General features: G+C 36.7%; 9 protein-coding genes and 1 pseudogene across 11 annotated transcripts; 4 read left to right on the top strand and 6 right to left on the bottom strand.

The window, feature by feature from the left end:
• The first annotated feature begins 3,433 nt into the window (after positions 1-3,433).
• Positions 3,434-4,387, top strand: LOC125078909 (olfactory receptor 52E8-like). Its single transcript, XM_047692156.1, has one exon. The coding sequence runs from the start codon at positions 3,434-3,436 to the stop codon at positions 4,385-4,387; it is 954 nt and encodes a 317-aa protein (XP_047548112.1).
• A 9,224-nt stretch (positions 4,388-13,611) lies between these two features.
• Positions 13,612-14,553, top strand: LOC125078981 (olfactory receptor 52E8-like). The gene has a single exon (XM_047692282.1). The coding sequence runs from the start codon at positions 13,612-13,614 to the stop codon at positions 14,551-14,553; it is 942 nt and encodes a 313-aa protein (XP_047548238.1).
• A 5,605-nt stretch (positions 14,554-20,158) lies between these two features.
• On the bottom strand, positions 20,159-21,097 carry LOC125079043 (olfactory receptor 52E8-like). Its single transcript, XM_047692386.1, is given in 1 exon segment — positions 20,159-21,097. A coding segment is annotated over 1 exon segment (939 nt).
• A 7,517-nt stretch (positions 21,098-28,614) lies between these two features.
• LOC125079766 (olfactory receptor 52N1-like) lies at positions 28,615-29,583 on the bottom strand (annotated as a pseudogene).
• An 11,782-nt stretch (positions 29,584-41,365) lies between these two features.
• Positions 41,366-62,053, bottom strand: LOC125080132 (olfactory receptor 52N2). The gene is made up of 2 exons (XM_047693994.1): positions 62,014-62,053; positions 41,366-42,349 (listed from the first exon to the last, which is right to left on the bottom strand). Exon 2 carries the CDS (start codon positions 42,335-42,337, stop codon positions 41,366-41,368), a length of 972 nt encoding a protein of 323 aa, XP_047549950.1. The 5' UTR covers positions 42,338-42,349; positions 62,014-62,053.
• On the bottom strand, positions 60,511-77,562 carry LOC125080133 (olfactory receptor 52N2-like). Of its 3 annotated transcripts, XM_047693997.1 has the most exons (4): positions 77,502-77,555; positions 76,863-76,992; positions 63,903-64,091; positions 60,511-62,051 (listed from the first exon to the last, which is right to left on the bottom strand). In XM_047693997.1, the coding sequence occupies exon 4, from the start codon at positions 61,999-62,001 to the stop codon at positions 61,039-61,041; it is 963 nt and encodes a 320-aa protein (XP_047549953.1). In that variant the 5' UTR covers positions 62,002-62,051; positions 63,903-64,091; positions 76,863-76,992; positions 77,502-77,555; the 3' UTR covers positions 60,511-61,038. The 3 variants fall into 3 exon arrangements, with proteins under 3 accessions (XP_047549953.1, XP_047549951.1, XP_047549952.1); XM_047693995.1 differs by lacking the exon at positions 76,863-76,992 and having other exon boundaries at positions 77,502-77,562; XM_047693996.1 differs by lacking the exon at positions 77,502-77,555 and having other exon boundaries at positions 76,863-77,024.
• Positions 77,563-88,157: 10,595 nt separating this feature from the next.
• Positions 88,158-89,120, top strand: LOC125079267 (olfactory receptor 52N1). The gene has a single exon (XM_047692761.1). It carries the CDS (start codon positions 88,158-88,160, stop codon positions 89,118-89,120), a length of 963 nt encoding a protein of 320 aa, XP_047548717.1.
• A 20,568-nt stretch (positions 89,121-109,688) lies between these two features.
• On the top strand, positions 109,689-110,654 carry LOC125079765 (olfactory receptor 52N5-like). The gene has a single exon (XM_047693528.1). The coding sequence runs from the start codon at positions 109,689-109,691 to the stop codon at positions 110,652-110,654; it is 966 nt and encodes a 321-aa protein (XP_047549484.1).
• A 7,905-nt stretch (positions 110,655-118,559) lies between these two features.
• Positions 118,560-119,522, bottom strand: LOC125079550 (putative olfactory receptor 56B2). Its single transcript, XM_047693232.1, has one exon. The coding sequence runs from the start codon at positions 119,517-119,519 to the stop codon at positions 118,560-118,562; it is 960 nt and encodes a 319-aa protein (XP_047549188.1). The 5' UTR covers positions 119,520-119,522.
• An 18,302-nt stretch (positions 119,523-137,824) lies between these two features.
• On the bottom strand, positions 137,825-138,791 carry LOC125079319 (olfactory receptor 52N4-like). The gene is given in 2 exon segments (XM_047692841.1): positions 137,825-137,992; positions 137,994-138,791. Coding segments are annotated over 2 exon segments (966 nt in total).
• Between the last annotated feature and the right edge of the window lie 5,388 nt (positions 138,792-144,179).

The following is a 144,179-nucleotide window of genomic DNA, read 5'->3' as shown; positions in this document are numbered from 1 at the left end:
AGGAAAAAGGATAAAGAGAATACACAGACAAGCTTTGGACATTACAAATTTTATACTCATAAACTGTAATGGCCACGGACATTCCTATGTGTACATTTATCTCTTTTGCATTTATAGTCTCACGCATGCCACCCCAGGTGACATGCAGAAGAAAACTCTGTATCAGCTCAGCTACTTTTTCTCACCTTATATCCTAGGGACCAAATATGAACATCTAGAGATCAAGGACCATGGTCTCTTGGTAACTGGCACATTGCCAGGCCTAATAAATTAGATAAACAGGTATGTTTTTAACAATGGAATTCACACATGAAACATCATGAAGCATAATTATGCATGCTGGTAGGGTTAGTTTCATTTTGTTTTGTTTTATTTTGAATAGGACCTAAGACCAAGGTGAAAAGGTAGCTGAGAAATGGGACTGCATGTGGGTAGTTCTCGTGATTTCAGAGTAGTGTATGCCATGGGACTGGGGTTAGACATAGATAAGATAAAAAGGTGAACAGCAGATTTTCTCAACCTTGGCACTACTGACATTTTGGGTGAGGTCACTCTTTGTTCTGGGAGGGGGGCTGTTCTGAGCACTATGGGATGTTAGCAGCATCTCTGTCATGTACCCATTAGACACTGGTAACAATTCCCTCAAGTTCTGACCGTCAGAAAAGTTTCTAGGCATTCCCCTTCTCCTGGGGAGAAGATGGCTGCTGGTTGCAAAACACTGGACTGAAGAATCATTCCTCCTTTCCTTATCATTTATAGGACATGAAATGGTGTTTATGTGTGTAGGGAAATGTGAGTGGGTAGGTGAAGGCTGTGAAATATGGTTAAGTAATGAGTAACATGATACAGAAGTGAGACAATGTCTGGTATAATTCATTTCAAAACATTAGAAATCACAGTCCCCAAGGGGAGAGGCTGGGGCCCAGTCTCATCACTGTACCTGGCAAAGATTTGGGAATATGTGAATATATAGCAATAGACTAGATCAACATATACTTATGAAATAAAGAAGCGACTGGTTGGCTAACTGATTTGGAAATGTGACTCTTAAAGCACTTAGGAGGGTACCAACTTGAAGGAGATTAATGCTCCTGGAAAATCAGGGGTCAGAATGAGATTAGCTTCCTTCTTTGGATCTAAAAATAAAATAATCCACAATCTCATGCTCTAGTGCATTTGAGTGGCCCTGATGCTTTTCATTTAAAGATAGAACCATTAATCTCCAAAGTCTGGAAAAGGTTGCTAAAAGGGCCACAGAGCCCACGTCTTAAATGGTAAACCAGTGAACTCACCCTATGAGGTAGGGCCAGTAATAATTTTGATTATTATGTTTATTAGTATGTTTTTATTAGTATGGTCTCAAAACATACATATGTCTCTCTACCTAGAGTAAACTTCTTATGCATGTCCTTCCTGTGTACAAAGTCACCCTTGATCCATTTTACTGCCTCCATAGAGTTTCTTTTGTCTTAGTCATACCCATAGCATTTGCTGTATTTTTCTACCATAATGCTACATTTTATTCAGATTTCATCTTTTCATTTGTATTTACCTCACTCCACTGTTAAAGCATCAGTCAGGTCTTATACAAATTTTCTTTTCTTTCCTTTCTTTCTTTTTTTAAGATTTTGTTTATTTATTTGACAGAGATCACAAGTAGGCAGAGAGAGAGAGAGGAGGAAGCAGGCTTCCTGCCCAGCAGAGAGTCAGATGTGGGACTCAATCCCAGGACCCTGAGATCATGACCCAAGCCAAAGGCCGAGGCTTAACCCACTGAGCCACCCAGGCTCCCCTTATTCATATTTTCTATCTAAATTTCTATTCTAGTTTATCCCTTCTTTCCGCCACTTCTAACAGGCCAGGGGGGCGGACCACTTTCTTCGCTAGAGGCTGTGATAATGCTTTTTCTTTGCATCTATTTCTGATGAGTACTACTCAAGTATGAACTCCTCCAATTTCCAGCCATTGATACTCAGAGTCTAACATTTTCACATTGTTTTCATTTTATCTACCACATCATTTTATCTCAGGAAGTTACCCAATAACTGTTTTCTTAAAATATTAATTCAGGATAAATAACTGCAATATTTTGCTGCTCAAGGTAGTTACTATATACCAAATACCTTAATAAATTCCTTTTTATTTAGTCCTTAAAAGGAAATATCCAGGAAGATCAAGATCTGGAACAGAGGACAGTTTGTTGGACTTTAATTTCAAAGGTGTTCAAAGTAATACTCTCTTTTCCTTGTATAAACAGGAATAGATAGGATTTGAATAGGATGTATCTCAAAAAATTAGAAGCTCTTAAGTATCCCTGATTAGATATCCCAAAACAGCTTCTTAAATTAACTTGGAATTTTATGGATTCAGTGTATAATGAGATCATTTCTATTTAAAATATTTTATAAATCCAAGTTTCACTCTCACATTAAAAGTTCCTGTGCTATTATATTGAATTTAAATTAAAAAAATTTAAAAATTTCCTGTGCAAAGTCTCTTTTTTATTATCTTTGCTCATGATCCAAAGTATTTTGGGTGAAAATAATTTTTGGAAGACTTAGTTAAGATGGAATTGTGTTACTAATCATCTGGGGCATGCTGGCTGTTATTATGGCTGCACTCTGACTTACTCATTTAACACTTTTTTCCCCCTGAGAATTTGTATGTGTGAAGTGGTTTCAGGTGCATGAATAAACAAAAGTAAGTTCATTGTCTCTTTTCAGAATTAAACAGAGGTATATGCATAGTCAAATATACATGAAAATATGTATATTTACATATATATATATGTATGTACACACTCATGCATAATATACATATACATAAACACACACACATAAATGGTCCTCAAATTCCCCAGTAAGAGAGTTGGTTGAATTACATATGGTAAAGCATTTTTTATATAAATTAAATGCAATGTATGTAACATCATGAGATACAAAGAATGAAAGCCTGTATTATTCCTACTCTTTACCTTGCATAACTGATAGATGTATACTTCTCCCCTCTCTTGTTCAATCTTTGATATATGGGGATGATCTGGTGAATAGAGAGATTGTCTCTATTCCTGGAGCCTTCTGATGTTCTGATGCTGATTTTATACCTTGCTACCTTACTGAATTCATTTAGCAGATCTTGTAGGTGGGTTTTTTTTTTTTTTTTTTTTTTTTTTTTTGATGGAATCTTTAGGGTTTTCTATGACTGGTATTACATCATGTGCAAATAGTGAAAATATTACTTCTTTCTTACCAGTTTGGATGCCTTTTATTTCTTTTTGTTGTCTGAGAAGTTTTGATACCGTTGGAAGAAATGGGAGAAAATGAATATTACAAACTTATTTTCCCTTTAACCAGGAGTCAGAAAAAGAGGGAAGTGGAGCAAGAATCACTACCAGGAAGCTGACATCTAACACTGTTATATGCAGTCACCAACAATGGCAGAGACAATGTCCATTCTTAATGACACCCAGTTCCATCCTTCTTTGTTCCTTCTCTTGGGTATCCCAGGGCTAGAAGATGTGCACATTTGGATTGGATTTCCCTTTTTCTTTGTGTATGTTGTTGCACTCCTGGGGAATGCCGCTGTCCTGTTTGTGATCCAGACTGAACAGAGTCTCCATGAGCCCATGTACTACTTTCTGGCCATGTTGGACTCCATTGACCTGGGCTTGTCCACAGCCACCATCCCCAAAATGCTGGGCATCTTCTGGTTCAGGCTCAGGGATATATCTTTTGAAGGCTGTCTTTCCCAGATGTTCTTCATCCATTTCTTCACTGCCATGGAGAGCATTGTGTTGGTGGCCATGGCCTTTGACCGCTACATAGCCATTTGTAAACCCCTTCAGTATACCATGATCCTCACCAGCAAAATTATCTGTATTATTGGAGGCATTGCTATTCTGCGGAGCCTATGCATGGTGATCCCACTGGTGTTTCTTCTCCTGGGGCTGCCCTTCTGTGGCCACCGTATTATCCCTCATACCTACTGTGAACACATGGGCATTGCCCGTCTGGCCTGTGCCAGCATCAAAGTCAATATAATATTTGGTCTTGGGGATATGGTTATTTTACTATTGGATGTGCTTCTTATTGTACTTTCCTATGTCAGGATTCTCCATGCTGTGTTCTGTCTGCCTTCTAGGGAGGCTCGACTCAAAGCTCTCAACACCTGTGGCTCCCACATTGGTGTTATCTTAGCTTTTTTCACACCAGCATTTTTCTCTTTCTTGACACACCGTTTTGGCCATAATATCCCCCAGTGTATCCATATCCTTTTGGCCAACCTATATGTGGTTGTTCCACCAGCCCTGAATCCTGTAATCTATGGGGTCAGGACCAAGCAGATTAGGGAGCGGGTTTTGAGAATTTTTTTTTTTAAAGTCAGTTAACCATTGGTATTCCTAGAATTATAGTTCATATTTACTCCATTTGCTCATTAGAAGAGGGTTATTTTCTAAAACTATAGAAGAGAAGTAGCAAAGATAAATACAAACAGAAAATCTGTAATCTTTTATTATTACAGATAATAATAAATTTGTTGGTGATAATATTATAATTTTTAAGGATTGCATCTTTTACAAAGTGCTTGTATTTATCTTCTTTGATAATCAAGGTAGTCCTATAAAATCATTATTATATTCACAAGTTTTCAGATGAGAGTATGATGCTTAGTATTGCATCCACATTCACAGGAGAACAGGCAGAAGACAGCATGGATTTTCTTTCTTGTAAAAGAAAAACAAAGCTGGAGACATCACAGTTCCAGACTTCATGTTATACTTCAAAGCTATAGTAATGAAAACAATATTGTACTGACACAAAAAATAGATACATAGGTCAATAAAACAGAATAGAAAACACAGAAGTAAACCCACAATTATATGGTCAACTAAACTTCAACAAATGCGGAATGAAAATATAATGGGAAAAAGAATCTCTTCAATGAAGGGTGTTGGGAAAACTGGACAGCTACATGCAAAAGGATGAAACTGGACCACTATCTTTCAGTGGTAGAAGAGAAAAAATGGTTTCAGGTCTGCTGCTAATCTTTTGCTTCCTTTTGCAGGCAAGTGTTAGAAATCAGGATTGTGGTTATTTTTGCTTTCATTTCCCTTACCTCAGAAGACCGATCTAGGAAAACATTGCTCTGTCCTATATCAGAGAAATTACTGCCTCTGCTCTTTTCTAGGATTTTTATGGTTTCAGGTCTCACCTCACATTTAGGTCTTTAATCCGTTTTTAATTTATTTTTGTGTATGGTGAAAGACAGTGGTACAGTTTCGTCCTTTGTTTTTCTTTTTCAAGATTGCTGTGGCTATTCACTGTCTTTTGTGGTTCCATATAAATTTTAGGACTGTTTGTTTCAGTTCTGTGAAAAATGTTGTTGGTATTTTGATAGGGATTGCGTTAAATCTGTAGATTTCTGAATAACAATATTTCTTCTTCCAATCCATGAGCATGGAATGTTTTTTCATTTCTTTGTGTCATCTCCGTTTCCTTCATCAGTGTTTCATAGTTTTCTGAGTACAGGAATTTAACCTCTTTTGTTATGTTTATTCCTATGTACTTTATTATTTTTGGTGCGATTGTTAAGTGGGGATTTTTTCTTAATTTTGTTTTCTGCTGTTTCTTTATTAGTATATAGAAATGCAACAGATATTTGTATGCTGATTTTATATCTTGCTACCTTACATTTATCTGTTCTCGTAGTTTTTTTTGGTGGAATCTTTAGGGTTTTCTATGTATATATATATGTATATATTATATCATGTGCAAATAGTGAAAATATTACTTCTTTCTTACCAATTTGGATGCCTTTTATTTCTTTTTATTGTCTGATTGCTGTCACTAGGACTTCTAGTACTATGTTGAATAAAAGTGGTGAGAATGGAGAGCCTAGTTTTGTTCCTGATCTTAGGGGAAAAGCTCTCAGTTTTTTCCCACTGAGTATGAAGTTCACTCTGGGTTTTTCATCTAAGACCTTTATTATGCTGAGGTGTGTTCCTCTAAACCTACTTGGAAGCCACTGTGGAAAAAGGATGGAGGTTCCTCAAAAAGTTAAAAATAAAACTATTATATGATCTAGTAATCTCACTACCGAGTATTTATGCAAAAAGTACAAAAATATTAATTCAAAGGAATACATGCACCTTGATGTTTATAGCAGCATTATTTACAATAGCCATATTATGGAAGCAGCCAAAGTGTCCACTGATAGAGGAATGGATAAAGAAGATGTGGTAAATATCTATATCTATATCTATATCTATATCTATATCTATCTATCTATATATATACACATATATATACATATATATATGATTATTATTCAGCCATAAAAATAATGAAATCTTGCATTTGCAACAACACAGATGAAGCTAGAGAGTATTATGCTAAGTGAAATAAGTCATTCAGAGAAAAACAAATACCATATGATTTCACTCATATGTGGAATTTAAGAAATAAAACACATGAGCAAAAGAGAGAGAGAGAGAGAGAATGACAAACCAAGAAACAGACTCTTAATGGTAGAAAACAAACTAATGGTTACCAGAGGGGAGGTGAGTGGGTGAAATAGGTGGTGGGGATTATGGAGGGCATTTGTGATGAGCACTGGGTGTCATATGAAGTGTTGAATCACTATATTATACACCTGCAACTGATACAACACTGTATGTTAACTATACTGGAATTAAAACCTTAATGTGCAAAACCTATACATTGTGAAAGACTTATATTCAAAATATACAAGAACTCTCAAAACTCAGTAATAAGGAAACAACCCAATTTAAAACATGGAGTAATGATTTGAACAGACACTTCACCAAAGAAAATTATATGGATGGCAACTAAATATGTAAAAAGATGCTCAGCATCACTGGGCTTCAGGGAAATGTATACTAAAACACAAGAAGGCAACATTAGAACCTATTCAGATGAGAAACCCTGAGTACACCAGTTACTGATGAACATGCGGACCAACTGATAGTCTTCTACATAGGGAATATTACGGCTTTCTAGCCAACAGTCACCAGGAATACAATTACAGTTTTTAAAATAGGAGGATTCATCACCTGCTCTAATGAGAGACACCACACACAGTGGTGAGATGTTAGGGGTCTCAGTAAGAGTGTTCAAGGAAGAGCTTGATATTGGATTTGGAGTTGTTAGAGGATATTTTCCAGAAGTAGATGCTTTCAGGATGCTTATGCTTGGGTGCCTGGGTGGCTCAGTTGGTTAAGTGACTGTCTGTGGCTCAGGTCATGATCCTGGAGTCCCGGAATCAAGTCCTACACCAGGCTCCCTGCTCTGCAGGGAGTCTTCTTCTCCTGCTGATTTCTCTCCTCTCATGCTCGCTCTCTCTCTCTCTCTCTCTCTCTCATTATCTCTTTCTCAAATAAATAAATAAAATCTTAAAAAAAAAGATGCTCATACTTAGTGAAATTGTTTATACTAAGTGGACGTCCTCAATCAAGATGTTTGTTCCAGAAAAGATATCAGCTGACAGATAGCAGAGCTGCTTTTTCCTTTCTCAGAAGAAAGTCAGTATCTCATGATTTTATACTTCTCTAGGCTAACCACAGTACATAATCTTTCTGTGATGTCCTCAAATGATGTATGTTTCCATTTTACCTTGTAGTTTTTGTTGTGCGAACTTCTAAGCCTCTTCTAAAGGAAATTGAGTTAGGAAGCCTAGAAAACTCACCAATTCCCTAAATTTCTGTAGCTCTAAAGTTGGCCTCATATATGTTAAAACTTAGTTATTTGCATGTTCATACATGGTTAGTATTAATTATGCAACCAGAATATAAGCTTCTTGGGTAAGAGATTTACAGATGCAAAACATTACTGACCACAAACTTAATTTTTTTTTTAAGATTTTATTTATTTATCCGACAGACAGAGACCACAAGTAGGCAGGGAGGCAGGCAGAGAGAGAGAGAGTAGGAAGCAGGCTCCCTGCTGAGCAGAGAGCCCTATGCGGGGCTCGATCCGAGGACACTGGGATCATGACCTGAGCTGAAGGCAGAGGCTTTAACCCACTGAGCCACCCAGGCGCCCCCACAAACTTAATTTTAAATAAGTGTTCAGTGGCTGACCTAACTTCTAAATCAAATAAATGATATTTGCTGGAAAAGAGTGGCACAATCATCAGAGTATAGACCAACCATGGGTAATGAGTTGGAGAAATTATAGGTTGGCTCAGATATTATTCTTGTAGGACTGATGGCAAGAGAATAATTAGAAAAAGTGGGTTGTTAGAGAATGAGCAATTATTTCAAATTGGAAAGCTAAGGGGAGACACTTGAAAGTCCCAAGGGACTCCCTTGCCCCTGTGCTTTTTTCTGCCTATAAACCTATGGTGATAACTTTTGAATTCATTGTCATTCATGTTCTCATCCTGCGTGGCTGCCGAAGAGCAGCTACTCCCCTTCAGGGAGAGGATTTTCAATCTCATTATAAACTTTTGTCTTTGAACCCCAGTTATAGCGCTAAGACATGCTTGGGGCAGTTCTTGGTCAGGATTGTAGATTCTTTCAATATTGGCTATTCCTGAAGACGGTGAGTTGGATATAGGCTTGGCTGCTATATGTATTTAAACATATAGGTTGGGAAGGTTTGAGCTTGGCTCTATTGATTAAAACCCTTCATTAAATTAATGACACACATTTATATATGATACAAATATAATTTGGAGGACATAAGCCAAAATATTTTATATTAAATTTCTAATTGGTAGAATTTCAGGTAATTTTGCATATTTTAGTGTTTTTTAATTTTTTTTTCACAACAAGCATACCTACTTTAATGATAAGGAAAATTTTTTAAGAAACTAAACAAACAACTTATTTTATTGAGATATTACTGCATTTGTTTCCCTCCCTTCTGTTTTTTTTCCCACTCTGTTCTGTCTTGCCTCATTTCCCCCTCCCTCTTCCCTCTCTGTTCTGTCTTTCCTCTTGTCACTCTCTTTCTGTCCTTCCCATTTCTAATTCTTTTAGCCATTCTACTGAACTTTGTCATGTGAATGCTTATTTCAGAATTTCTTTTTTATTTAATATCCAAAAAATTGACATTCTCAAATTTTTTCCAAATCAAAGTAATACATTTTCTATTTTTATTTCATTGTCACTAATGGGGAAGAGCAGCAATTGTTTAATACCTTCAGCTTCCAAACCGTATGCAGCTTCTTAAAAGTATAGTGGACTTTTTCATTCTGATTTATGCATACTGTATGGCTACATGCTTACATATATATTCACTCTTGCTTTAGCCTTCCTTATTATCAAGCACTTTTAACATTACATACATAAGCTATAGATAAGAATGCAAAACAATTGAAAAAAATGATAAATTTATATACGGACATCACTTTCCTGTCAGCAGAACTCACTCACTTTGTACTTACTGACCCTTCCAGTCTATCTACATTTACTATTTTCCTAATACTAGGGCCTAGTTTGATAAAACTAAGATGATATTCTTTCTGTCTCCACATCAAGAACATAGAATGTATTTATTTAACTCTCCACCTGACTGTTTGATCTCGATTGGGAGAGTGGATCTCATTTGGGTTGATATGAATCTGGCATATGGCGATTGCTCCTGAACTAGTCCTGCTCAGTGGTTTGCAAAGATACAACTCTGCTCTAAGAAAAGGCTCTTCCTTTACTCAGCACTGCAGAGTACCTGATGGAATGTGTTTTGTTTTTAACACAGTTCTTGAGCTTTTGTTGTTCCATCTCTGCAAAGATAAAGATCTGGTCTGCATAGACAGCATAAGCATCTTCTGGCTAGCTGGCATGTAGAATGAGGCTGCCTTTCAGCCATTTCTTTTCTTCCTCCTGTCCTAATCTATTTTTCTTACATGAGGCCTCCTAAATTCCTTTGCAAGTCTAGGGCTTTGATTACAGATTTCACAAGTCTCTGCTCTCATCCTTTTGGCCCTTGAAAGATTCTATTTATTTAGGCACTCTATTATAGAGTAAATAGTGATTTTATGTGAAAATAAGTTGGCATTATAAACGATTGAATAACTCAGATTTTGGAAAATGCATTATTATGAAAGCTTTCTATTGATATTTTATTAATACCATAGAGCAATAAAAGAGTCAAGGGTTTCCATGAGAAAAATAAGATATACATAAATAAATCAATCATATGTTGCTGCCTATTTCTGATTGTCATACCACCTGCTTTTGCTAAGTCTTACCTACAATGTCTGCCTTGTATTCTCCTTTTGCTACGCCAGAAGCCCATTAATAGACCCCTTGTCAGGAAAGCCTCTGATCAAGGATTTACCATGTATATTCACAGTTTTTTATTTTATTTTATTTTTTATAAACATATATTTTTATCCCCAGGGGTACAGGTCTGCGAATCGCCAGGTTTACACACTTCACAGCATTCACCATAGCACATACCCTCCCCAATATCCATAACCCCACCCCCCCAACCCCCCCTCCCACCATCAACCCTCAGTTTGTTTTGTGAGATTAAGAGTCACTTATGGTTTGTCTCCCTCCCAATTCCATCTTGTTTCATTTATTCCTCTCCTACCCCCTTAACCCCCCATGTTGCATCTCCTCTCCCTCATATCAGGGAGATCATATGATAGTTGTCTTTCTCCGATTGACTTATTTCGCTAAGCATGATACCCTCTAGTTCCATCCACGTCGTCGCAAATGGCAAGATTTCATTTCTTTTGATGGCTGCATAGTATTCCATTGTGTATATATACCACATCTTCTTTATCCATTCGTCTGTAGATGGACATCTAGGTTCTTTCCATAGTTTAGCAATTGTAGACATTGCTGCTATAAACATTCGGGTGCACGTGCCCCTTTGGATCACTACGTTTGTATCTTTAGGGTAAATACCCAGCAGTGCAATTGCTGGGTCATAGGGTGGGAATGCAAGCTGGTGCAACCACTCTGGAAAACAGCCTGGAGGTTCCTCAAAATGTTGAAAATATATTCACAGTTTTAATTCATGGTTTTGATTCTCATTTCTCTGTCCTTAACTGCCACATACACTGTGTGATTTTTGTTCCTGTGCTCCTAACATGAGGATTTTCACCAGGAGTTAGAATTAACAATTACCTACTTATCCCTCCAGTCTTTCATTCACAAATGTTTTGAGTGGCAGCTATCTGCCAGATGTTGTGCTAGAGAAACAATGATGAACAAAAGTGCTCACTGGCCTCTTCTGCAACTCTATGTGAAGCTTACAATTCAATGGGAACTCAGACATTGGTTAAGTAGACATACAGAGAGCTATGTAGTAGAATAAGAAGGTCTTAGGAGAGGATATCACCAGCCAATACACTGAATATAAGTTTAGAGAAGGCCTTTTTGAGAGTGGGTAACTTGAGTAAGATGTGGAGGGTTAATTGGAGAATGATGCTGGTTCCTCCTCTCTTTTCCTCACACCTGTCTTGAGGATCTCTCCTACAGGTATGTTTCCACTTTTAGAGATTTCATCTTCCTCTTTTTCTCTCACAGGGCATTTCTCTTTTATTCTTAAAATCTACTTTGTCTACAGTCTCAAGTGCATAGTATATTGTGCAACATCCTAACTTCCTTGTCTTTTAGGAAGAGGTCATGTCTCATATTAATGCTATTTCATCCTCTTCAAAGGGCTATTCTTTTTTTTTTTTTAAGATTTTATTTATTTATTTGACACAGAGAAAGAGATCACAAATAGGCAGAGTGGCAGGCAGAGAGAAAGGGGAAAGCAGGCTTCCCACTGAGCAGAGAGCCTGATAGAGGGCTCAATCCCAGGACTGTGAGACCATGACCTGAGCTGGAGGCAGAGGCTTAACCCTCTGAGCCACCCAGGTGCCCCGGGGCTATTCTTTATTATAATTAAGAGCATGCTCATTTTGGTTCCCAGTTCTTTAGAAATGTAAATTTAGAACAATTATATTAGAAAATACGCAAGAGGTAGTAGAGAATGAAGAACTGGAAAGTGGGAGGAAATTTTGGGTGCTGTTTATGAGGGCATGTAGCTCAAGAAACCCAATAAAAGGCTAAATTTTTATTAACTATACAAGAATTCCATAAATACGTGCATTTGGGAAGACTCCTAGGAACACCAGGAGGTCATAGGGCTGATGACTGCAAGCAAGCAGTGATTTTGAGGATGGAGACATGCTTCTGTGATCCAAACATAAAAGAAATCCACTGATTTAGGAGCCAGAATCTGTCCTGTTTTTCCCGTGTGGCTGATGTGAGTAGCAAGTGGTATAATTCATCTGAGATTTCTTTGTAAAATTGAAATAAACAATATTAAATGCTTATATAACACTATTATTTCTGTAGTTGTTTTTTTGCCTTCTAATAGCAATGACAACAATAATGATGACATTAAACATGAATTCTCATGTAGGGAATGAAGTTGGAAATGTATGCATTGTTTAGAAGGAAAGTGAAGCCAACTTGTCTTCTATGAGGATTAGGGGACATAAATGGGGAGCCTGAATGGTTCAGTCAGTGCTTTAAGCCTCAGTCAATCTTTCTAAAAATGGTGGTTTTATATCTAAGATTAATTATGTTACATTGAATTTTGTGAACTCTGTGGCCTCATAAAGCAAGGTCTTTGTTTTGAAGAATGAAGCAAATGTCTTCATCCCTTCATACAAAAGTAACACAAATTTAGAAAAAGCAAAAAATGTGCTTAGATTTTGCTGAAAGTTATTTACAAAGAAGTTGAAGAAGAAAGACCATATTAAGTAGCAGAAATAAAAGTCCTTTGGTTGTAAGTGGGAATGCACAGATGAATATATTGGACTCATATTTCTAGTTAAACAAATGATCTTTAACTTTTATTATTATTATTATTATATTATTATTTTATGGAAGTATAGTTGATACACAATGCTACATTAATTTCAGTTATACAACATAGTGATTTGACAAACTGATTCATTATCTCATACTTACCATCTGTCACCATACAACACAATTATAGTACCATTGACTTTATTCCCTATGCTGTAACTTTTATCACTGTGAGTTATTCACTCCATAACTGGAAAGCTGTATTCCCTATTACCCTTCATCCATTTTGTCCATTCTCCCATACCTCTGCCCTCTAGCAACCATCAGTTTGTTTTCTGTATTTACGGTTATGTTTTTGCTTTTTGTTTTTAAACAAGTGATCTTAAAAGATGCTTCTGAAATCTACAATATTGCCTGTACTCACAGATTATAGTCTTTTATCAGTGGGATATCAATATGTATATCTTCTCCCATCTATAATTAAATATTTTTAAAAGAGTCTAAAATAGGATCTTATATCAACTGGCTTAATTAGTGTTCTTACTAAAATTAATTTAGATGATCTCTTTTAATATGTAAATATCCACTAACATTTCTTAAGGAATATTCTCCTTCACTCATCATATGTATGTATCAATGAAAGTAAAAGAGAAGAAAAGATGTATGAGGAAAAACATGATCTTTCTTCTATATTCCTAGAAGGAATATAGTAATTACATCTTTTTTGTTCTTATTCAGTATAAGCAGTATTGGTGACACTGGGAAGCCTTATATAGTATTAAAGATTCCTTCAAAGGAGGAGAGTTTGACCATTAGAAGACTTTGCTAGCATGTCTCCAGCCAATACCTCATGTATTCACCCCTCATCCTTCCTGCTTTTGGGAATCCCAGGACTGGAAAATATGCAGTTCTGGCTTGGTGTGCCTTTTGCTACAGTGTATCTGATTGCCCTCCTGGGGAATGTCATCATCCTCTTTGTGATCCAGACTGAGCACAGCCTTCATCAACCCATGTTCTACTTATTGGCCATGTTGGCTCTCACTGACCTGGGCCTTTCCACTGCCACCATTCCCAAAATGCTGAGCATTTTCTGGTTTGGGCTTAGTGAGATTGACTTTGGGGGATGCTTAACTCAGATGTTCTTCATACACTTGTTCACAGGCTTTGAAACATTCATGCTTGTAGCTATGGCTTTTGATCGCTATATTGCCATTTGCTACCCTCTTCGATACAACACAATCCTCACCAACAGAACTATTTGTATTATTGCTGGAGTAGGAATGTTGAAAAATTTTGCTTTAGTATTTCCACTTGTGTTTCTCCTTCTAAGGCTTTCATTCTGTGGACATAATATTATACCCCATACCTACTGTGAGCACATGGGAATTGCCCGCCTGGCCTGTGTCAGCATAAAGGTCAATATATTATTTGGATTAATCCTCATCTCTATGATACTTTTGGATATTGTTTTGATTGCTATCTCCTATGTGAAGATTCTACATGCTGTCTTCAGACTCCCATCCTGGGAGGCCAGGCTCAAAGCACTTAATACCTGTGGTTCCCATGGATGTGTCATCTTAGCTTTTTTCACTCCAGCATTGTTCTCCTTTATGACTCACCGATTTGGACACAATATTCCACGTTATATCCACATATTCCTGGCTAATTTATATGTGATCATCCCCCCTGCTCTTAACCCCATTATTTATGGAGTGAGAACTAAGCAGATTCGAGAGCGGGCAGTGACAATCTTCCTTTTTAAGGAAGTTTGACTCCAAACACTTGATTTGGAAAGAGTCTTCAAATCTTTTTTCTTTTTCATCCATAAAAGGGGTAAGTGTTGTTAAGCTTTTATAGAGTAAATGCTTTCCAGTATATGATTTTAAACACTTTTATGTGCAGTATCAAATTAGAGATAAATTGACATAGTAGATATTGTTCCTAGACTATGAACATTACTGTTAAATAAATATGGATCACTTATTTCTGGAACTCATATTAAAATCTGGATCCAAGAATAAAGTCTTAGTGCAACTCTAGTACTATTTTTTTTCAAGTACTATTAATTAGTCTCTTTACAGAATTTACTGATTATGGTAAAGGAGTGCTAAGCTGCGAAGAACTGTCGTAGCTGTAATGGTACTGACCAGATAAGTCATAGTATATGAGTTCCAGGAGCAACAATTAAAAAAATCAAACACCAATTTTATTTCTCCTGTGGCCCAGTTGACTTCCTTAATCGTGTAACCACAGGGAAAAAAAATCAATAAAACACGATAGATGTGCAAACCTGGCAGTTCAACAGACCTGTACTCCTGGAGCTAATAATACATTATACGTTAATTAAAAAAAAACCAACCATAGACATCATTGTATACTCCATTTTTATAAGTTTTGAAATAGCAACTACAGCAACTACATAGAGTTAAAAGTATTTGAAAGGATTCATGGGGTTCCTCAAGATATACTCATTTTAGGCTTTAAGTAAATTCAAGGTAAAATAAAACAGGAACAAGAAATAGAACAAGTAAACACAGAAAGATCTAAAAAAATTCAGGCACAACTCTTAGGACCTTTTCTCAATTGTGCAGAATGAAATTTATCTTCGTTGTGAGCCACTAAAAATGTGAAAAGATACCTTTGTTTCACCTAAGCCAACACAGAAGGTTAATGAGAGGAATTTTTTTTTGTTTTTTGCTTTTTGTTTTTTGTTTTTAAATCTTAGTGGTTACATAGCAAAAACTGGGGCCTCCATAATATGTGTGGGCCTTACACAATCAGTTGAAGGCTTGCATAGAACAAAGACAGACTTCATGGAGCAAGAGGGATTCTGCCGGTTGCTGAGTATATCTATTCCAATTATTCATTCTGTAACTGGGGAAATAACTACAGGATGATTTTGGAGACCCATTGATCACCTGACCTACAAAGTCCCTACTATGACTGTAAGGACTTCATCAAAATAAGAAATATATATACTTATTTTTAAAAGGAGTGAACTTGGTGATGAGCATTGGATATTGTATGGAAATGTTGTATTACTATATTTTACACCTGAAACTAATATTATGCTGCATGTTAACTCTCTAGAATTTAAATAAAAAATATTGACTAAAAAGAATATTGAAGAATATTGGAGGTAACATGAAAGAATATCTTCATGTGACTAAGGCCAACAAAGATTTCTTCAACAGGACACAAAGAGCAACAGCTTTAATGTAAAATATTAATAAATTTGATTTCATTGTGCATGAAAACTTGTATTCCTCAAAAAACACCATGTAAAGGGTGGAAAGTCAATTCACATAGTGGAAGCAGATATTTGAAAGATATATATCTGTGAAAGGATTTATACACAGACTATAAAAAGAACATTTACAACTTCCTTAGGTGAAGACAACACAATTCTAAAGAAATGGGCACAGATTTTAAATTAAATAATGGTGTTCCACTAAAAAGAACATCCAAATGGCCAATAGCTATAGTTTTTACATCATTAGTGGTAAGGTAACACATATTAAACCCATATCACAATAGCATTACATGATGCTGACAAATAATGGCAACAAATAAACATAAACATACATACCCACCCCTACACCAACACACACAAATCCAATAGTGCTGATGAAGATATGAAGCAATTGGCTTCTACGAAACTGGTCAAAATGTAAAATTATACATACAATTTTGGAAAACTGTTGGGGCTTTCTAATAAAGATTTTAAAAAATCCTCCCAATCACTCAGCAATCATACAGAGGAATTATTATGATGGCAAATGTCTCTTGAACAACATATAGAGAAATAATAATAACTTTATTCAAAATAGTAAAAAAAATGAGATGAAACTCCAATGTCCATCCACAATAAATAATTAAATTTGGTACATTTATAAAGGAGAATACTGTGCAACAAAAAAAGTAACAAGCTACAGTTAAATTCAATCACATGGATTAATCTCACAGACATAATTTTGAGTGAAGTAAGCCATTACACAGGATACATATCACACGTTTAATTAATATTAATGCTAATTAATGTTACAGCCATAAACTATCCAATCTGTAGTACTAGATATAAAAAATGATGAACTCTGGAAGTCATTCATTTGTAGGGTCATGAAGTCTTCTTTTGAGTTGTTGGTGTGCCGTGTGTTTTTATCTGAGGAGTAGTTACCTAAGTTCTGGGCTGTCCACAAGGTGTGTAGGTACTCCACAAATACTTTCTATGGGGCCTCTGACGACTTATACAATTTGAACCACTCTAAGTCATCATGCCAACCCTTTCTGGTATACTAGCCTTTAGCAATCCCATGAAATAAATACTGCACCACCCAGTAGAGCAATCTACTTTTCTGGCCATCATGTTAAAATAGAGACCATTCAAAAGGCCTTGAGAAATTATAGGCATTATCCCTGAAGCTCTTTGGGCATCTGTACAAGACCATTAATGCAGAATATTGGGTTAGGGAGTGTCCCAAAAGGGAATTTCCTAAACCCAAGAAACAGAAAAGCTCTTAAGAGGGGTACTTTGAGCTTGGGGAAGGGTAACTAGTCCCAGCCAAAAGGGACTTAGAAACTTTCAAGAATGGTATTCTTAATATAGTCTGTGCATTCATAAAAAGCCATCAAGTGGTATGTATGTTATATTTGATAATTTTTTAATACCTTTTAAATTTTTAATTTAATTTCTTTTAAATTTTAATTTAATTCTTTTAAAATTTTTATTTAATTTATTTAATTTTTATTTTATTTTTTATAGGAAATTTATTAATTTTATTTTTTATAAACATATAATATATTTTTATCCCCAGGGGTACAGGTCTGTGAATCACCAGGTTTACACACTTCACAGCACTCACCATAGCACATACCCTCCCCAGTGTCCATAATCCCACCCCCCTCCCAACCCCCCTCCCCCCATCAACCCTCAGTTTGTTTTATGAGATTAAGAGTCACTTATGGTTTGTCTCCCTCCCAATTCCATCTTGTTTCATTTACTCTTCTCCTACCCCCTTAACCCCCCATGTTGCATCTCCTATCCCTCATATCAGGGAGATCATATGATAGTTGTCTTTCTCCGATTGACTTATTTCGCTAAGCATGATATTTGATTTTTAAATTTTAGTTTTAAATTTTTTATTTAATTGACATATACATTTTATTAATTTTAGGTGAACAACATAATGGTTTGAAGTTTGAGTATATTGTGAAATGATCCCACAATAAGTTTAGTTCATCACGTGGTTATACTTTTTTACTTGAGATGGGAACTTTTCAGATCTATTCTTTTAACACCTTTTAAATATATAATACAGTGTTAATTTACTATAGTCCCTGTGCTGTACATTACATCCCCATGACATTTATTTTATAACTGGAGTTAGTACTTTTTGGCTCCCTTCTCCCATTTTACTCACTCGCCCACCTCTAGCACCCAACAATCTGTTCTCTGTATCTATGAGTTCTTTTTGTTTTGTTGTTTGTTTTTCAGATTCTACATGTAAGTGAGATCATACAGTATTTGTCTTTCTATCTTTAACTTATTTCACTCAGCATGATGCTGTCAAGGTCCATCTGTATTGCCACAAATGACAAGATTTTCTTTTTTTTTATGGCTAAATAGTATTCCCGTGCATATGCAGGCATGTGTGTGTGTGTATTACATTTTCTTTATCAACTCATTGATGGATGAACATATAGTTGCTACATATCTTGGCTATTGTCAGTAATGTTGCAATGAACATGGGGATGTTGCTATCTTTTCCAGTTATCATTTTCCTTTCCTTCAGGATCCCAGGGTAGTTCCGTTTTTACTTTCTTGAGGAAACTCCATACTGTTCTCATAGAGGCTGCAGTAAGTTACATGATCACCAACAGAGCAAAAGTATTCCCTTTTCTCCATATCTTCACCAACACTTATTTCTTGTCTTTTTGATAATAGTCATTCTAACAAGTGTAAAGTGACATCTCACTTTAGGGTTTTTTTTTTAATATTTTATTTATTTATTTAAGAGAGAGAAAGAGAGAGCATTAGCAGGAGAGGGGTAGAGGAAGAGAATCCTCAGACTCCCTGTTGAGAATGGAGCCTGACGTGGGGCCTGATCCCATGAGCCATCAGATCAAGACCTGAGCTGAAATCAAGAGTCAGAGACTCAAGCAAATGAGCCACCCAGACACCCCTACTTCACTGTAGTTTTTGATGTTCATTTCCCTGATGATTAGTTATGCTAAGCAAATTTTCATGTACCTGGTGGCCATCTGTATGTCTTCTCTGGAAGGTAAATTTTTTTAAGTAAAAAATTATTAAGCTCCTAATATATGAGTGGCAAGGCACCACAAAGTAAACATTGGCCAAATACATATCATTGATCAAAAGCTATAAAATGTGGATAGGATACTCGGGTTCATCTGAAAAGCCACAAGGAGGAAGTGCAAATTTAAAAAGTACTGGACAAGCTACTTAGTAAATAATTAATGAATAACTAAAGTTTGTGAATCCAAGAGTAATTACTATCTATGGCATTAGATTTGACTTTCGAGAATGTAACTGACATGTTTAGAAATGCACTCGTTTAGAGGTGCTCATTCATGAGTATCCTAAGTTCCTTATCATACTGATGTGTCTGTGAAATTCCCCTTTACCAATAGATAGAGACAGAAATATATTTTTATTTCTATAGGTTTTACAGTTTTACAGATAGTACATTAAGGACAGACTGGTTCACTTTGAACAGTAAGATGTTTTTGGGAGATCTGCATAGATGTAATGAGCCTGGGAATATTCACCACAGAGTCAGTCATAGGAAAATTTCTCTAAATTCTTCTTCCTATAAGACCTTAAAATGTTGTGTATATTTTTATTTTTATATTTCTATGACTAATCAGTTTCTAACATATAATAAAATGTTAATAAAATTATGGATAACAATTAAGCAATTAAAAAAGGAATTAAAGAATCTGTCACAAGTATTAAATACCTGTATTCCTTGATGTAGATATATATATATATATACATATATGTACATATATATATATATATATATAAAAATTTGGTAATGTGGCCGACACAAAACTATTTGCAAATAAAAAGCATTTCATTCCATAGTTCTGTCTATAATACATGCTCTGTAGAAGTTATACTGGAGAGTAATAAAGTCTTATAACTAAGTTGTCCAAAACTTTTAGGTGTTTCATAAAATTCACACTGATTGTTTTGACATTAATCTTGTTATATGTTCAAGATGGGAGAGCTAGGGAAATTATGAATGACATAATACTAAGATCCAAGTCTTTTTTCTGTTACAGGATTCTGTAGTTGAGAAAAATAATCTCTTTCCCCTAGATTAAAGTGAGTTATCTCTGAGACAGTTTATGTCAGTCTTTTTTCAGAAAGATACTTGAAACCTTTTCTCGAATCTGCTTAGTCCTCACTCCATAGATGATAGGATTGAGGGCAGGTGGAACAACAACAAATAGATTGGCCAGGAGGATGTGAATGTATACGGGAACATTCCTGCCAAACCAGTGGGTCAAGAAGGAGAAAAAAGCTAGAGTGAAGAAGGCTAGGATAATTCAGATATGGGAGCCACATGTATGAAGCGCTTTGAGTCTGGCATCCTGAGAAGGAAGGCAGAAGACAGCTCGGAGTATTCTCACATAGGAGATAACAATCAGTACAACATCAAAAAACACCATTGATATAAGAATTAATCCAAGTATCATGTTTACCTTTATATTGGCACAGGCCAGCCGAGCAATTCCCATGTGCTCACAGTATGTGTGGGGGATTATATGGCATCCACAGAAGGGAAGTCGCAAGATGAGAAACACTAGAGGGATTACCAAAATGAAATTAATGCCAAACACTACAACAAGGATGAGATCAATCATCCTATTTGTGAGAATCAGGCTGTATCTCAGAGGATTGCAGATGGCAACATGGCGATCAAAGGCCATCGCCACCAACACAACCGTTTCCATGGCAGTGAATATATGAATAAAGAACATCTGGGTGACACAGCCTCCAAAGCTAATCTCCTTTAAGTTAAACCAGAATATGCCCAACATTTTGGGGATAGTGGATGAGGACAGGCCTAGATCAATGGAGGCTAACATAGCCAAGAAGTAAAACATAGGCTGATGAAGACTCTGTTCATTCTTGATCACAAACAGGATAGTGATGTTCCCTATAAGGGCGATCAAATACACAGAACCCAAAGGAAACCCAATCCAGACGTGCATCTCTTCAAGGCCAGGAACTCCCAGCAGGAGGAAATAGGAGGGGTGGAACTTGGTATCATTTGAAGGGGACATCCTCTCTCCATTCTTTTGAAATTGCAGATAAAACAAATTATCAAATATTTAAAAGGTCAAACCATATCCAATAAAGAATACAGTAAATTTTGGGGGACGATCAGCAGGCAATCAAGAAGGAGGTTTTATGCCAGCCCTTAATATATGGATTGATTCAGATATTAAAAAATATTAACAATTCTGCTAAGTGTAGTGAACAAATGTGAGAAAATCTGATTTTATAATATTTATTATTTGGGGGATGAGACAGATAATATTCAAATAAACAAAAAAAGTGTGGGGGGTACAGGTATCATATATGTGCATATTCAAATATGTATACTGGGAAGATATAAGGGATATAAGATATAAGGGATATAAGATATATAAGTGATATAAGAAAAACAAAGCATGGCATTGGATACTAATGAAGTTGGTGTCTATTTAAATTTATTGTGAGGGAAGTTCCCTCTAACAAGGTGATACTAAGCAGATAAATGAATACAACATTGGGATGATTTAGTGTAAAATTAATGAACATTAAATATGTTTTTTATTTGAGTATAGTTGACACAATGTTACATTAGTTTTAAGTGTTCATCTTCTATACTCATCGCAAGTGTAGCTACCACCTGTCCTGTTTCATCACTATTACAATAGCATTAATTATATTCTCTGTTCTGTGCTTTTTATTCCTGTGACTTATTCCTACCATAACTGGAAACCTGTACCTCCTAGTCCCCTTCACCCATTTTGCACATCCCCCCATTTCTCTCCCCTCTGGCAACCATCAACATCAAATACATTTGAGACATGGGATGACCCTTGGATTTGAATCTGGAAAGGAGGATCCTTCAGCCTGTGGGTCATGAACTGAAAGTGATAAATGCTCTTCTCTGATAAGTCTGTGAAATAGGGTTTTAGGAAAGCTGGTGACTCTCTTTCTAGGATATCAGGTAGTAGGTTTGTAAGGAATAAAGAAATCGAACTCTTCTTATTTAGTTTATTTTCCTCTTTTTCTACAGTCCATGGTTGGTGTGGTAAGTTGGAGTGAGGTGGTTCTGCTTGGGAGGTTCTCCAAGCCCTCAGCTCAGTGAGAACCCAGGTAAGATGGACAGATGAAGGAAGTCTTATTTCTGAGGGCTTTCTCAAGTTTTCTATAGAAATTTTTTTATCAAAGTTTACTCTAAAAATTCTGGATAGCAAAAATAAAAACAAAAGAATATACATTATTTTAAAATACACTGTTCAATCTATACTTAAAAAAATACTGAAATTAAGGAGAAACAAAGTAAGAGACTTTACCTCTACCAAAAATATTTAAACAATACCTACCTAATGTTCTTCTGTTCCTCACAGTTTCAACCCTATTTCAGGCATTTCTTATTTCAACTATTTCTCAGACCTCCTATCCCTTATCTCCAGTGCCTGACTCCCAGAACCCACCCTTGAGCAGCACCACTTGGCTTAGCTATGACCATGATTCTTTTATGATCAGACTACAACAACATCTCCCCTTCAGACTTCATTGTATTTGTCATGTCTACAAAGGAAAGTTTATACTTGTGCTGCAGCAGATGTCCAAACCCCAGTGTATCTCCCACAGAACCCTTAATCCCTAGGGTCTGGAGGGTTCCTCTTTCCAAAAAAAGACAGTTGATTCTCCTATGACTCTATTTCTGAACTCTGGGATCTATGGTTGTTGCCTTGCATTATTAGTCTCTACTCTGACCCACAGATTCTATCCCCCAGCTTTACCTTTGGCCTAACAACATTAAACTTTTCAGAGGTGTTGATTTTGATTTACAATAATAGAAGCAAGGTAAAATAATTAGGAAAGTATAACATAGGCTGGAGAAATAACAAATATAAAAATAATACTAACACCATGATGTGTAAAAGTGGTACTGAATAACAGTGAGGAAGAGGGCTCTAAGGCCTTCTGAGCCATCCTACTCTAGTTCAAATTAGAGGGGGTGGCTAAACAGTGCACGTGCCAAATCTTTTAGAATTGTGTAGTTAGTGGAATTTCATAGACATTGGAGCCGTAGCTGGATTTTAGGTCCTCCATTACATATTGCATTTTGGATTCATACATAGAGATTCAGTATCTCCTCCCCTAGGATCCAACATCACTATGACCTGGAAGCTGCAGCCCTATTCTACCAAGTCAGAATTGAGAGCTCAGATGTTCCTTCTCATGCTGTCCAAGCTATATGTTCTTTCTGTTCAGATCAGCATATATTGGGTTTGCAGGGTCTAGGCTACACCACAAGTGAGTAGTTTTACCCAAGCAGGACAGTAGAATAATGTTGTAAAAAGGCTACAAATCCCCCATATATGAGTGGATATAGGTTAGTGAATGCAATATGGAAATCTGAGAAATCCATGAGAATTGTAAGAATTAAATGAGGGGAAGGGATGGGGGAGAACTAAATAATTTACTGCTATATGTGATGTGGTGAACTGCTAACATGATCCACCTCTCAACACTCTTCCAGAATTGAACTTATGACTTATCTTTAGCCAGTTTTCATGGTATTCTGTAGGAGACCAACTGCCTGTCCAAGGGGCCAACCTGTAAGGAATCTGAAAGATTAACCCCTTATTATCAGTCTAATCACTTACTCCAAGGAATGGCTTCCATTTGTCCTACCCAATGCCATCAGAAACTCAGGCCATTTAAATCCATAATGCTGAGTGTGTCCTCACTGAAATCATTGAAGATAATACTGGTGGATGGTGATGAATGTACTCTAAATACCACCAATGGGTAGTTTATAAGAAATGACTTTATTCAGGGTGTTTATGTCATAATGCAAATGGTTCATTTAATTCTTCAGGGAAAGTAGGCACTAGGCACACACAATTTGTCTTTGTATTAGCCTTTCCAGTGGTCTCTTGTTTCAAGACCTGTCGAAGATTTAGATAAGGTTTGGATATCTTAATGGTCGTGAGTTATCTTTGCAGTGCTTAAACTGGTACTTGTTGGAGTCTGTGTTTGAAAATCAGTATCGGGGCGCCTGGGTGGCTCAGTGGGTTGAAGCCTCTGCCTTTGGCTCAGGTCATGATCCCAGGTTCCTGGGATCAAGCCCCGCATTGGGCTCTCTGCTCCGCGGGGAGCCTGCTTCCTCCTCTCTCTCTGCCTGCCTCTCTGCCTGCTTGTGATATCTGTCTGTCAAATAAATAAATAAATAACATCTTAAAAAAATATTTAGAAAATCAGTATCTCTGATTTGTCATTCAAGTCATCAGATAACTCTAGGGTTCTAGGAGGATCTTTGGCATGATTCCCCCAGGGTCACATCTATGGAATAACTTCTTGACAATTCTAATTTCTTAGGGATGGAGTATAATTTTATAATTTTCATTGCCCTCATCATTCAGATGGCTCACATTCTTCATTAATATTCTCTGTGTGCCATGAGCTAAGTGATCAATGAATGCATGAGCTCCAAACCCTTTGACAATCATAGAAAGAGTCCTTACAACCCAGTGTTTTTGTCATAAACCAGAGGTGGTAACATGGTAAATCTCATCACATGTGTCCCATGAATCAGGGAACCTCACCTGTTAGTTCAATGAACTTACTTGGTTCCCCTTGCAATTATCAACTACATGGGGAGGAAGAAGGTGGGAAATCACATTACCATACGTTTACCATACACAGTAAACTTCTCTCCTTGTTCCCATTTAATGAAGACAAATAGCAGCCCAGCAGTGGTGTGCTCTCTGAGTGACCCTCTCAGTCTCAGGATGAGATTCAGGGAATTCATTTGTTTGTTTCAACTTGCTATGACATGGAGATACAAGGAAATTTCATCAGGAGTCTCTTCAATGCATTTGGATTTTTCAATTGTATTTTCATCTACATAATAAAGTACATCTCCTTCTCCCACATCAAGATGCTAGGTTAGCCTGTCCGTCAACAAATCTATGACATCGTGGTTAGGTCCCTTCAGAGCCATTACAAAAAATAATGAAACAATTTTAGAATACTGTCTTTGTTTATGAGGCATTCACCACCACAAAATTGCAGATCTTAGAAAACAAGTCACCATAAATATTTGATGACCAACCTCCCCATTCCATTCCTTAACTTTGACTATTACTGCCACTTCAAGCAGACTGTTTCTACCTCTAAAATGGGTCTCTGATCTACATTCACTTGGTTCATTTCCAGAAGGCACAGAGTTGACTGACCAGATGCACAGCTCACTGAACTAATTGTGCCACACAGCACACTGACCAGGCCTTTAGGGAAAAAAAAAAAATATCGTAAGGTTCTTATGGAGAAAGGAGTAGTAGCACAAGTGTGGCTTTTTCCTTGTCAATGTATGCTAGAGTAGTATGAAATACTTTGTAGGGTCAGATGTCAGACTCCAGGAAAATAACCCTGACCCTTGGGCTATAGGACATTAAATCACCAGTCCCTTGCTTATGATAGAAGAGACTGGGATCCAAGATAATAAGATGGGCTAGATGATTGGCTTATAACTTTATTCCACCAGCTCAGATTCATTATTTGGGGGAATAATAACTAGAGTGATTAAGGGGATGGGGTCCAAATTATGACGATTCAGTAGCAGGTCATGTGAGAGACTCGACAGTTCACTCCTTTCTGCCACTCAGTATCAGGGGATGAGATTCAACACTTCTCTGGCCTCACCCAAGGACTTGCAGCCAAGCCTTGTTGTTGCTGACAATAACCTGGCTGACAAGTACCCTGATCTGCGTCTTGGGATACTACCAATATCAACAAGCTTGAGCACTTAACAGTGACTGTTGTTCATGGCAATGTGTTAGAGGCCAACTGTATTTCTGGAATGCATGCATGAAGAGAATCATTCAGTTAAACCTTACTTTAAACTGATCTTTAAACTGATGATAGATCTCTAACTTCCTTAATATCCCAATTTTTCTGTGCTATCTATCATGCAGGCAAAATCTTCTAAAACTTCTTTTGATTTCAGTCTTTTTGACTTTCACAGCTGATGAATGAACTCCCGTTTTAGAGATAGGCAGTTGTCCATCCATACATCCATGCATCCATGCATGCATACATCAGTCCTTCCAACAAATATTTATTTAGCACCTGATATGTTCTAAGAATTGTTCTAATAAACAAAGAAATCATGCTGCTAGCATGATTTTCCTTCTCTTTAATGAGTTCTGTACTTGATGCTAAAGTATTTGTGTTCAAAAACTTATTTTTCTGTTTAACAAGAAGTTAACGTCTTGAACATTCATGACTTCGTATTTTATCATTTTTACTATAAAGATAATCGATAATGTACATGATTATCAACTGAGAACTACTTACATTTTAATTATTGTATGTCAATCTAATGTGATGCTATGTAGCTTTCAAACATGAATAAATTGGCTCTTGAAGGAATCACAAGAAACTGGTATTGGACATTTTTTCTGGCAAGAGATCTGGAGAATAGAAGTCAATGATAGGAAGTATACTTTATAATCTCCCCTGTGAGAATTTCTTTTTAATTAGTTTTTGTTTTTTTTTAACCTTTTAATTGAAGTATGACTGACATAAAAAAGCCATACAGATTTAATGTATATGACAATGAGTTTGACAATAAATATACACCTGTGAAACCATCACCACAATCAATGACATAAACATATCCATCACTTCTGGGCCGCCTGGGTAGCTCAGTCATTTGAGCATCCGACTCTTAATTTTGGCTCAGGTCAGGATCTCAGGGGTTGTGAGGTTGTCAGACTGTCAGGCTCCATGCTGAGTCTGGAGCCTGCTTAAGATTCTCTCTCTCCTTCTTCCTCCAACCCTCCTCCTCACTCTGCTCTCTCTCAAAAACAAAAAACAAAAAACAAAACCATCACTTCCAAGTTTTCTCTTGCCATCTTTACTTGGTTTTCCAAGTAAATGTTTTCCTCGTAAATGTTTTCCTCAATTACAACACTTAATGTGAGATCTACACTACCCTTTTAGGAAATGTTTAAGTATACAATGCAATATTGTTAACAATAGGCTCTTCAGTGTTTTCCAAAATAGTAAAAATATAGTTCAGTTACTCCAGAATATAGCATCTTAAAACAATAAATATTTATCTCATATATTTTCTGCATATACAGATGACAAATAAGCAAGGTAAACATGCTCTGAATCATCAGTCATTAGGCAAGCATAACTTAAAAACACAATAAGATGCCAGTAGACTCTTGCTAAAATGACCAAAATTTAAAGGACTGACCATACTAAATGTGTGTGAGGGTGTGGAGCAAGTAGAACTTTTAATTTATTGCTGGTGAGAATGTAAAATACAACTATTCTAGAAATAATTTTGTCAGTTTCTTAGCAAAACTTTATGTATATCTGCTATTCCACTCCTAGGCTTTTTTACTCAAGATAAATCAAAGTATATGCTTGATCAAAGACTTGCACATGAATGCCCATAGCAGTTTTATTTGTATTATACAAAACCTGGGAACAAAGGAAATGTCCAACAACAGATAAATGGATAAACAAATTTTGGTATATCCATGAAATGGAATACTACTCAGCAGAAAAATGTATGTGTGATTAACACAATAATAATTTGATGAAACACAAAGTGGCCAGGGGAGCAGCCAGGCTAAAAAGATTATATCAGTAATATTTCATTTATATAAAATTCCAGAATTGTATAGAGCAAATCTATAGTGACAGAAAGTATGTCAGTGGTGTCAGGTTTAAGCGATGTTTGGATCACAAAGTTGTAAAAGGAAATTTTAAAGGTGATGATGAATATGTTAATTAACTTCATTGTAATCAAGGTAATGATGATTTCCCGTGTTTATACATATGTAGCAATGCTCATTTTTATCAGTGTCTGTACTACAATTTCCTAAGAAGGTAGGTGCTCAATATATGTTTGTGGTATGTATAAATAAATAAATGAATGGGGAGCATTGCATGTTTATTCCTTGATGGAAAATACATTTTTCTACTTTAACAAAAATCTATGGAGTTCTAGGGACAGTGCTTTTGCTAGAAATAGTCAGAATTTTTGAGTAACTGGTATGGTCTCTTTTTTCAGTTTTATCTACTAGCTGGGAAATTCTTCAGGGACAAAACTCTGTCTTACATATTACTCTCAAATGGCACTGAATTCAGTACCATACAAATAACACAAAGGCATTAGAAATAGTTTTATTAGATTTAACTAAATTGGTTTGTGGGTCCTTTTTAAAGAAAAGTTTTCAAGTTGATATACAAGATCTTAGAAAAGTATGGGAATGATCCACTAAGAAGAAGATCAGTCAGGTACCTGGGTGGCTCAGTTGGTTAATGTCTGCCTTAGGCTCAGGTCATGATCCCAGGGTCCTGGGATCCAGCCCCACATTGGGCTCCCTGCTAAGTGGGGAGCTGGCTTCTCCCTTTCCTCCTGCCCGTCCCTCTACTTGTGCCCTCTCTCTCAAATAAATAAAACCTACAAATCAATTTTTTAAAAAAGAAGAAGATTGGTTAATCACTGTCAAATCACATATCCACTGTCTGTCTGGTATGAAAGCCATCTTCATCTACAAAAACATTTTCCTCTCATTATGTTGGGATTTACTTTTATCTCTTCCTTTGGTGGCCTTTTTCTAAGGAAAAGTTTGAGCTTCCCTTCTTGTATTTGTTTAGTCTTTATCCCATAGACAATAGGATTCAGTGTAGGTGGCAGAAGCAGGTGTAGGTTAGCCACAAAAATGTGAAAGCTGGGAGGGACTGTACCCAAAATGGTGGGTGAAAGAAGTGAAGACTAGGATATTAGTGATGACTATAGCAGAGGCAGTTTAAGTGCTAAAGGCCTTTTGCCGAGCCTCTGCTGAGAAGAGCCTGACCACTGCCCAGAGAATCATGGTGTAAGAGAGTGTGAGGCACACGGTTCAAAGCCCCCAGTCAGAAGGGCAACCATCAGACCTTGATGGCCTTGACCTTGATATTGCCATAGGACAACCCACAGTAGGTGTGGGAAATTATATTCCTTGTAATAGTGCAGATGTTTGGTGAATAATGTAAAAGGAATGATGAATATCACACCTGGAAGGAAGGTGAGAAACCAAGCCTTGGCAATGATAGAATTGGTGAGGATAGTGGCATAGTGTAGAAGATAATAGATGGCCACATAGTGATCCAGGGCCATGAATATGAGCACCCCAGATTCCATCCCTGTGACAGTGTGGAGAAAGCACATCTGGACCAGGTGAACATTGAAGCTGGTCTCTTTGAGATCAAACCAGAACATACACAGCATTTGAGGTACAATACTTACACCCTGAACAATGTCAGTGAAGAAGAGTAAGTCCAAGAAATAATACATGGGCTGGTATAGGGCCTCCTCCAGATGAATGAGATAGAGAACCCATAGTTCCCCAGTATAGGTAACAACCTACATGAAACAAAATGGGAGAAAGATCCAGACATGTGCACTTGCTAGTCCAGGTGCTTCATTCAGTACAAATGATGCCAGAATGAGTCTAGTACAGTTGTAATCATTCATGATGACCTGTTAGAAGGTATGTTACTCTTCAACTTTGATGTCAACTCTGTTGTCTCTCTGAAATGAAGTTTAGGCAAATGTGTATTGATTGCTTACAATGCATTAGTTAATATTAGAATATTTTTGCACAAATTATCTCAATTATCTTAATTACCACATGAAAGGTTATTTATTGTATTAAAAAATAAGGGTAAGTATTATTGTATTATAGATAAAGAACTGATATTAGTGTGGTATCATTGATTATAAATCTTGAAGCCAGGATTCTTGGCTCTTTACCATGAAGATATATATACATATTTATATTTTACATATAGTATATATTTACATTATATATATTTATGTTTACATAAATTTTCCATACTAAGTCCCTTAAGCCCTTTCTAACTAAGCATTAATACATTCTTAGACCAAAGAGAATGTATGAAATAGTGAACATTAAGATGGTTGAAATTCTTTTTGTTAGCAAACTTCCAAGTGAGTTATAAGAATCTTTCTTTTTCTGAATATGGATATGGGTAAGGAGATCTTCTTATCATCATAAATATCAACTATTCTTCAGGTATAAGATAGGAGATTTCAAAACTCTGTCAGTTATATTCTTGGTTATTCTCCCTATAATGTACATAGTTTGATCAGCAATGAATAATGAAAATGGACTCATTTATTAAGAAGACTTATTAATGTCTTTATATGGCTAATAAATGGAACTAATGCATCAGCACAAATCTACTGGCACCATGTCAGGTGCTTTCAGACCACTGCAGCCACATTGCTCCCTAAGGATGTTGTTCATTTCCTTTCCTTCCTCTCCAGCTTCATGTTGGGCTCCCCGTATTATTAAAAAACCCAAATGGGAGTGAGCCCTTTAGACTTATTATTGAGCAATATGTCACTCACTAAATACCCTTTGAATGAACTGAAAATTTTAACAATCCTCCTATTTTCAGTTCCCAATCCTTCTCTGTTTACATCCATCTATCATCTATCTATCATCTATCTATCTATCTATCTATCTATCTATCTATCATCTATTTTATGGACAGTGTAACAATGTATGACATTGAAGAAAGCAAAATCACATTTTGTAACCCTGAATAATAGGAATGAATGTGAGCTAAAGTTCAGGAAATACATGTGCTTTAATAATGGTATGGAAGAATTAGCATCCTCATCCATACTTAACAATGGACAGTGACTGATTAGCACTGGGTTAGAAAAGAATGATGAGGTATAGCCCTTTTTAAATATGGTCATAATTATTCTATGGTGAACAATATGCATCCTTAATATTTGAATTGAGAGATACACAATGTTGCCTGTAATCAATAATTTCCCCTCCCACATATATTTCCTTCCCTTACAGATCCCCAGACTTCTCACTATCCTCCACCTACAAGGAGAAATGAAATGAGGAACAGATGGGACTTTAAAAACAACAGTATTTTAAAAAATTACAATATACACTGGGGGCAGGAATTTGCTGATTTCTGGGAATAGAATAGAGCTTTTCCAAAAATGGGGCAAAGAGTTAAGTGTAAAGAAATATTACATCTGACCTTCATTTGGAAGTGATTGATCTCTGGAGGGGAGAGAATTTTCCCTTTCCCCTCTAGGTTCCTTGGCTGGTCTAATAATTAAATTAACATGGAACAGATTAAGAGGAGGAAAACAAATTTAATTTCCTATGTATGGGGGTCCCAAAGACATGAGACACACTGAGAAGGCAATTGAGGCTTTTAAACAGTCTTGGGATAAGGAGAAGGGGATAAGAGTTTGGAACTTCAGAGGGGGTGAAGACAATTCACAGGAGATGGGGAAAGTCTGTGTTTGGTAAACAAGAGTTTGCCATACATACCATGCCAATTCTTTCCTATTTAGAAAAAAGTTATCTTGGGAAATAGTTCTCTTAGTACTGGTCCTCTATCTAATTTCTCTTAGGCAGTTAAGGGGTTAAAAGCCCTTCTTAAGTCTGTTGGGCCTTGATTGTCTTCAGGAAATTATCAGCATGCCAAAGAGGCATTTCTGGGGTGGCCTGCCCTGAACTCCATTATCTCAAAAATAATAAAAGCAAAAAGCAGGGGCGCCTGGGTGTCTGTCTGTTAAGCATCTGCCTTCAGCTCAGGTTATGATCCCAGTGTCCTCAGATTGAGCCCCAAATTGGGTCTCTGCTCAGTGGGGAGTCTGCTTCTCTTTCTCCTGGCCAGTCCCCTTGCTTGTACTCTCTTTCTCTTTCTGTCAAATAAGTAAATAAATAAAATTTAAAATTTAAAAATGCAAAAGGCAAATATTAAGATGGAAGTCTTATAGGATTCTACAAGTGCCTTCCAAGAGATAAATATGCTCAATTAAAACTGTATGCTGAAGAATTATTGGACAACTATGTGTAGAAGAATAAAACAGGACCATTGTCTTACACCATACCCAAAGATAAACTTGAAATGGATAAAGGACCTCAGCGTGAGGCAGGAATCCATCAGAATCCTAGAGGAGAACATAGACAATAACCTTTTCGACATCTGCCTCAGCAAGTTCTTTCAAGATATGTCTCCACAGGCAAAGGAAACAAAGAACTTTTGGGACTTCATCAAGATCAAAAGCTTCTGCGCAGCAAAAGAAACAGTCAACAAAACAAATAGGCAACCCATGGAATGGGAGAAGATATTCACAAATGACAGTACATCAAGGGCTGGTATCCAAGATCTATAAAGAATTGATATCAGTATTTGAGAGTTTCTATGTGAAAAAGATTTTTTTTAAGTTTTATTCAAATTCCAGGTAACGTGAAGTATAATACTAGTTTCAGCTGTACAATTTATTGATGCAGCACTTACATACTCCTTAATCTCCATCACCTGTTTAACCCATCCTTCTACCCACCTCTCCTCTGATGACCATCAGTTTGTTCTCTATAGTTAAGAGTCTATTTCTTGGTTTGCCTCTTTTTTTCCTCAGTATTGTTTTATAGATCAGCATTAACAAATGAACATTTGCAATCAGTTTTGATGATAAAGAACAGTAACTCTTGGGACTCCAGGGTGGCTCAGTGGGTTAAGCCTCTGCCTTCAGCTCAGGTCGTGATCTCAGGGTCCTGGGATTGAACCTAGCAACAGGCTTTCTGCTCAGTGGGGAGCCTGCTTCCCCTTCTCTCTCTACCTGCCTCTCTGCCTAACTTGTGATTTCTCTCTGAAAAATAAATAAATAAAATCTTAAAAAAAAAGAATAGTAACTCTTAACCCCACTTATACTTAAGTGAAATGTTACCACATACACACAGAGAAGGATTCCCTTCTCTCACTGATAGACCTGTGTTACCAATGAAATCTCCTAAATAATTATTACCATATTTTTAATTTTGTTGGTAAAAATATTTAGAAATTTGTGGGTGTTTTTAAAATAATTGTATAATATCCTTAGTTTTGTGTCTTGACTTGCAAAATTTAAATTTTGGCATTGAGCTAAAATGTTGCCAACCCCTGGTTTGGAATACTATGTAGAAAAAAAAAATCCTAATTTTGGAAAACTTACACTTCATTTTCTTTCTCCAGATGTCAATCTAGTTTCAGCTTTAATTGTGTCCTTTCAAAAATAATCTATACTTCTTTCTTTTTTTTTTTTTTTACTGATATATAATTTTGGATTTTATATGTGAATTTTTTTCAAATCATCTTCAGTTAATTGTTACCTAAGTTATATCCAATCTTTACTAATACAAAAATTAGGCAATTAATAGCTTTGAATGAAAATTCATCTAAGTTTAAGGAAGTAAGGTTTCAGCTGTTAAAGGGAAAATGAAAACTCACTGAGCTCACAACCTTATCATGAAGGAGAATAGTAAGGCTTTAGTAAGCAGTGCACATGGGTAAGACTGTTTTCTTCACTGATTTATCTTGCTGCCTATAATAAGGCATCTAGTAGGTATACTCAACATATATTTGTAGGGTATGTGAACAAATGAATGAATGGATAAATGAATGAATGTGTGAATAAATCCAAGTTCACAAAATGTATATGAACTTAATCATAAAGTGAAAGGAGCTTGAAAATAAGAGGAAAAAGAGAAGGGCTGTATCATTGCATAATTGGTAAGGGAGAAAAAAATGGACTACTTAGGGAAACTTGAGGAATATATTCACACATTATTTGGTACTCTATTAGAAAACCTAGGAGCTCTCTTAATCTGTTTCCTCAGTTATATAATTTTAGTATGAGTTTATTATGAGTTTGACTTTTTAATCTAGTTCGTCCTCCATTTTCAGTATAGCAAGTCTGCTATGTACACATTTCTAGGAAATTCTCTTTGTCATCAGAATTCAAAGCCAATATCTTTTCAAAGCTTAATTCTAGTGAGGTATAATTGAAGCTGGCAGAAAGTATCTGTGCAGAGAAAAGAAAGGAAGTTAGCAATGAAGGATGGTAGTTCCCTGACCCAGAGAGGCAATGGTGGGCATGGGTTGATCGATAACCTATGCTTTCAGCATTGGGGACGTCCTTGATTCTAGGAAATCCAGGATCCACATGATCATTGTCCTCTGTCAACCTGATGATAAAGAGCCAAAGTGAGAGGCAAATGAGCATTTATTTGGGATCAAAGAATTGCAATTCAGAGAGCATAGAATCAGATGGGAACCCAAATACTGTCTCACTTGTAGGGTGAAAGCAAGAGATTTTTATGAGGAAATGAGGGGGGGCAATTACATGAGTTGAAGAAAAGGGAAAAAAAATTCCATGAGTGTTTTAAGAGGCTAAACCCTTCTGGGTTATACATTGACAGACTGCTGGTTTTATCTTCCGAAAGTCCACAACTATTTTTCTTGTGATCAGGATGTCCTGTTGCTGACTTCTCAAGCAACTGCTTAAAGCAATGCCATTTTACCCAGTCCAGAGGTTTTGGCCCAGTTCAAACCAAGGCAGGTAAAGTAGTTTCTGTGCAGTGCCCACTCTGGCTTGCCTTCTTTCTCTTTCTTTCTTTCTGTTTCTTTCTCTCTTCCTCTCTTCCTTCCTTCCTTTTTCTTTCTTTCTTTCTTCTTTTCTTCTTTCTTTCTCTTTCTTTCTTTCTTTCTTTCTTTCTTTCTTTCTTTCTATCTTTCTTATCTTTCTTCCTCTTTCATTTAGTTAGCCAACATAAAATGGCTCCAGTCATGCCAATTTTTCATACCTCTTAGAGGGAAATTTAAAATGAAACTGCAGCATGGGTATTAATGATCTTCTGAAGGGATTTCAAATAGACAAATGGAGAGAAGCTGAAAGCAGTGTGATCCTGAGAGATGCCATGAAGCACAGCCAGGACAGGTGCTCCTGTAAATGGAAGGGCCTGAACTCAGGTAGCCTAGAGCTAAACCTCCAACCTTTAAACTCTCACTGGAATAAGCTGGAGCTTTTGAGGCAGAAAAGGAGGGATTCAGCCTCTGTACCAGAAGTTCAATAAGAGGTATTATTTGAATCTCCTCCATGGAGTAGGGGTCCTTCTCTGATACATCTTTTTACTTTACACGAAGGGCAGAATTTTTAGGGGATGCTCTAGTTAACATGTGTAGCCTTCCCCTGCCACTAACCAAGAAGTAAACCCATGATGAACTTTCTACTTTGTTAAATGAGGCAGATAATATCCAGACTTTAAGTACTCCATTTTTAAAAAACCATTTCCCTAGTGTTTATAACTGAAACACTGCTAAGCAAGGTATTCCATAATTCCTTCTCACTGCCACCCTACCTGTAGGGTCTCATTTCACTTGCGTGGCCCAAGACAACTTCAAATACACTAGCCTCACTTTATTATACCATAAACTTAGATGGCAGGACACATTAACAGGAAGTTAAGATAGTGGTTACTATTTGAGGGTGTGTGGAAGAAAAGGTAGTAAGTAGAATTTCCATGACAGTGGCTTCTGGGGGGTGACAGTGTTTTACTTCTTGACCTATGTTGTCATTGCATGAATGTTGATAATTTATTGAGCCTTGTGCACTGTTTTGTACACGTGTTCCATTGCACTTATTTTAAATAGTGGGGATTAAAGTAAAAGAACAATATAGAAGAAAATATGAGTAAATACTTTTAATAATTTCAGATGAACAAAATAAAAATACTTTTATTTTAATAATTCCAGATAAGCAAAAGACAATTCTAAACTCACAATAAAACTCAGTAGTCATTAAAGGAAAGATCAGTACATTTGACTCAAAAATATTCTTGGGGCGCCTGGTTGGCTCAGTCAGTTAAGTGTCTGACTTTTGATTTTGGTTCAGGTCATGGTCTCATATCCAGTCCTGTGTGGGGCTCCACTTTGGGGGTGGAGACTGCTCAATATTCTCTCTGTCCCTCTGCCTCTCTTTCTCTTTCTTCCTTTCTGCTAAATAAATAAATACATACATAAATACATTAATAAATTTCCTTATGACAGATAACTATAAACAAGGTCCAGAGAGAGACTCAAGGTCACAGAGGGCTGGGATTCATTTCAAATCAAAAGAATGAATACCTAAATAAGTAAATAGCTATAACAAATCACTTTCAAATGCTTAATAAAATAACAGGTGAGGGTATAAATAGGTAATGCACATAAAAATCAATTATAGGCATTTTTTAGTATGCTTAATTTCATTCAAAATAAGAAAATGTATAAATTACAAAGGTACACTGTTTTACCTCTCCAAATGGCAAATATTTGAAAGCTTACTAAAACAAATTTTAATGGACATAGGAAAAAAAGTAGATTTTGTACTTTATGGGGATACACATTGATATTAGCTCTCTGAAGAAAGAGAAGGTGCCCTAACTAAGATCCAACAGTTCCTCCCAGAAATAATTTTTAAGTTTCCATTTAAAATTAAGTGGAAAAAATGAGTTTATAAAGCTTATGCTCCCCAACATTGTTTATATACACTCCAAAGGTAAAAGAAGGAAATTATCATACAAAGAGGAAAGAAGTTGTATATAAAGAGATATGAAATATAGGAATAACAACTCAAGTATTGAGTATGCTACCATTTAGATTTTAAAAAGTCCAGGTACATGGAGTAATCTGAAGGAACACATTAAGATCTGATGATGGTGATTGCCTCCAGAGAGGAGTTTTATGTTGTATGAGTTTTTGTTTTGTTTTGTTTTTGTTTTTTCAGATTTTATTTATTTATTTGACAGAGAGAGAGACAGCAAGAGAAGGAACACAAGCAGGGGTAGTGGGAGTGGGAGAAGGAGGCTTCCCACAGAGCAGGGAGCCCAAAGTGGAGCTTGATCCCAGGACCCTGGGATCATGACCTGAACCGAAGGCAGATGCTTAAAGACTGAGCCGCCCAGGCACCCCAAGTTGTGAGAGATTTTATGTCACTATATAGTGTTTGGTAAACTTGAGTCTTGAATTTCATGCATATATGATCAATATGTATGAAACTAAAGGAAACCAGAATATGTAAGCTCAAAATATGCCTCTTTGGCATATAAAAATTATTTTGAGCTGAAGGCAATTAAGAAGTAAATGCAGAAAAAGTTTCTGCTTTTTTGCCTGGAGGCAAGAAATAAATTCAGTGGAGACAGACTCTCACCAGCCCAGCAATGGAACCAAAGTAACCTACAAACAAACACTGTTACACTGTTATCTTCTTAGTTATTTCTTTACTCTTTACTTCCCCTAAACCAAACTTCTGTGTCAATTCTTCCCAAGTCTATTCTTTGTCTGAAAAGTAAAAAAGCTTCCTACTCTGGTCATTTCCTCACTTCATTTTCTTAGGAAGGTTCCCACATACATGTAAAAATTTGATACAATGTGCAGGCTTATCTTCTGTTAGTCTCTCTTTGTCAGTTAAAATTTCAGACCAACCAGGGACCCTGGTTTCCATCCCCTGCAAAACAAAATATATGATCACTATCTAGAACAAAAATTATAAGTTGAGAGTATACTTATTGGCATGAAAAATGTTCATAATATGTTATGAAATAAAATGAGTTACAAAAAATTTACAGTGACCACATAAGACATGTCAGTTACAGATCTTTTTTTCTCCCCTTTATTTAGTTGGCTTTTTCCTCTACTTTCACATAACAATTTAAATGCCTCCCTACTCACCTTTTCTAGACTAAGTACCTGGTGAAATGCTTTCATTGCACCTATTATGTGAACAGATAATCAATGTGGAGTTTGAGGTACATCAGTAAACAAATAAGGTAAAGATCTATATTCAGGATATTAAAATCCTAAAGAGTAGAGTTGGGGAGGGCATCCAATAAATATTAACATAATGACTAGGTAAGATGTATTATAAAATAGAAAGGGCTATGCACTATGAAAAAAAATGAGAGCAGGACAAAGAAAATCAAGGGTACTAGACAGGACTTGTTATGGTGGATATCTTTGATGTGACTGCACTTGAGCAAGAAATTGATATTTCCATTAGTGCTAGGAGAAAGTCCAGAAGTTACAGTGAAAAGTATGTAATTGCTAAAATTTGTCAGCAGGCCCTTTGTAGTAGTCATCTGTCAGTGTAAACTAGAAAAGAGGCAATAATAGTGTTTGCTCATGAGACCATACAGTGAGGGACCTTGAAGAATCTGATGTCCAACTTCTGTATTTTAGTAAACCATTAAAAAAGGTCCTCTGAAGTGATACAGGATCATCAGGGAGGGGACTTTTCACCATTCTAGTCATGAAGAGTGGGCCACCAGCAATTCTTAATCTCTTAGGGAAACCATGCAGTATATTATAGACATTACAGTCAAAAGCCCTGGAACCAAACTGGCTGGGTTAAAATCCATGCTTTATCACTTACTGGATATGTGACTTTCATTTAGTCATTAACCTCTCTGTGCCTCAGTTTGCTTGTCTGAAAATGGGACATAAGATAGCATCATCCTCATAGTTATTTTTAGGATCCAATAAGTATACAATTCTTGAAAAAGTACTTGGAAAATAAATGCTGTATCTTTCTTGTTGTTACTATTATTTCCTGCAAAACCATTTTCTGTGGAAGCAAGCTGTCCACCCTTTGATAGAAGGTTACTCGGGGGAATACACAAGAAATCTCCACTCTGCCATGAGTCAAAGTTTCAGAAGCTGGGATGGGGCGCTGGAAAAGTGAGTAGCCACTAAGAAAATTGAGTTCCTAGGGATGAGAGAAAAAAATTGGAGGAGGAAGAAGGAGAGGGAGATAGGCTTCAGGGGCAGAAGGTATGATAGAGATCTGAAGAGTCCAGGCAGGTGACAAAGGGGGCTGCAGCTACTTTCAGGTCAAGGGCATTCTAAGAACTTGGTATCTCTCAAAGTCCAAGAGCAGAGGTTGGCATGCCTGAGGTCATGCAGAAACTCACAGACAGGGAACTTCCAGGTACCACTTCTATCTATTTTTCTGAGTCTTTTATTTCTTCTCTTTTCCCTTTCATCTCCAGTCACCCCAAAACATTTCTAGGCTCGAACTGGCTGTGCTCGCTTTGGCCTCAAAATTTTGCATATATTGTTTCATTTTTAAGAATAACAATCCCGGGACGCCTGGGTGGCTCAGTTGGTTAAGCAGCTGCCTTCGGCTCAGGTCATGATCCCAGCGTCCTGGGATCGAGTCCCACATTGGGCTCCTTGCTTGGCGGGGAGCCTGCTTCTCCCTCTGCCTCTGCCTGCCATTCTGTCCGCCTGTGCTCGCTCGCTCTCCCTCTCTCTCTAACAAAAAAAAAAAAAAAAAAAAAAAATCTTAAAAAAAAAAAAAAAGAATAACAATCCCTGGGGCGCCTGGGTGGCTCAGTGGGTTAAGCCTCTGCCTTCAGCTCAGGTCATGGTCTCAGGGTCCTGGGATCGAGCCCCGCATCGGGCTCTCTGCTCAGCAGGGAGCCTGCTTCCCTTCCTCTCTCTCTCTGCCTGCCTCTCTGCCTACTTGTGATCTCTGTCTATCAAATAACTAAATAAAATCTTAAAAAAAAAATTATTCTTAAGAAAAAAAAAAAGAATAACAATCCCCACCCACCCTTTCTTTTAAAATACTTATACATATATCAAGATTAATCTCATCTCCTACCTTCTCTGTAAAATCTTTACTTACCACCCACAATGGCCATTGAGAATCATTTAGTTTTCATGAATTTTGTAATAATTTTTTTGTGCAATGACCCTGTTACCATTTTATAATAATGATTCCATTGCATTTTATATCTTGTACTAAACTAGAAATTCATTAGTGTGTTTGTACTCACTTCTATCTTTCAGTGCATGACATGGAATCAGTCACATAGAAGGTATGCAGAAAACTTTGTGGGCTGATTTTGATGACATGTTTGGGAGATGAAATAAAACTGATTTTCTTTTTTTTTTTTTTAAAGATTTTATTTATTTATTTGACAGAGAGAAATCACAAGTAAGCAGAGAGGCAGGCAGAGAGAGAGGAGGAAGCAGGCTCCCCGCTGAGCAGAAAGCCCGACGTGGGGCTCGAACCCAGGACCTGGAATCATGACCTGAACCGAAGGCAGCGGCTTAACCCACTGAGCCACCCAGGCGCCCCTAAAACTGATTTTCTACTACCTATATAATTGGAAAGATTTCTCCTCAAACTACGATGTTCAGAATGAATCAGAGGTGAAAAATATAGGTTGTAATAATAATGATCTCAGCTCTAATTTATTAAATGGTTAGTACATATTAGAAATTATGCTAAGTGCTTTTTTGTTTTTCATAAGAGCATTTAATCAGCCAGATAATCTTTGTGGTATGTTTTCCCCACATTTGATAAAAAGTATAGAAGCTGAAATTTATTGAGATTAAATGGCCTGTTAAAGTCTTGTGGTTAAAAATGAAGATATAAGATTTAAATCTTGGGACTATCTGGATCCAAAACTCATGTTTCACCCAAATCTTTCCTAAGTAACATTTTACTCTCTCCATACTGGACATTTGTATCATCTCTTTTCTTTCTTTCCTTTATGTTTCCTCTCCTGTGTCCCTGACCAGAGTCCATGTTCTAAGCACCCTAGGTCAGGGATTGCTTCCATTCAACTCTGCCTTTCTCTCTCTCATTAAACCTGAGGTATGACCAATAATATGACCTAAAAAAGTATCTCAAAATGAATGAACAAGTGAATGAATTATAACACATACTAGTCATTTAATTGTTGCTTTTGTCTGTTTCACTGATAACATCACAATTATATTTTATAGGTGCATTTTAAAGATTTATTTATTTATTTATTTGAGAGAGAGAGAGAGAGAGAGAGCATGTGGGGAGTGGGCAGAGGGAGAGACAGAGAGAGAGAGACTCTCAAACAGATTCCACACTGAGCACCGGGCCTGATGTTAAGCTCGATCTCATGGTCATGAGATCATGACCTGAGCCAAAACCAAGAGCTGGATGCTCAATTGACTGTCCCACCCAGGCACCCCTGTAGGTACATTTTAAATGGAGGTCCTAAACTGATGAAATGGGGAAAACAAGCAATTCCTAGACATGCTCTACTTGCTCCCCGTCATAGGGTCTCCCCTTCCCACACACAGAACATGCACCAACACCAGGCCTGCATTCCTCGTTTTATTACCTGACTGTTCTTACTAGACACAGAAATCTATAACCCTTTTGTAAAACATAAAACCAGTAGGGAATGGGTGCATTACTTTTTTTATTCTGCATTCGTTTCTTTGGCAGATCTTTACACTATCTTTACACTACTTACAACTATCATAATAGATAGTTACAAAGGCTTCAGAAAATCTAAGTATTAGAGGGACTTGTGTATTTAATACCATATTACTCAACATTTACAAATGTCTTCTCCACTTCCTTTTAACCCCCTCTTCCCCTAAGCAATATGTCTATTTTATGATTTATTTGTCTTGACTAGTGACAACCTATCTCCAAGTAAAAACCTGATCATGCTTTCCCGGATCTGCTTGGTCTTGATTCCATAAACAATTGGGTTCATTGTAGGAGGCAGTAGCAAGTAAATGTTGGCTACAATAATGTGTACATGGTGGGGGATACTGTGTCCTCCAAAACGGTGGGCAAAAAATGTGAAAAAAGCTGGAACATAGGTGATCACAATGGCACAGATGTGAGATGTACAGGTGCCAAAGGCTTTCTGGCGAGCATCTGCAGAGGACAAACTCACCACTGCTCGCAAGATCATAGTGTAAGACACAGAAATACAGAACATATCAAAGCCCCCAATCAAGAGGGCTGCCAAGAGACCATAGATAGCATTGACCTTGAAGTTGCCACAGGACACCTTGGCCACAGACATGTGGTCACAGTAGGTGTGGGGAATGAAGTTTCCCTGGCAGTAGGGCAGACGCTTGGTGAGGAAAGTGAATGGGAGGATGAGCAGCACACCCCTCAGGAAGGTGGCAAGACCAGCCCTGGTGATGACAGGGTTGGTGAGGATGGTGGAATAACGTAAGGGGTAGCAGATGGCAATGTAGCGGTCCAGGGCCATGAGCATGAGCACCCCAGACTCCATCCCAGTCAGCGTGTGGACAAAAAACATCTGAGCCAGGCAGGCGTTGAAGTCAATCTCCTTGAGGTTGAACCAGAATATGCACAGCATTTTGGGTACAGTGGTGGTGCACAGGGTGACGTCCGTGAAGGAGAGTAGGGCCAGGAAGTAGTACATGGGCCGGTGCAGGGCCTCCTCATGGCTGATGAGGTAGATGAGCCCACAGTTCCCCAGGACAGCGATGATGTACATGAAGCAGAAGGGCAGGGCGATCCAGGTGTGTGCAGCTTCTAGGCCAGGGATACCATTCAAGATAAAGAATCCTGGGGTCAGGCTGGAGCTGTTTCCCCAACACATAGTGGCTCATAGGAGGTGGGCATGCTATGTTCCTTAAAAGTGGTGATTTCCTAGACAAGAAAATAACTTGAAGGTGAGTAGGGGGCTCAGAAACGAAATATAGAAGGAAATTTTTTTTTTTTAAATGAAAAGTGGTTTCCCTAGAGTCATATTATCTATCATCAGATTCCATCTCTGGTTCTTAACCTTGCACATGACACAGACAACTAGTCATTTTATGCCTCTGTTTTCTAAATCTCAAATGAGGATAGTAATTGTGCCAGCCTCAGAAATTTGTTGGAATTATCCAATAATACATTTATATAATGTGCTAAAACTGTGCAGAGAGTATAGTGAATGCTCAATAAATATTAGCAGTAATACTACTGTTGTTATTACTGTTCCTACCTCAGTATAAGGAACCCCATGTGATCGAACTTACCATGTTTAATATACATAAATTCAAATGGAGCTGTTGAGAGCTGCTGTTATTCAAATGTCACTGTGCACTTAGGGTGCAAAAGGTAGTATTAGATTTTGAGAACCTTAATTTTATTGGGTGATTGAGAATTGAACTTTACAGACAAACCATGAGAGACTCTTGACTCTAGGAAACAAACTGAGGGTTGTGGAATGGAAGGTGGGTGGGGGTTGGGGTAACTGGGTGATGGACATTAAGGAGGGCATGTGATCTGATGAGCACTGGGTGTTTATACAACTAATGAATCATTGAACATTATATCAAAAACTAATGATGTACTATATGTTGGCTAATTTAATTAATTAATTAATTAAATTTATTTTATTTGACAGAGAGAGAGCACAAGGATGGGGGAGCAGGCAGAGGGAGAGTACAAACAGGCTCTCTGATGAACAGGGAGCCTGATGTGGGGCTCAATCCCAGGACCCTGAAATCATAACCTGAGCTGAAGGCAGATACTTAATGGAGTGAGCCACCCAGGCTCCCTGGCTAATTGAGTTTAAATTTAAAAAAATAAAGTCATCGAGGAGGAGTCAAGATGGCAGAGAAGTAGCAGGCTGAGACTACCTCAGGTAGCGGGAGATCTGCTAGATAGCTAATCTAAAGATTGCAAACACCTACAAATCCAACAGGAGATCGAAGAGAAGAAGAACAGCAACTCTAGAAACAGAAAATCAACCACTTTCTGAAAGATAGGACTGGCGGAGAAGTGAATCCAATGCGACGGGAAGATAGACCGTGGGGGGAGGGGCCAGCTCCCGGCAAGTGGCGGAGCAACAGAGCACAAAATCAGGACTTTAAAAGTCTGTTCTGCTGAGGGACATCGCTCCAGAGGCTTAATCGGGGTGAAGCCCATGCAGGGTCAGCGTGGCCTCAGGTCCCGCAGGGTCACAGAAGGATCGGTGGTGTCTGAGTGTCACAGAGCTTACAGGTACTAGAATGGGGAAGCCGGTTACAGAGACAGAGCCAAGGAATGAGCTCTAAACTCGGGGTTACCTTGAACTTGTCGCAGGCTCAGTCAGCTCGGAGCGCGGGCAGAGGCAAGGGTGACGGGAGTAATTGGGCGCTGTTCTCTGAGGGCTCACTGAGGAGTGGGGCCCCAGGCTCTCGGCTTCTCCAGGCCAGAGACTGGTAGGCTGCCATCTTCATTCCCATCCTCCGGAACTCTATGGAAAGCGCTCAGGGAACAAAAGCTCCCGAAAGCAAACTCAAGCGGATTACACAGACCGGCCCCCGGTAAGGGCAGTGCAACTCCTACTGGGGCAAAGACACTTGAGAATCACGACAACAGGCCCCTCCCCCAGAATATCAACAAGAAACCCAGCCAGGACCAAGTTCACCTACCAAGGAGTGCAGTTTCAATACCAAGGAGAGCAGCGGAATTCCAGAGGAGGAGAAAGCAAAGCACAGAACTCATGGCTTTCTCCCCATGATAAATTAACCTTGCAGTTAATTTAATTTTTTTTTCTTTTTCAATTTTTTTTCTCTTCTTCTGCTAAATTTTTTTTAACTTTTACCCTTTTCTTTTTTATCGTTTTTAACTAGTTTATCTAATATATACATATATATATATATATATATATATATATATATATATATAATTTTTAGATTTTTTCTTTATTGGTTTTCTTTTTTTAATTGTTTCTATTTTTTTTCTTTCTTTCTGAACCTCTTTTTATCCCCTTTCTCTCCCCTCACGATTTGGGATCTCTTCTGATTTGGCTAGAGCATATTTTCCGGGGGTTGTTGCCACACTTTTAGTATTTTACTTGCTCCTTCATATACTCTTATCTGGACAAAATGACAAGGTGAAAAATTCACCACAAAAAAAAGAACAAGAGGCAGTACCAAAGGCTAGGGACCTAATTAATACAGACATTGGTAATATGTCAGATCAGACTTCAGAATGACGATTCTCAAGGTTCTAGCCGGGCTTGAAAAAGGCATGGAAGATTAGAGAAAACCTCTCGGGAGATATAAAAGCCCTTTCTGGGGAAATAAAAGAACTAAAATCTTACCAAGTTGAAATAAAAAAAGTTATTAATGAGGTGCAATTAAAAATGTAGGCTCTCACTGCTAGGGTAAATGAGGCAGAAGAAAGAATTAGCGATATAGAAGACCAAATGACAGACAATAAAGAAGCTGAGCAAAAGAGGGACTAACAACTACAGGACCACAAGGGCAGAATTCGAGAGATAAGTGACACCATAAGACGAAACAACATTAGAATAATTGGGAATCCAGAAGAAGAAGAAAGAGAGAAGGCAGCAGAAGGTATATTGGAGAGAATTTCCCTAATATGGCAAAGGGAACAAGCATCAAAATCCAGGAGGTGCAGAGAACCCCCCTCAAAATCAATAAGAATAGGTCCACAGCCCGACACCTAATAGTAAAATTTACAAGTCTTAGTGACAAAGAGAAAATCCTGAGAGCAGCCCGGGAATAGAAGTCGGTAACATAAAATGGTAAAAATATGAGATTGGCAGGAGACTTATCCACAGAGACCTGGCAGGCCAAAAAGAGCTGGCATGATATATTTAGAGCACTAAACGAGAAAAACATGCAGCCAAGAATACTATATCCGGCTAGGCTATCATTGAAAATAGAAGGAGAGATAAAAAGCTTCCAGGACAAACAAAAACTGAAAGAATTTGCAAACACCAAACCAGCTCTACAGGAAATTTTGAAAGGAGTCCTCGAAGTAAAGAGAGAACCTAAAAGTAGTAGATGAGAAAGGAACAGAGACAATATACAGTAACAGTCACCTTACAGGCAATACAATGGCACTAAATTCATATCTGTCAATAGTTACCCTGAATGTTAATGGGCTAAATGCCCCAATCAAAAGACACAGGGTATGAGAATGGATAAAAAAATAAAACCCATTTATATGTTGCCTACAAGAAACACATTTTAGACCCGAAGACACCTCCAGATTTAAAGTGAGGGGGTGGAAAACAATTTACCATGCTAATGGACATCAGAAGAAAGCTGGGGTGGCAATCCTTCTATCAGATCAATTAGATTTTAAGCCAAAGACTATAATAAGAGATGAGGAAGGACACTATATCATACTCAAAGGAACTGTCCAACAAGAAGATCTAACAATTTTAAATATCTATGCCCCTAACATGGGAGCAGCCAACTATATAAACCAATTAATAACAAAATCAAAGAAACACATAGACAATAATACAATAATTGTAGGGGACTTTAACACTCCCCTCACTGAAATGGACAGATCATCCAAGTAAAAAAGCAACAAGGAAATAAAGGGCTTAAATGACACACTGGACCAGATGGACATCACAGATATATTCAGAACATTTCATCCCAAAGTAACAGAATGTACATTCTTTTCTAGTGCACATGGAACATTCTCCAGAATAGATCACATTCTCGGTCCTAAATCAGGTCTCAACCGGTATCAAAAGATTGGGATCATGCCCTGCATATTTTCAGACCACAATGCTCTGAAGCTAGAACTCAATCACAAGAGGAAATTTGGAAAGAACCCAAATACATGGAGACTAAACAGCATCCTTCTAAAGAATGAATGGGTCAACCAGGAAATTAAAGAAGAATTGAAAAAAATTCATGGAAACAAATGATAATGAAACCACAACGGTTCAGAATCTGTGGAACACAACAAAGGCAGTCCTGAGAGGAAAATATATAGCGGTACAAGCCTTTCTCAAGAAACAAGAAAGGGCTCAGGTACACAACCTAACCCTACACCTAAAGGAGGGGGAGAAAGAACAAGAAAGAAACCCTAAACCCACCAGGAGAAGAGAAATCATGAAGATCAGAGCAGAAATCAATGAAATAGAAACCAAAAAACAATAGAACAAATCAACGAAACTAGGAGCTGGTTCTTTGAAAGAATTAATAAGATTGATAAACCCCTGGTCAGACTTATCAAAAGAAAAGAGAAAGGACCCAAATAAATAAAATCATGAATGAAAGAGGAGAGATCCCAACTAACACCAAAGAAATACAGACAATTATAAGAACATACTATGAGCAACTCTACGCCAACAAATTTGACAATCTGGAAGAAATGGATGCATTCCTAGAGACATACAAACTACCAGAACTGAACCAGGACAAATAGAAAACCTGAACAGACCCATAACCAGTAAGGAGATTAAAACAGTCATCAAAACTCTCCAAACAAACAAAAGCCCAGGGCCAGATGGCTTCCCGGGGGAATTATACCAAACATTTAAAGAAGAACTAATTCCTATTCTCCTGAAACTGTTCCAAAAAATAGAAATGGAAGGAAAACTTCCAAACTCATTTGACGAGGCCAGCATCACCTTGATCCCGAAACCAGACAAGGATCCCATCAAAAAAGAGAACTACAGACCAATATCCCTGATGAACACAGACGCAAAAATTCTCTCCAAAATACTAGCCAATAGGATTCAACAGTACATTAAAAGGATTATTCACCACGACCAAGTGGGATTTATTCCAGGGCTGCAAGGCTGGTTCAACATCCACAAATCAATCAATGTGATACAACACATTAATAAAAGAAAGAACAAGAACCATATGATACTCTCCATAGATGCTGAAAAAGCATTTGACAAAGTACAGCATCCCTTCCTGATCAAAACTCTTCAAAGTGTAGGGATAGAGGGCACATACCTCAATATAATCAAAGCCATCTATGAAAAACCCACCGCAAATATCATTCTCAATGGAGAAAAACTGAAAGCTTTTCTGCTAAGGTCGGGAACACAATAGGGGTGTCCATTATCACCACTGCTATTCAACACAGTACTAGAAGTCCTAGCCTCAGCAATCAGACAACAAAAGGAAATTAAAGGCATCCAAATCGGCAAAGAAGAAGTCAAACTATCACTCTTCACAGATGATATGATACTATATGTGGAAAACCCAAAAGACTCCACTCCAAAACTGCTAGAACTTGTATAGGAATTCAGTCAAGTGTCAGGATATAAAATCAATGCACAGAAATCAGTTGCATTTCTCTACACCAACAACAAGACAGAAGAAAGAGAAATTAAGGAGTCAATCCCATTTACAATTGCACCCAAAACTATAAGATACCTAGGAATAAACCTAACCAAAGAGACTAAGAATCTATACACAGAAAACTGTAAAGTACTCATGAAGAAATTGAGGAAGGCACAAAGAAATTCAAAAATTTTCCATGCTCCTTGTTTGGTAGAATAAATATTGTGAAAATGTCTATGCTACCCAAAGCAATCTACTCATTTAATACAATTCCTACCAAAGTACCATCCATTTTTTTTTCAAAGAAATGGAAAAAATAATCCTAAAATTTATATGGAACCAGAAAAGGCCTTGAATAGTCAAAGCAATATTGAAAAAGAAAGCCAAAGTTGGCATCACAATCCCAGACTTCAAGTTCTATTACAAAGCTGTCGTCATCAAGACAGCCTGGTACTGGCACTAAAACAGACACATAGATCAATGGAACAGAATAGAGAGCCCAGAAATAGACCCTCAACTCTATGGCCAACTAATCTTCAACAAAGCAGGAAAGAATGTCCAATGGAAAAAAGACAGCCTCTTCAATTAATGGTGTTGGGAAAATTGGACAGCCACATGCAGAAAAATGAAATTGGACCATTTCCTTACACCACACTCGAAAATAGACTCAAAATGGATGAAGGACCTCAATGTGAGAAAGGAATCCATCAAAATCCTTGAGGAGAACACAGGCAACAACTTCTTCGACCTCAGTCACAGCAATATCTTCCAAGGAACATGGCCGAAGGCAAGGGAAGCAAGGGCAAAAGTGAACTATTGGGATTTTATCAAGATCAAAAGCTTTTGCACAGCAAAGGAAACAGTTAACAAAACCAAAAGACAACTGACAGAATGGGAGAAGATATTTGCAAACGACATATCAGATAAAGGGCTAGTGTCCAAAATCTATAAAGAACTTAGCAAACTCAACACCCAAAGAACAAAGAATCCAATCAAGAAATGGGCAGAGGACATGAACAGACATTTCTGCAAAGAAGACATCCAGATGGCCAACAGACACATAAAAAAGTGCTCCATATCACTCGGCATCAGGGAAATACAAATCAAAACCACAATGAGATATCACCTCACACCAGTCAGAATGGCTAAAATTAACAAGTCAGGAAATGACAGATGCTGGCGAGGATGCGGAGAAAGGGGAACCCTCCTACACTGTTGGTGGGAATGCAAGCTGGTGCAACCACTCTGGAAAACAGCATGGAGGTTCCTCAAAATGTTGAAAATAGAACTACCCTATGACCCAGCAATTGCACTGCTGGGTATTTACCCTAAAGATACAAACGTAGTGATCCGAAGGGGCACGTGCACCCGAATGTTTATAGCAGCAATGTCTACAATAGCCAAACTATGGAAAGAACCTAGATGTCCATCAACAGATGAATGGATAAAGAAGAGGTGGTATATATACACAATGGAATACTATGCAGCCATCAAAAGAAATGAAATCTTGCCATTTGCGACGACGTGGATGGAACTAGAGGGTATCATGCTTAGCGAAATAAGTCAATCAGAGAAAGACAACTATCATATGATCTCCCTGATATGAGGAAGAGGAGATGCAACATGGGGGGTTAAGGGGGTAGGAGAAGAGTAAATGAAACAAGATGGGATTGGGAGGGAGACAAACCATAAGTGACTCTTAATCTCACAAAACAAACTGAGGGTTGATGGGGGGAGGGGCGTTGGGGGAGGGGGGTTGGGTTTATGGACATTGAGGAGGGTATGTGCTATGGTGAGTGCTGTGAAGTGTGTAAACCTGGCGATTCACAGACCTGTGCCCTGGGGATAAAAATATATTATAATCTTATAAAAAATAAAATTAATAAAATCACAGATTGTAACTGGAAAAAAAAAAAAGGCCATCTGCTTAGCAAAGACCAAACAGGAACAGTTACAGCAAGACAATTTACTCTGTAAATGGCATCATGAGAGGAGTTGGGGCTAGGGGAAGGTCTGTATTTATTTTCCTTCAAACTACTCCAGAGAAATCACCATAACTTCCAAGTTAGAAGATGCTTTTTCCAATTTCCAGAACTCGTGGCAACCACCTAGTGCTGAAAATCCAGCTGTGATCTTTCTGCTTCTTAGACCATTGCCAGAAATAAAGATCTTGTAATCAAGACTTGGCTGAAAATTTGATTGATGTTGCTTGAGGCACACATGAGTCTACCCTACCCCATTTTTCTATCACCACTGCAGGGTTTTCACAAAAGTAATATTTATTGTTCACTGGAGAAAATAAAAATATGATTGTTGAGGCAAAAAAAAAAAAAAGTCTCATTCTACATGGAAAAAAAAGAGAGAGAGAGAATTGAACTTGAGAAAACAAATGCTTGCTACCAGGGCCTTTAAGAGAGGAAAATATATTTTCTTATCTTGAATTTATATTTTAGGCAGAAAAAAATGATAAATATCTCTTGACATTCAAATGATATCCAGGGACATCTTATTCAGCTAAGTCCTCACAAGTCTTCTGCTAATTCTAGGTCACTCAGCAGTTGGCCATTGGAACCTCTGCAGAGAGAATGGTGTGAATAGGAGGCCACTACTGATGTCTGCTTCCTTCTAAGAGAACACTATAGCCACAAGACTGAAAGATCAGGATATTGAGATAACAAAGGAGAATATTTCATTCTGAATAACTGGCTTATAAATTAAAACAGATTGCTTATCATGGAAAATTCTCAGGCTCTTCCAAACAGCAATAACATACAACTCAGCAATTAATCTACACTCATTAATCATAAACAAGCAGAGTGCCAGCTCTTTTTCTCCCTCAGTATAAGATTTCTGTCTACACTATCCCTCTCAGATGATTCCCCATCATCTCAGATGATTCACATTCCTCAGAAGAGGCATGTGAATTCTGCTATTGAGTGGGCTACTTTTAAACTTAGATATAAAAAGGAAGAAAACTAGATAGGTATGTCTGCCCTCTGAAAATACGAAAGTGGAGTCCTATTGTATGCTTACTCATGGAAATATAGACACTGAGGGTCCGTGAATTTCCAACACTAAGTAGCTGGATAGACTTGAACAATTACAATGCTTTTAAAGGGAAGGTAATAATAGTATAGACTATAGAGGTTAAATGAGAGTTGATCCTTTAAGTGTTGTCTGACATTTAGTAAGTCATCAGTATATGTGATCTATCGTAATAATAGACAGTAATTGCCAGATTATGTGTTAAAACACATATTATTCACTTAACAGGTATTTATTGATTGATTACATGCCAGGTATTACTCTACTTTTAGGGACTACCTTAGTGAACCAAAAACACCAGAGTCTGTTCCACTACTGGGTACTATTTCAATTGTGTTGACTCCTGTATTCAAATTTATATTAATGTCGTGAATACATGTCATTAACCTCATTTTATATATGAGGGAATGTAAGTGCAAGGCAACTCAATTAAAAGTCTAAGTTGGCAACACTTAAAAACCTGGGAGAATCAAGATGTACGTTGGTTTGACATTGAAGTCATGTGTTTAATCACTCTCTGTCCATGGTCCTAAATAAGTGAAGGAATAGCTGTTGGGCATAACTAGCTGAAATAATTCATTATGACATTGGAAGAGGAGAAATCTTGTTCTTAACTGTGTCCTAGGGAAGAAAAAGAATAAATGTGTAAAGTAACAGAAAATCAGTCCTTAGCCAAGGGAGGTATCCTTGCAGAGAAACTCATTCTGTGAGAGAGAACCTGTCTGTGAGATAGCTGGAATCCTACAACTGGACTTGTTCACATCAACACAGTATGGCACCTGGAAGTGGGGTTGTATGGGAAGATTTCTATAGGGAAACCCCTCTCAGGAATTTCTCTCAATGCCTTTTCAGATTCAGTTACTTTCCACCTGCTCACAAAGACCATTTCCACCAGAAGCAGTTCTGAGTACAGATATCTATTAAGGCGGGGTGCCTGGGTGGCTCAGTGGGTTAAGGCCTCTGCCTTCGGCTCAGGTCATGATCCTGGGGTCCCCGCATCAGGCTCTCTGCTCAGTGGCAAGCCTGCTTCCTCATCTCGCTGCCTGCCTCTCTGCCTACTTGTGATCTCGGTCTGTCAAATAAATAAATAAAATCTTAAAAAAAAAAGATATCTATTAAGGCAAAAGCTTTTGTGTTCTTCCCATTGGAGCCCCTTATTGTCCATACTTCTTATTCAATGAATTCTGAGGTAGTTTTAAATTTATTTCACAATTAGGGGTATGCTGTTTTCCCTCTTAGTCCTTAAATAAGTGGTCATCCATTCTGATTGGAGTCAAGAAGAAATACTAGGCTTCCAATCAACCACATCTCAAACACTTGTATTTCTTGTACTATAAGCATTATATTTTGGGAAATACAAGTCTTTGGGAATCACCCAAACTCACCTCAGTATCAGCAAAGACTGGGTTTATAGACATGACTGAGACTTCTGAGCATCTAACAGTTCTGTAACAACCAGTTTCCACCTCTACATAGTATTGCTGTACCCTTTGAGGATTCCCCAGACTTGAGTGTCTATGCCTAATTGGATCTCTACAGTTGATGTCTCAGAGGGCTCTGGTTGAAGTTAAGATCCTTTGGGACTTTTGAGATTATTTTATATTGATCAGCTTTTTAAGCAGGAGTGAAACTATAAAACAATAACTGTGTCAGAGGTAAATGTCTTCCTACCCTATGTGGATTCAAGGAGATCTGATAGTCATAAGAATTATGCATTTTCCATTTTTATTAATTTATAAAATGATGGTCTAAGTACATAATTATAAAATTCCAAAAAATGCATTAAAGCACCTACAATATCAATCTTTCCTCTTAGCTACTAAATAAATGGTTCATTTTACCACCCTGAATATGTATGTATGTGTGTGTATGTATATACATGTATAAATGTATAACATTTATAACATTTATTACATATATATTTATCTTTCTCTGACTGACTTATTTCACCTAGCATAACATTCTCTAGTTCTATCCATGTCATTGTGAATGGAAGAATTTCAGTCTTTTTTTATAGCTAAGTAAATCAATCTCTCTCTCTCTCTCTCTCTCTATATATATATATATATATATATATATATCACCTCTTCTTTATCCATCCATCAGCCAATGGGAATTTGGGGTCTTTCCATAATCTGGCTATTTAGATAATGCTGCTATATAAACATTAGGGTACAAGTATCCCTTTGAATTATTATTTTTTGTATTCCTTGGGCAAATACTTAGCAGTGCAATTGCTGGATCTTAGGGTAGTTTTTGTTTTTATTTTCATTTTTGTTTTTAACATTTTTAGGAACCTCTATATGGTCTTCAGTATAGTGCATCAGTTTGCATTTCCATCTACAGTGCAGGAGGATTCCTTTTTCTCCACATCCTTATCAATACCTGTTGTTTCCTGTGTTGTTGATTTTAGCCATTCTGACACATGTGTGGTGATATTTCATTGTAGATTTGATTTGCATTTGCTTGACGATGAGTGATGTTGAGCATCTTTTCATGTGTCTGTTGGTCATCTGTAGATCTTCTTTGGAAAAGTGTTCATATCATCTGCCCATTTTTTAATTGGAATATTCATTTTTTTAGGTGTTGAGTTTTATAAGTTATTTATGTATTTTGGGTTCTAACCCTTTATAAGATATGTCATTGGTAAATACCTTCTTCCATTCTGTAGGTTACCTTTTAGTTTTGTCAATTATTTCCTTCACTGGGTAGAAGGGTTTTATTTTGGTATAGTCCCAACAGTTCATTTTTGCTTTTGTTTCCCTTGCCTCAGAAAACATCTAAAAAGAAGTTGCTACGACTGATGTCAAAGAGGTTACTGCTATGTTCTCCTCTAGGATTTTTTATGGTATCAGTTTTTTCTTTTAGAGTGACATCCTCTGGACCTTGCTATCTCTGAGGTGGGACTCAGGAGAAGAGCACTGGTTTGGGAGTCAGAAGAGCTCTAGGGTTTCAGTTTGGTTCAGCCTCCCAGCAACTAGGTGACCTTGTCAAGTCAATAGGCATCTTCAAAGTGTGGTTCCTTCATCTGGCGAAATGAATGCAGAAGAGAGGAGGAGACAGGAAGTGGGAAAGGGCTTTCAAGGACTCTGTGAGTGGAATGGTTGTTATTAAAATAATATTAGCCACCCATACAAAAATCAGCTCTTAGTTTCATTGGTCTTTCCAAATGTTTTCATACACTTTAGTTCATTTATTTCTTCTCTGATTTCCATTATTTCCTTCTTTCTGCTAACTTTTATCTTAATATATTCTCCTTTTTCTAGTTCCCTCAAATGTAAAGTTAGATTGTTTATTTAAGATCTTTCTTTTTCTTTTTTTTTTTTTTTTAGATTTTATTTTTTTATTTGACAGAGATCACAAGTAGGCAGAGAGGCAGGTGGTGTGGGTGGAAAGCAGGCTCCCTGCCGAGCAGAGAGCCTGATGATGCGGGGCTCCATCCCAGGACTCTGGGATCATAACCTGAGCCAAAGGCAGAGGCTTAACCCATTGAGCCACCCAGGCGCCCCTAAGATCTTTCTTTATTCTTAACGTAGGCATTTATCATTATAAATATCCCTCTCAGAATTGTTTTTTTTTTCAGTTTCACACAAGTTTTGATTCTTTGTGTTTATACTTTTTCTTGTTTCCAAACATGTTTTGGCTTCATCTTTGGCTCACTGCTATTCAGGAGTATATTGTTTAACTTCTACATATTTGTGAATTGTCTAGCTTCCTCCTGTTACTGATAACTAGTTTCATGCCATTGTGCTTAGAAAAGATACTTAATGTGATTTCAATTTTCTTGTAATTTTTAAAAAAGATTTTATTTATTTATTTGACAGAGAGAGACAGGGAACACAAACAGGGGAGTGGGAGAGGGAGAAGCAGGCTTCCCGCTGAGCAGGCAGCTGGTAGCTGGGCTCAATCCCAGGACCTTGGGATCATGACCTGACCTGAAGGCAGATGCTTAACGACTGAGCCACCCAGGTGCCCCTCAATTTTCTTATATTTTTTTAAATTTTTATTTATTTGAGAGAGAGAGATAGCATGAGCAGGGGGAGGAGCAGAGGGAGAAGCAGGCTCCCCATGGAGCATGGAGCCAGACATGGGACTGGATCCCAGAACCCTGGGATCATGACCTGAGCTGAAGGCAGATGCTTAACCAACTGAGCCACCCAGGCGCCCCTCTTAAGTTTGCTAAGACTTGCATAAACAATGAATCTTGGAACACTAAAAAATAAAATTAAATTAAAAAACAAAGACCTGTTTTGTGGCCTAACATATAATCCATCCCAGAGAATATTTCATGTATGCTTGAGGAGAATGTGTAGTCTTCTGCTGTTGAATAGAACATTCTGTAATTTTCTAAGTCCATTTGGTCTAAAGTATAGTTGAAGTCCAATGTTTCCTGGTTGGTTTTATGTCTGGATAATATATTCATAGTTAAAAGTGTGGTATATCACTTATATGCAATTATCCAGACTCATATGCATTATCCAGACTCATAGGCGCAATTTAAGAAACAAAATGAACATAGGGGTAAAAAAGAGAGAGGCAAACCAGAAAACAGACTTTAACTATAGAGAACAGGGGCAGCTGGATGGCTCAGTGGGTTAAGCCTCTGCCTTTGGCTCAGCTTGGATCATGGTCTCAGGGTCCTGGGATTGAGCCACACATCAGGCTCTCTGCTCAGTGGGGAGTCTGCTTCCCCCGCTCTCTCTGCCTTTCTATCTCCCTATTTGTGATCTCTCTCTCTGTCAAATAAATAAATAAAATATTTTAAAAAAATAACTATTGAGAACAAGCTGATGGTTACTAGAGGGAGGTGGGTGGGAGGATGGGTTAAGTAGGTGATAGGGATTAAGGAGTGCATTTGTGATGAATACTGTTGTGTTGAATGGAAGTGCTGAATCACTAAATTGCCCACCTGAGCACTGTGTGTTATATGCAACTAATGAATCATTGAACATCAGAAACTAACAATGCATTTACTATATTTGGTTAAGTGAACACAATAAAAAAAATCATAATAATAGGGGCGCCTGGGTGGCTCAGTGGGTTAAAGCCTCTGCCTTCGGCTCAGGTCATGATCCCAGAGTCCTGGTATCGAGCCCCACATAGGGCTCTCTGCTCAGCAGGGAGCCTGCTTCCTCCTCTCTCTCTCTGCCTGCCTCCCTGCCTACTTGTGGTCTCTGTCTGTCAAATAAATAAATAAAATCTTTTAAAAAATCATAATAATAAAAAAGAAACTAATATTACACTGTATGTTAACTAACTAGATTTTAAATAAAAACTTAAAAAAATAAAAATAAATAAAAATTGGACCACAAGGGGCGCCTGGGTGGCTCAGTGGGTTAAGCCGCTGCCTTTGGCTCAGGTCATGATCCCAGGTCCTGGGTTCGAGCCCCGCATTGGGCTTTCTGCTCAGTGGGGAGCCTGCTTCCTCCTCTCTCTCTGCCTGCCTCTCTGCTTACTTGTGATTTCTCTCTGTCAAATAAATAAATAAAATCTTTAAAAAAATTGGACTACAATAAGATAAATTTTTTCTCATCAAAAAAATTTAAGGTAATAGAAATGGAGCAGGTTGGAAGAAAATATATGGCAATATATGTAACTGACAAGCCTTATTCCAAATATATAAAGAAATTTTATACTTCAATAATGAAACAAAAATTTTAAGAGAAAAGAGCAAAAGTCTTAACTGCCACCCCCCTAGAGTCATCTAAATAGTGGAGAGCTTATAAAAATATATTCCATCTTCTTTGTCATCAGGAAAATGCAAATTAAAATGCCACAACACTTGCAATACCAAGTGTTGGGAAAAATGTAGAGTGAATAATTTATAGTCTTGGTGGGAGTTCAATTTGGTACAACCACCTTAGAATATAGTTTATACTGTATACCAAGAGTGAACCTAAAACTACTGTATGATCCAGAAATCTCACTCCTGCATAGTAAAACAAAAGAATGTACAAATATTTGTTCCCAAAGACATATACAAGAATGTTCAGAGTACTGTTATTCATAGGAGTCCACCAAAAATGTTCTTCAAGAGTGTAATAAATTATTTTGTATTCACAAATTGGAATTTTATTTAGAACAGACATTGATCAAACAAATGTTTTATACAATATGGGTAATTTTAAATATAATCATGGTCTTATAAAAAATTCTAAACAATTAATCCCAGTCTCCTGAAAATTGCAGCATATGAATAGACATTTATTTATTTCATCTGTCTCCTCTCTTTTCCTTCTCTTCTCTCCCTTCTTCTCTCCTTCCCTCTTCTTTTTTTTCCTCTTTTACCATAATTTTCTCTTATCTCAAAAATGGGCAGGAGACACAAACAGACACATCTCCAAAGAAGACATGCAAATGGCTAGCAGACACACGAAAAAATGTTCATCATCATTAGCCATCAGGGAAATTCAAATCAAAAGCACATTGAGATGCCACCTTTTACCAGTTAGAATGGCCAAAATCAACAAGACAGAAAACAACAAGTGTTAGAGAGGATGTGTAGAAAGGTTAACCCTCTTACACTGTTGATGGGAATGCAAGTTGGTGCAGCCACTTTGGAAAAGAGTGTGGAGATTCCTTAAGAAATTAAATACAGAGCTACCCTATGACTTTGCAATTGCACTACTGGGTATTTACCCCAAAGATACAGATGTAGTGAAAAGAAGGGCCATCCATAGTCCAATGTTAGAGCAGCAATGGCCACAGTCACCAAACTGTGGAAAGAACTAAGATGGTCTTCAAGAGACGAATGGATAAAGAAGATATGGCCCATATATGCAATGGAGTATTATGCCTCCATCAGAAAGGATGAATACCCAACTTTAGTATCAACATGGATGGGACTGGAAGAGATTATGCTGAGTGAAATAAGTCAAGTAGAGAGAATCAATTATCATATGGTTTTGCTTATTTGTGGAGCATAAGGAATAACAAGGAGGACACTTGGAAGAAGGAGAGGAGAAGTGAGTTGGGGGGAACCTGAGAGGAAGACAAACCATGAGAGACTGTGAACTCTGAGAAACAAACTGAGCCTGGTGGTGAGTATTAAGGAGGGCATATATTGCATGCAGCACTGGGTGTGGTGCATAAACAATGAATTTTGGAACACTGAGAAAAAGTAAAATAAAATAAAATTTTAAAAAATTTCTCTTATCTCTTATTTCCTTTACATGTAACCTGATATTTCCTGTTTACATATGAACTGTATTTGCTTTCTTTATCATTACTGTAGTTCAGATATTTAACTGTCTATTGTAATGAGTCTCTTGGAGTGCTTTTTTCCCCTTTGTATGTGATAGACACTTTAACTTGCATACATACATCAATATTAATTTTATACCTGTTATTTTCTTTATGGCATTGCATATTTTTGTTCTAGTATTCTGAGCTCTGCTTTATTTACACCATGGTTATTTATGTTTCCTCTTCAGGCATCCTTCTAGTATATGGTAATTACTAATTTATAATAATTACTGATTGAAAAATTTAACATGTTCCTTACTCTTTAATCATAGATTTTAATTTTTATCATGTTTTTACCTTCCCAATTAAGCTTTCTTTTACTCATTTATCATTGTTTGGTTCCATTCTGCTACCATATCTCATTCTCTAATCTGTCCACCTAAGGCATTTCTATCCTTATGATATTTTTCTCCTTTTTCATAGATTATATGAAATCATCACCACTTTTGAAACATTTTTTAGTCTTTTTAATCTAACATTGTATAATTTAGACATCTGTGATTCTTGTCATTTCCTTCTTGCTTACTAGGATATTACTATAGACACAATAAAATTATTATCTGTGATGGTGTTGCTTCTTTATTTGCCTTCAACCAGAGTTGGATTTGTCTATTCTCAGTGTTTTTCAATAAACACAGATTATAAATATCTTTTTTTCCTTTCTCTCTCGCCTTTCTCATATGCAGACAGAGAGAGGAGAATAATATACAAATTACTACACCTACACTTTTTAGCCAAGTTTGATCTCTCTCCTCCTGAGGGAGCATTCTTCTCTTACCATGCTGCTGGTGTACAATATACAATTCCCATAAGTTACTGAAATCAAGGTCCATCCCACCCATAACCTCACCTACAGTAATTATTAGTAAAGATTTGTGGACTAAATGTATTAATATATACCTTTATATATTTATCCCTCCCTTTTAATACCTACTTCCTGTCTGATTGTTTTCTATATTTGCACTTTTTCTCATTATGTTGAAGATGGGTATATATGTTTCTCAATATGGGGGTAAGCAGTTAAATGAGACACAATGAATGTATAGGGAAAAACTATTGCCAGAAAATGTCTTTGTATGTTTTTATCTTTTTTGGATTCATCTATAGTGATATGTGTTGCATTTGTGTAGTCTCAGATTTTCATAGTGGTAGTAGATAGTAGATATCATAGTAATATACTTTTTTTCCTTTGGGCTGGCAGGCATAGGTATTTTAGTTTCCATCAAAGATTATGTTGTCATTCCAGATTCTAGACTTCTCACTTTGTCTAGCCTTACCACACAGGCAATAGAGTCCCAACACTGAAGTCATTTGAGTAATTCCTAATTGCCTCTGTGATTTTCTTTTTTATTTTTGAAATCTTTATTAATTAATTTATTTGACTTTAATTTTACTCTCTATAATTTCATAAGTATATTTAATTCAGGATATCCATGTGTTTGGAGTGTTGGGGGAATTATTCATTCCTGTTTATATTCAAACTCCTACACAGGCTAGAGACCCTCAAAATATCAACCTAATATAATGTAATAACAAACTTAACATTTTTAGTGCGATGTAACTTCAGGAAACTCCAAATTACATATTGCTGTCTTCAAAATTCTGGTGGAAGAATGACATACTTTTCTAATTACTTTCAATGATGTACTTAAATATTAATAAATATGCATTTCACCAGTGGTGGTATAAGGTTTGGATTGGCAATAAAACTACAAAACTCAAAAACTTTTCATCCAGAGCTAGATTTCCTTAGTGTGCAGGGAATGGAAATCAATATAAAAGGTATATTCAGGCTTGTTCAGTGTCCAATGCAGGTTCTTAGTTCTCCATGTTTTGCTGTGTGGGAACAGGGCCTGGTTACAGGAGATAGGGCCAATGTTTGCAAATGGCTTGATCATTATGTAAACTTTCTTTGGCAATCAACTTCACTTTGGAGTCAAATTATAGAAGATTTTTAGGGCACTCTGGTGGTTCAGTTGGTTAAGCATCTGCCTTTAGCTCAGGTCACGATCCCAGGGTCCTGGGATCAAACTGCACATCGGACTCCCTGCTCAGTGGGGATTCTGCTTCTCCCTCTCTCTCTGCCTGCTGCTCCCCCTTCTTGTGCTCTCTCTTTCTCTGTCAAATAAATAAATAAATCTTTTAAAAATTTATAGATTTTCAGCTGTGGTGACTAAGGTTGGAAAAAAAGTCTATGAAGTCACCCAAACCTAAATGCCTATCAATTTTTCTGGTGAATTCCCTTTTTTTTTTTTTTTACTACCACTTTACAACCATTTATAAGACTTATTCTCTGTCTACTTCAAAAATATCCTAGAATTATCTTCAGAAAATTGATTTAAGATTTTGTGGTTTATTCCCTTGCTATCTTTCCATCTTTTATTTAGGTAGTATTGATAGAAATACATGAAAATCATTCTCCTTGATACTGGAAATTCAACATAGCTTAGATAGATATGAGATAGTTTACATAACTGAAACAAGTTATACTAAATTATGCAGTAAAAGGAATAGAGGGTTAATGAAGTCACTAAAACATGAGTGAAGGGTCTTAAGAAACAGATGCTGACACTTCTTTTTATAATGGATTTCCTGCCAAAAATGGGTGAATACCAAATATGGGATCAGGAATTTTTTTTCTCATGTGCATCCCATTTGCAATTTGTTTCATGGGAAAAGCATATTAGGAATTTAAGCAATGCAATGACTTCCAAACAGCTTTGAAATTACATTAATGTGAAATTCCTTTCGAGAAAAAAAAAAGTCCTCAACTTTAGGAGACATTCTTTTTTATTTAATCAATTTTTATCATTGATGAGTTTTATGAAAAAGAATTCAGTTATTATAGTAGATATTCAATGCATATCGTTTTCTGCAATGAACCCACTGACTTTAAAGTTATGCTCAAGAATCTCCTCTGAAACATTTCTTGTCTTTCCTTGATTTTGGATATTAACGCATGAATTTATTTCATAACTAAGACATCTTTCTCTTTAAGAAATAACTTGATGACTCCTTCCCGGATCCGCTTGGTCTTGACTCCATAAACAATGGGGTTCAGGGTAGGAGGCAACATCAAATAGAGATTAGCAATCAGAATATGGACATGGTAGGGAATGTTTTGTCCCCCAAAACGATGAGTAAAAATGGTGAACAGGGCTGGAACATAAGTGATGACAATAGCACATATGTGGGATGTACAGGTGCCAAAGGCTTTCTGGCGAGCATCTGCAGAGGACAAACTCACCACTGCTCGCAAGATCATAGTGTAAGACACAGAAATACAGAACATATCAAAGCCCCCAATCAAGAGGGCTGCCAAGAGACCATAGATAGCATTGACCTTGAAGTTGCCACAGGACACCTTGGCCACAGACATGTGGTCACAGTAGGTGTGGGGAATGAAGTTTCCCTGGCAGTAGGGCAGACGCTTGGTGAGGAAAGTGAATGGGAGGATGAGCAGCACACCCCTCAGGAAGGTGGCAAGACCAGCCCTGGTGATGACAGGGTTGGTGAGGATGGTGGAATAACGTAAGGGGTAGCAGATGGCAATGTAGCGGTCCAGGGCCATGAGCATGAGCACCCCAGACTCCATCCCAGTCAGCGTGTGGACAAAAAACATCTGAGCCAGGCAGGCGTTGAAGTCAATCTCCTTGAGGTTGAACCAGAATATGCACAGCATTTTGGGTACAGTGGTGGTGCACAGGGTGACGTCCGTGAAGGAGAGTAGGGCCAGGAAGTAGTACATGGGCCGGTGCAGGGCCTCCTCATGGCTGATGAGGTAGATGAGCCCACAGTTCCCCAGGACAGAGATGATGTACATGAAGCAGAAGGGCAGGGCGATCCAGGTGTGTGCAGCTTCTAGGCCAGGGATACCATTCAAGATAAAGAATCCTGGGGTCAGGCTGGAGCTGTTTCCCCAACACATAGTGGCTCATAGGAAGTCTGCATTTTACATCCTTTGTCAGCAATTGCTTCCTACATAGGAGAAAAGTGGGGTTAGAAACCAGACAAGAGAGAGTGGTTTGGATAATAATACCCACAAGTGCCATGAACCTTGTATTGATAAGAAAGTATTTTTCCTCCCACTCTAGCAAGAGAGTCTTTTAACTATTGTATCTAAAAATAATTAAACAGTACTACTTGATGTCTCCTTGGATTGTCTAAATAACTATCCTGACTTTCTAAACCTCTCCTCAGCACACCTCTTCTATTCCATCACATTCTGGTAAAAAGTAGTGAACTGAGCTATAATTATCTTTTCCTCCCAAAAAGCCACTTCCTATTTTCTCCTCTTGGATTCTTCATGAGTCTTATCACTAAAATCATGTTTGTATATTTAGAGGATCACCTTGATCTAACTCATCCTTATCAGTAGGACTTTTGTCGTGCCTTGAAGATTATGAAGAAAACTATAATGCATGTAAAATTTGCCAATAATGTTCCATATAACTTGCTTAAGATGATACATTGTAGATGCTCAATAAAATATATATGAATAAATGAATGTTTGAATTGGTAAGGACTTAGTATCTGACATCAGTATCATGCCTTTTTACACTATGAAATTTTAAAGGAATATTTTGAGAAGAAAAAAGTACTTATACTTCTAAAATATTGGCAAGTTTTATTGAATTTCAGTAAAAATATTATTAAAAGGGTGAATTCAATCAGATATAGCATCTTTTCTATTTGCCCTTCTGCTTTTGCACTTTTTCTTTATTAGTTTCCTATCCATTTTCAATATAAGATTTGCATTTAAGAAGCCCGTGAAGTTCTAAGATCACTAATTGTTTATAATGTTTAATTTAAATAGTATTTCTTTTGTAATAACTGGACAGGTTATCAGTACAAAAGATAATACTATATTTTTGGATTGCAATTTCTTGTAAACATAATAGAAAGAACTGAATGATGGTTGAAGGAATTTACAGATTCAGGGATGTTTGGGAAAGCTTGAAGTCACCAAACAGTTAAAAAAATTTTTTTTCATCTGAGAAAAATAAAATGGTCCTTAAGGTCTGGATGGGCACCTTTCCATGCAGCAACGCCAATGCCAAACATTTGCACCACCTGGTAGAACTACATAAATAGTTACAGTGTGACAACATGTATTACATAGCTGTGAAGATGCCAGACATAGATTCCTGTCACCTAAATAATCTGGAAACCATTGTTGTGTCCTCCCTCTGCCCAGGGTACATAGAAGTCACCACAGAGATGATACAAAAGAATACAAATTACACAGGCTCACGGTCTCTGGTTCCTAAGATGATTGTCTTATGAGAGAGTTCTCCCAGACATCTCCAGAAATGTCCCCACATGGAGGAGCCATCATTTCATAGTCCTAGACCAGAGAAATGTAAAGATTACAGTCTCTGGTGTCTGCCATCTTTTATGCGAACACCACAGTGAAATGAATGGGCGACTAGAAAATGAGACTAAGTCCACCCAGGAAGAAAGAGATCCATTACCTCTGCAGAAGTGAAAGGGAAAAAGAAATGCATTGCCTCTTGCAAATATAGCCTTTTTAAGATTTTTTTTTTTAAATTTGACAGAGAGAGATCACAAGTAGGCAGAGAGGCAGGCAGAGAGAGGGGAGGAAGCAGGCTCCCTGCTGAGCAGAGAGCCCGATGTGGGGCTCAATCCCAGGACCCTGAGATCATGACCTGAGCCGAAGTCAGAGGCTTAACCCACTGAGCCTCCCAGGCGCCCCAACAAATATAGCCTTTTTAAAAACCATCTGCATATTCTAGGCTATTGTATTCTTAGCCATCAATATTCTTACTTTCCCTAAAATAGCTATTTTTGAGAACTCCCCACACTCACCTCAGTGTTCAGCACAATTCTATTCATGGCTGAAGATACTTAGGAGTTCTTCAAAATCTGGGATGGCATCTTCTTACATAGGATTTTCAGTTTCCCTGGAGAATCTCCAGCAGGATGTCCCAGGCGGACTGAGTCTCCAGAATTATATGTCTCAGAGGAATTCTCATGGAAAGAGAATAAACCGTCAGCCTTGTGGTAACAGATCTATATTTATAAACTTTTGAATAGAAAAGAAAAGAACAAAAACAAATATTAAGGCTAGTGACCACCAACCCTGGAAGAGATTAACATCATGTAAAATTTTTTTCTCTTGTTACAAAAGAAATATATCCTTAATGTGGAAAATCTGAAAACTGCAAAAAAGCATGAAAAAGTTGAAAAATCACTTGTAAATCCAATACAGAGAAATAACCATTCTCAAAATATTTTCTGTACTTCATTTACTCATTTTATAATTACTATGTTTAAATATTCTGGTTTTGTATAAATTTCAGAGTATATGGAGTTTTAAATACTTTTTTCTTCTTTTCCTAATATTATTTTGTTAACATTTTCTTATGTCATTCTGTATACCTTGAAATCAAAATTTTCAATAGCTAAACTTCTTTCACCTAATAGCTATGCCAAATTTAATTAAGCAATTCACTACTCTTGAATATTTAAATTATTTCCTCATTTTTTCTAACAAAAATAATTCTTCTATGGATATTGTAATCCATTCTGCATTACTGATTTTTCCCTCCTACGAGATAAGAAGTAAGGGAGTCCTAAGTGGCTTAGTTGGTAGTATCTGACTTCAGCTCAGGTCGTGATCCCAGGGTCCTGAAATTGAGCCCCACATCAGGCTCTCTGCTAGGTGGGAGGTCTGCTTCTCTCTCTGCCCCTCCCCCTACTCCTGTTTTCTCTCTCTCTCTTTCTTTCAAATAAATAAATAAAATCTTTTTTAAAAAGAAAAGAAGAAATAGAACTGTTAAGTTTGTGGGATCAAAAGGCATGGATAATTTTAATTATATTTATAAGTGTTGGAAAAAATCATCTCCATAAAATTGTGTTGCTTTTCATTTCCATATAGCATTGAGGGTATTGGTTATTATATGTTCTCTTTTCCCCAGCTGGACTGGTGAGAATACATCTCTTTGGTATTTTAACTTCAATTAAAAGTAACTTCATTTGTAGTGATTATGAACATTTTTTCAAGTGGTTCAAGTGGTTTTGTTAGTTGTTTTCTTCATATTTTGATTATTCATTCACCTCCTTATTCATTTTTTTCTTAGAGTTTTTATCTTATATTATTTTGAGAAAGAGTAACAGAGAGAGACGCAGAGAGAGAATGAGCAGGAGGGAGGGGCAAAAGGAGAGGGAGAGAGGGAATCCCAAGCAGACTCCATGCTGAGCATGGAGCCAGCTTGGCTTGATCTCCTGACCCTAAGATCATGCCTGGAGCCAAACAAAACTAAGAGTTGGACACTCAACATACTGAGCCACCCAGGTGCATATCCTCCTTATCCATTTTTAGTGGAGGTGTTAGTCTGTATTTATTGCTTGCTAGGCACCTTCAATACTAAATATAAGCCTATTTGTTGTCATAGTTTGCAAACATTTTTCCAAGAAACTATTTGGCCTTAAATTTTATTTTATGATTGACAGAAATTGAATTATTTTCCCTTTCCTTTCTTTTATTGAGGAAAAATCTTTCCATATTTCAACCCTTCTATGAGAAATGACATACTGGAGAAAATAAAGTTGCACTACTCCATAAACTCACGTCTCACCTAATGCCTCAACTAAATGCAATTCGAGCTTAAATTCTGGTGTATATATTTCCAGAATTTTTTTTAATATTAAGCATTTCATAAAATTTTAATGTATGAACTGTGGTGTTGATGTTGTTTTGTTTAGCTTTTTGCCTTAGCGACATTGCTAGATAAGAGTACCATAGATCTCCCCCTTATTTAGCTTTCTGTTATTTTAGCTACTTGTCAGCTGTGATCAGAGGCAGATGACCATCAGAAGGTCAGTAGTAGCCAAACAATGTATCACTGTGCATTTTGTCATCTCATATAATCACAAGAAGGGTGAGTACAGTGAAATAAGACATTTTGAGAGAGACCAGATTCACATAACTTTTATTACTGAACATTGTTATAATTGTTCCCCATAATTATTATTGTTGTTAATGTCTTACTGTGCTTAATTTATAAGTTAAATTTTATCATCGGTATGGATGTATGGGAAAAAACATAGTATATATAGAGTTTGGTACTATCTATGGTTTCAGGCATCCACTGGGGCTCTTCAAACATATTCCCCTGTGGATAAGTGGGGACAACTGTCAGAGACTCTCAAATTCACTACTTGGGAAGACTTTCAATTACATAAAAATTTGGTTTTGTAAAAAAACAAAACAAAACAAAACAAAAAACCAATGGAACACACAGAAAATTATTTTGATATAATTTAAATAAATGCAGCTATATATACTACAAAATTACAAATGAGTCCCAGTATAAAGTTTCTCCTTTTAGATTTGAAATTTAGAGAAATAAGAATTGATATGAATTTTAGTTAAACATAGAGCAGGGGTTCTTAACTTGATCCCCAAACTGGTTATACTAAACTGCATCAGATCTTCTAGGGGACTTTTTAGAAAGAAAGATAATAGGGTGTCCTACAATCTATCACTTTTGCTCATAAATATTTACACTGAGTTTAGGAATCTACAGAGCTAAGCATTCTTAGTAAAGTAATTTTTTATTTCCATTTTTTAGGAATTTCATTTTTATATTTAATTATATATATCAGAAGTATAAGATATGAAGCCAAGATTTAACTTACATCTATTACAAATATTTTCAATATATTTCCTATATGCTTAGGCACTCTTGCAAATAGTTTATTTTGAAAAAAAATTGCTGACACTTTCTGTATCACAGAAAAAATTGTTATTCCAAAATGGAAAGGCTAGGTCATTCATCTGTTTAAGACTTGTTCTCTCTTGTTTTTAACCCTGGAGTCTGAAAATGACTCCATGATGTCATTTGACTTCCTAGATATAAGATTTTTTTTTGTATGAAAGAAAGCAAAAGCAATAACCAAACAACATACAGGTAATGCGTTAGATGAAAAAAAATGTTTATATGCTATAAATTCATGAAGAACTGGCCCCTGCTTTAGCCCACTTACTCTTGTTTCCCATCCCTTGGGTGTGGTCCATAGTACCCTTCAGACCTTCAAGCAGGCCATTCCCTCTTCCTGGATCACTTGTCACCTTGTATCCTCACTCTACATAATTACCACCTAATTAGCACAGCATCAGTTTCAGCACTAATTTGTTCTGGAAACCTCTTCTGTTTGTAAATTGTGCTGGAGCCATCTACATTGTATCTACAAATTTATTTTTATTTTTTTAGAAACATATAATGCATTTTTATCCCCAGGGGTGCAGGTCTGTGAATCGCCAGGTTTACACACTTCACAGCACTCACCATAGCACATAACTCCCTAATGTCCATAGCCCCACCCCCCTTCTAGACCCCCCCTCCCCCCAGCAACCCTTACTTTGTTTTGTGAGATTAAGAGTCACTTATGGTTTGTCTCCCTCCCAATCCCATCATGTTTCATTTATTCTTCTCCTACACCCCTAACTCCCCAGGTTTCATCTCCACTTCCTCATATCAGGGAGATAATATGATAGTTGTCTTTCTCCGATTGACTTATTTCACTAAGCATTAATACCCTCTAGTTCCAACCATGTTGTCGCAAATGGCAAGATTTCATTTCTTTGGATTGCTGCATACTATTCCATTATGTATATAAACCACATCTTCTTTATCCATTCATCTGTTGATGGACATCTAGGTTCTTTCCATAGTTTGGCTATTGTAGACATTGCTGCCATAAACATTCAGGTGCATGTGCCCCTTTGGATCACTACGTTTGTATCTTTAGGGTAAATACCCAGTAGTGCAATTGCTGGGTCATAGGGTAGTTCTATATTCAAATTTTTGAGGAAGCTCCATGCTGTTTTCCAAGGTGGTTGCACCAGCTTGCATTCCCACCAACAATGTAGGAGGGCTCCCCTTTCTCCGAATCCTCGCCAGCATCTGTCATTTCCTGACTTGTTAATTTTAGCCATGTTGACTGGTGTAAGGTGGTATCTTGGTGTGGATTTGATTTGTATTTCCCTGATGCCGAGTGATGTGGAGCACTTTTTCATGTGTCTGTTGGCCATCTGGATGTCTTCTCTGCAGAAATGTCTGTTCATGTCTTCTGCCCATTTTTGATTGGATTATTTGTTCTTTGGGTGTTGAGTTTGCTAAGTTCTTTATAGATTTTGGACACTAGCCCTTTATCTGATATGTTTTTTGCAAATATCTTCTCCCACTATGTCAGTTGTCTTTTCGTTTGTTAATTGTTTCCTTTGCTGTGCAAAAGCTTTTGATCTTGATGAAATCCCAAAAGTTCATTTTTGCCCTTGCTTCCCTTGCTTCCCTTGCCTTTGGTGATGTTGTTAGGAAGATGTTGCTGTGGCTGAGGTGGAACAGGTTGCTGCCTGTGTTCTCCTCAAGGATTTTGATGGATTCCTTTCTCACATTGAGGTCCTTCATCCATTTTGAATCTATTTTCGTGTGTGGTGTATGGAAATGGTCCAATTTCATTTTTCTGCATGTGGCTGTCCAATTTTCCCAAAACCATTTATTGAAGAGGCTGTCTTTTTTCCATTGGACATTCTTTCCTTGTTGTCGAAGATGAGTTGCCCATAGAGTTGAGGGTCTATTTCTGGGATCTCTATTCTGATCCATTGATCTATGTGTCTATTTTAGTGCCAGTACCATGCTGTTTTGATGATGACAGCTTTGTAATAGAGCTTGAAGTCCGGAATTGTGATGCCACCAACTTTGGCTTTCTTTTTCAATATTCCTTTGGCTATTCGAGGTCTTTTCTGGTTCCATATAAATTTTAGGATTATTTGTTCCATTTCTTTGAAAAAAATGGATGGTACTTTGATAGGAATTGCATTAAATGTGTAGATTGCTTTAGGTAGCATATACATCTTCACAATATTTATTCTTCCAATCCAGGAGCATGGGACATTTTTCCATTTCTTTGTGTCTTCCTCAATTTCTTTCATGAGTACTTTATAGTTTTCTGTGTATAGATTCTTAGCCTCTTTGGTTAGGTTTATTCCTAGGTATCTTATAGTTTTGGGTGCAATTGTAAATGGGATTGACTCCTTAATTTCTCTTTCTTCTGTCTTCTTGTTGGTGTAGAGAAATGCAACTGATTTCTGTGCATTGATTTTATATCCTGACACTTGACTGAATTCCTGTCAAGTTCTAGCAGTTTTGGAGTGGAGTCTTTTGGGTTTTCCACATATAGTATCATATCATCCACGAAGAGTGATAGTTTGACTTCTTCTTTGCCAACTTGGATGCCTTTAATTTCCTTTTGTTGTCTGATTGCTGAGGCTAGGACTTCTAGTACTATGTTGAATAGCAGTGGTGATAATGGACATCCCTGCCGTGTTCCCGAACTTAGCGGAAAAGCTTTCAGTTTTTCTCCATTGAGAATGATATTTGTGGTGGGTTTTTCATAGATGGCTTTGATAATATTGATGTATGTGCCCTCTATCCCTACAATTTGAAGAGTTTTGATCAGGAAGGGATGCTGTACTTTGTCAAATGCTTTTTCAGCATCTATGGAGAGTATCATATGGTTCTTGTTCTTTCTTTTATTAATGTGTTGTATCACATTGATTGATTTGCGGATGTTGAACCAACCTTGCAGCCCTGGAATAAATCCCACTTGGTCGTGGTGAATAATCCTGTTAATGTACTGTTGAATCCTATTGGCTAGTATTTTGGAGAGAATTTTTGCATCTGTGTTCATCAGGGATATTGGTCTGTAGTTCTCTTTTTTGATGGGATCCTTGTCTGGTTTCGGGATCAAGGTGATGCTGGCCTCGTCAAATGAGTTTGGAAGTTTTCCTTCCATTTCTATTTTTTGGAACAGTTTCAGGAGAATAGGAATTAGTTCTTCTTTAAATGTTTGGTAGAATTCCCCCGGGAAGCCATCTGGCCCTGGGCTTTTGTTTGTTTGGAGAGTTTTGATGACTGTTTCAATCTCCTTACTGCTTATGGGTCTGTTCAGGTTTTCTATTTCTTCCTGGTTCAGTTGTGGTAGTTTGTATGTCCCTAGGAATGCATCCATTTCTTCCAGATTGTCAAATTTGTTGGCGTAGAGTTGCTCATAGTATGTTCTTATAATTGTCTGTATTTCTTTGGTGTTCGTTGGGATCTCTCCTCTTTCATTCATGCTTTTATTATCTTGGGTCCTTTCTCTTTTCTTTTTGATAAGTCTGGCCAGGGGTTTATCAATCTTATTAATTCTTTCAAAGAACCAGCTCCTATTTTCGTTGATTTGTTCTGTTGTTTTTTTGGTTTCTATTTCATTGATTTATGCTCTGATCTTCATGATTTCTCTTCTCCTGCTGGGTTTAGGGTGTCTTTCTTGTTCTTTCTCCCCCTCCTTTAGGTGTAGGGTTAGGTTGTGTACCTGAGCCCTTTCTTGTTTCTTGAGAAAGGCTTGTACCGTTATATATTTTCCTCTCAGGACTGCCTTTGTTGTGTCCCACAGATTTTAAACCGTTGTGGTTTCATTATCATTTGTTTCCATGGATTTTTTCAATTCTTCTTTAATTTCCTGGTTGACCCATTCATTCTTTAGAAGGATGCTGTTTAGTCTCCATGTATTTGGGTTCTTTCCAAATTTCCTCTTGTGATTGAGTTCTAGCTTCAGAGCATTGTGGTCTGAAAATATGCAGGGCATGATCCCAATCTTTTGATACCGGTTGAGACCTGATTTAGGACCGAGAATGTGATCTATTCTGGAGAATGTTCCATGTGCACTAGAAAAGAATGTACATTCTGTTACTTTGGGATGAAATGTTCTGAATATATCTGTGATGTCCATCTGGTCCAGTGTGTCATTTAAGCCCTTTATTTCCTTGTTGCTTTTTTGCTTGGATGATCTGTCCATTTCAGTGAGGGGAGTGTTAAAGTCCCCTACTATTATTGTATTATTGTCTATGTGTTTCTTTGATTTTGTTATTAATTGGTTTATATAGTTGGCTGTTCCCATGTTAGGGGCATAGATATTTAAAATTGTTAGATCTTCTTGTTGGACAGTTCCTTTGAGTATGATATAGTGTCCTTCCTCATCTCTTATTATAGTCTTTGGCTTAAAATCTAATTGATCTGATAGAAGGATTGCCACCCCAGCTTTCTTCTGATGTCTATTAGCATGGTAAATTCTTTTCCACCCCCTCACTTTAAATCTGGAGGTGTCTTTGGGTCTAAAATGACTTTCTTGTAGGCAACATATAGATGGGTTTTATTTTTTTATCCATTCTGATACCCTGTGTCTTTTGATTGGGGCATTTAGCCCATTAACATTCAGGGTAACTATTGACAGATATGAATTTAGTGCCATTGTATTGCCTGTAAGGTGACTGTTACTGTATATTGTCTCTGTTCCTTTCTCATCTACTACTTTTAGGGTCTCTCTTTACTTCGAGGACTCCTTTCAATATTTTGGTAGAGCTGGTTTGTTGTTTGCAAATTCTTTCAGTTTTTGTTTGTCCTGGAAGCTTTTTATCTCTCCTTCTATTTTCAATGATAGCCTAGCCGGATATAGTATTCTTGGCTGCATGTTTTTCTCGTTTAGTGCTCTAAATATATCATGCCAGCTCTTTCTGGCCTGCCAGGTCTCTGTGGATAAGTCTGCTGCCAATCTCATATTTTTAACCATTGTATGTTACAGACTTCTATTCCCGGGCTGCTTTCAGGATTTTCTCTTTGTCACTAAGACTTGTAAATTTTACTATTTGTTGTCAGGGTGTGGACCTATTCTTATTGATTTTGAGGGAGGTTCTCTGCACCTCCTGGATTTTGATGCTTGTTCCCTTTGCCATATTAGGGAAATTCTCTCCAATATACCTTCTACTGCCCTCTCTCTTCTTCTTCTGGAATCCCAATTATTCTAATGTTGTTTCGTCTTATGGTGTCAGTTATCTCTCGAATTCTGCCCTTGTGATCCAGTAGTTGTTAGTCCCTCTTTTGCTCAGCTTCTTTATTCTCTGTTATTTGGTCTTCTATATCGCTAATTCTTTCTTCTACCTCATTTATCCTTGCAGTGACAGCCTCCATTTTTGATTGCACCTCATTAATAGCTTTTTTTATTTCAACTTGGTTAGATTTTAGCTCTTTTATTTTTCCAGAAAGGGCTTTTATATCTACCGAGAGGTTTTCTCTAATATCTTCCCTACCATTTTAGAGCCTGGCTAGAACCTTGAGAATCGTCAATCTGAATTCTAAATCTGACATATCACCAATGTCTGTATTGATTAGGTCCTTAGCCTTTGGTACCACCTCTTTTTCTTTTTTTTTTGTGGTGAATTTTTCTGCCTTGTCATTTGTCCAGATAAGAGTATATGAAGGAGCAAATAAAACACTGAAAGGGTGGCATAGACCCCAGGAAAATGCACTTTAACCAATCAGAACAGACCCCAAATCGTGGGATAGAGAAAGGGGATAAAAAGAAGTTCAGAAAAAAGAAAAAAAATTTAAAAAAGAAACTAAATAAAGAAAAAATATAAAAAAGATATATATATATATATTAGATAAGCTAGTTAAAAAACGTTAAAAAAGAAAACAGTAAAAGTTAAAAATATTAGAAGAAAAAAAAAATAAAAAAAAATTAAATTAACCACTAGACTAAAGAATCATGGGGAGAAAGCCATGAGCTCCGTGCTTTGCTTTCTCCTCCACTGGAATTCTGCTGCTCTCCTTGGTAGGTGAACTTTGTCTTGGCTGGATTTCTTGTTGATCTTCTGGGGGAATGGCCTGTTGTAGTGATTCTCAAGTGTCTTTACCTGAGGTGGAATTGCACCGCCCTTACCAGGGTCCAGCTAAGTAATCTGCTCAGTTTGCTTTCAGGAGCTTTTGTCCCCTGAACGCTTTCCGTAGAGTTCCGGAGGACAGGAATGTAAATGGTAGCCTTCCAGTCTCCGGCCCAGAGGAGCTGAGAGCTCAGGACCCCACTCACTCTTCAGTGCACCCTCAGAGAAAAGAGCCCAATCACTCCCATCTCCCTGGCCTCTGGGCATGCTCCGAGCTCACCCATCCTGTGACGGTTCAAAGTAACCCCAAGCTGAGAGCTCACTCCTTGGCTCTGTCTCTGTAGCCAACTTCCCTTGGTCTAATACCTGCAAGCTCTGCGACACTCAGACTCCCCCAATCCTTCTGTGACCCTGTGGGACCTAGGCCACGCTGGCCCCACGTGGGCTTAACCTGGTTTAGCCTCTGGAGTGATGTCCCTCAGTGGAGCAGACTTTTAATAGTCCTGATTTTATGCTCCATTGCTCTGCCGTTTGCCGGGAGCCGGCCCGTCCCCCTGCGGTCTATCTTCCCATTGCTTTGGATTTACTTCTCCGCCGGTCCTACCTTTCAGAAAGTGATCAATTTTCTGTTTCTAGAATTGCTGTTCTTCTTCTCTTTAATCTCCCATTGGATTTGTAGGTGTTTGCAATAGTTTGATAAGCTATCTAGGTGATCTCCTGCTACCTGATGTAGTCTCAGCCTGCTACTTCTCTGCCATCTGACTCCTCTCTGTACCTACAAAGTTTAATTATGCAAATCGTACTTTTGTTTTTTTTTTATTTTCCTTTCTCTTATTCACATATCTTTCCACGTTGTCCTAATTTCATTTTAAATCTTGGGTTTTGCATTGACTTCTTTATCAAAGTGTCGACAACTTTATTATGTACATAACTGGAGGTTTTCCTGTTCAGAGGCATGAGATTTAGGATGAAAAGTTAAGATGTTAGTCTAAATGGAGTCCCTATACTTGAAGCAATAATAAGGGAGTATAATTGCACCCCTCCTCCAAATCTCTCCTTTGCCTTTCTTTAAAATTATTGTTATCTGTTCCTTCTCATCATACCATGTCTTTCTGTACAATATTCAGATTGTGATAACCTTTCCTCCATTTCTTTCTCTTCCTATCCTTCTTCCTCTTCTCTTCTTTCTGCTTGATTTTCCTCTTTTATGACCTCCAAATACCAGCTTTCATTGCAACCAGAGTTCATTTTTTAATTTTTTTTAATTTTTTTATTAACATATAATGTATTTTTAGCCCCAGGGGTACAGGTCTGTGACTCACTAGGTTTATACACTTCACAGCACTCACCATAGCACATACCTTCCCCAATGTCCATAATCCAACCACCCCTTACCCACCTCCCCCGGCAACCCTCAGTTTGTTTTGTGAGATTAAGAGTCTCTTATGCAACCAGAGTTCTTATCACTACAGTAGGTTGCAGTATTTTATCCTTGAGAATCATCCTGAGCAAAATGCCCCCCTTCACATCAGCTCATTCTCCGCAGCCAGCTGGCATCAATTTGCACCCTCAGTACTGTGCACATTAGCCTACAAACTCCTTATGCCTTCTTGTTTTCCAAAGTTTCGGCTGTATTCAAGTGCATGAAGATGGCATTGTCTGGATAAAGCAAACTTTGCCTTGATTATTTGACATAAAATTACCCAATAGATAGATAGACGTGCACAATTGTTCAGTTTCTACAGATATTATTGCTCCAAAGGGATCAGGAGAAATTCCAGGCCAATATCTAACCTCTTTTCAATTGACTGAAATGCCTTTGACTCCCTATCTCAAATATAAAAATATTAAATTCAAAGTTCTCATGTATGCTCATACATGCCACAAAATAATTAAGCTAATTTTGTGCAGTCTTAATCATTTTTTATAAAACTACTTTGAAAATAGTTTTAAGTTATTTTGAAACACAAGCTATGTCTAGTATTATTCATTTCAAAGAAAAGTACATTTGTTGTTCATTGGTACTGTGAGATAGAATTCGAGGAATATTAATATCTCCTACTTTGAAAAGCAGTTTGATTTAACTAAATTGTAATCTAATCATGAGTACTTTATACCTGATACCTTGGTTCTAGAGCTAATCAAATTGTGTGACATTGATGTGGGAGGGCTGGGCCTTTCCACCAAGCCCATTGAGCTCTGCTCACAACTTGGTCTCTAGGGCAGGAGAAAGAATCTGAACTGAAGTGTCTTCCACCATCTTTTTTTCCAGTCTTTTCCTCTCCTCTCCTTTAGTCCTCTTCTTTCTCTCTCTCCCCATGAATACTAAATAGAATTTCCTTCTATCAAGTCTACCTTATAATTAAAAAAAAACCCTCAATTATTCTAACCTGCTTGTTCTAATTCAGTTGTGTCAGTTTTCAGAGTTATGTTGTTATTTCCATGAAACCCACTTTTGAGTTTATAATGGTGAAGATGACATAAAATTAATTGGGAATTATTACTCAAGTGCCTTAAATAAATGTTGCTTATTACATTTTATTTCTTCATATTTTTAAATTTATGTTCTGGTTTTGCTTTGTTGCTATTGCTGTAGTTGCCCCCCCACACCTTCCTCCCCATAGCATAGGCCTAGCAACATGATTGTATTTACATTTTAGTCTTAGTGTTTTCAGATTCATCCAATCTGTCTGTCTGTGTATCATATTCCTCTTCTATAAAATGTGGATAATCATAGCTATTCCATAGTTCTGACTTAGAAGTTCAATGTGATACTATATATGAATCATTATTATACCTGACACTATATATATATAACTATATATATTAAAAGTATATATAAATATATATATTTTAAAATATACATATTTAAATATATATTTATATTTAAATGGAAGTTTAGGAAAAGTAGTTTTGTGATCTTTTTGCTAGTATTTTATTGCTAATATTGCTTAAAGAAAATTTCTTAATTGGGGCATCTGGGTGGCTCAGTAAGTTAAGCATCTGCCTTCAGCTCAGGTCATGATCCCAGGGTCCTGGGATCAAGCCCCGCATCAGGTTACCTGCTCAGCAGGAAGTCTGCGTCTCCCTTTCCCACTCCCTCTGCTTGTATTCCCCCTCTCTTGCTATCTCTCTCTCTCTCTGTCAAATAAATAAATAAAATCTTTTAAAAAATTTTTTAAAAAGGAAATTTCTTAATTGAGTAAAATTTACAAAATCCGAAAACATGATTCAAAGACATAGCTATTTTGCTGATTATAAGTTCATAATTTACATTATATAGAGGCAATTTATAATGTTAGCATTAAAAACACAGATTTTTATTCTTAATGTGAAATTATATTGCAAAAATATATGATGTGATTTGTACATTTTATAATGATTTCACTATATACATAATTATTTATCATGTTAGCAGGTAATAAGAATATAATCTTAATATAATTAAGATTTCCACCTAACTATCTACTTGTATCGATTTCCTGGTCACATTCTATTACTCCAATTACCTCTTGTGTTATGCTTTTATTATTTTTCACTTTCATTCAGTCTTCCTATTTTTGAATACCACATTTATCCTTCTACTTCTGTTACTTTTTTCACTGTTATTTCTTTTTTTTTCTCTGTTATTTCCAGAAATATAAATAAAGTACTCCTTTCTTCACTGTCCCTGGTCACTTAACAATTTCTCCCCCTGTATTAAAGTCAAGTAAAGAAGTCAAGCCCAGACATCTTGATTGGAAAATTACATAGATTTTCTTTAAGTCTCCTTTCCTCTACTCATAAAAACTTTACTCAAATACCCATCAAATGTGTCCACTGTGTTTCTCAAAATTCTGCTTGATATCAACTCTAAGGCATATTTCTCAGATTATAATGAACTTCAGTGATCATGTCTATTCCAGCTTCATTTGTATGTACATAACTACATGGATAAGAATCCAAATAATTACCCAGAAAGAAATGAGCAGACAAGGAGAATTATTTTTTCTTAAGTTATACAAGTTTCACATAAATATGGAATAAAAAAGATGACAGAACCCATGGAATTCAGCACAAACATTCTGGGGAAGTGTTTCTGGCTTCCCTACAACACTTGAGACAGTTTACATAGGTGCCTTCCCCAATCTTCCGGAGTCTTTCAGCTATTTGACCTGCTTTGCTCTTTTCTATATACTCCCTCAGAGTGCCCTAGATCAAAGAGCATTAATCATTAAGAGTTCACTTCAGGGGAGGAGTCAACATGGTGGAGAAGTAGCAGACTGAGACTATTCAGGTAGCAGGAGATCAGCTAGATAGCTTATCTAAAGATTGCAAACACCTACAAATCCAATGGGAGATCAAAGAGAAGATGAACAGCAATTCTAGAAACAGAAAATCAACCACTTTCTGAAAGGTAAGACTGGCGGGGAAGTGAATCCAAAGCAACGGGAAGATAGACTGCAGGGGGAGGGGCCAGCTCCCGGCAAGCAGCGGAGCAACGGAGCATAAAATCAGGACTTTTAAAAGTCTGCTCCACTGAGGGACATTGCTCCAGAGGCTAAACCGGGGTTAAGCCTACACGGGGCCAGGGTGGCCTAGGTCTCGCAGGGTCACAGAAGGATCGGGGGTGTCTGAGTGTCACAGAGCTTGCAGATATTAGAACAGGGAAGCTGGCTACAGAGACAGGGCCAAGGAGTGAGCTCACAGCTCGGGATTACCTTGAACCAGTTGCAGGCTGGGTGAGCTCGGAGCACAGCCAGAGGCCAGGGAGACGTGAGTAAATGGGCAATGTTCTCTGAGGGCGCACTGAGGAGCGGGGCCCCGAGCTCTCAGCTCCTCCGGGCTGGAGACCGGGAGGGCGTCATTTTCATTCCCAGCCTCCGGAACTCTACAGAAAGCGCTCAGGAAACAAAAGCTACTGAAAGCGAACCCGAGCAGATTACTCAGCCTGGCCCCTGGTAAGGGTGGTGCAATTCCGCCTGGGGCAAAGACACTTGAGAATCACTACAACAGGCCCTTCCCCCAGAAGAACAACAAGAAATCCAGCCAGGACAAACTTCACATGCCAAGGAGTGCAGTTTCAATACCAAGGAGAGCACCGGAATTCCAGAGGAGGAGAAAGCAAAGCACAGAATTCATGGCTTTCTCCCCATGATTCTTTAGTCTTGCAGTTAATTTAACTTTCTTTTCTTTTTCAATTTTTTTCTCTCTTCTTCTGCTAAATTATTTTTAACTTTTACCCCTTTTTTAACGTTTTTTACCTAGTTTATCTAATATATATATTTTTTTTTCTTTTTCATATTTTTTCTTTATTTGTTTTCTTTTTATTTTAACTGTTTCTTTTTTTTCCTGAACGTCTTTTATCCCTTTTCTCCCCCTCACGATTTGGGGTCTCTTCTGATTTGGTTAAAGTGTATTTTCCTGAGATCTTTGCCACCCTTATAGTATTTTACTTGCTCCTTCGTCTTATCTCGACAAAATGACAAAGCAGAAAAATTCACCACAAGAAAAACAAAACAAAACAAAAGAACAGGCAGTACTGATGGCTAAGGACCTAATCAATACAGACATTGGTAATATGTCAGATTTAGAATTCAGATTGACGATTCTCAAGGTTCTAGCCAGGATCTAAAATGGTAGGGAAGATATTAGAGAAAACCTCTCAGTAGATATAAAAGCCCTTTCTGGAAAAATAAAAGAGCTAAAATCTAACCAAGTTGAAATAAAAAAAGCTATTAATGAGGTGCAATCAAAAATGGAGGCTTTCACTGCAAGGATAAATGAGGTAGAAGAAAGAATTAGCGATATAGAAGACCAAATAACAGAGAATAAAGAAGCTGAGCAAAAGAGGGACTAACAACTACTGGATCACAAGGGCAGAATTCGAGAGATAACTGACACCATAAGACGAAACAACATTAGAATAATTGGGATTCCAGAAGAAGAAGAGAGAGGGCAGCAGAAGGTATATTGGAGAGAATTTCCCTAATATGGCAAAGGGAACAAGCATCAAAATCCAGGAGGTGCAGAGAACCTCCCTCAAAATCAATAAGAATAGGTCCACACCCTGACAACAAATAGTAAAATTTACAAGTCTTAGTGACAAAGAGAAAATCCTGAAAGCAGCCCGGGAATAGAAGTCTGTAACATACAATGGTAAAAATATGAGATTGGCAGCAGACTTATCCACAGAGACCTGGCAGGCCAGAAAGAGCTGGCATGATATATTTAGAGCACTAAACGAGAAAAACATGCAGCCAAGAATACTATATCCGGCTAGGCTATCATTGAAAATAGAAGGAGAGATAAAAAGCTTCCAGGACAAACAAAAACTGAAAGAATTTGCAAACAACAAACCAGCTCTACCGGAAATATTGAAAGGGATCCTCAAAGCAAAGAGAGAACCTAAAAGTAGTAGATGAGAAAGGAACAGAGACAATATACAGTAACAGTCACCTTACTGGCAATACAATGGCACTAAATTCATATCTCTCAATAGTTACCCTGAATGTTAATGGGCTAAATGCCCCAATCAAAAGACACAGGGTATCAGAATGGATAAAAAAATAAAACCCATCTATATGTTGCCTACAAGAAAGTCATTTTAGACCCGAAGACACCTCCAGATTTAAAGTGAGGGGGTGGAAAAGAATTTACCATGCTAATGGACATCAGAAGAAAGCTGGGGTGGCAAACCTTCTATCAGATCAATTAGATTTTTAAGCCAAAGACTATAATAAGAGATGAGGAAGGACACTATCCCATACTCAAAGGGTCTGTCCAACAAGAAGATCTAAAAATTTTAAATATCTACGCCGCTAACGTGGGAGCAGCCAACTATATAAATCAATTAATAACAAAATCAAAGAAACACATAGACAATAATACAATAATAGTAGGGGACTTTAACACTCTCCTCACTGAAATGGACAGATCATCCAAGCAAAAAAGCAACAAGGAAATAAAGGGCTTAAATGACACACTGGACCAGATGGACATCACAGATATATTCAGAACATTTCATCCCAAAGTAACAGAATACACATTCTTCTCTGGTGCACATGGAACATTCTCCAGAATAGATCACCTCCTCGGTCCTAAATCAGGTCTCAACCTGTATCAAAAGATTGGGATCATTCCTGCATATTTTCAGACCACAATGCTCTGAAGCTAGAACTCAATCACAAGAGGAAATTTGGAAAGAACCCAAATACATGGAGACTAAACAGCATCCTTCTAAAGAATGAATGGGTCAACCAGGAAATTAAAGAAGAATTGAAAAAATCCATGGAAACAAATGATAATGAAACCACAACGGTTTAAAAACTGTGGGACACAACAAAGGCAGTCCTGAGAGGAAAATATATAGCGGTACAAGCCTTTCTCAAGAAACAAGAAAGGGCTCAGGTACACAACCTAACCCTACACCTAAAGGAGGGGGAGAAAGAACAAGAAAGACACCCTAAACCCAGCAGGAGAAGAGAAATCATGAAGATCAGAGCATAAATCAATGAAATAGAAACCCCAAAAAACAATAGAACAAATCAACGAAACTAGGAGCTGGTTCTTTGAAAGAATTAATAAGATTGATAAACCCCTGGCCAGACTTATCAAAAAGAAAAGAGAAAGGACCCAAGATAATAAAAGCATGAATGAAAGAGGAGAGATCCCAACGAACACCAAAGAAATACAGACAATTATAAGAACATACTATGAGCAACTCTACGCCAACAAATTTGACAATCTGGAAGAAATGGATGCATTCCTAGGGACATACAAACTACCACAACTGAACCAGGAAGAAATAGAAAACCTGAACAGACCCATAAGCAGTAAGGAGATTGAAACAGTCATCAAAACTCTCCAAACAAACAAAAGCCCAGGGCCAGATGGCTTCCCGGGGGAATTCTACCAAACATTTAAAGAAGAACTAATTCCTATTCTCCTGAAACTGTTCCAAAAAATAGAAATGGAAGGAAAACTTCCAAACTCATTTGACGAGGCCAGCATCACCTTGATCCCGAAACCAGACAAGGATCCCATCAAAAAAGAGAACTACAGACCAATATCCCTGATGAACACAGATGCAAAAATTCTCTCCAAAATACTAGCCAATAGGATTCAACAGTACATTAACAGGATTATTCACCACGACCAAGTGGGATTTATTCCAGGGCTGCAAGGTTGGTTCAACATCCGCAAATCAATCAATGTGATACAACACATTAATAAAAGAAAGAACAAGAACCATATGATACTCTCCATAGATGCTGAAAAAGCATTTGACAAAGTACAGCATCCCTTCCTGATCAAAACTCTTCAAATTGTAGGGATAGAGGGCACATACCTCAATATTATCAAAGCCATCTATGAAAAACCCACCGCAAATATCATACTCAATGGAGAAAAACTGAAAGCTTTTCTGCTAAGGTCGGGAACATGGCAGGGATGTCCATTATCACCACTGCTATTCAACATAGTACTAGAAGTCCTAGCCTCAGCAATCAGACAACAAAAGGAAATTAAAGGCATCCAAGTTGGCAAAGAAGAAGTCAAACTATCACTCTTCGTGGATGATATGATACTATATGTGGAAAACCCAAAAGACTCCACTCCAAAACTGCTAGAACTTGACAGGAATTCAGTCAAGTGTCAGGATATAAAATCAATGCACAGAAATCAGTTGCATTTCTCTACACCAACAACAAGACAGAAGAAAGAGAAATTAAGGAGTCAATCCCATTTACAATTGCACCCAAAACTATAAGATACCTAGGAATAAACCTAACCAAAGAGGCTAAGAATCTATACACAGAAAACTATAAAGTACTCATGAAAGAAATTGAGGAAGACACAAAGAAATGGAAAAATGTCCCATGCTCCTGGATTGGAAGAATAAATATTGTGAAGATGTATATGCTACCTAAAGCAATCTACACATTTAATGCAATTCCTATCAAAGTACCATCCATTTTTTTCAAGGAAATGGGACAAATAATCCTAAAATTTATATGGAACCAGAAAAGACCTCGAATAGCCAAAGGAATATTGAAAAAGAAAGCCAAAGTTGGTGGCATCACAATTCCGGACTTCAAGCTCTATTACAAAGCTGTCATCATCAAGACAGCATGGTACTGGCACTAAAACAGACACATAGATCAATGGATGAGAATAGAGATCCCAGAAATAGACCCTCAACTCTATGGGCAGCTAATCTTTGACAAAGCAGGAAAGAATGTCCAATGGAAAAAAGACAGCCTCTTCAATAAATGGTGTTGGGAAAATTGGACAGCCACATGCAGAAAAATGAAATTGGACCATTTCCTTACACCACACTCGAAAATAGACTCAAAATGGATGAAGGACCTCAATGTGAGAAAGGAATCCATCAAAATCCTTGAGGAGAACACAGGCAGCAACCTCTTCGACCTCAGCCACAGCAACATCTTCCTAGGAACATGGCCAAAGGCAAGGGAAGCAAGGGCAAAAATGAACTATTGGGATTTTATCAAGATCAAAAGGTTTTGCACAGCAAAAGAAGCAGTTAACAAAACCAAAAGACAACTGACAGAATGGGAGAAGATATTTGCAAACGACATATCAGATAAAGGGCTAGTGTCCAAAATCTATAAAGAACTTAGCAAACTCAACACCCAAAGAACCAATAATCCAATCAAGAAATGGGCAGAAGACATGACCAGACATTTCTGCAAAGAAGACATCCAGATGGCCAACAGACACATGAAAAAGTGCTCCACATCACTTGGCATCAGGGAAATACAAATCAAAACCACAATGAGATATCACCTCACACCAGTCAACATGGCTAAAATTAACAAGTCAGGAAATGTCAGATGCTGGCGAGGATGCGGAGAAAGGGGAACCCTCCTACACTGTTGGTGGGAATGCAAGCTGGTGCGACCACTCTGGAAAACAGCATGGAGGTTCCTCAAAATGTTGAAAATAGAACTACCCTATGACCCAGCAATTGCACTGCTGGGTATTTACCCTAAAGATACAGACGTAGTGTTCCTAAGAAGCACGTGCACCCGAATGTTTATAGCAGCAATATCTACAATAGCCAAACTATGGAAAGAACCTAGATGTCCATCAACAGACGAATGGATAAAGAGGTGGTATATATACACAATGGAATACTATGCAGCCATCAAAAGAAATGAAATCTTGCCATTTGCAACGATGTGGATGGAACTAGAGGGTATCATGCACTGCAGAAGAACAATCAGCAAAATGTAAAGGCATCCTTAAGACTGGAAGAAGATATTTGCAAACCATATATCTGGTAACGGATTAATATCAAAAATAAATGAGCAATTTCTATAACTCAGTACCAAAACAAAACAAAATGAAATCCTGACAATTTTATTAAAAATGTACAGAGGATTTAAATGTTTTTTAAAAGAAGACATACAAATGGCCAGCAAGAACACAAAAAGGTGCTTAACATCACCAATCAACAAGGAAGTGTAGTTCAAAACTCTAAGGAGATCCCATTAAATCTGTTAGAATGGTGGTTATAAAATAAAACAGTAGATAATAAATGTTGGAGAGGAGAAAGGGGAACTCTGGTGCACTATTGGTGAGAATACATATTGGTTCAGCTACTGTGGAAAACAGCATGAAGTTACCTCAAAAAATTACAAATACCATATGATCAGAAATCTCACTTCCAGGTATATATCTGAAGAGATAAAATTATTATCTCAAAGAAATATCTGCACTTCCATGTTCATTGCAGCATTAACACAACACAGCAGGACATGGAAACAAGTATCTATAGATGGATGACTATATAAAGAAAATGTGGTTTCTATATTGGACAGAATATTATTCACCCATATGAAAGAGGGAAATATTGGCATTTATGACAAATGGATTGACCTTGAGGGCATTATGCTGAATGAAGTAAATCAGGCAGATCATATTGTATGATCATGATTTAAGTGTGGAATGTAAAAACATCAAAGTCATTGAAACAGTAGAATGGTGGATGCCAGGGGGATAAAGGTAGGGAAAATTGGGAGATGTTGATCAAAGGACACAAACTTGCAGTTATAAAATGAATATAAGTGTTAGAGAGTCTAATGTATAGCATGGTGACTACACTTAACAATATTGTATTATACACTTGAAAGTTGCTATGAGAGTAGAGTTCTAATGTTCTCATCATAATAATAGAATGGTAGCTATGTAAGGTGAAGAATGTTAAATAACAATATTGTGGCAAATATTCTGTACCAAATCATCACATTGTACACCTTAAACTTACACAATGTTATATGCCAACTATATCTCAATAGAGCTGGAAAAAAGGTACCTATAAAAAATCTATGGCAAATATGGGGAGTGCTGTGAAGTGTGTAAGCCTGACGATTCACAGACCTGTACTCCTGGGGATAATAATACATTATATATTAATAAAAAATTAAAAAATATAGAAATGTTTTTTTGAACTTTAACAGTTAAAAAATGAATAAAAGTCGGCTAAAGACAGTTTTAAAAACACTGTTCTGAGATGGGGCACCTGGGTGGCTCAGTGGGTTAAAGCCTCTGCCTTTGGCTCAGGTCATGATCCCAGGGTCCTGGGATCGAGCCCTGCATTGGGCTCTCTGCTCAGCGGGGAGCCTCCTTCCTCTTCTCTCTCTATGCCTGCCTCTCTGGCTACTTGTGATCTCTGTCAAATAAATAAATAAAATCTTAAAAAAAAAACCACTGTTCTGAGAAATATGTATCTTTAAAAAATAATTTTCCCAAAATAAAATCATAAATGCATTTTTACAACTGAAAAAAGATCTAGAGCAAATATCATACATGTTGGTGAATTATTTGATGTTAGTCCAGAATTATCTTCCCAGCAATGAATTACACTTTCCTGAACATCCCAAAGTTTGTTTCAAGGTAAGGGTGTGTGTGGGGGAGTGGGGGGGGGTGCAGTACACTGAAAGTCCAAGTAAATTTTATCTACCAGCAAGCACAGGCATATTATTATAAATTATTATATGTTACTATAAGCAGTTAGCCAGGTAAGATTTATTTCAAGCAAGTGACCACTTTTTATTTCATAACTGTTACAATTGCACTGCTGTGCTTTTTAAAAAAATTCAGTTAGCCAGTTTATAGTACATCATTGGTTTCAGATGTAGAGTTCAATAGTTTATCAGTTGCACTACTGTGCTTTTGCATTGTAGCATAAATCCGTGTTTTCACCTGATTGTTTAGAACCGGTTTCTGTATCCCTAGTAGGCTTCACTATGCCCAGTCATCAGTAATGAAACAAAGATGTCCCTGATCACTCCTCCTGTTAACCATTGCACAAGAAGGGTGTTGAAGCAAGTTAAGAAGGCAAGAAAAAATGCCAAAAAATACAGGAAAGGGAGAACAAAATGTTTTTAATTCACAAAGGGATGCTATATATCTAGATAATCCAAAGAAATTTATATAAAAATGTTAACATTAATGAGTAAATTTATCAAGAACACTAACTACAAGATCTTATCTAAAGCTCAATATTTTTAGACCAAGATTATTTAATTTTTTTCAGCAAAATATTTTTTTCAGTACCAATTTTGTGCATGATGTTGTTCTAAGTTTTTAAAAAGGTAGTAGACAGGTCTGTCTCCCACAAAGATTTAATTCCAAAGTCTAAATCATTCTAGATCTGCATATGCTCTGTTTTACCTTTATTTATTTTTGTTGTTGTTGTTGTTGTCTCAGACCATCTAATTGTACCTTTAAAAAATATGCTTCAAAAGTGCTAGATTATGGGATGCCTGGGTGGCTCAGTTGGTTAAGCAGCTGCCTTCGGCTCAGGTCATGATCCCGGTGCCCTGGGATCGAGTCCCACATCGGGCTCCTTGCTCTGCAGGGAGCCTGCTTCTCCCTTTGCCTCTACCTGCCATTCTGTCTGCCTGTGCTCGCTTTCTCTCCCTCTCTCTCTGATAAATAAATAAAATCTTTAAAAAAAAGTGCTAGATTATGATTTGGGACAAAATAATTTCTAAGACAATTTCCAGTGGCTGAGCTGGAGTCCTTAGGACCCAGATACATCTGATTCCTAAGTCTCTTTTTTCTTACAAACACACCCAGGAAATCAGCTCTCCTCTGAGACTATAGTAAAAAGATATTGTAGCAATTAAGTTTTCCCAGCTCCCAACTTTAGAATATCACACACACACACACACACACACACACACACACACACACACACACACTACATGCACATACATGGACACACATGCACGTACACAGACACACACACACAGAATAGAAAAGTTCCCTCCTCCACTTGCCTCCTCATGGTCTCAGTATAGGTTTTAGATCACTCTTGCAGGACCAAAAGCATCACATAGACACGAATATGACTTAATCTGTGGATATGTCTTCAGCTACGTGAGGAACTCCAGTAGCTTTCAGGGTGAGCAGATTTCTGAATTGGAGCTGCATTCTTCTTATTAAAGGAGTGGGTGCAAATTATGATAGCTGGGCTGGGAAGAAGCATAAGAGAGTTGTCATACAGGGTTCTTCTCCTTACTTTTGGAAAAAAAAACCAGTGTACTCTACTATACAGCTGCCTTTATATACTGGCTTATGTGCTTCATTTTCACTTTGGATAAAAATGTTAATGTTACAGCTACTGAAATATAATCCTTGTGGGGAGTATTCTAAAGAGAAGTCATCAGTCCCACTGGCTGTGTAAGCTAAAATGAGCATTTTCAAGATGCAGTGGGGAAAAAAAAAAACACAGAAGAGTGAAGACAGCTTTATTCCATAGTTTTCTGTTTCTCATCCACTTTTCCTTCCAGGCAATTGCTTCCATTTCATTTCATAGTTATAATAGTTGAATTATTTATCAATCTAAAGTGCTTCTAGATTTCATTTCCTCAGCCTTAATATTTAAAAAATAAAGATATAAAATTTTATAAAAGACATAGGTGAGCAGAGCCAAGTTTATATAGTCTTAGATTTCAGAGACACCTGGGAAGTGGCAGGGAGATCACCTTTCATATGTCCAGGAGGTACTATTAATGTTGGCATTGATATATTTTATTCAAAGAGACTATTTTCCTTTCAATAGCCCTCTATAAGACTATCCTTATTTCACTACTGGCACATTTTTTTTTCTAAATTAGCACATTCTAGTCCAACATAGCCCACTTCTTCAGACTTTTGCATCTTATTTGCATCCATCTTATACTCAAAACTTTGTTCCTATTTCCTCACATATACTATCACACCAAATAAATATTCTCCTCCTTACTATTCATAAATGTTTTGTTCATAAATATTTTCTATGGGCTTTAAAAATGTATTGAATATCTCTCTTTTATCCTAGAAAAACTTGTTTTGGAGCTTATGCAGGCTGGGAAACATTCATTTCTATGACTCCCTGAAATTGTGATATAGGGAGAAAACAAAGTACTCTGTTCTAAAGGAAATGTCAGTTGTTTTAGTTTAAGATGATGAGTATCTCCATTGACATTGGGCTAGATTCTAGAGTCCATTGGAAGAGACTCTTAGAACAACATTAATGTCTCATAAGTTACTGCATTCCCAATGATTCTTCACCCACTATTTACAGAGGTAGTGACCCAAGAGCAGTAATCAGGGGCCATTTGATGATGTTAATAAGGAGATTATTATGTTTTTACATTTAAGATCATTCTATGATTCTTAGTTTTCTTAATTTAAGCTTATCCCAAACCAAAAGTGGGACATTTGTGCTAAAATTAACCCTTTTAAATCACTGTAAGGTTAGTCCTCTAGTAAGACTGATTACCTGAGAAAGGTGAGCCCACAAGAACCATTGAAAATTGTTAACATTTTAGATTGGAATATGTATCCCTGACTATGATGATGAGCCCTTAGCCCTTAGGGCATATTTCATCAATTCTTGATCACACAGTTGGTGAGTTTGTGACCAACTTCATCCTGGAGAATGGACTGCAAATTATGATAACAAAACCATGAAATCCAAAACCCTAGACATATCAAGATCCAGCACATCCACAAAATTCAGTTTATCTGGTCAGTGTCTAATGCTTAAGACATGGACCCAAATAGTGCATATGTCACATAGTCAACATAAATGATCTTATCCAGTGACTGATCTACAAAAAAGACAAATTAGCCATTATAAAGAAGAAAATCCTGCTGGTCAGTTACTCTTTGAGCCTTCTCCTCCTCCTTCTTCCTCTCCTCCTCCACACCCTCCTCCTTCCCACCCTCCTCCTCCTCCTCTTCCTTCTTCTCCTTCCCTTCCTCCTCCTCCTCCTCCCTTCTTCCTTCTTCCTTTTTCTTTTTCTGCTTACAGAACAATTCTATAACTGCTGTACCATGAACTTCCAACAGGTGTTATGTCATTCATAAATGGCACCAGTCTAACTCCAGCTTCATTCATCTTAAATGGCATCCCTGGGCTGGAAGAAGTGCATCTGTGGATCTCCTTCCCACTGTGCACCATGTACAGCATTGCCATCACAGGGAACTTTGGCCTTATGTACCTCATTTACTCTGAAGAAGCCTTACACAGACCTATGTACATCTTCCTAGCCCTTCTTTCCTTCACAGATGTGCTCATGTGCACCAGCACTCTTCCCAACACCCTCTGCATATTGTGGTTCAACCTCAAGGAGATTGACTTTAAGGCTTGCCTGGCCCAGATGTTCTTTGTGCATACTTTTACAGGGATGGAGTCTGGGGTGCTCATGCTCATGGCACTGGACCGCTATGTGGCCATCTGCTACCCCCTGCGCTATACTACTATCCTCACTAATGCAGTCATTGCCAAGGCTGGACTCCTCACTTTTCTTAGAGGTGTAGTACTTGTTATCCCTTTCACTTTCCTCACCAGGCACCTGCCATACTGCAGGGGCAATGTCATACCTCACACCTACTGTGACCACATGTCTGTGGCCAAGATATCCTGTGGAAATGTTAGGATCAATGCTATCTACGGTTTGATGGTTGCCCTACTGATTGGGGGCTTTGATATCTTGTGCATCACAATCTCCTACACCATGATTCTTCGAGCAGTTGTGGGTCTCTCTTCAGCAGATGCCCAGCAGAAGGCCTTCAGCACGTGTACTGCCCACATCTGTGCCATTGTCATCACCTATGTTCCAGCCTTCTTCACATTCTTTACTCACCGGTTTGGGGGACACACTATTCCTCCACACATACACATTATTATGGCTAATCTGTATCTGCTGATGCCTCCCACAATGAACCCTATTGTGTATGGGGTGAAAACTAAGCAGATACAAAAAAGTGTCATTAGATTCATGCTTAAGGGAAAAGACAATTCTCATAAAATTTAAGTAGAGTCTTCTGAGATGTTAGAATTCTCTTAGCCAGGTTGAGATCAGCAAGACTGTAGGGAACTCTCCAAATGAAAGCAGGTATCTAGCCACAGGAAATAGTTCCATGGGACTTTAATTCTTCTACCTCTCTTTAAAGGGTATCACAATGCCCATTAGGCAGAGACTTTCTCTCCTGAAATCCCATGTTCTTCAAAGACTTTTTTTTTTTTTGAATGAGCACACAGGGAGAGCAGCAGAGGGAGAGACAGAAGCAGGCTCTCTGCTGAGCAGGGAACCTGATACCAGACGTGATCACCAGACCCTGGGATAATGACCCCAGCTGAAGGGAGATGCTTAACTGACTGAGCTACCCAGGTGCCCCTTCTTCAAATACTCTTACTCATAGGGGACAGTTGTTGGATCACTAGGACTAGAGTTGAACTTTCTGAAAAAATTTAAATCTCTGGCAAACATGAGCCATGTTCTTCAATATCTGTGCTAGTTTATTTACTTAACATTTTCTTGACCATTTGTAGTTCATTCTTCTTTCCCAAGTTATTTTTTCCTGCTTTATTCCCCAAGTTTGTCAACTGTATATCCAGCAGTGCATACATATGTTCATTAGAAAACTTCTAAACAATGTTAAGTTGCAGCATATTCATAATACCTAGAATGTATGTCCTTCAATATCCAAGCTGAATAAATAAATAATTATGGTCTATTTCAAATATAATGTTGAGTGAAAGAGACCAAATAATATGTGTAGTGTGATTTCATTTAGATGCAGTTCACAAGCAGACAAAACTAATTTTTGGTGTTAAAAATGAAGATGGTGTTTAACTTTGGGAATGAAAACCCAGATAATGATTGGACAGGGTATGAGGAGTGCTTCTGAGGAGCTGCCAAGGATTTAGTTCTTGACCTGAATGGTAATTCCAAAGTGTCCACTTGGTGATATTTAATGAGGCTGTACACTTACAATGTGTGCTCTTTTTTGCATGCATATTATAGTTCAATAACATATTTATTTAAAATAATATGTCTTGAGGATGCTCTCTGATTTCTCTTAAACTGTGAAACATTTTCTTCCTTGCCTCCTGCTACTTAAAAGTATATATATTAATTTCTTTCCGTGGTATGCTAAATTTAGTATCAATAATATGTATATTTGTACAAATTATGATCAAAATAACCCAGACAAGATAATCACTAAAAAAAAATAAAACTTCCATCTTGAAAATCTCTTCCCTCTGGTCCCTTTCCAGAGATAGCCTCTTAAAAATATTGTGTGTGTATGTGTACAGCTTTTTTCTTCTCTTTGGTGATTTCTTCTTTTACTACAAGTTAAATTTGACTTTAATTTGACTACAAACTCCCCTGTTATAGACAATGAGGATTGTAACTCAGTTGCAGTATCTGTCACCTGTGTGATTTATATATACGTATGTGTGTGTGATTTATGTATGTGTGTGTGCATATAGTGTGTACATGTATCTACATTATATATATATGTATATCTATATATCTACATATATAGATATGTGTGTGTCTACAGTTTCCTTATCTCCCTACTACTTCCAAACTTAATGTTAATCAGATATATTTTTAATTTCCTGCTCTTTTTAAAATTTTATTTATTTATTTATTTGAGAGAGAGAGAGAGAGCACAAGCAGGGGTAGCAGTAGAGAGGGAGAAGTAGGCCCCTTGTTGAGCAGGGAGATAAATGTGGGGCTCAATTCCAGGACCCTGGAATCATGACCTTTGCTGAAGGCAGACACTGAACCTACTGAGCCTTCCAGGCACCCCTTAATCTCCTATTTTTAAGATCATTATCACTAGCTATGAGTCTAGAAATCTTCCTAGATTTGTTTATCATTTGATTGCAATAGCTGAAAACTAATAAACAGTATTCAAATTATTATAATCATACAAATATTGATATGATTATTGGGTATGAATGTATACTACTTTACAAACAGGTCAGGATTATATTCCTTTCTGTATCTGTTCAATGTCACCATCTTTATTATTTTTGCAGGAGAACATTTCCAATATCAATACTTTTCAGAGATATCTGTTAATATATTTCACCCATAAACAATGAAAGATTTTCTATGGAAAAGAGGCAAACAGAGAATTAGAAAATGACTTATAACAGAAAAGAATGACTGATGGCAAAAATATGTAAGGGAAGGAAAATAAAGTTGCAAAAATCTCACAGAAAGAGAAAAAATGCAAGGCAATATAAAATATGAAAGAAAAATAAAGAAATATGGAAGTTCTTTCCAGGAGGGCAGAAGTCTCACTTTTAAGATTTACATTAAAAGTGAAAACTGTTCAGGCAAAGAGAGAATTTTTCCAAATATACAAATACAAATACAAAATAATATTTTCTATAACAAAATGAAAAATTTGTATTTTAAGAAGTAATCAAGAAATACCAAAATACCTAGAGAAATTGTAAAAGATTCAAACCTGGACATAGTACTGTCAAAGAAGATAAAGATCATGAAAAAATCCTTAAACATTTCAGGTGGAAAACAAACATTAAAATACTAAAAAATTCAATTCATATTTCCAGAATTGAAAAGGATCCCTACTAATAATATTGATGCTGGAAGATCATAGTTTTCTTCTTTATGAAAAGAAGTAATTATTAGACTGTTAACATGTTCTCAATTTAATAATCAATCAAATATGTGAATGATAAAGTTACTTTAGATATGCAAAAAATGAAGAAAGAAGACCTACATAACAGTGTTTCTTAGTTATTTGAGGATGTGCTCTAGCAAAATGACAAAATAAACCAGAATTTGCTAATACATGGAATTCAGGCATTAGTGGTTTCGGTCTAGGAAAGGAAAAAAAGAATTTCCACCACTCTAAATGAAGAAGATTGAAGATGAGAATAATTTCTTATAGACCAGCTTTCAACAATTATTCTTGTGTTCAGTCAATTTCTTCTGATTATATTACTAGAAACTTCCACATTCATACACATTCTCTCTCTCTCCCTCCCTCCCTCCCTCCATAACAAGATTAAGTATCATTTACTTAGATACTACTAGGAGTTAATTTATTCTGGATGCTTTACATGCATATCTGATTTTTTAATCAATTCTGCAGATAGTCATTATTCACTGCACTTTATTATTAAGGAGACTGAAATTTGGATGGGTTCTTTAATTTGTCATAGGCTTCAAAGATTTTAGGTAGAGATCTGGGATTTGAACCTAGAAAATTTGTGTTATTTCTTTTTTTAAATTATATTTCATTGAGGTAAAAATATTTCACATGAAATGTATCCTCTTAAAACATTTTAAGTGTATAATACCTTTTGTTTACTGTACATACAATGTTGTACAACAGATCTCTAGAGCTTATTCATCTCACTTAACTGAAAGTTTATGATGGCTATTTAGTAATTTCCCCCTCTCCCCTGTCTTGGGAAACAACATTCCACTCTTTATTTTTAGGAATTTGGCTATTTCAGATACCTCATCTATATGGAATCATCCAGTATTTGTTCTGTAACCAACATTTTTCACTCAGCATGATGTCTTCATGGTTATCCATGTTGTGCATATTGCAAAATGTGCTTCCTTAAGGTTGCATTGTATTCCATTATACATATATACCACATTTTCTTTATTCAACTGTCAATGGACATTTAGGTTGTTTCCACATTTTGGTTATGATGAATAATAATGCAGTAAACATGGGAATACCGATTTCTCTTTGAGATCCTTATTTCAGTTCTATTGGATAAATCAGAAGCAGGGTTGCTCCATCTTATGGTGGTTCTATTTAAAAATGTTTGAGGAATGTCCATATTCTTTTCCATAGTTGCTGAAATATTTTGCATTGCTAGCAACACTGCACAAATGTCCCAGCATCTCTACATTCTTGCCAACACTTTTTGTCTCTTGTTTCTTCAATAACAGCAATCCTGATAGATATCAGGTGACATCTCATTGTAGTTTAGATTTGCATTTCCCTGATCATCTGATGATTAGTGATGTTGAGCCTCTTTTCATATACCTGTTAGCCATTTGTTTATGTTCTTTGAAGAGATGTCTATTAAAGACCTCAGCCCATTTTCTAACTTTCTGCTCAAATTGAGTTGTAGGAGTTCCTATATATATATTTTGTATATTATCTTATGGTTTGCAAGTATCCTCTCCCATCCTGCAGGTTGCCTTTTTGGTCTGTTGAATCATCCTTTTATTCATTAACACCATTCCATGTTACATCTTCCAAAGATGAAGTCTGATTTCTTCCAATGGTTGAAAACTTTAATCCATTCCTAATCACTTCCTTTTCCTACTTTTCTTAAATAAATGTTACTATTAGTATCTCCTTGAAATTTGATAGGAATGTCAGAAGGAAGACAGATGTCTCCTCTATATTATCATATAACCACATCTTTATTTCCCTTTTCTTGAGAAGGATAAATTTTTTAAAAAATGATTAGAAGAAACTCATTTAAGTTAATGCATAAGTCTCTGACAATCGATTTGTCCTTTTTAAAAAATATATTTTTATGAGATATAATTGACACATAAAATTGTATAAGTTTAAGGTGTACACCATGTGTTGATTTGACATCTTTATATGTTATGATATGATTACTACTATAGTGTTAGCTAGCAGCTCTGTCACCTCACATAATTATCATTTCTTTTTGTGGCAGGAACACTTAAGATCTATTCTCTCAGTAAGTTTGAAGTTTAGAGTACAGTACTGTTATCTATAATCACATTGCTGTGTCATATCTCCATGATTTATTAATTAGTCAAACAACATGGACCCATTTCCGACTCCCCCAGCTACTGGTAAGCGTCATTCTACTTTGCTCTTATGAGTTTGGCTTTTTTAGATTCCACATGTAAATAAGATCATACAGTATTTGTGTTTCTTTGATTTATCTCACTTAGCATGATTCCCTCAAGTCTCATCCATGTTGTCATAAATGGCGGGATTTCCTTTTTTTCTTATGGTTGAACGATATTCCATCATGTGTGTGTTTATAAATACACCATTCAATGATGAAATAACCTGTGAATTATGATTCTGATTTTTTAAATTACATATACATGGAAATAAAGACTCACTAAATCTTAATAGCAGGTATTTTTAGTTTCAGAAGTATATTTATTTAGGGGCACCTGGTTGGCTAGTTGGTAAAGCAGCTACCTTTGGCTTAGGTCATATACTGCAGTCCTGGATAGAGCCTCTCACTGAGCTCCCTGCTAAGCTAGGGAGATTCTACTACTCCCTCTCCCTCTATACCTCCCCCAACTTGTGCTCCCTCTTTCTCTCTCTCAAATAAATAAAATCTTTTTAAAAAGGAAGTATATAATATTTTAAAAAGTTTAAATTGTTATCATTATTTTTTTAATTAAGGGGTATAATATTTTTTAGAAATTTGAATAACAAACACACACATTGATTTTATGGTCATACACACATACACATTTTCCTCATTTTTAATAACTTAAGACAGAATTTCTTCTTTTAAAATTTATTTAAAATTTTTTTTATTTTTTATAAACATATAATGTATTTTTATCCCCAGGGGTACAGGTCTGTGAATCACCAGGTTTACACACTTCAAAGCACTCACCATAGCACATACCCTCCCCAATGTCCATAACCCCATGACCCTCTCCCAAACCCCTTCCCCCCAGCAACCCTCAGTTTCTTTTGAGAGACTAAGGATCACTTATGGTTTGTCTCCCTCCCAATCCCATCTTGTTTCATTTATTCTTCTCCTACCCCCCACACCCCCCATATTGCATCTCCACTTCCTCATATCAGGGAGATCATATGATAGTTGTCTTTCTCTGATTGACTTATTTCGCTAAGCATGATACGCTCTAGTTCCATCCACGTCGTCGCAAATGGCAAGATTTCATTTCTTTTGATGGCTGCATAGTATTCCATTGTGTATATATACCACCTCTTCTTTATCCATTCATCTGTTGATGGACATCTAGGTTCTTTCCATAGTTTGGCTATTGTAGACATTGCTGCTATAAACATTCGGGTGCACGTGCTCCTTCGGATCACTACGTTTGTATCTTTAGGGTAAATACCCAGTAGTGCAATTGCTGGGTCATAGGGTAGCTCTATTTTCAACATTTTGAGGAACCTCCATGCTGTTTTCCAGAGTGGTTGCACCAGCTTGCATTCCCACCAACAGTGTAGGAGGGCTCCCCTTTCTCTGCAACCTCACCAGCATCTGACATTTCCTGACTTGTTAATTTTAGGCATTCTGACTGGTGTGAGGTGATATCTCATTGTGGTTTTGATTTGTATTTCCCTGATGCTGAGTGATATGGAGCACTTTTCCATGTGTCTTTATTGGCCATCTGGACGTCGTCTTTGCAGAAATGTCTGTTCATGTCTTCTGCCCATTTCTTGATTGGATTATTTGTTCTTTGGGTGTTGAGTTTGCTAAGTTCTTTTTTTTTTTAAAGGTTTTATTTACTTATTTGCCAGAGAGAGAGAGAGCACAAGCAGAGGGAACAGCAGAGAGAGAGAGAGAGAGCACAAGCAGAGGGAACAGCAGGCAGAGGGAGAAGCAGGCTCCCTGCTGAGCAAGGAGCCTGATGTGGGACTTGATCCCAGGACCATGGGATCATGACCTGACGCTTAACCAACTGAGCCACCCAGGCGCCCCTAGTTTGCTAAGTTCTTTATAGATTTTGGACACTAGCTCTTTATCTGATATATCGTTTGCAAATATCTTCTCCGACTCTGTCAGTTGTCTTTTGGTTTTGTTAACTGCTTCCTTTGCTGTGCAAAACCTTTTGATCTTGATAAAATCCCAATAGTTCATTTTTGCCCTTGCTTCCCTTGCCTTTGGCCATGTTCCTAGGAAGATGTTGCTGTGGCTGAGGTCGAAGAGGTTGCTGCCTGTGTTCTCCTCAAGGATTTTGATGGATTCCTTTCTCACATTGAGATCCTTCATCCATTTTGAGTCTATTTTCATGTGTGGTGTAAGGAAATGGTCCAATTTCATTTTTCTGCATGAGGCTGTCCAATTTTCCCAACACCATTTATTGAAGAGGCTGTCTTTTTTCCATTGGACATTCTTTCCTGCTTTGTCGAAGATGAGTTGCCCATAGAGTTGAGGGTCTATTTCTGGGCTTTCTATTCTGATCCATTGATCTATGTGTCTGTTTTAGTGCCAGTACCATGCTGTCTTGATGATGACAGCTTTGTAATAGAGCTTGAAGTCCGGAATTGTGATGCCACCAACTTTGGCTTTCGTTTTCAATATTCCTTTGGCTATTCGAGGTCTTTTCTGGTTCCATATAAATTTTAGGATTATTTGTTCCATTTCTTTGAAAAAAATGGGTGGGATTTTGATAGGGATTGCATTAAATGTGTAGATTGTGTAGATTGCTTTAGGTAGCATAGACATTTTCACAATATTTATTCTTCCAATCCAGGAGCATGGGACATTTTTCCATTTCTTTGTATCTTCCTCAATTTCTTTCATGAGTACTTTATAATTTCCTGAGTATAGATTCTTAGCCTCTTTGGTTAGGTTTATTCCTAGGTATCTTATAGTTTTCGGTGCAATTGTAAATGGGATTGACTCCTTAATTTCTCTTTCTTCTGTCTTGTTGTTGGTGTAGAGAAATGCAACTGATTTCTGTGCATTGATTTTATATCCTGACACTTGACTGAATTCCTGTCAAGTTCTAGCAGTTTTGGAGTGGAGTCTTTTGGGTTTTCCACATATAGTATCATATCATCCGTGAAGAGTGATAGTTTGACTTCTTCTTTGCCAACTTGGATGCCTTTAATTTCCTTCTGTTGTCTGATTGCTGAGGCTAGGACTTCTAGTACTATGTTGAATAGCAGTGGTGATAATGGACATCCCTGCCATGTTCCCGAACTTAGCGGAAAAGCTTTCAGTTTTTCTCCATTGAGAATGATATTTGTGGTGGGTTTTTCATAGATGGCTTTGATAATATTGAGGTATGTGCCCTCTATCCCTACAATTTGAAGAGTTTTGATCAGGAAGGGATGCTGTACTTTGTCAAATGCTTTTTCAGCATCTATGGAGAGTATCATATGGTTCTTGTTCTTTCTTTTATTAATGTGTTGTATCACATTGATTGATTTGCGGATGTTGAACCAACCTTGCAGCCCTGGAATAAATCCCACTTGGTCGTGGTGAATAATCCTGTTAATGTACTGTGAATCCTATTGGCTAGTATTTTGGAGAGAATTTTTGCATCTGTGTTCATCAGGGATATTGGTCTGTAGTTCTCTTTTTGATGGGATCCTTGTCTGGTTTCGGGATCAAGGTGATGCTGGCCTCGTCAAATGAGTTTGGAAGTTTTCCTTCCATTTCTATTTTTTGGAACAGTTTCAGGAGAATAGGAATTAGTTCTTCTTTAAATGTTTGGTAGAATTCCCCGGGAAGCCATCTGGCCCTGGGCTTTTGTTTGTTTGGAGAGTTTTGATGACTGTTTCAATCTCCTTACTGCTTATGGGTCTGTTCAGGTTTCTATTTCTTCCTGGTTCAGTTGTGGTAGTTTGTATGTCCCTAGGAATGCATCCATTTCTTCCAGATTGTCAAATTTGTTGGCGTAGAGTTGCTCATAGTATGTTCTTATAATTGTCTGTATTCTTTGGTGTTCGTTGGGATCTCTCCTCTTTCATTCATGCTTTTATTATCTTGGGTCCTTTCTCTTTTCTTTTTGATAAGTCTGGCCAGGGGTTTATCAATCTTATTAATTCTTTCAAAGAACCAGCTCCTAGTTTCATTGATTCGTTCTATTGTTTTTTTGGTTTCTATTTCATTGATTTATGCTCTGATCTTCATGATTTCTCTTCTCCTGCTGGGTTTAGGGTGTCTTTCTTGTTCTTTCTCCCCCTCCTTTAGGTGTAGGGTTAGGTTGTGTACCTGAGCCCTTTCTTGTTTCTTGAGAAAGGCTTGTACCGCTATATATTTTCCTCTCAGGACTGCCTTTGTTGTGTCCCACAGATTTTAAACCGTTGTGGTTTCATTATCATTTGTTTCCATGGATTTTTTCAATTCTTCTTTAATTTCCTGGTTGACCCATTCATTCTTTAGAAGGATGCTGTTTAGTCTCCATGTATTTGGGTTCTTTCCAAATTTCCTCTTGTGATTGAGTTCTAGCTTCAGAGCATTGTGGTCTGAAAATATGCAGGAATGATCCCAATCTTTTGAAACTGGTTGAGACCTGATTTAGGACCGAGGAGGTGATCTATTCTGGAGAATGTTCCATGTGCACCAGAGAAGAATGTACATTCTGTTACTTTGGGATGAAATGTTCTGAATATATCTGTGATGTCCATCTGGTCCAGTGTGTCATTTAAGCCCTTTATTTCCTTGTTACTTTTTTGCTTGGATGATCTGTCCATTTCAGTGAGGGGAGTGTTAAAGTCCCCTACTATTATTGTATTATTGTCTATGTGTTTCTTTGATTTTGTTATTAATTGGTTTATATAGTTGGCTGTTCCCATGTTAGGGGCATAGATATTTAAAATTGTTAGATCTTCTTGTTGGACAGTTCCTTTGAGTATGATATAGTGTCCTTCCTCATCTCTTATTATAGTCTTTGGCTTAAAATCTAATTGATCTGATAGAAGGATTGCCACCCCAGCTTTCTTCTGATGTCTATTAGCATGGTAAATTCTTTTCCACCCCCTCACTTTAAATCTGGAGGTGTCTTTGGGTCTAAAATGACTTTCTTGTAGGCAACATATAGATGGGTTTTATTTTTTTATCCATTCTGATACCCTGTGTCTTTTGATTGGGGCATTTAGCCCATTAACATTCAGGGTAACTATTGACAGATATGAATTTAGTGCCATTGTATTGCCTGTAAGGTGACTGTTACTGTATATTGTCTCTGTTCCTTTCTCATCTACTACTTTTAGGTTCTCTCTTTGCTTTGAGGACCCCTTTCAATATTTCCTGTAGAGCTGGTTTGGTGTTTGCAAATTCTTTCAGTTTTTGTTTGTCCTGGAAGCTTTTTATCTCTCCTTTTATTTTCAATGATAGCTTAGCTGGATATAGTATTCTTGGCTACATGTTTTTCTCGTTTAGTGCTCTAAATATATTATGCCAGCTCTTTCTGGCCTGCCAGGTCTCTGTGGATGAGTCTGCTGCCAATCTCATATTTTTACCATTGTATGTTACAGACTTCTATTCCCGGGCTGCTTTCAGGATTTTCTCTTTGTCACTAAGACTTGTATATTTTACTATTAGGTGTCAGGGTGTGAACCTATTCTTATTGATTTTGAGGGGTGTTCTCTGCACCTCCTGGATTTTATGCTTGTTCCCTTTGCCATATTAGGGAAATTCTCTCCAATATACCTTCTGCTCCTCTCTCTCTTCTTTTCTGGAATCCCAATTATTCTAATGTTGTTTTGTCTTATGGTGTCACTTATCTCTCGAATTCTGCCCTTGTGATCCAGTAGTTGTTAGTCCCTCTTTTGCTCAGCTTCTTTATTCTCAGTCATTTGGTCTTCTATATCGCTAATTCTTTCTTCTGCCTCATTTATCCTTGCAGTGAGAGCCTCCATTTTTGAATGCACCTCATTAATAGCTTTTTTTATTTCAACTTGGTTAGATTTTAGTTCTTTTATTTTTCCAGAAAGGGCTTTTATATCTACTGAGAGGTTTTCTCTAATATCTTCCCTACCATTTTAGAGCCTGGCTAGAACCTTGAGAATCGTCAATCTGAATTCTAAATCTGACATATCACCAATGTCTGTATTGATTAGGTCCTTAGCCTTCGGTACTGCCTGTTTTTTTTTTTTTTTTTTTCCTTGTGGTGAATTTTTCTGCTTTGTCATTTTGTCGAGATAAGACGAAGGAGCAAGTAAAATACTAAAAGGGTGGCAAAGATCTCAGGAAAATATGCTTTAACCAAATCAGAAGAGACCCCAAATCGTGAGGGGGAGAAAGGGGATCAAAAGAGTTTCAGAACACAAAGAAACAATTTAAAAAAGAAAACAAATAAAGAAAAAATTTAAAAAAGAAAAAATATATATATTAGATAAACTAGTTAAAAACATTAAAAAAAGAAAAGGGTAAAAATTAAAAAAAAAATTTAGCAGAAGAAGAAAAAAATTGAAAAAAAAAATTAAATTAACTGCAAGACTAAAGAATCATGGGGAGAAAGCCATGAGTTCCGTGCTTTGCTTTCTCCTCCTCTGGAATTCCGTTGCTCTCCTTTGTATTGAATCTGCACTCCTTGGTAGGTGAACTTGGTCCTGGCTGGATTTCTTGTTGATCTTCTGGGGTAGGGGCCTGTTGTAGTGATTCTCAAGTGTCTTTGCCCGAGGTGGAATTGCACCGACGTTATCAGGGGCTGTGGTATGTAATCCGATCGGGTTAGCTTTCGGGAGCTTTTGTTCCCTGAACGCTTTCCATAGTGTTCTGGAGGACGGGAATGAAAATAGCACCCTCCTGGTCTCTGGCCTGGGGGAGCCGAGAGCTTGGGGACCCACTCCTCAGTGCACCCTCAGAGAAAAGAGCCCAATCACTTGTGTCTCCCTGGTCTCTGGCCACGCTCCGTGCTCACCCAGCCTGCGACCGGTTCAAGGTAACCCTGAGCTGAGAGCTCACTCCTCAGTTCTGTCTCTGTAGCCGGCTTCCCTGTTCTAATTCCTGCAAGCTCTGCGACACTCAGACACCCCCGATCCTTCTGTGACCCTGCTGGACCTGGGGCCACGCTGACCCTGCGTGGGCTTCACCCTGTTTTAGCCTCTGGTGTGATGTCCCTCAGTGGAACAGACTTTTAAAAGTCCTGATTTAGTGCTCCATTGCTCTGCCGCTTGCCGGGATCTGGCCCCTCCCCCCGGGGTCTATCTTCCCGTCGCTTTGGATTCACTTCTCTGCTGGCCCAATCTTTCAGAAAGTGGTTGATTTTCTGTTTCTAGAATTGCTGTTCTTCTTCTCTTTGATCTCCCATTGGATTTGTAGGTGTTTGCAATATTTAGATAAGCTATCTAGCTGATCTCTTGCTACCTGATGTAGTCTCAGCCTGCTACTTCTCTGCCATCTTACAACCTTCCTTCTTTTAAATTTTTATTTATTTATTTATTTTATTTGTTTTAAATTTTTATTTATTTTTTACATTTCTATTCAGTGTTCCAGAATTCATTGTTTGTGCACCACACCCAGTGTTCCATGCAATAGGTGCCCTCCATAATACTCACCACCAAGCTCACCCAACCTTCCACCCATGTCCCCTCCAAAACCTCAGTTTGTTTCTCAGAGTCCACAGTCTCTCATGGTTCATCTCCCCTCCAATTTCCCCCAGCTCACTTCTCTCCATCTCCCCATGTCCTCTGTGTTATTCCTTATGCTCCACAAGGAAGCAAAACCATATTTGGTTTTGCTTATTGACTCTCTCTGCTTGACTTATTTCATTCAGCATAATCTCTTCTAGTCCCATCCATGTTGATACAAAAGTTGGGTATTCATCCTTTCTGATGGAGGCATAATAATCCATAGTATATATGGACTATATCTTCTTTATCCATTCATCTATTGAAAGGCATCTTGGTTCTTTCCACAGTTTGGTGACTGTGGCCATTGCTGCTATGAACATTGGGGTATAGATGGCCCTTCTTTTCACTACATCTGTATCTTTGGGGTAAATATCCGGTAGTGCAATTGCAGGGTCATAGGGTAGTTCTATATTTGACTTCTTAAGGAATCTCCACACTGTTTTCCAAAGTGGCTGCTCCAATTTACATTTCCACCAACAGTGTAAAAGTGTTCCCCTTTCTACATATCCTCTCTAACACATGTTGTTCACTGTCTTGTTGATTTTGGCCATTCTAACTGGTGTAAGTTGGTAAGTCAATGTGGTTTTGATTTGAAACTTCCTGATGGCTAGTGATGATGAACATTTTTTCATGTGTCTGTTACTCATTTGTATGTCTTCTTTGGAGAAGTGTGTGTTCATGTCTTCTGCCCATTTTTTGACATGATTATCTATTTTGTGTGTGTTGAGTTTGAGGAGTTCTTTACAGATCTTGGATATCAGCCTGTTATCTGTATTGTCATTTGTGAATATCTTCTCCCATTCTGTGGGTTGCCTCTTTGTTTTGTTGACTGTTTCCTTTGCTGTGCATAGACAAGAATTTCTAATATAATCTTAATGGTGGGATATCTGTACCCTGGGAATTCCCTTCTGCACTGCCCACATTTGAGGACTAGCTGTGTTTGGTGTTTTATTTTTGCTTCGAGTATATGAAGCTTTGTATAATGCATTCCCTTAGGGTTCCATTATCTTTCGGGTCTCTTTAGCACTATTTCACACGGAGACTTGGAAGATCTGAGCATGTGAGATTATGCCCCTTCCCATGGGAAGTCAGCCAGACTAAGCATTTCTGATCTAAGGTCTATAAGGTGAAACCAGGGTTCCACCTTCATATACATTCCTGGGCTCTCACCCAGGCATGAACATCTCCCATACTCCTTGTCTGGAACTACATTGTAGGTAAGCTAACACCTTCCAGATATTTTGACCCAAGGACATTCCATGATAAAGCCTAGTCTTGCTTCAACCTGCATGTGTGATCCCAGGGATCAAGGGCATTGTTCTGTAGAGGATGTTTTTTGGTGGTTTCTTAGGCTAAGGAAAATTAGAAAGATCATGGTCATTCCACATTCAAAGCAGCAATAGTACTAACAAGGGTTCTGTGCTCTTATGTGGGAAGAGAGAATCTAGATGCTCTCAAAAATCTCCTTTACAGTTTAGGGAATTCTTCTCTTTATGTTTGTTCATTTCACAAATATATGGTATAATGACAGAGGCAGAGGATTAAGATAATAACCTAAGATGCCTTAGTTCAGGGAAAAGTAAATAGGTATACCTTTTTCCCTCCAAGTCACTAGCCCACATTTCCCCACCCCATTTTATTTCTTCAATTCATCACACAACTTGCAGTCAGCAAATCTAACTCAAATTTATATTTTTTTAATCCAGTAATTGTCCTCATTCATGGAGTGAAAGAGATGGGAGATTTGGGCCATATAATAAAGAGCTAAAGGGATAATAAAAATATACAAATAGTTCTAACACAGGTCCTCAGGTTAGCACCATTATAAACTATAGGGAAAATGTGAGGGTAGCAGAGAGGTAGAAAGGTGACTTTCAAGTAGAGTATCTGGTTTGGTTTAAGAGAGAGGGGCTGTGTCACCAGTGTTTAGTATAGGGAGCCCAAAAGCCTGTAGAGTTCAGAGTGCTATGAAACCTATAGAACCCTGGTTAGATAAAATGGCTATGACAATACTAAATTGGCAGATTCATTATAGGAATGTGTAATTAAATTCATAAATGAGTTTAAATGTAGGTAAATATATTTTAAATGTGAAAATATAGATAACCAAACAGTATTGCTGCTATTTTTTTCTGAAGGCAAGTGTGTAGGTATTTGAGTTGCTGTGCATTATGTACAAGGTAAACCTAAAAGAACCAGAGCAGAAGCAAAGGCCTTATATTCATTGCCAAAGCATTCATTGCCTGACATATGGTGGATGTTTAATGTTTAAGGGAAACTTTAAAAAATTTGTTAAACTTTTCAACATTTGTTAAATGTTAAATGTTAAACTTAAAAAATTTAAATGTTAAATGTTAAAATTTAGCAAATTGTTAAATTAACAATTTAACAAATTAATTTAGGGTTTGTAACTTGAAATATTCAGGCTTGAAATATTCAGTGATAATATATGTCAATAAAAATTGAATTTGCCATTTTCAGAAAAACATTTCAAAAAATAACAAAAAAATTTGAAACAGTCTCAAAGAATCTAGAACTCCCTTTTCTGGATATAGCTTTCTCCTGACATTCTCCTCCAAGGATCATGGACAGGATTCTTCAGGTGCCTGATAGGATTTTTTTCTGTATTCCAAGACCTAAATTCAAAAAAAAAAAAAAATGTTGTCATAGGCCATCTATGGAAAGCATAGCGTGGAATGGAGAAGAAAATGAGAAAGCAAGGCTTCTTGGCCTTCCTACATCCTGGCCAGTAGCTGGTTCATCCAGATTTTTCTGGGGGTTGGGATCAAGTGATAATATATAGGAGACCATTTTCTGTTTCAAACAGCCAGAGGCAACAATGGGTGCTACACACACTTTGTGTCAAATGGCTGCCCAGCGTGAGATGAGGGAACACAGAAGCAGCAGTGACAATGTCAATCACAATCACAGTACTCTCCATCAGATCTTGGAGGGCTTAGACACTTGGACCAGGTAATGGAGCCCATCATCATCAAGGAGGAAAGAGAAATTATGATCGATGTATGGTGGTTTGATGCAGCATATATGATGTAGTATGCTTTTGGTAGTATAGTGAGTTGCTTTGTCTCTTCCACTGGAAAAAGCTCAACACAAGACTGAATGAAGACCTTCTGGTGAGTTTCTCTTCCTGTACTTTTGTGATTATTCTACTTCCAGTCCTTTCCTGTATTCTGTCTCCTTATTTATTCCCCAGAACCACCAGAAAAATAAGGGAGTTCCAGGGTAAGTCTGAATGGTACTTGCAACTAAATCACCTCCCCCTTTGGAAGAGAAAATATGAATCATCCCACACAACCCCATTCTTTACCTGGGAGATGGTAGGAGTACTGGGCAGGGAGAAATTATAAGAAGCAGGAGCTGTAGAGGTCCCAAGTTAGAAACATGAAGCCTCACATTCCTCCAGAGAAATAAGCAAACAAATAAACACAAAAACAAATAAATGAGAAAACCACTGACTGATGTACTGTTTGTTAGCTTCAAAAAGCATTTGGCTTTAGTGGAACAGAAGTGAAGTCTGAGTTAGAAAAACTTGTATTTCATTCTGAAATGATCACTAACAGCTTTGGGAAAAAAATTAACATCGTGTACCTGGACTCCAGGAAGCCCATACTTCTTTAAATGAAGAAATGAAGCAGATGAACATAAGGAGGAAAAAAAAAAAAAAGAGGTGAACAGATAACAGACTCTTTTTTAAAAAAAAAAAAGATCTTATTTATTTATTTGACAGACAGAGATCACAAGTAGGCAGAGAGGCAGGCAGAGTGAGAGGGGAAAGCAGGCTCCTTGCTGAGCAGAGAGCCAGATGTGGGGCTCAATCCCAGACCCTGGGATCATGACCTGAGCTGAAGGCAGAGGCTTTAACCCACTGAGCCACCCAGGTGCCCCAGAAAACAGACTCTTAATGATAGAGAACAAACTGAGAGTGTCAGGAGAGGATATAGGCAAGAGGATAGTTTAAATGGGTATTGGGTATTAAGGATGGCAATTGCGATTAACACTGAGTGTTGTGTCTAAGTGATGAATCACTAAATTTTACATCTGAAACATTATAATATTACACTGTGTGTTCAATAACTGGAATTTAAATAAAAACTTGAAAACGAGAATAATATAAATCAGTCAAGGAGGAAAAGAAGGATGTTCTCCCTCAGTGTTCAAAGAAGACTTATACTTTATATGGAAAACCCAAAAGGCTCCACCCCCAAACTACGAGAACTCATACAGCAATTCAGTAATGTGGCCAGATACAAAAATCAGTGTACATAAATCAGTTGCTTTCTTATACACTAACAATGAAAATACAGAAAGGGAAATTAGAGAATTGATTCCATTTACTATAGCACCAAGAACCATAAGATACTTGGGAACAAACCTATCCAAAGAGGTTAAGGATCATGAGAACACTCATGAAAGAAATTGAAGAAGACACAAAAAGATAGAAGACAATTCCATGTTCATGGATCAGAAGAATAAACATTGTTAAAATGTCTATACTGTCTAGAACAATCTGTACTTTCAACGCCATTCTGATCAAAATTCCACCAGCATTTTTCAAAGAGCTGGTGCAAACAATCCTAAAATTTGTATGGAACCAGAAGAGACCCCAAATTGCAAAGGAAATGTTGAAAAAGAAAAGCAAAACTAGGAACATCACATTGCCCGATTTCAAGCTTTACTACAAAGCTGTGATCACCAAAACAGCATGGAACTAGCATAAAAACAGAAACATAGACCAGTGGAACAGAGTAGACAGCCCAGATATGGACCCTCAACACTATGGTCAAATTCTCTTCGACAAAGCAGGAAAAAATATAAGTTGGAAAAAGTCTCTTCAATAAATGGTGCTGGGAACATTGGACAGCTATATGTAGAAGAATGAAACTCGACCATTCTCTTACACCACACACAAAGATAAACTCGAAATGGATAAAAGACCTCAAAGTGAGGCAGGAATCCATCAGAATCATAGAGGAGAATATAGGCAGTAACCTCTTCAATATCAGCCACAGCAACTTCTTTCAAGATATGTCTCCAAAGGCAAAGGAAACAAAAGTGAAAATGAACTTTTGGGACTTCATGAAGATCAAAAGCTTCTGCGCAGCAAAGGAAACAGTCAACAAAACAAAGAAGCAACCCATAGAATGGGAGAAGATATTCATAAATGACAATACAGACAACGGGCTGATATCCAAGATCTGTAAAGAACTCCTCAAACTCAACACACACAAAATAGATAATCATGTCAAAAAATGGGCAGAAGACATGAACACACAATTCTCCAAAGAAGACATACAAATGGCTAACAGACACATGAAAAAATGTTCATCATCACTAACCATCAGGGGGATTCAAATCAAAACCACATTGAGATACCACCTTACATCAGTTAGAATGGCCAAAATTAATAAGACAGTAAACAACACGTGTTGATTAAACAAACAAACAAACAAACAAACAAACGTGTTGGAGAGGATGTGTAGAAAGAGGAACGCTCTTATACTGTTGTTGGGAATGCAATTTGGAGCAGCCACTTTGGAAAACAGTGTGGAGATTCCTTAAGAAGTTAAATATAGAACTACCCTATGACCCTGCAATTGCACTACTGGATATTTACCCCAAAGATACAGATGTAGTGAAAAGAAGGGCCATCTATACCCCAATGTTCATAGCAGCAATGGCCACAGTCGCCAAACTGTGGAAAGAACCAAGATGCCCTTCAATAGATGAATGGATAAAGAAGATATAGTCCATATATACTATGGATTATTATGCCTCCATCAGAAAGGATGAATACCCAACTTTTGTATCAACATGGATGGGACTAGAAGAGATTATGCTGAATGAAATAAGTCAAGCAGAGAGAGTCAATAAGCAAAACCAAATATGGTTTTGCTTCCTTGTGGAGCATAAGGAATAACACAGAGGACATGGGGAGATGGAGAGGAGAAGTGAGCTGGGGGAAATTGGAGGGGAGATGAGCCATAAGAGACTGTGGACTCTGAGAAACAAACTGAGGGTTTTGGAAGGGACTTGGGTGGAAGGTTGGGTGAGCCTGGTGGTGGGTATTATGGAGGGCACCTATTGCATGGAACACTGGGTGTGGTACATAAACAATGAATTCTGGAACACTGAAAAGAAATGTAAAAAATAAATAAAAATTTTTTAAAAATTGAACAGAAAAAAAAAACAAGACTTATCAAGGTAAGTATATGGCAGAAATTTTCAAATAGGGGAAAGAAATTAAACTTGAAATATATATAGGTTTTGGGGATTGGCATGTGGTCTATTAAGTTTAAATATGAAATGCTATAATAGAGTGAACATATAATTTATTGTCCAAAGCAGGACCACTTTTTGGTGCTTAGCGATTGGAAACAAATAAAATGGGAAGACAGAACAAGACCTAAATTTTATCTTATTAAATGCCATTGCAAGCAATTTGAGCCCTACCCTCAAATTGATGGGAAAACATTGAAGATTATTAGGCAGTGGATTAAAATGTCTTAAAAGTTATGCTATAGGAAATACTTGATTTGAAAAATGCAAGAGGCAAATCAAGAAATAGGTGGATATAGCTAGGTGGTCTTTCAAAGACAGTAAGTTTGGTGATATCAGAAATATTTCTGGATTAAAAAATAGAAATCTTGTCTTGTCTGAGAATAGAGGACAGGTAATAAACATGCTGAAGTGACATGGGCAGAGTAAGAACTGAAGCACTTTGAGTTATAAAGGAATTTTACCCAAGGTGATGAAGAATACCTGAGAGGACCACAAAGATGCTGGTAGATCATGTGGTAGAAAATGACACCATTATCCAAAGACAGATATTAAGAAAAGGAATCTATTCTGGCATGGGGTAGAGGCTGAAGTGATGAGGTTAGTCTCCAGTATGGTGAATTTAAACTGTCCATGGAAATGTCCAGCATGCATTTAGAAGGAGGACTCAACAGCTGTTACATAGTTTCTTATAAAACTAATGACCTGAAAATTATCTTCATGTCCGCTCTATTTGAGGTACTGAGAGTGGCCCTTCTTTTTACTACATCTGTATCTTTGGGGTAAATACCCAGTAGTGCAATTGCAGGGTCATAGGGAAGTTCTATTTTAAATTTCTTGAGGAATCTCCACACTGTTCTCCAAAAGGCTGCACCAACTTGCATTCCCACCAACAGTGTAAGAGGGTTCCCCTTTCTCCACATCCCCTCCAATACATGTTGTTTCCTGTTTTGCTAATTTTAGCCATTCTAACTGGTGTAAGGTGATATCTCAATGTGGTTTTAATTTGAGTCTCCCTGATGGCTAGTGATGATGAACATTTTTTCATATGAGAGTGGACATACTCTAAGAGAAAGAATATGCTTCTCAAGAATTATTTAAATTCAGAAGACATGGAAAGGAGATAGATGACTTTATCCACCTTGGGGAATTACAGAGTATTTGAGAAAGGGAGGTTCTTATTTTTCTGTTTCATGGGACAATCAAGTTAGCTTGATCTTCATGGCCACTATCCTAGTATCTCATAACCACATAGCACCTATGCTTGTATTTTGAACTAATATACCCAATTCACCAGGATACTAACCTAGGATTAAAATAAACTTCTGATAATTTTTCAGAACTCTTTGAGGAAGGTAACATTAGCCACAAGTTATAGATGAACAACTGAGTTTCTTCAAGAGTGAAGCAAACCTCACCAAGTCATAAAATTGGTATGGAAAGACCTAGGATTTGAACAAGATTTTCTTAGTTATAAATAACCATAATCTTTCCATTTTATATTGTCACAACACCTATGTATTGAGCAAATTTCAGGCTCTCCATCATGCAGTGATAACTTGCTATCATAAGCTAGGTACTCTGTCAAACCAGGATGCAGAATAAAGACATTGCATGAATGTTAGAGTCATATATAAAAATCATTTCTATCCCAGATTCTAGTTTAATGACACATCATTTGATATCTCTGTGCCTCAGTTTCTTCTTCTATTTGATGTCAAAAAACAATCACAACTTTGTAATTGTGGCTTTACGATTACATTTAGACTGCTTATAAAACATTAAAAATCTTGCCCTAATGTTGTGTTGTTTAATAAATGGTCTATTTTCATAGTCATAATTATCTAGAATTATTGCTACTGTTATAAATGTAAATATATTTCAAATTTAAGTTTGCATTCTCAAGGATATTCTAAATTAAATTTGTATTTCTTAATTCCTTTTTCTCAGGATAGAGACTTCTGGATAAAAAGAGTTCCTCTACTGAATTAGTTATGGTGGTTTCCAATAATTCATATGTTGCCCCCAAATCTTTTATTCTTAATGGAATTCCTGGCCTAGAAAGAGTACATGTATGGATCTCTCTCCCATTCTGCACAATGTATATCATCTCTCTTGTGGGAAACCTTGGCCTTGTGTACCTCATTCATCAGGAGGAGTTTTTACATCGCCCAATGTATATCTTTCTGGCCATGCTGTCCCTCATTGACCTCATTACCTGCACCACTACAGTACCTAATGCACTCTGCATCTTCTGGTTCAATCTCAAGGAAATTAACTTCAGTGCTTGCTTAGTCCAGATGTTCTTTGTTCATGGCCTCACAGGTGTGGAGTCAGGTGTGCTCATGCTCATGGCTTTGGACCGTTATGTAGCCATTTGCTACCCATTGCATTATGCTACCATACTCACCAACCCTATCATTGCCAAAGCTGCACTTGCCACCTTCCTGAGGGGTGTGCTGCTGATGATTCCTTTTCCATTCTTGGTCAAGCATTTGCCCTTTTGCCATAGTAATATTATCTCCCACACATATTGTGACCACATGTCAGTGGTGAAGTTGTCCTGTGCCAGCATCAAGATCAATGTCATCTATGGTCTGATGGTTGCCCTCCTGATTGGAGTGTTTGACATCTGCTGTATATCTGTTTCTTACACAATGATCCTTCAGGCTGTGGTCAGCCTTTCATCAGCAGATGCTCGGCACAAGGCCTTCAGCACCTGCACTGCCCATATATCTGCCATCATCATTACCTATGTTCCAGCATTCTTCACTTTCTTTACCCACCGTTTCGGGAAACATACCATTCCCCCATCTCTCCACATCATTGTGGCTAATCTTTATCTTCTACTTCCCCCAACTCTCAACCCCATTGTGTATGGGGTAAAGACAAAACAGATCAGAGACAGTGTCTTAAAGCTCTTCCAGGGTGAGAAAGGTACACATATTCTGGAAAAATGAAATTCATAGGAGATGAATGAAAAAACAACAAAGAAGTGACTTGTGTGTGACATTATACTTTCACTCTTGTGAGGTATCATATTGTCCAGGTCTATCCCAGAGTATGTTTTCTGCAGTGATAGAAGGGAAATTTGTTGCTGATTCTGGATTTACATCCCAGTTCCTTCCCCTTGTTTTTCTTCATCACTAATTTTAATCAGGCAATTGGTCTCATCACAAATTTTCTCTAATGTATGCATATAAGATATTTTTTAAACCTTCTGAGAGAGTTCCTAAGTGTCTTTTCTATGTTTTTAATCCTGCCATTGAAGAAGAAACAAAATGGTTTCTTAGGGTTTTTTCCAGGCTGGACAGTTCTTTAAACTAAAATGCAGTTTATGAATTAGGCTGATATGATGCAGATAAAACTGGCAGTCATGGTGTTTAAAAGAATGGCATTTAGTAAACACCATAGTGTAAAAAGCTTTGCAGACCAATTTACTCAAGAATAAAGAATGCTTTCAATGTGTAGATTAGCCCTTCATAATAAATGCAATATATGACTCAAAAAAAAAACCTATGCTGTTTCTTAATATTGATCTATTTTTCCTCACTGTTGGCAGGTTTTTGTTTTCTCTATTGAATAAAATTACTTTTTAAAAACACCCTATACACTCTTAATAATGCTCACAACTACTAGAGGTATGAAAACTTCTTGGATATAATCTCTTCACTATAATCTTTCAGTTCAACAATATCTCTTTCCTTGCTCACTGATTATCAGTGATCTACCTCCACTTTCCTCCCCTTTATCTCTGGGACATTGGATGCAACACTTGTTGAGGTGCTGTCCATGGGCTCCTGAGGGTTTCAGGACCATCTTGGAGAACCTAGGAAGTCACACCAATTTTCATAGTAATATTAAATTATTTATTGACTTCTCAGTTTCATCCTTTTGCCAATATAGAGTGAGATTTCCAGAGTTCATATGTGTGATTATTATTATAAAATAAACTATGCCAACATTTGGAAGATCTGCATAACTCAATAGTCAATATTTCTAAATGACAAATGTTTGATGCTACAAAATGATGAATGTGTTAAGATTATTTGCATCATAAGATTGACCAATTTTTGCATGTATTTTACATTTTTATAATAGTTGACACAAGAAGTTAATACACTGTGCTATGCTCACCACAATCATAGCCATCATCTGCCACCATACAACACTATTACAATATCATGACTGTATTGCTTATGCTGTTTCTTCATTCTCTGTATTTATAGGTCTGATTCTGCTTTTTCTTTATTTGTTCATTCATTTGTTTTTTTGGGGGGGGTGAAAGTTTTTTTTTTTAATTTTTATTTATTTTTCAAATTTCTTTTCGGTGTTCCAGAATTCATTGTTTATGCACCATACCCCGTGCTCCATGCAAGAGGTGCCCTCCATTATACCCACCACCAGGCGAACCCAACCTCCCATCCCCCTCCCATCCAAAACCCTCACTTAGTTCCTCAGAGGCCACAGTCTTCATTTGTTTTTTATTCCATTTTTAAATTTTAATTCCAGTATAGTTAACATACAGTGTTATATTAGTCTCATGTGTACATTATAGTGATTCAATAATTCTATATGTTACTCAGTGCTCACCGCAATAAGTGCACCCTTTAATCCTCATGACCTATTTCACCCATCACACTACTTACATCCCCTCTTTTTACTCATTTGTTTTTTATATTCCACATAGGAGTAAAATCATATGGTAATTGTCTTTCAGTCTGACTTAATCACTTGACATAATATCCTTTAGGTCACTCATGTTATTGCAAATGGCAAAATCTCATCCTTTTTTATGGCTGTGTAATATGCTACCACACACACACACACACACACACACACACACACACACACTTTCCTTATCAATTTGTCTACCAGTGGACACTTAGGTTGCTTCTTTATCTTGGCTATTGTAACTAATGCTGTGGTAAAAATATGGGTGCATGTATCTTTTCAAATTAGTTTTTTCATTTTCTTTGGGTAAATGCCCAGTGATGAAATTAATGGATCATATGGCAATTCTGTTTTTAGATTTTTGAGGAACCTCCTTACTGTTTTTTGACAGGGACCAAACCAATTTACATTCTACCCACTGTGTATGAGTTTGTTTTTTTCTCCGTATCTTCACTGACTCTTGTTATTTATTGTCTTTTTTATTTCAGCCATCTGACAGGTGTGAGGTGATATCTCACGGGGGTTTCGATTTGCATTTCCTTGATAATTAGTGATTTTGAGCATCTTTTCATGTGTTTATTGGCTATCTGTATGCCTTCTTTGGAAAAACGTTTACTCAGGTCCTCTGCCCATTTTTTAATGGTATTGTATTTTATAAGTTCTTTATATAATTCAAGTATTAACCTCTTTTTGTATATGTCATTTGCAAATATCTTCTCCCATTCTGTAGGTTGACTTTTGTTTTGTTATTTCCTTCGCTATGCAAAAGCCTTTTATTTTGGTGTGGTCTCAATACTTTAATTTTGCTTTTTTCCCCCTTTGGTTGTAGAGACATGTCTATGATGTTGGTAAGGGCAATGTCAGAGAAATTACTGTTGGCATTCACTTCTAAGACTTTTATGGTTTCAGGTCTCACATTTAGATTTCTAATACATTTTGAGTTTATTTTTTTGTATGGTGTAAGAAAGTGGCCCACTTTCATTCTTTAGCATGTAGCTGATCAACTTTCCCAGGACCACTTATTGAAGAGATTGAATTCCTCCATTGTATATTATTGCTTCCTTTGTCATAGATTAATTGACCACATAAACATGAATTTATTTCCAGGTTCTCTGTTCTATTCTTTTGATCTATGTGTCTACCTTTGTGCCAGTACCATACTTTTTGATTAATCAGTTTTGTGGCATATCTTGAAATCTGGAATTATGATCCCTCTAGCTTTGTTTTTCTTTCTCAAGATTGCTTGGCTATTCAGGGTCTTTTGAGGTTCTGCACAAATTTAAGGATTATTTGTTTTAGTTTTGTGAACAATATTGTTGGTATTTTGATAGGGATTGCATTGAATTTGTAGATTGTTTTGGGTAGTATGGACATTTTAACAATATTCATTCTTCCAATCCATGAGCATGGGATGTCTTTCCATTTCTTTGTGTCATCTTCAATTTCTTTCATTAGCATTTCATAGTTTTCAGAGTACAGATTTTTCACCTCTTAGGTTAAGTTTATTTGTAGGAATTTTATTCTTTTTTGGTGCAATTGTAAATCATTGTTTTTTTTAAATTTATGGTAATTTGTTTTGAGTATATAAAAATGCTACCTATTTCTGAGTATTAATTTTGTACAACATAACTTTACTGAATTAATTTATTACTTCTAGTGGTATTTTGGTGGAGTCTTCAGGACTTTCCATGTATAATATCATGCCATCTGCAAATAGTGAAAGTTTAACTTCTTTTCCAATATTGATGCCACTTATAGACCAATGGGTTTTAATGCAACAGAGTACCAAAGTTCATTGGCAATTTTTCAGATTTTACATTGCAACTAATCTTTAGAAAATGGCCTATTGTCAATTTGGAGTATAGTATCAAAGAATAATATCCACAATTAGCTGAAAAATGTATTAAAATCTCAACTCCTCCCTCTGACAACTATATATCTATGTGATATCATACTTTCTTTATAAATTTCAAATAAAAACCATATTTCAGCAGGTTGCATGCAGAAGCAGATTATGAGAATCTGGTTGTTGTCTATTAAGCCAGGGATTAAAATACTTGCAAAAATATAAAGGAATATGACTTTTCTTACTATTTTTATGTTCAAAAGTATGCTTTTTTCATAAAATATGGTTTATAGTACATAGATTCATTATTGCTATTTTTAAATTACTTCCAAAATTGTTGCTTTAATTTTGAACATACATAATATTTATGGATATGAACCACAAAAGCAAAAGCTCTTTAGAGTTTCAGTAAAGTTTAATAGGGTAAATTGAATAATAAGACTAATGATTTTTAAGAATCACTGATCTAATACATAAGAGTAAATTCAGCTATATTAACAATTTCCATGAGGTCTTTGTTTGTTATACCCCTTCTCTAAATTAAAATATAACTTATACAGAGTATAGCATAGAAATCTTAAGTATACCTATCTCACTGACAGACCCAACTATAGGACATTTCTATGGCTTTCATATGGTCCCCAAAGATAACCACAATTTTGACTTCAGCATCATAGACTTCTTTGTATTTTTTGAACTTAATAGTACTAACACAAGATGTACTCTCTTTTTTTGACCAATTGAATATCCATTTATATAATATTTTGATTAACATACAGCACAATATTATTTTCAGTTGTAGAATTTAGTAGTTCATCACTTACATACAACACCTGGTGCTCATCACAATAAGTGCCCGCCCTAAAACCTGTCACTTATTTAACCCATCACCCCACCCACTTCTCCAGTAACCACCAGTTTGCTTTCTATACTTAAGAGTTTGTTTTTTGGTTTGCCTCTCTCTCTCTCTCTCTCCCTTCCTCTCTCTCTTCTCTCTCTTTCTCTCACTCTCTCTCTCTTTTTGCCTTCTATGTTCATTTGTTTTGTTTCTTAAACTCCACATATGAGTGAAATCATTTGGTATTTGTCTTTCTCTGACTGACTTGTTTCACTTAGCATAACTCTCTAGTTATTGTCCACATCATCACAAATGGCAAGATTTCTTTCTTTTTTTATGGCTGACTAATATTCCAGTGGGGTGTGTGTGTGTGTGTGTGTACATGTGTGGGTGTATATTCCATCTCTTCTTTATTTATTCATCAGTCTATAGACATTTGGGCTCTTTCCATAATTTGGCTATTATTGATAATGTTGCTATTAACATTAGGGTGCATGCATAATTCAATTAGTATTTTTGTATCACTTGGGTGAATAAATATTAGTGCAATCCTGGATCAGATAGTAGTCCCTTAGCAAGTCTGTTAATTATAAATGATGTAAATCAAGGGGAGAGAAAAAAGCAATAACTCAGGCTACTATGAGTCTCACATCACCCAAGCTTTACAATCTTACTGCTTATAAGATCATGCACAAATAAAAGAATAATTTCATATCCATATGTCTATATCTGTGTACGTGTATGTGAAAAGTATACCTAGGGAGTGGTAATGAAAACAAGCTAATATTAATGAATATTAACAATTTTAAAATTTATTGAGAATTTTGTTTCTTTCTGTGTAAGGACATTTAGGATACAAGTTGAAAGCATTTAACAATGTCTCAGAAAGTTTCAATTACTCACACACATTCATATGTACTTTTATTGGTTTATTTATTTTTCTTTTACATGAAGTTGGTGATGGATATTATGTCATTGTACAAATTCATCAAAAGTTCAGGCTTATTATGCCTACAGATCAAGAATATTTAGATACCCAAATTTTGAGATAATAATGATGATGGTGATGAGAGTGGTGATAATAAAACACAAATGACTCTAATTATAAATGACTTTAATTACATATGAGTCATGTCTGTATATTTTTATTAATTTGGAAAAGAAAATTAGTTTGGAAGAAGATAAATAGAACTCTTAAATTCCATAATTTAGAGGTAACTTCTGATATGCCTTAAATATTAAATTCATATGTTTTGGAAAAAATGTTTGGATGATACCATATTAAAACATAAATTCTGCCATTTTCAGTTGACATGTAATGAGTGTTAACAGGATTATTCAGTAGTATTATGACTAAATTAAAGTGTATCACATGCTTTTATATAATTTCCTTAACCATTTTCCTATTTTTATGCATATACATATATATTCTTATTTTTAAAGGTTTTATTTATTTAAAGAAGGAGAGAGAGCACATAATTGAGTTGGGGTAGGGGCAGAGGGAAAGAGAGAGAATCTCAGGGGGACTTGGCACTGAACCTTAAGCCCCACTTGGGACTTGATCTTATTTTTTTTTTAAAGATTTTATTTATTTATTTGACAGAGAGATTACAAGCAGGCAGAGAGGCAGGCAGAGAGAGAGGAGGAAGCAGGCTCCCCGCCAAGCAGAGAGCCTGATGCGGGGCTCCATCCCAGGACTCTGAGATCATGACCCGAGCCGAAGGCAGCGGCTTAACCCACTGAGCCACCCAGGCGCCCCAGGACTTGATCTTATTATTCTAAAATCATGACCTTAGCTGAAATCAAGTCAGACATTTAACTGACTGAGCCACCCAGGTGCCCCCAATTTTTTTTTAAAAGAGAAATAGTGCAAGTGAGGGGGGAGGGGCAGAGAGGAGAAAATCTTAAGCAGGAACCAATGTATATATATTTTTTATTTCACATGCTATGTTACTACAACAAATACATAGATAGCATTTTTTGCACTGTTTTCCATTATAATTTTATTTTTTGAGGTGAAATTCACATACCATCTACTTACTCATTTAAATCAATCAACATTTATAATTGAGTGGCTTTTAATATGTTTACAATGCTGTACAACCAACAGAACTACATAATTCCAGGAAATCTCCAATGCCAAGCAAAAACAAAACAAAAAATGAAAAAACAAAACAAACAAAAAACAAACCCTAAACCCTTCCATAATCATTAACTAACACTCCATATTGTTTCATCCTTCTAGCCCTGGACAACAGCTAATTAGCTTTTTGGTTCAATGGACTTATTTATTCTGGACATACCAAATAAATGGAATCATACCTACCTGTACAATACATAGCTTTTTGTGTCTGACTTTTTTCACTCAGCACAGTGTTGACATAGTTCATCCATGTAACAGCACATATGGGTACTTTATCCTTTTTGTGGATGGATAATAATGCCATATATGAATATGCCTCAATCTGTCCATCCATTAGGCTGTTGATGGACATTTCCATTCTTTCCATTTTTTGGCTAATATTGCTACCATGAACATTGTGTACAAATTGTTTTTAGGATTCATATGGTAATTGTGTTCAGTTTTGTGAATAAATATCAAACTGTTTTCTACATCTCATGTATAGTTTTACATTCTCACTAACAATGTATGAGGATTCCAATATTTACACAAAATCTCCAACACTGGCTAATTTACAAAATACAGCCATTTTAAGGAATATAGTGTGTCCTATTGTGGGTTTGATTTGAATTTGTCTAATGACTAATGAGATTGCTCTTGTCTTCAAGTGCTTGATAACAATTGCATATCTTCTTTCTTAAAAAATTTTATCTATTTGAGAGAGAGAGAGAGCCTGAGTGGGGAGAGGGGCAGATAGAGATGGAGAGGGAGAAGCAGACTCACTGCCGAGCATGGAGCCTGATGTGGGGCTCAATCCCAGGACCCTGACATCATGACCCAAACCGAAGTCAGATGCATAACCAACTGAGCCACCTGGGAGCCCCCATTGCACATCTTCTTCAGAGAAATGTCTACTCAAGTGCTTTGTCCGTTAAAAAAAATTAAGACACTTTAAAAAGCAAATATACAAATGACAGGAGTAAGTCCTATGTTATCAGTATTTATATCAATGTACATGGATTAAACTCTGATTAAAAAAAAAACAAAGATTGGCCAATATCTACAGACCCCCTCAATTTGACATTGTCTAGAAGTTCTAGACAGGGCAACTAGGTAGGAAAATGAGATGAATATTCCACTTGTCCTTCCCTTGGATTGCTTGAGATAATCAGCATCATTTTGTTCAGCTGGAGATCATTCTTGAATCCAAGATTTCAAATATAGTTTCACCACTTTTTATTTTGAAGTTTTATTTTCACCAGATTCATTTATACTAAGTGAAAAATTGCCAGTGTATATGTTCCTTAGTTCTTCTGACATATGCAGTGTTAGAGAATATAATCAATGAATAAATATGCAAATTAGAAATGAACTTCATCACTATGTTAGTTGCCCTTGATGTTCAGCTTCAGAACCTTATATAAGCCCTGCCTGAGCTCCTTGTTCTTGAGTGCATATACCATGGGGTTGAGGGCAGGAGGAATGACATTGTGTAATACATTAAGTAAAACTGGGATGAGGGGAACTGTCATTGTTGCACTATGGGTGATGGAAATGACTATGATGACAGTGTAAAAGAACAAGATTAGGATTAGGTGAGAAGTGCAAGTACTTAGGGCTTTGGATGCAGCTTCTGCTGAGTTCAGCTTCAGCACTGAGTGAAGTATCAAAGCATATGATAAGAAAATCAAACCCAGATCACTTCCCATCAGTGCCCAGGCCAGAAATAGCTGGCAGATGCTATTGATGGTCCTGTCATCACAGGATAAGCTAGTGACTCCAAGGTTAGAGCACAGGCAGTGCTCAATTTGGTTCTGTGAACAGTAGTGCCTCTGAGCAGCCAACACCGGCACTGGGATGATAGCCAGGCTGTTTCTGAGTGCCATGAGCATAGTTGCTTTGACCACAAAAGATTCAGTAACTACTGCTGGATAGCGTAGTGGTCTACAAATGGCTACATATCTGTCTATAGCCATGCAGACAAAGATACCTGATTCCATGCCCACAAAACAGTGTATGACATACATCTGAGCAAAGCACTCTGGGAGACTGATGGCCTTAGCACTGAACCATAAGATGGCCAAAATCTTGGGCATGATGGTGGTGGCCAGTCCCATGTCTACCACAGCCAGGATCCCCAGGAAATAGTACATAGGCTGGTGCAGTGTGGCCTTTTGTTTGATGGTGGTCAGAATAAGGATGTTGGCAGTGAGAGCTGAGAGATAGAGGAGAGCCAGGGGCAGGGAGAGCCAGTGCTGCCAGGTGTGAATGCCTGGGAACCCCATCAGAATGAACTCAGAGACTTGGAACTTAGAGATGTTGGAATCTCTGGGATCCTGGAACATTTTCACTAAGAGAAAAAATATATATATTCAAAGTTATTATTCTACTCTATTAACTCTCAGATAGTATTTGAAAAGGAGTTACCTAGGTTCATGATACCGAAGGGGGATTCATATTCATTATACTCATTCCACTACTAATATTAATGGGATACTAATATGAAACTGGAACTGGGGTAGTGCATTTCTTGTTATAAGTCATTTAATCTCACAAACACTATATAAGGTGGGACATAAGGTTGCTACTCAGGGCTGCTGGGTTGGTTTAGTCCATTAAGCATCTGCCTTCAGCTCAGGTCATGATCTCAAGATCCTGGGATCAAGTCCTGCATCAGACTACTTGCTCAGCTCAGAGCCTGCTTCTTCCTCTCCTTCTGCCATTTCCCTGTTTGTTTTTTTTCTCTCTCTCTCTCAAATAAATAAAAAATCTTAAAATAACAAGATTTCTGCTCTCTCATCATTGAGGAATAGAACATTATAGTGATCTGGATCTTGCTTATTATCTTTCATACTAGGTCATGGAAGCTCGACAAAAAGAAAACCATTTGATATCATAGCCTGGTATTTTTTTAAATTTTTATTTATTTTTTAAATTTCTTTTCAGTGTTCCAGAATTCATTGTTTATGCACCACACCCAGTGCTCCATGCAATACGTGCCCTCCATAATACCCACCACCAGGCTCACCCATAGCCAGATCTTTAAATTTGACTTTGCTAATGGATTGTTTTCTTTGTAGACCAAATGCAAGTGTCAGAGTAGAAACTTTCATGCATGAAGTCTTCTCAGATGACAGATAAGGTCATAGACTTGAGTATTTCTTAAGTAATCACAAATATTATTTGTCATTATAATATTTAAGGTGAGTTAGTATTTCAGTTTTATATGAAGTAAAGTGATATCCAAAATGCTAGTTGCCTGTCTAAATCCATGCAACTATAAAAGAGATAATATGGTTTGTAAATATCAGTATTTTTAAATCAGCTCTTACTTTTCCCCCTTTGGACATGGTTTAAACAGTCCAGATAGTCACAGCAGAATTGAAAACAAAAGACAAAAACTGACAAACCAATGAGTTTGGGATCAAGATTTTGTTCAGAAGTTCTGCTAAAATCAAATCACTCTATATAATACACTTTTTTGATATAGCATTTTATTAATATTTTAATTTAAAATGAAGGCAGATCATATTGTATGTTTTTTCGAAATGTACTCTACTAATTATTTATTTCTTTGTAAGTATTTCATATATTAAGGATACTACATAAAGAACATTTAAAATTATTATGAATTAAAATTATATTATGTACAGAAAGGCAATGCAGATTTATTCACCTAGTCCAGATAATGGTGCCCTGTACTCCTTATAACATGATGAACTAAGTAAATGAAAAAATATGTAACTATGAATTTTTAATTAAGAAAATATACCAATATTTTTAACAAAATGCTAAATTTCAAATTAAAAATACCTGAGAATGAAGGGCGCCTGGGTGGCTCAGTCATTAAGCATCTGCCTTCAGCTCAGGCCATGATCCCAGAGTCCTGGGATTGAGCCCCACATCAGGCTCCCTGCTTGGTGGGAAGCCTGCTTCTCACCATCCCCACCCCCGCTGCTTGTGGTCCCTCTCTCACTGTCTCCCTCTGTCAAATAAAAAAATAAAATGTTTTTTAAAACTACCTGAGAATGAAAGAGATAAATGATATCAAGATCTTTAAAACTGCAAACTGGGGGCACCTGGGTGGCTCAGTGGGTTAAAGCCTCTGCTTCGGCTTGGGTCATGATCCCAGGGTCCTGGGATGGAGTCCCGCATCGAGCTCTCTGCTCAGTGGGGAGTCTGCTTCCTCCTCCTCCTCTCTCTCTCTCTCTCTGCCTGCCTCTCCACCTACTTGTGATCTCTCTCTGTCTGTCAAATAAATAAATAAAATCTTTAAAAGAAATAAAAAATAAAAATAAAACTGCAAACTGCTGCTATAGTAGTTTGAAGATATACTGTATAGGATGGATGCTCTAGTGTCTATGGTTTGGCATTTTAACACCCAAACCTGAACAGTGAAATAGCTTTGGCCATACTATTTTGAGTACTAATAGTGAGAGTCCTTCCTCAGTTCAGAGCAGTGGAATAGCTTCAGCTTTAAAGACAAATAGAAAGACTGTTTCTAACTTCCCAAAGGACTGAGGATGTATACCTGTGTCTAGTTCATTAAGTCAACATACGTATCTCCCTAAAAAACAAAGGCATGGTGTTTGGGTCATTTATATCATTGGTTTATCCCAAGAGCCTGGAACTTAAAGGCACTCGGTACATATTTGTTATATGTAATAATACTGGAGGAGGATTAAACAGTTTATATACCCATGATTCTTTCATTACTCATGAAGAAGTTTGAGCTATTCACACACATATTAACATATGAATTTATGTTAAAAATGTATGGTAATGGAGAATCATATCAAAACAGAAAGGGTTAGAAGAGAATAACAGATATTTTATCAAAACCAAAATAAAATTTAAAAAATAAAATAATAGATACTAGCATGAAAAAGACAATGCATATACATCCATAAATGCAATAATTATTATAAAGTACAATTGCAGATTAAAAAATGAATTTTCAGATTAAATTTTTAAAAATTACATACTATTTTCTAAGGAACACTAAAAATATGAAGTTGGAAATCAGATGTATAGAATGAATCAGGTATTCTTAAACAAAACAATTTAATGACATCAGTATTCTATATATTTTTTTAAAGATTTTATTTATTTATTTAACAGACAGAGATCACAAGTAGGCAGAGAGGCAGGCAGAGAGAGAGGGAGAAGCAGACTCCCTGTTGAGCAGAGAGCCCGATGCAGGGCTCGATCCCAGGACCCTGAGATCATGACCCGAGCCAAAGGCAGAGGCCTTAACCCACTGAACCACCCAGGCGCCCCAGTATTCTATATTTTTAAAGCACTAATGCAGTTGAAAATAATTATACAGTGATATATGGAACAATTTATAGGATAATATAATATTTGTGACTCACTTGAATCTTAACACCTAACCTTAACTTGAAAGAAATAGTAGAAAATTACAAATTTAAAGTTAGGGTGGGAAATTTTAAAATATATTTCTTGAAACAAATATATAAACAAAAATTGGTAATGATATAAATCTGATAGCAGTATTAACAAGTGTGTATCAAAAGGTTTAAGTATAAACCTACATGCAAAAAATAGGAGATTATAGACCATTTTAAACACACAGTACCAGTCATGTTCTAGATCATAAATGAGAATTAACAAAAAAATTAATATACTACAGATCATAAAAGAAACAAAAGAAGTGCATATATTTGGAAAGATTCAGTAATAGTATAAAGCAATAAATGTTTCAAGTATAATATAAAAATGGAAATAGCAATAGAAAATAGAATAGAAAATAATGAGAAACTTAAAACTTGAGGAGTATGGTTAATAAATTTGTAAATTTAATAAACATTTAATAAATCTGTAACTTTAAATGAACATATTACAAAAAAATAGTAGACCAATGAATTAATACAAGGCATTATAGTAACTAACTTCAGATTAAGCAAGAAAACAATAAAAACATAAGAGCACAGTAGTGGAATAAAAATATAAGAATTTTCAAAAAATTAAAGATATTATTAAAATAATCATAAAATAGGCACAGTCTTGATGATAAGGGAATGGGCAAAATAGGTAAAGGGGACTGGGACATAAAAGCTTCCAGTTATAAAATATTGAAATAAGTCACTAGGATGAAAAGCACAACGGAAGGAATATATTCAGTAGTATTGTAATAGAATTGTATGGTGACAGAAGGTAGCTACATTTGTGGTGAGCGAGCATAACATACAGACTTTTCAAATGACTGTATTGTACATCTGAAGCTAATGTAACTTTGGATGTTAACTATACTTCAATAAAAAAATAGACACAATCTAAGAAATTATTCAACAGAAAACAAAAAGTTGAGACATGGCATTTGGAAAAATTATTTTAAAATATTAAAGGATATAGTGAGTTACTTTATGAATCAAAATTGAAAATTTAGGAACTGTACAATATATCTTTTAAGTTTTTATTTATTTATTTGAGAGAGAAGGAGAGGAGGAGACAGGGGAGAGGTAGAGGGACCCCAAGATCATGACTTGAGCCAAAGGCAGATGCTTAAACAACTGAGCCACCCAGGCACTGCTGGCAATGTAAAATATTTTAAGGACTGTAAATCTATAATTGACTAAACAGATAAATAAACTACAACAGAAGTTGGAAATGTATAGAATACCTGAAGAATTTGCCAGAGAATTAAATATTAACTCTTAAACAAAATTTACTTCTTAGAGGATATAATTATTACCTTATATATTTATTCAGGAATTATACGGCTAAATAGTAACAATAATTCAAGGAATTACAGCTAAACTAAGATAATTTCAAACTGGAAAACACATTTCAAAAAGTAATGTTTTAGGACTATTTTTATTATAAATTTCAAATATTTGTAAATCTAATTATGCAGTATATAAAAATAGATATACAAGACCAAGTATAATTTAGCATTAGAAATATACTCGGAATATGGGGCACCTGGGTGGCTCAGTGGGTTAAGCCTCTGCCTTCTGCTTGGGTCATGATCCCAGGGTTCTGGGATCGAGCCCCACATTGGGCTCTCTGCTCAACGGGGAGCCTGCTTCCTCCTCTCTTTTTCTCTCTCTGCCTGTCTCTCTGCCTACCTGTGATCTGTCTGTCAAATAAATAAATAAAATCTTTTTTTAAAAAAAGAAATATGCTAGGAGTAATCCACTACAGTAGTGAATGTTGTTTTAAAAATGTTGTTTTAAAAGTGCATGTATGAATTATATAGGCTATCTTTGTACCTTCTGCTCAATATTTTTTTTATTGTGGTGAAACCCAAATAACATAAAATTTATTTTTAAGTGTACATTTCAGTGACATTAAATACATTCCTGTTGTTGCTCAACCATCACCTCTATCCATCCTATAACTTTTTTCATCTTGTAAAACTGAAATTCTGTAACTATTAAACAATAACTCTCCATTCTTTCCTCCTCCACTCCTGACCACCACACTTTCTGTTTTTTCAGTTTTTGACTACTAAATATCTCATATATGGAGTCCTACAACTTTTTTTTTTTTTTGTGACTGATTTCATTCAGCATAATGTCCTCAAGGTCCATCCATATTGAAGCATATTGCAGAATCTCCTGCCTTTTTAAGGTTAAGTAATGTTGAATTCTGTACACACACACGCACACTCATACACCACATTTTGCTATATATTCACTGGTCAATGTTCTCTTGAGTTGCTTCTCTTATTTTAACTATTGTGAATAATGCTGCTATATACATGCTTGCATAAACATGTCTGTGAGACCCTATTTTCTATTTACTTAGCTATATATCCAGAAGAGGAATTGTTGGATCATATGGTAGTTCTTTTTAAAAATTTTTGGCCCCTGGCCTTCTGCCCAACTTTGTTTTGAATCTTGTTGCTTCAAAACATAAATACTATTAACATTTTAAAAATTGAAGGAAAATCAGTGTAGGTCAGATAGGTCAGAGAAGTATTTGGTTTTATCTATTTATGTATTTCTAAAAAATCAACTTAAACTTAACAGGTATTTTAAAAGGAACTTTTGTAATATGACAAGTATTATCTAATAAAATTCAAAGATTACTTATTTAATCAAAACAGAGGTGCCTACCATGTCAGTTTGCATTCTTCAATATATTGGAGATCCAAAGGCTAATGTGTTAGTAAGGAAAAAAAAATGGAGTTCAAAATATAATAATCCAGATTGAAATACCAGAAATTTTAAGACAAACCTTTTAAAACATGAACAATTATTTGGAAGACAACTGTATATTTTTTTTTCATTTGTGTTGACTTTGGGGTTTTTTTTAAGTTTTTATTTTAATTTCAGTTAGTTAACATACAATGTAATATATTCTTAACAGTGGATTATGTTTATTTGCTGTGCTGAAAATTAATATATCTTGCCAGACATTTAAGAGAAACTGAGTGTCCTTTCAATTACATGGTTTCCCATTGAAAGCCACACACCTAAATGTCTTGCTCTTATTGTTCAACAAACATTCAACTATTTTGAGTGAAAATGCAGCTCCATGTGGCCTATGAACTTGAAAAATTACCTTAGCTCATAGGATCCTCTGTTCTAATCTATCTAAAATAATTCATTTCTAGCTCCTGAGTATGGGTTAAGAATTAAATTCTATTAAAATCTTGCACATTAGGGAAGGTATGTGCTATGGTGAGTGCTGTGAAGTGTGTAAACCTGAGGATTCACAGACCTGTACCCGTGGGGCTAATAATACATTATATGTTAATAAAAAAATTTAAAAATTTTAAAAAAGAGTACAAGTATCTTGAGCACCGAGAAATGTGTAAAATTGTTGAATAGCTATATTGTACCCCTGAGATTAATAAAACACTGTGTGTTAATTATTAAAAAAAATCCTTGCAAAATACAAGAATAATTAATATTTATGTGGTCAATTTAAATGAGGTTCTGGATGGCTGGCTCTTTCCTCAGTCAGGACAGCAGCCATCAGAGCCTGATACCATGAGACTGATTATTAAGAGTCAGAAAGCTAAGAAAACCATGAGTATGAATATGTGTAGAAACCCAAAGGAGAGTGATGAATGCTGATACAGTCAACTAAATCTTGGGCTTGAAAAATTTCTGAGAAATTGTAAAGCTATGAAGCATCTAATAAAAGAAATTTAACAGAACAGTGGATATAATTCTAATGAATACCAGTACTAATAAACTTTACTGAATATTTTTCTTCCTTTTTTACATATTAGGGCATTTTGTCCTATCAAGTTTGGTAAGATTTTCCAGGATTTAAGTTAGTTTGGCCCAGAGACTCCTGTAGAGTCACTATTATTATGCAGTTGTGCTTACCACAGATGGGTCCTTTTCTTCTGTAGAAGCCATCCCCAAATCTCTGCAGAAAATGAAAAGACTGGCTCTGTCCCCAACTATGTACTTACTGTGGGAGTGCCTTGCTTGGCTTGTTTTAAGTAGTGGACTTCAACATAATCAGAGATGGTGTACAGGTATTGCAGATGGAGTTGAGGATTTTATGATCAGTGAATAGAAACTCAGGGGAACACTTTGAGAGAAAGCCAGTTCCCTAGAGCTGTAAATCCTAAGTCAGTCTGAAGTCAGTCAAATCTAACAATGTAATTAGGGGAAAGTATTGAAATCACATCATTTAGCTAACATTTGAATTTGGCCTTGATGGAGCTAAGCTTTTATTAAATACAAGCATAAATGTATTTAAATGTCTACATTTTAGGACAGCTTTCTCTTTAAAGAAAGTCTTTTGGAAGTGTTTTGTTTTTAAGGAAAAGCAGAATATAAAATCTTCCTATTTTTTCTGTGTTTGAATAATTTTATTTGGTTTTTGATTCAAGTATAATTAACATGCAGTGTTATATGAGTTTCAGATATACAATAAAGAGATTCAACAATTCTATACATTTCTCAGTGTTCATCAAGATAAGTGTCCTCTTGATTCCCTATACCATTTCACGCACCTCCCACAGTTACCTCCCCTCTGGCAACTGCCAGTTTGTTCTCTATGAATCTGGTTTTGTTTGTTTGCCCCTTGTTTCTTTTTTTCCTTTTTTGTTCATTTGTTTTGTTTCTTAAATTCTGCATATGAGTGAAATAATATGGTATTTGTCTTTCTCAAACTCACTTATTTCACTTAGCATTAAAATCTCTAGATCCATCCATGTTGCTACACAGGGCAAGTTTCATGCTTTTTTATGGTGGGAAAGATTCCGTAACATTCCACATATATCATGAACACCACATCTTCTTTTTTTTTTTTTTAAAGATTTTATTTATTTATTTGACAGACAGAAATCACAAGTAGGCAGAGAGTCAGAGAGAGAGAGAGGGGGGAAGCAGGCTCCATGCTGAGCAGAGAGCCCGATGCGGGGCTCGATCCCAGGACTCTGAGATCATGACCTGAGCTGAAGGCAGAGGCTTTAACCCACTGAGCCACCCAGGCGCCCAACACCACATCTTCTTTATCCATTCATCTACAATGGACACTTGGGTTGCTTCCATAATTTGGCTATTGTAAATAGTACTGCAGGGGTGCCTGGGTGGCTCAGCGAGTTAAGCCTCTGCCTTCGGCTCAGGTCATGATCTAAGGTCATGATAGAGCCCCACATTAAGCTCTCTGCTCTGCAGGGAGGCTGCTTCCCCCTCTGTCTCTGCCTGCCTCTCTGCCTACTTGTGATCTCTGTCAAATAAATTAAAAAAATAGTACTGCAATAAATATAGGGTTGCACATATCTTTTTGAATTAGTATTTTTGTTTTCTTTGGGTAAATCTAAGTAGTGGAATTACTGAATCATGTGGTCATTCTTTTTTTTTTTTTTTTGCCTTCTTCCATTTTATTTTAAAATTTTTTTTTAAATTTCTTTTCAGTGTTCCAGAATTCATTGTTTATGCACCACACCCAGTGCTCCAAGCAATACGTGCCCTCCCCAATACCCACCACCAGGCTTACCCTCCCATCCCTCCCCCTTCCAAAACTCTCAGTTAGTTCCTCAGAGTCCACAGTCTATCATGCTTCTCCGTGTTATTCCTTATGCTCCACAAATAACCAAAACCATGTGATAATTGCCCATTCTATTTTTAATTTAAGGAAACTATACTGTTTTCCACAGTGGCTGTACCAATTTGCATTCTCAGAAAAAAGGCTTGAGGGTTCCTTTTCCTTTACATCCTCACCAACACTTTTTACTTCTTGTGTTTTTATTTTAGCCATTATGATAGGTATAATGTATTATACCTGCACAACTTCTGAGTTCCTTATCTTTGTATTAACTTGTGTTTGTTCAATTTAAACTTAGATATAATGTATACACGATTAGGACCAACTGGCTGGAGTCAACCTCTCCTCTTAGAGTCTATTTCAACATTGAGGACATGGGGAGCTGGAGAGGAGAAGGGAGTTGGGGGAAATTGGAGGGGGAGAAGAACCATGAGAGACTGTGGACTCTGAGAAACAATCTGAGGGTTTTGGAGGGGATGGGCTAGGAGGTTGGGTGAGCCTGGTGGTGGGTATTATGGAGGGCACGTATTGCATGGAGCACTGGGTATGGTGCATAAACAATGAATTCTGGACTACCAGAAAGAAATTCAAAAAAATAAATAAAAATTTAAAAAAATAATCTATTTCACATTCCCAGCTGGAAAAAAAACAAACAAACAAAACAAAACAAAACAAAACAAAACAAAAGCCATACAGATCATCCAGCTCAAGTATCAGGAAGCAAGCAAGGCTCCAAGCTCCTTGTTGATTAAGGGAATCCTTAAGGTCAGGGACAGAGTTGGCTCTGGGACCCATCTCTTGAAGGCAGCCACACTCCCCATCAACTCCCTAATTGTATTTCTTTTCATTTAGGCTTGACATTAAGGGAAGACAATGTAAAAGTGACTAACCAAAAATCTGTAGTTATTTTCAACAGTACTCAACATAAAGAGAATTTCAAGATTTACTATAATGGTTACTGTTGGCTATCCTAAAAATCTGTTCGAAACCACCAATATGCCATGTCAGTTCAGGTCTGCTGGGATGTGGTGCTGAGACAGCATCAGAAATACAAGAAATGTACTGGGGGAAGGATAAAGGAGAGAAAGAACAGCGCTGGCAGAGGGAGTGTCCGAAGATGCTCCAGATCTGACACCTGGGATGTGAGACTAGGACTGAAGGAGATAAAAGTGTAGCTCTCGTTGTAAATTTAATTTGAATTTTCCTGATGATAAGTGTTGTTGAGTATATTTCATGTGTCTGTTAGCATATGTCTTCTTTGGGAAGAAAAAGATGTCTGTTCAGGTCCTCTGTCTATTTTTTTTAATAGAATTATTTGTGTTTTTGGTGTTGAGTTGTATAAGTTCTTTGTCTATTTTGCAGATTAACCTATCATCAGATACCTCATTTGCATATATCTGCCCTTGTTCAGTAAGTTGTCTTTTTGATTTGTTGATGGTTTCCTTTGATGTGCAAGAACTTTTTGTTTTCATGTAGGATCCAGCAATCCCTCCCTATATTTTTAATGTTTTGTATGGACAGAAAATGCAGACAGATTTTTCTCCCAATTTTTGTCTCTAGGACTTGACTAATTTTGACTAAGAGGAGACACTTTGAAAGCAACTGGGTTGGTGAGCCCTAGATATCAAATAATACTAAATGATTGATAGAACACCAGAGAATAGACACTTGGGCTCTTGCATTGTGTTGTACTTGGCTTATATAGTCTGAATGCCATTATATAAAGGGACAGAAGACTATGCTCTTAGTTCTCTACCAGGTTGTTCCCAGCAGTAGTCTTCAAGAAGAGTTAAATCAACTCACTCTAACCAGCCCCCCCAACACCTCACACAAACATATACAAATCAGAAAAGCACATGATTTTATAATATTCCATATCAACACATATGCATGTTTTAATGGCATAGGGTGCTTACAACATGCCTTCTCAAGCTAAGAGTCCAAATTAAAAAAAAAAAAAAAAACAATAAATATGGGGATGCCTGGGTAGCTCAGTTGATTAAGCAGCTGCCTTCGGCTCAGGTCATGATCCCAGCGTCCTGGAATCGAGTCCCACATCGGGCTCCTTGCTCAGCAGGGAGCCTGCTTCTTCCTCTGCCTCTGCCTGCCTGTGCTCACTTTTTCACTCTCCCTCTCTCTGACAAATAAATAAATAAAATCTTGAAAAAAAAACTAATAAATACATAAGTTCTTGAGATGAATGCCCCATTTTAGTGGAGGGTCTACAAATATACCAAAGGGTGAGGAGAGAGACAGAAGAAGGAAGATAATACTTCCTGTAAATTTTGCCCACTTCTTACAACAGAAGTCACAAGTACAGTTTCATTCATACCCCTTTCTACCAGCCTGCCTGCTATGGTGGAAGAGATCTCTTCTCTTCCTGCTATTGTCCCCAGTTGTGCTCCTTGTCTCAGATACTTATTTTATTATTATTACTATTTTCTCTTTATGGTCTGTATTTCAATTTCTAGTGCTTCCTCCCTCAAACATTTAAGCATGTTTAATTCTCAATCATTTTAAGAAAAAAAAATTAAAAACTACTCTAATACTCTACTTGCTTCATAGATAAAGTTTCATAAGTTTTGTGATTTACTTTTCTTCTCTTCCTACATATTGTTAATTCTATTGTAATATAGCTTGTCATTAAACCCCCTTACTAATGAATTCTTTGTAGAGACCCCAGTGAATGCTCTTTCTATATCCATACCCTTAGGTCTATAAATTTGTACAGTCCCCTGTCTAATATCCTGGCATTGGCTCTATGACTTGCTTTGGTCAATGGAGCAGTGCCAAATTTGATACAATTATAGGCTTAAAAAAATACATGTACTTCCCACCTCCTCTCTTGGAACCTGACCAGTAACAACCTATGAACAAGCTTGAGCTTTCTAGCTTGAAAGGATGTAGTAGACGTGAGTAGTAGAAGTGAGTACTCTCAAATGAGGGTGTCCTCCAGTCAGCCTCAAGTCAACCAGCCAGCTAACTGCTGGATACAAGAACAAGCACAGTTAGGAACAGCAATCCAATTCTGACCTATGAATTAACACAACTCCCTGGGTGATTCCTGGGTCCATGAACAAAAATAATTATTTATTGTGTGCTACTGAAGTTTTGTGGTTGCTTGTTATACAGTTTACTGTGGCAAACTATAACTGATTCAGTCCTTCATCAGAAAACACTGCCTTCCTTTCTATTCAGAGGCATTATACACCAATAATTCTTTTCACATCTTTATTCATTCCTTTCAAGAATCTTGGATGGTCTTTTATTCTGATGCCCATTCTTTAAATATTACTGTCCTTCAGAATCTAGATTGAAGCTCCTTTTCCTAGAATCCCTTTTGGTAATTTCACCAATGCATTTATATATTCAATAAATATGTTTTGAATGTTGTGTGTGTATGCATATGCGCATGAATTATGCCTGTAGTTACTATGCTGAGCAAGAAGAACAATGTTCTTGCTCTCTCAGGAACATTTTGGTAAAGAGTAAAATCAATTAAAAAGCATACAAATAGGAATTTTTATTAACCTAGATGATATAGTAACTTGAGAAACCTCTTTACTGACATCGGACCTTAAACCTAACACATGTGAATAAAAAAGCTATAATGTGATTAACAAGTATGAACAGGTACAGAACCCTACAAAAAGCAAAGCAAAACACACATCTATTAATGAGGCCATAAGATGTGTGCACATAATCAATATATTGGGTTTATAAAAATATCTTAATCTCCTCAAAATTTACATTTATAAAATATTTTATCTATTATAGAAGAAAGCTAGAACTTAACAATAAGAAGGCAGTTTGTCCAGAATCTAAAATACATGCTACTAAATATCTTATAGGGAAAAAAGAAAATTTCATAAAAACAAATTAAACTTAAAGAACTTCATGATAAAATGTGGATGACACATGTAAAACCTATAACCAAATAAGTTTTCTTTTTTATATATCTAACCTCTACCGAAAAGAAAAATACATACTAACAAGGACAAAGTAGATGTTTGGTACAGAAATACAGACAACAACTAACACCAAGGAAATAGAAACAATCATCAGAAATTATTATCAACAGTTATATGCCAATAAGTTAAGCAACTAGATGAAATGGATGCATTCCTGGAAACCTATAAACTTCCAAAACTGAATCAGGAAGAAATTGACAACTTGAATAGACCAATATCTAGTAACGAGATTGAAGCAGTGATCAAAAAACCTCCCAAAAAACAAGGGCCCAGGACCTGACAGATTCCTTGGAGAATTCTACCAAATATTCAAAGAAGAAATAATACCTATTCTCCTGAAGCTGTTTCAAAAAATAGAAAGAGAAGGAAAACTTCCAGACTCTTTTTATGAAGCCAGCATTACTCTGATCCCCAAACCAGGCAAAGACCCCTCCAAAAAGGAGAATTTCAGACCAATATCCCTGATGAATATGGATGCTAAGATTCTCAACAAGATCCTAGCTAATAGGATCTGTTGTACTGTTGGATCCTAGCTAATAGGATCCAACAGTACATTAAAAAGATTATCCACCATGACCAGGTGGGATTTATCCATGGGATGCAGGGGTAGTTCAACATTCACAAATCAATCAATGCCATAGAATAAATCAATAAGAGAAGAGAGAAAAAACACATGGTCCTCTCAATTGATGCAGAAAAAGCATTCAACAAGATACGGCGTCCGTTCCTGATTAAAACAAAGTATACAGAGGGAACATTCCTCAACTTCATAAAATCTATATATGAAAAACCCACAGCGATCATCATCCTCAATGGGAAAAAATTGACAGCCTTCCCTTTGAGATCAGGAACATGACAAGGATGCCCACTCTCACCACTCTTGTTCAACATAGTATTAGAAGTCCTAGCAACAGCAATCAGACAACAAAGAGAAATAAAAGGTATTCAAATTGGCAATGAAGTAGTCAAACTCTCTCTTCACAGATGACATGATACTTTACATGGAAAACCCAAAAGACTCTACCCATAAACTTCTAGAACTCATACAGCAATTCAGTAATGTGGTGGGATACAAAATCAATATACAGAAATCAATTGCTTCCTTATACACCAACAATGAAAATACAGAAAGGGAAGCCAGAAATACAGATAAAGAGCAACTGAATTAAGTCACAAAAGAAAATAATTAGGACAAGGGCAGAAATTAATGCAATAAAAATAGGAAAAAACTATGGAAAATAAAGAAGATTAATAAAGAAATGATTCTAAAAATATTATTGAGATAGATACATTTCTTATAAATCTGATTAAGGAAAATAATTATAAATAAGATGCAAAAGTTTTTGACCTTGATGAAGTCCCAAAAGTTCATTTTCACTTTTGTTTCCTTTGCCTTTGGAGACATATCTTGAAAGAAGTTGCTGTGGGTGATATCGAAGAGGTTACTGCCTATGTTCTCCTCTAGGATTCTGATGGATTCCTGTCTCACATTGAGGTCTTTTATCCATTTCGAGTTTATCTTTGTGTACGGTGTAAAAGAATGGTCGAGTTTCATTCTTCTACATATAGCTGTCCAGTTTTCCCAGCACTATTTATTGAAGAGACTGTCTTTTTTCCACTGTATAGTTTTTCCTGTTTTATTGAAGATTATTTGACCGTAGAGTTGAGGGTCCATATCTGGGCTCTCTACTCTGTTCCACTGGTCTATGTGTCTGTTTTTATGCAAGACCAAAGGCTTCTGCACAGCAAAGGAAACAGTCAACAAAACAAAGAGGCAACCCACATAATGGGAGAAGATATTTGCAAATGACAGTACAGACAAAAGATTGATATCCAGGACCTATAAAGAACTCCTCAAACTCCACACACACCAAACAGAAAATCATATCAAAAAATGGGCAGAAGATATGAACAGACACTTCTCCAATGAAGACATACAAATGGCTACCAGACACATGAAAAAATGTTCATCATCACTAGCCATCAGGGAGATTCAAATTAAAGCCACATTGAGATACCATGTTACACCAGTTAGAATGGCCAAAATTAGCAAGACAGGAAACAACATGTGTTGGAGGGGATGTGGAGAAAGGGGAACCCTCTTACACTGTTGGTGGGAATGCAAGTTGGTGCAGCCTTTTGGAGAACAGTGTGGAGATTCCTCAAGAAATTAAAAATAGAGCTTCCCTATGACCCTGCAATTGCACTACTGGGTATTGATCCCAAAGATACAGATGTAGTGAAAAGAAGGGCCATCTGTACCCCAATATTTAAAGCAGCAATGGCCATGGTTGTCAAACTGTGGAAAGAACCAAGATGCCCTTCAATGGACGAATGGATAAGGAAGATGTGGTCCACATACACTATGGAGTCTTATGCCTCCATCAGAAAGGATGAATACCTAACTTTTGTAGCAACATGAATGGGACTGGAAGAGATTATGCTGAGTGAAATAAGTCAAGCAGAGAGAGTCAATTATCATATGGTTTCACTTATTTGTGGAACATAACAAATAACATGGAGGACATGGGGAGATGGACAGGAGAAGGGAGTTGAGGGAAATTGGAAGGGGAGGTGAACCATGAGAGACTATGGACACTGAAAAACAACCTGAGGGTTTTGAAGGGGCAGGGGGTGGGAGGTTGGGGGAACCAGGTGGTGGGTCTTAGGGAGGGCACATATTGCATGGAGCACTGGGTGTGGTGCAAAAACAATGAATACTGTTACACTGAAAAGAAATTTTAAAAAAAGATATATACTCAGAAAAAAATAAAAAAAAAATAAGATGCAAATAAGCCAAATTTGGAACCCCCAAGTGCACAATAACTAAGTGACATGCTCTCAATTTGAAATACTTTTTACATTTTAAACACCATATACTAACAAATTTGAAAACAAAGAGAACTAAAAAATTAAGAAGGGCAAAATTAAAGAATTTTTTTTAAGATTTTATTTATTTATTTAATTGACAGATCTCTAGTAGGCAGAGAGGCAAGCAGAGAGAGAGAGAGAGGGAAGCAGGCTCCCTGCTGAACAGAGAGCCCGATGCAGGATTCGATCCCAGGACCCTGAGATCATGACCTGAGCCGAAGGCAGCAGCTTAACCCACTGAGCCACCCAGGCGCCCCTCAGATTATTTTTTAATTATGCAAAGTATACCATAAAATGGTAAAATAGGTAAAGGTGTACAATTCATTTTGTAAAACACTTGTAATGTTAATTTCAAAGGCATGTGCTATAGAGTTAATATAAAGAAATAAAATTATAGACATAGTTTCTTCATGAATTTACTTACAAAAATTGTAAATAAGAGATTAGTTAATAACAGTGTATTAATACTAAATAATAATCAAGAAATGTTTATCTCATGGTACATAAATGATTTGATTCAGCAAAATTATATACCTTACCATAAGGAAAAAGAAACAAAGATCATATTATTATCTTAATATCTGTAGAAATTATAGAAAATGATTTTATATGGATCTATATGAATTTATAATAAAACATTAAAAAAAGAAAACTTTCTGGTTTAATAAAAGATACATACAAAAAACCCTACTTTGTATCATACTCAACAGAGACTCCATCTTACCAACATTAAGTGCTACTGATGAATCATTTTCATATCAGCAAATAAGAATAAGGTTTTTACCAAATTCAGTAAACGCAATCATCTGGAAGACATTTCTTGTAGTTTCATTTGTTCCCTGTGGTAACAAAATATACACTCTCCTCATATGAAAAAGAAAAGAGCAAGACAAAGATACCCAGTATCACCCCATAATACCACTGGTTGTAGATTGTTCAGCAAAGTGGAGAAAATCATGAAATTTTTTGTCCTTCTGAAATTAAAAAAATATATATTTCAAGACAGCAGGAGTAAATGAATTAAATTCAATATATATAGTTTTTGAGAGGCAAACAAGCATTTACTTGGGATCAAAGAAATGCAATTCAGGGAGCACAGATTCAGGTAGAAACTCAAATGTGTCCCTGCTTATAGAGTGAAAGCAAGGTGTTTTTCTTTGTTGTTGTTGTTATTTGTTTTTGTTTTTGTTTTGTTTTATGGGGAAGAGGAGGAGGTAATTGCATGAATTTAAGAATAGAAGAAAAGTTTTCCCATGGATGTAAACAAATTAAGCTACTCTGGGTTATACATATACAATATCTCTGAGAAATAATGTTAGATGAGATTAGAGAATGGTCTATTCAGTTTAACCTGGAAGGCAGTGGTGAAATTACCAAAACTAACTTCAGATGATGGGTAGGAAAGACAAACTACAGGGAGAGTAGTTTTGTTTGGAGAAAAGAAAGTGAATGCTGATTTTTTTTTTTTTTTTAATAGAACGCTTTCTGTGAGAAGTGAAAAGATGATACATGGGGAGGAGTTGTATTTTGAGGGCTAGGGTAGATGTTTTGCTGGATTTTATAATGGGAGCAGTAGAAGAAACTTGACATAAAACTTAATGAGTACACAAAACTTGAATCAGGGGAAAAATGTGTATTCTTGTTATTTGGATAGGGAGAAATTAGAGTAAATACTCTAATTGGCATTATTTCTGTGAAATTAATGTAAAATTACTACTTTTTGGTCTATCTTCTAATTGTTAATTTGTAAGAATCTGAAAAGTTAAAAACAATGTAGATTTTATTTCATCAATTTCATTCTCAAATAGAAAGAAGACAAGGTGCCTGGGTGGCTCAGTGGGTTAAACGTCTGTCTTCAGCTCAGGTCATGATCTCAGGGTCCTGGGATCAAGCCCCAAATGGAGCTCTCTGCTCAGCAGGGAGTCTGCCCCCCGCCCCACTGTCTGCCTTTCTGCCTATTTGTGACTTCTCTCTCTGTCAAATAAATAAAATAAAATCTTTAAAAAATAGAAAGTAGATAAAATAAGTAATTTTTATTCTTCCCAAATCCTGTGCTCATAAAATAATGCATACTATTATCTTCCTTAATTTGGTTAACAGATTTTTCTACCTCTCCAGATGATGTGTTTTTGAAGTCCATCTTGGAAAGAATTGCATATTCCACCAGTCTGTAGGGAAGCAGTTTTGTTTGGGATGAGCTAGGAGAAATGTGATGTGTTGCCTAACTTATTTCCAAATTAGAAATTTAGAGGCTGAAACTTCATCAAACTAATCACCTTATGGACATTTCATAGCTTCTCCATCAGGAAGACAACACTGAGAAAGTAGAGAAATTTTGGTAATGATGGCAAAAAATATAACAATTAATTTAAAATATAGCAAATACAAGTAAAAGAATTGTTCAAACTGGAAATTCCAGTCGCTATTTGGAAATAAGACAAACTGGCATCTGGTTGTAAATGATTGCCTTCCCATCAGGCATCCATCAAATCTGATTTCATGTCCCTCAATAGTGTCATTATGCTTTTGTTTGTGGAAACCTGGTAAATGATGTGTTTCACAGAGGAGATGAAATTCTCACAGAAAAGGTTGTGGGGATGCCAGTGATATTGGGATTCTGAAGACACTTACCAAGAATGTACCACTCAACACCATCCCTTTTCATGGACAAAACCAGCACTCTCAGGATGGCACTATTAGACTCTGACTAACCAGTCAACAGAAATATCCCTTTCCTTCTATTTCCTCCTATAGATTCTCTTCCCGTTTTCTCCCCTTTCCTCCTTTCCTCCTTCACTTCTCTTCCCCTCCCTTACAAATATCTTTCATATGCTGTGGGATTTGATGTCCTTAGAACCCAAAAGGATCTTTATGACACAGTCTCGTATCTGCTTGGTTTTCACCCCATACACAATAGGGTTCATAGTGGGAGGCAAGAGCAGATAAATATTGGCCACAATGATGTGGCAAGATGGAGGGATCTTGTGACCCCCCAAATCGGTGGGAAAAGAAGCAGAAGAAGGCTGGACTGTAGGAGAAAACAATGGCACAGATGTGGGCAGTGCAGGTGCTGAAGGCCTTCTGTCGAGCATCTGCTGAAGAGAGGCTGACCACTGCCCGAAGGATCATGGTGTAGGAGATTGTGACGCACAGAATGTCAAAGCCCCCAATCAGGAGGGCGACTGTCAGACCGTAGATAACATTGATTTTGATATTTCCACAGGATAACTTGGCTACAGCCATGTGGTCACAGTAGGTGTGGTATAGTATATTCTCTTTACAGTAGGGTAGTCTCTTGATAATGAAAGTCAAGGGAGTGACAAGCAACACCACTCTCAGAAAAGTAGCAAGCCCAACTTTTGCAATGACAGGATTAGTGAGGATAGTAGAGTAGCGCAGTGGGTAGCAGATGGCCACATAGCGGTCTAGGGCCATAAGCATGAGCACCCCAGATTCCATCCCTGTTGAGGTATAGATGAAGAACATCTGGACGAGGCAATCATTAAAGCTGATTTCCTTAAGATGGAACCAGAAGATGCAGAGAGCTTTAGGGATTGTAGTAGTGCACATGACAAGGTCAGTTAGGGAAAGCATAGCCAAGAAGTAGTACATGGACCTGTGCAAGGAGTCTTCACAGCAGATGAGGTAGAGGAGACCACAATTCCCTATCACAGCCACAGCATACATGGAACAGAATGGGAAGGAAATCCACATGTGCATGTTCTCCAGTCCTGGGATCCCATTAAGAATGAATGAGACTGGGGTCAGGTCTGTTTGGTTCAGCATTAGCATGATCAGATTATTATAATCATTAGACGGGTTATAGATATTTGTGTACTTCTTGTTCTTTTGTTTTCTGATCCTCCCGTATTATGGAAAAAATCTTTTAAAAAAGAAGATAAATTTTAGCCATATTTTCCCTCTCATTCTCCCTCTCTCTGTCAAGTGTGCATTTTAATATCAAACAACAAATATTTCAAGCATGAGAGAATACTTAAACATAGTTCAAATCCAGTATGTGTTGTTTGTTAATTCATTAATTTATTGATCATTCAATAATACATATTTAGCACTCACTACTTACCAGGTTCTATGATGTATATTGTGTCTACACTATAGAAACAGAAAGAAATAGATTAAATTACTTATAAATTTATAATGAAGGATAATTGCATGATTTTTTTAATCATTTTTGATATTTCTAACGATATTTTTGTTAGAATATCTTATTTAATGTTAATTACTATATACATCTCCCTTTTAATGTTCTCTTAAGGAAAATTTCACTGATCATTTCTCCAATGACCTAACAGATATGGTTAGGAATTTTCATTGTTGCTATTATGTTTATTGGGTCATACTTATGCTATACTAAATACTGTTCTAAGAACTTTACAAATATTGACTAATTTAATCCTCACTACAAGCCCAGGAAGTATTAATCTGCACTTTTCTTTTTTTTTTTTTTAAGATTTTATTTATTTATTTGTCAGAGAGAGCGAGGGAGAGAGAGCGAGCACAGGCAGACAGAATGGCAGGCAGAGGCAGAGGGAGAAGCAGGTTCCCCGACGAGCAAGGAGCCCGATGCGGGACTCGATCCCAAGACGCTGGGATCATGACCTGAGCTGAAGGCAGCTGCTTAACCAACTGAGCCACCCAGGCATCCCTAATCTGCACTTTTCTAACTGAGTAAATGGAGGCACTATTTAGATGAGGCTTCTTCATATTTGTGTTGGTGGCATACAATACCAAAACTGAGCTCTTCTCTGACCATTTAAAAAAAATTATTTCTTCCAAATTTTGACATAGAAGTGTGTGTTAGAAATAGTACTATAGGATAATAATGAAAATAAAAAAAATATCCAGCTCCCCCTTTCTAACTGTTGAAGTCCAGCTTCCCACAGTTGGTCAAAATTACTTATTTTAGTTCTCTACTAGCATTGACCTTTGTATTTCTAAATAATTTGTTTAGCCTGCTTTTTTGTCCTACTTCTCCTTGAAATTGTTTTTGTTAAAATTATTTCATGTTTAATTTATATTATAATATAGACATTATCCCTTGCTAGGTCACATGATATGATGTCTATATTTTCTTACCCATTCAATATTTTTCATTTTGATAGTACTTAATTTTTCTTAGTATTTGATGTAGATATCTGAAAAAAATATTTATTTTCAGAACTCTAAAATATTTTTACTATTATTTCTTGATAGTTAAACATGATCTATCAATGTTAGTCCTTCCCACATGATCTGTTTCTGAGAAGTCCTGTTTCCCTGAAATAGTTTTTTCTCAGACACATAATTCTCATCCAGAAATTCCCCTTCCCCTACTCTTTGTACATCGGTTTGTAGATCTGATTTTTCTTCATTCTATGTTTCAGGATATCATGGAAAATATTTTTTGAGACTATCACTGTCTGAATATAGTTTAGTCTATTAATCATTTGGCTGGATTAAAAATTCTAGATTAATAAAAGCATTTCTGTATTGATCTCCTAGCTTCTAGTGAGATATTAAGAGGACCATACCAGTTCTTGATCCTCTGTACATGAATTATTTACCACTGACATTTTTTCATTTGTATTGCTTTTGGCCCTAAACTATTTAAGAACATTTAAAAATTTTTGTGTTCTGAAATTTAATGGCAATGATAAAAGAGTATGTGTGCTTATGCATGTATAATTGTGAAGGCATTCATGGGATTTTTGACACTGGAAATCTAACATCTTTGACTTTGGAAATTTACTTAACTTCTAATAATTTATTCCCAACATTTTTCTTGTTATATTTCTACACACTTTTTTAGTCAGATATTGGTTCTTCTGAAATTATTCTTTTTATTTTTGCAGTTGAAAAATTTTAAGGCTAAATCTATTTCATCCCCTTTCTGAAGAGTTCTGAAAGTTTATATATCCCAAATATCTTGGCATTTTGTTGTTTGTAATATTACAAATTTCCAACATCTTATTTTTCTCTGATTAGTATGAATGTATAAAAATTATACATATATTTATTCTACTTCTTATATATTAGTTCTATAACTTTAGAATTTTAATAATTTATTTTTATAGCTTACTTTACTTTCTATCATTAATTTTGGAAGTGTTTCTCAACTGTCTGATAATCTTCAACTTAATTCATACTTAATAGTCTTTAGAAAGCTGATTTGAAACTCCAGGTGATGATTGAGTCTCAGCAATTGATAATATTTACTTTAAATCCTGTATAGGACCCCTTTGCTTCATTATTGACATCCTTATTTGTCATTATTTATAGGTATTTTTCAGGGACTTGCAATGTTTCCAAAAGAATCCACCAATATACTTTTTGGAGTAGAAATTTAATTGGCCACCAGTGTTCTTGGAGTTGAGTAGAAGGACACTACAGGTCTCACACTTAAATATGAATATGGATTAAATCCTCACATATTTTATGATTCCTCATGCTTGACCCTTGTCACACCTGACATTAAGCATTTGTAGGATTTGTTAGTTTCTTCTGTGAATAAACTTCCAGTCATCGTAATAGGATAGGTAATATTGTTTAGGATAATGGATGAATCAAAGATATCAAGTTGTTCCTTATTCCATTTTTCTTCTATCTACATCCCTGTTTATCTTTATGTATTTACACTGAAGGATGAGAGATTAGATACTATAAAAAGCAACTTCTTTTAGAAACAGCAAAGCAACCTGGGATGAGTATGTTATTAAGAGTGTTCTTCAAAGACCTGTTTTCACATAATCACAAAATCTTGGTGTCTGCCACATAAGCATAGATAGAAACCATAGTTTAACAAAATCTTGGAGGAGATCAGGAAACTTTTCAAAGAGGAAAAGGTGAATTGTCTTATACCAGAAGCATGATCCATTCTGTTGCTGTTTACTCCCATTACACTGATATTTTTAGCTTTGTGATTTTACAATTCTTTATTTGTGTCCCCATCCTCCCACTTAATCTAGCTTCAATCACCCATTTCTTCTGGTTGATTCAACTCTCTTTTGGAGAGGATAGAGTGCCATCCTCTAAATCCTCTTAATATGAAGTAATTATAGAGGTGACAGGCTTACAGGTAAGGAATAAAACTATTGATGGAATATATTTATTATATTATTTTAATAGCATGTATTCTGAAAACTTATTTATATACTTGAATCATCTTCAATGTAATAAAACTCTTAATATTTGCTCAGACTGTATTTATTTTCATATCTGAAGTGTCTAACAAGACGCCAGGCACATTTTAGATGTCAATAAGTGTTTTGAATAAAGGAAGAGGTAAATGAGTGAATACATCAAATTTCATACTTGACTTTAAGAGTTAATGCACTGTAGTCTAAATATTATTCCTTGGGAAGCATGAGGAACCATCAGAAGAAACAAAACTATGATGCCTGATTCATCAGTCACCAAAATATATAAATTTCAAAAAAATTCTCCATTGGGGCACCTGGGTAACTCAGTTAATTAGGCATATGACCCTTGGTTTTTGGCTCAGGTCATGATCTCAGAGTCATGAGATTCAGCCCAGTGTCAAGCTCTGTGTTCAGTGGGGTGTCTGCTTGAGATTCTTTCTTCCTTTCTCTCTAACCCTACCCCTCCTGCCACACTCCATGATCTCTCACTCTCTCTTTCTGTCTCTCAAATAAACAAATAAATATTTTAAAAGTTAAAAAATAAAATTCTCCATCAAAAATAAAGAATATATATAACTTTTTATTTTATATACATACATATTTACATATATTTTTATTAAATGTTGAGTCAAAGTGAGTTTTTGAGAAACATTAGATTAAAAAACTTGAAGTAGAGCTATTTAACCAACTGAGCCACCCAGGCACCCCTTGAAGTAGAGCTATTAAATTTGAACTAATTTATACCAAATTACTGTAGCTCCAGGCTTGACAAGGATTCTTCACAACCAAAATAATAGAAACACTGAAATTGTTTTCCTCCATTTGTTACACAGTAGAAACTTTTAATTTGGGAATTCACTTAAATGACAACCAAGGATTAGCTAATCCTTAATTTCCTAGTTATTATCATTGACATCAACTTAAGCTAATAATTGCAAAGCTAACAGAAGAGCCCTCTAATTTGTATTATGGATGAAAGAAAAAAAATATGTTTTTATAATGCAAGAATGCATTTCCTTGATTACCAAAACTGTCATCAAGTTTTTTTCTAACAGGTGTATAAATTCTACTTTTTGTACAGCATTATGTTTTTCAGATTACTTTTACAGATATTATTAAAAGTAACAAAAACTGTAACAATTTTATATATGTACATTTATATGTGTGTATATATACACATACATAAACACACTATATATAAAATATATAAACATATTTTAATGCTTAAAACATAAACATATAATATATATATGTTTTACCTCAATTGATTGTTGTAGAATAAGATAACCTTCCTTAAGATATATATACATATATATGTATGTGTGTGTGTGTGTATGTGTCTGTGTATTAGGTTCAAGGTTTTAAAATCTTAGTTAGTTAACATAAAGAATAATATTAGTTTCAGGAATAGAATTTAGTGATTCATCACATAAAACACACAGTGCTCATCACAGCAAGTGCCCTCCTTAAAACGCATCACCCATCTATCCCATCTACTGCCCACCTTTCCCCCAACAACTCTGTTTGTTCTCTATAGAGTCTGTTTTATGGTTTGTCTCTCTCTCTCTCTTTTGTTTCCCCCATGTTCATCAGTTTTGTTTCTTAAATTCCACATGAGTGAAACCATATGGTACTTGTCTTTCTCTGACTGACTTATTTCACTTATTTGACCTGTATATGCCAAATTCTCACTCAAGTTGTTGAAAAATAGTATCACTACTTATTTATTCATCTCAGTACATTTGAAGAATAAGCTTAATTTTATGTATCCATGCAGTAGAAACCAAGTGGAGAAATTAGGGAAAGCATAGATGCCCATAAACTGAAAGCATACATACCCAAAAACTGAAAATGGGAAATATGACTCAGAGATTTGTGCTCTATATTTAAGAACATATATCCTAAATATAAGACAAATATCATATTTATGCCCCTTGTGTTTCTTTTTGTAACTCTAGTGTCAATTAATAAAACCAGCTTTATTGTTACATGTTACACCTATGCATTTGCAAAACTCTTAAAGACCCACCAAGTAATATAA

Source organism: Lutra lutra, chromosome 10, assembly GCF_902655055.1.
Source record: "Lutra lutra chromosome 10, mLutLut1.2, whole genome shotgun sequence".
NCBI classification, from domain to species: Eukaryota; Metazoa; Chordata; class Mammalia; order Carnivora; family Mustelidae; genus Lutra; species Lutra lutra.
Note: the sequence above shows the minus strand (reverse complement) of the source record. Positions and strands in the feature narration are given on the sequence as shown.

What these genes read in the sequence shown, in the direction of transcription:
- LOC125080132 (XM_047693994.1), bottom strand. Translation starts at nt 42,337, where the DNA reads ATGTGTTGGGGAAACAGCTCCAGCCTGACCCCAGGATTCTTTATCTTG.
- LOC125078909 (XM_047692156.1), top strand. Translation starts at nt 3,434, where the DNA reads ATGGCAGAGACAATGTCCATTCTTAATGACACCCAGTTCCATCCTTCT.
- LOC125079550 (XM_047693232.1), bottom strand. Translation starts at nt 119,519, where the DNA reads ATGTTCCAGGATCCCAGAGATTCCAACATCTCTAAGTTCCAAGTCTCT.
- LOC125079765 (XM_047693528.1), top strand. Translation starts at nt 109,689, where the DNA reads ATGGTGGTTTCCAATAATTCATATGTTGCCCCCAAATCTTTTATTCTT.
- LOC125079267 (XM_047692761.1), top strand. Translation starts at nt 88,158, where the DNA reads ATGTCATTCATAAATGGCACCAGTCTAACTCCAGCTTCATTCATCTTA.
- LOC125078981 (XM_047692282.1), top strand. Translation starts at nt 13,612, where the DNA reads ATGTCTCCAGCCAATACCTCATGTATTCACCCCTCATCCTTCCTGCTT.
- LOC125080133 (XM_047693995.1), bottom strand. Translation starts at nt 62,001, where the DNA reads ATGTGTTGGGGAAACAGCTCCAGCCTGACCCCAGGATTCTTTATCTTG.